General features: G+C 37.1%; 1 protein-coding gene across 2 annotated transcripts; it reads right to left on the reverse strand.

Annotated features, from left to right (window-relative positions):
* Nucleotides 1–16,295: 16,295 nt before the first annotated feature.
* LOC129904114 (chromatin structure-remodeling complex protein SYD) lies at nucleotides 16,296–71,224 on the reverse strand. Of its 2 annotated transcripts, none has more exons than XM_055979645.1 (36): nucleotides 71,071–71,224; nucleotides 69,916–70,030; nucleotides 69,773–69,834; nucleotides 69,293–69,408; nucleotides 69,025–69,180; nucleotides 64,885–65,150; nucleotides 53,402–53,568; nucleotides 53,241–53,305; nucleotides 52,442–53,152; nucleotides 51,929–52,116; nucleotides 50,264–50,361; nucleotides 36,776–36,961; nucleotides 36,461–36,641; nucleotides 36,188–36,382; nucleotides 36,025–36,068; nucleotides 35,739–35,795; nucleotides 35,506–35,602; nucleotides 35,186–35,358; nucleotides 34,868–35,081; nucleotides 34,624–34,746; nucleotides 34,433–34,522; nucleotides 32,100–32,216; nucleotides 29,640–29,720; nucleotides 29,333–29,440; nucleotides 28,820–28,989; nucleotides 26,590–26,668; nucleotides 26,427–26,501; nucleotides 24,582–24,679; nucleotides 24,378–24,485; nucleotides 23,750–23,807; nucleotides 23,393–23,617; nucleotides 21,202–23,271; nucleotides 19,520–21,119; nucleotides 17,795–19,396; nucleotides 17,531–17,692; nucleotides 16,296–16,613 (listed from the first exon to the last, which is right to left on the reverse strand). In XM_055979645.1, exons 2-35 carry the CDS (start codon nucleotides 70,018–70,020, stop codon nucleotides 17,583–17,585), a joined length of 9,795 nt encoding a protein of 3,264 aa, XP_055835620.1. In that variant the 5' UTR covers nucleotides 70,021–70,030; nucleotides 71,071–71,224; the 3' UTR covers nucleotides 16,296–16,613; nucleotides 17,531–17,582. The 2 variants fall into 2 exon arrangements, with proteins under 2 accessions (XP_055835620.1, XP_055835619.1); XM_055979644.1 differs by having other exon boundaries at nucleotides 16,296–16,617.
* Nucleotides 71,225–144,179: the final 72,955 nt, after the last annotated feature.

Consider the following 144,179-nt stretch of genomic DNA (forward strand, 5'->3'; position numbering starts at 1 on the left):
TTTGGTTTAATTTTTTGGTTTTTGATTGGTGAAAATGTTAATCCAAACCAAACTAAAATAAATTCAGTTCGGTTTGATTTTCACAATTTTGGTTCGGTTTGTTTCAGTTTGTGAGGTTAGTTGAACAAATTCACCTTCTTCAGTCCTTCATATGAATTTTTTCAAATTAATCCAAAATTTATCAAAAAGAGGAATCAAAATGTATCAACGGTAGGTGCTTATCAACCAAAAATACTGTAAAAAAAAGATTATAAAGAGGCAGACAATAATAGATAAGTAACATGTTAATTACTGCATATACGGATTTATCAAACAGCATAGAAAAGCTTTAAGTACTAATTCAAGTTCTAAGCATCTACTTTACAATTCTTACTGATAACATGTCTTATAGACAAAGCAAAACCCATTATTGGAATGTCTACATAGGGTGATCTGCATAAATACATATCCCAAAGCTCCTGAAAAACAAGCACAAAGACACTTAGAAGGTGGTGCAATGCAACCGTCTAATCCAAATCTAATGAAGAGGGCGATTCTAAGTAGATTGATTCTTTATTACAATCAATCCAAGGGTTCCAAAAGTCTACAAGTTTTTCACATCCTACCTCAAGATCACCCTTCAGTTCCATATTCCAATACCCTTGGATTTCAAGGTGTGTTAGTGTCTTACACTCAGTGAGAGTAGCATTAATGCCAGTGTCACTCAACCAGTTGAAACCAAGGTCAAGACGATGTTAACAATTTCGGTTATTTGGTTAATCGATTTAAAATAGTTAAAAATTTAAAACCAAACCAAATAACCAAAATTAATCTTGCTATATCATAAACCATTAGACGAGTCCAGATTCTCGAATTCTTGTTATTAACTTTTTTTCAAGTTTTAGACTTTTAACTTAAATAAGCTAAGCTTAAGGCTGATTCTAATATTTGCAACCATTAGAAGTCGATGAGTATGAAAGAGATAATAAGATATACAATCACAACACTCAATTTCATTTCGTAAAAACCCTATTTTTAGGTCAAGTTTTCATGTATTCCATAATCCTTGGTTGTGGAATTTATCCATACATGATAATTAAAACAAAATAGAAAATTGCATTCATTCAATAAGAAATTACTTACAAAATAGAAGCAATCAACCATTTTGATTTCAAGAAACCAATGAAAACTCTAGTTCAAACTTGTTCAAGCATATTATGTTCTTTTGCTAAAAATAAGATAATAAAATAAACACTAAAAAAATACTATTTATAGTCTCAAAAAATTTGAAATTTAAAATAAGAAAGATGGATTCTTGATGTTCGCTTGACATCATGCCTGACAGCTCGTCAAAGGTGATAATTTATCACCATCATCTAATCTTCAGAGAGTATTTATGACTCTGTAAATCTAACATTGCGCCTGACATCCTGTCAGAAGTCGGACTGTCTTTCACCTTAACCGTCGATTAAACTTTTGCAAGTGGTCTCTACTCTACATGTGTGTTGCTATGCCTAACGGACCATCTTGGGCCTGACGGTTTGAAATCCTTGCCATCAGCAAAACTTCAAAGAGTTGTAATATGTCTGCATGTAAGACGCTAGGCCTAACTGCCCGTTATAGGTCAGACGGTCAATCGAACTTGCCCTCAGAGCTCTCTTTTGGCCACTTAGCTTCATTTTGCTTTCTTTCTCACCTTGACTGATTTCCTATCTAACATAGTAAAAAACCATTAAAATACACTATCGTTGCTTAAGAGATAGCAATTATTCATAGTTAAATGCATCAACTATGTCGTCAAATAACGGTACATCACGAGACAAGATCAACAGCTATCTAAAATAATCTACTATAAATGTTTAATAAAATGCTGAAGAAACTAAATAGACTAGAACCCTCCAAAAGCAAGGAGGTATCACCAAATGCTGACAAAAAATATCGTAACGAAGCGTCTGCTGCCGATCTTGAACACATGTAACTGCATTATTTAAAGATGCAGCACCAAATGACGTCAGTATGTAGAATGTACGGTATATAAAGATGACCAAATGAAACAATGTGCTAAACTGAATATATCTGAAAGTAAACAGTAAAGAAGCTGACAGAAAAGTAAAGCATGCAAGTGTATTGGAACAACAATGATTTACAACTAGAATAGATATAATGATGTCAAAATTGAAAATAATAAACATTACTTTTCTGGAGAATTTCTCTGACCAACAACCATCACTATGAGCCTCATGATGATACAACATTTTGCTCACGTTGCAGAGTCATCCAATACTTTGTTAGGGTAAAGAACGAACTTAACTAATAGATCTACCATTTGAGCCCTTAACAGGGGTTTTTTGAGGAGTCGCCTCAATCAATGACACAATCCTATTCTACGTTAGCGGCACAGTTTTGGTGTTTAGATTATTGAAACCCTCACTCAACTCGGTGCTCATTACTACTCCAAAATTAATACAATAGTGATCAAATATTGTATGATTACACTATAGGAAAAAGGTCCCACTTTAGGGAAAACTGATAATCTTTGTATTAAGTTAATACTCAAAAATTATTTTGTTAATATAGTACTGTACTCAGGAGTGTTCGAACGAGACCAAAAAACCGATCCGAATTGATAAATCAAGTTAACTAAATTTAATAAACCAAAAACCAACTCGATTTAGTTTGGTTTGGTTTTAGATTTTTAAAAACCGATAACATTTAGTTTGGTTTGGTGTTACCCATAAAGAAAACCAAACTAAACCGAATCAAATCGATAAATATGTACATATTTAAAATATTATATATATTTATATATGTTTATTAAAATTTATCTATTTTTTAACTTCTTTATAATTTAGGACCATTCCAAGAAAAAAGTCTAGCCCATGTTCCCCAAGCCCATTTTCCCTCGTTAGATTTTCAGTTCCCTCTTATTTCCTCCCAAACCCTATAGACCTCTATTCTGCTCTCAGTCTCTCACGATAACAATTGAGTGCAAGAAACTTTAATCCCTGTAAGTCTGTAACTTTTTCTACCTTTTACTTTTTTGGTTACTTTTTATATGTTCCCTACTCTTTGTTTGTGTAATTATTTTTGTGTCTTTGAAGTTTTACTTGAATGAATTGCTTCTCTAATCTTTCATCTTGTATGTATTTTTTATTTTATTTCTCTGTTATTTTAGATTTTCTCCATTGATTTAGGTTTTTTCTGTTGATTTAGTTTTTATCTAATGATTTTGAATTTCTCTATTTATTTAGATTTTCGGATATTTTTTTTCAAATGGAAACAAAAACTACTTAAAAAGAGGTGGAGTCAGTGGAGGTAACCAACAAAGTATCTCCAACTACTTTGCTGGAACCTGAGTTTGACTGTGATAAAACTCGTGATATTACTCCCAATAAAAAGCAGAAACAAACAACTCTTTGCGACCCTAATCGTAGCCTTGCGAGTAGTGACAGGAGAACATCCGGCGTTTGAAAATACTATACTGAATATTTTGATAAATAGGGTAAGAAAAGGATGAAATGTAACTACTGTACTAGTAACTTTGCTTCTGAAAGTACGAATGGGACCTCATCGCTATGGAGACATTTAAATGAGCTTTGTCCTAATTTTTCTCTTAGAATTATTGACAGAAATCAATCAAGAATCAAGGTAGTTAAAAAGGAGGAACAAGCATATAGTACATTTATTGTAGAAAAGGTTGTGATTAATGTCAATGAGATTAGGAGAGTCATTGCTGAGTTTTTTATTATTGACGAACAACCTTTTAAAGTTGTTGAAGGGAAAGGTTTTAGGAGATTAATGGAAGTTGCTTTGCCTAATTTTCAATTACCTTCTCGCTTGACTGTTGCTAGAAATATTTGAAAATATATCAAGAAGAGAAAGAAAAGCTTAAAAAGCCTATTCATAATCAACGTGCATGTGTTACTAGTGATACGTGGACATCACTTCAAAATCTAACTTATATGGCTGTCACTTCCAATTGGATCGATGATGAGTGGAATCTGAAAAAGGAAATTCTCAACTTTTTCCAAACATTAGATCATAAGGGTGAAACAATTGCTAAGGGGATTGAGGCATGCTTATTTGATTGGAAAATTGATAACATATTCATGGTGACCTTAGATAATGCAACTGCTAATGATTCTGCAATTAAACACTTGAAGAGAAGAATTGAGGATTGGAAAGGAGGCATCTTAGGAAATCAGTTCTTACGTGTTAGATGTAATACTCATATTCTAAATTTGATCATGAAAGAAGGACTCGGTGAACAAAATGAGTCTATTTTTTGGGTAAGAAATTCTATGAAATATGTTAAGTTATCAGCTGGAAGGTTTGATTATTTTAAGTCATTTGTCAAGAAGGTTAAGATTGACACTCATGGTCTTTTGACTTTAGATATTGAGACTAGGTGGAACTCCATATACATGATGCTAGATGTAGCTGTAAAATTTGAAAGGGCAGTTTCAAGAATGTATGATGATGATCACAAGTATCTCAAGTATTGTTTAGAAACAAATAATGTAGGAGAGAATCCATCGATAGATGATTGGAAGAATGTTAAAGTTTTCATTAAGTTCCTTGAGATTTTCTACCAGGTAACTTTGAAATTCTCAGAAACTTCATATGTTACTTCCAATTCTTTCTTCCATGAGATCTTTAATCTTCAAAAGATAATTTGCAAATATGTTCATAGTGAAGATTCTATTTTGAGTGGCATGGCTAAAAAGATGGAGCTTAAATTTAAAAAATACTGGGGTACTTTTGAAAGTATAAACAAGTTATTATTCATTGTTGTTGTTTTGGATCATTGATACAAGTTGAAATATGTGGAATATCTGTTTAAAAACTCTTATGGTTGTTTGGTGGGAGCCGAAAAATCAAAAAAGGTGATGGATACTTTGAGTCACTTGTATGATTACTACATGAGTTCTTTTTGTGGGACTTATACACATAAAATTGGTGGTCAAACAAGCTTGAATGATGAAATTGATATCATGCGTAGTGACGAGATATGGCAATCACAATGGGAGAAATATTTGGTAGATGAAGACAATATTGAAAATAAATCAGAACTTGAGAAGTACTTCATAGATGATTTGGAAAAGACCAAAGAGTTAGATATTTTGGCTTGGTGGAAAGTTTCTTCGGCTAGATATCCAATTATTTCTAGGATGGCAAGAGATGTTCTTTTTATTTCTATTTCTACTATTGCTTCTGAATCAGCTTTTAGCATCAGTGGTAGGATTATTGACTCTTATCAAAGTTATTTATCTCCAAAGATAGTAGAAGATCTTATTTGCACTCAACAATGGTTAAGATAAACTTCCAAAGAATGCAATCTTGAAGATCTTTTAGAAGAAATTCAGAAACTTGAGATAGTAGAAAAAGGTAAATTTACATATTTAACTCTTTATGAATATGTCTTTTATGTTTTAAAAAGTTTGAATGCCTACTTTGTTAAACTTTATTCTTTCTTGTTTTAGAATATGCTGGCACAACCTTGAGAAATGATTAGTTTGGATGTTGCAATTGAAATTCGTAGTGCAACTGTTTTGCTCTTTGGTAGTTAATTTTCAGGTTTTTGCTGCTACTTCACCTGAAGTACTTTTGGATTATGCTATTGACTTATTTTTTGTATTTAATCATACTTTTATGCAAGCAATTAAGTGATCTTTCTCTGGTGAAATTTGGGTATGTGGTTCTTTTGTGTTAAATGTTGATCATTCGGAGGACTGTTTAAAGACCTTGTTATTTTTTTCAACTTGATTAATGAAATACTAATATATATATATAATTAACCTTTTATGGGCTAGTCTTCTTAATTTTATTGTTGTGGAGGTTGTATTATTATGCAGTAGTTGTTATCTTCCTCGTGGTGGAAATTTTGTAATTTTTTTCGAGGTTATTTTTGCATATGCTGCTATGCTGATCCGTGCTTTCAGTTTTCTTTCAAATAATTTCATCTTGGAGAAAGGTAAAGTAGCAAGTTTTCTCTTGGCCACAACTGGAATGCTTCAATTACTTCATGCAATAGTGAAAACAATTATGCTTCTTGAAGGACTTCTTTTTGTTCTGGTAGTTCCTCTTCTCAAATTCGGTATCGAACTTGGACAGTCAAAATAGGCTATCAATTCTTTATTTTTGAAGTCATTTCCTTCGTGGACCGTAGGAGTTGAACAATCCACCAACTTATGAATTTATGTTGCTGATATTTTGCCCTTTTAAAAGCTTATCATTTTAGCTTATATACTTTACAAGAACATCAAACATAGTTCCAGTCAGGACATATTCAAGTTTGTTATTATTGGAACCATATTTGCTTCTCTCTTATTTCTCTAGCTTGGACTTGAGATGGTTACTTATTTAACTTATATACTTTTCTTCTGTCCTCACTATCTCTGAACGAGTTCAAATATCTTTGAAGATTAATGGAAGTTGTTTTGAAATTCTATTGATTTACATTATGAAGGTGATAAATAAGTTTGTCAATTTTTTTGTATTATAAAATATATTATTTCAACCTATAAAAAATGAACCAAACCGATAAAACTGACAAAATCGATAAAACCAAAATCGATAGAATTTATACTATAATGGTTTGGTTTGGTTTGAATATTAAAAAAATTACCTTAATTGGTTTGGTTTAGTTTTAGCCAAAAATCAAGTCAAACCAGACCATGAACACCCCTTCTCTCTCAGTCTGAAGAGAAACCTTGTTCCCCTACACTTGAACTCACTCCCTCACCATCTTATTCTCTATTGGCCTCTATTCATTCAGAGGCTCAATCCTCTCTAAAATTGATTTCTCCAAAATCTTTAATAGAGTCAGTAGTTCCTAACCCTCCACCTAGTTTGACTATGTCTATGATGCCAAAACACTTGTTCAAAGGGGACCCACGGTTAAACCCTACTGAACGTGAGGCAAGGTCTTCCACAAAAATAGTAGTTCCCTTACCAGGACCAACCTATGTTGGCACACCTATTACTTTGCTTCCACTTGTGGAAGATTATGATGAGGTAGATGATGAGTGCTCTTTGGTATGGAAATGAGCAAACAAGAGAAAGCAGATTGTTGAATCAACTCTTAAAGTGGTCAAGTTTTGTGTGACCCATGGTTTCAGATTTTTTTGGGGGGGGATGAGATAAAATTGAACAAGTCTGCAATAGATCAAAAAAGAAGATAGCGACAAAGTACAGTTGTGGAAGAAGAGGAAATTCCTCCAGAAAAATTAATTGCAGTAATTGGAAAAGGAGGATGAAGTAGAAACAGATTCAGATGATGTGGCTACTGTAGTGGAAAATCCAAAAAGGATGTTGAATCTGTAAAACATGCAAAAGCAAAGTATGTGCACAAGGAAGGAGGGAAGAAGAGGACCACTACTGCAAAACGAAAAAGGGTAGATGTGCCTCAAGAACCAAGTCCAGCGTTTTTGAGGGACCAGGTTCTTCAACCAAGAAAAGAGAAGTTGAATAGTTTGAAAAACTATTGACAAGGGCAGAAAGGGTGTCATGCCCCGAGCCTACACCCTGGATGTGACCGACACTTGGAAACCATTGTTGTTCCCAAGAAAACCCTTTAGCCTGGTTAACTTACTCCAGCGAAAGAATAAACTCATGAAAATAGAAGCTCAAGTGGGAATTTATAAAACATCTTCATCAGTCTTTAAATATGAAATTAAAGTATTCAAATGTAAAGTATAACTCAACAACATTACTCAAATAATGAAATAATATTTTAAAAAAAACTTTGAACGATTCATAATGAATCCACTCAATTCAGTCTATGAAGCCTTAAAATAAAGGAAGTTGATAAAGAAGGAGCTCCTCTACATGCATAGAGTTCTTGTCAAAAGCTCAAGAAGATAGATCCTCAATGGTGCACCTATTGATGATCTCTAACACCTGTATTTACATCATAAAATGATGCAGGTCGAATGATGTCAGTACATAAAATGTACGGTATGTAAAATGATCGAAAGGAAACTTACTTAACTCAAGAAGCTCAAACATGATAAAGCATGCAATATAATAAAGGACAATGCTTTACAAGACATGATACAATGAATGTAAGTCAGTACGTAAAAATAGGATACTTTATTTCTTGGGGGGTGTCTCTAACAGATAACAATCACTTATGAGCTAGTGACAATACAACAATGCACTGTCATTGCCACAGCCGTCCAATACCTTACCAGGATAAATAATGTCACATCTCCAGATCCTTATATAAAAGTCCTTTTTTGGGACTATAAGGAATCGCCCGAATGAACGGCACAATCCTATCCCACGCTGGCTACGTAGTTTATGAGGATTGAGTCATCTAAACTCTTGCCCAAGTCGGTGCTGAATACTACTCCCAAAATACTCATCTTTTACTCACATACATCAAGTGAGTGAAATACTCAAAATATATCTCATCTAGTCTCATTGGACTTTTACATAAATTTACATCAACTCTTCTTAACTCATCTCTTCTCTTAAAGGTAGGTAACATCTCATCTAAATAATGTATTTTAAAGCATACATTAACTTTTCAATTCAATTCTCAAAATAGTTATTTAAAATGTATTAATACTCATACTTGAAAATAGGCGTCAAGGGACTTCTTCAACTTAACTCTTTCTCAATTAAACAATAACAATAATCATTATTTTAACATCAATAATGCAAAGACATATTTAATGCAAAACTCAACTAGGGTGTCACGACCCAACCTCGTAGGTCGCGACTGGGGTTCGACCTGGACCCCCCGTACACATATCTATCAGTTGTGGTCACATTGAACTATAAATAAAATAATATCATGTAACAGAGCCCCACTGGGCGATAACATTTACATATACCTGTAGCCCTTTTTGTTTGTATCACAACATGATAGGGCATGCAAGCCGACAAGGCTGCCATAACATAACAACATGTACAATATATCATATAGACCCAGCTGAACCAAACTGACATATACAACCCACATATACATGTCTGCAGACCTCTAAACATATAAATGACAACATATGGCGGGACATGGCCCCCGCCGTACCCTTGAATGGATGAAATAATTTTTATACATCCGTGGACAGTATCAAAAACTAGGCCCCGATACAATGGAGCCTCTTCCAACTGAGCTGCATGGAATCCTAAGCTAACGGACTCCCAAAATCTGTATCTATACCTGCGGGCATGAATGCAGCCCCCCGAGAAAGGGGGTCAATACGATATATGTACTGGGTATGTAAAACATAATATAATACAACTGAAAGCATATCTAAGATAGAGAAACAGGGGATAAGATATCAATTCAGAAACCTGTACCTGTACTTTGTGAATTACAAAAACATGCATGTTCGAGTCATATCATATAGCTGGCCCTTGCGGGGGTCCGGTGAATCACCTCTGTAAAACCATCATGGCCCTAGTGCCATCACCACCTTATTACAACACATCATCATATATCTATACATGTATCCTGGCCCTCTATTGAGGGACTCAGGGAATAATGCAGTGAATTGTGCACGAGAACATATCCTGGCCCGGGACTCAGGGAAAGAAGTGTTACAATATACACGAGTAGAGTAGTGAGTAACTATATACAATTTAAATCATTATCAGAGACTCGACAGAATAAGAAAGTTAAGCTTTTATTTGAGAACCCGAGTAACGGTGTAGTCATCTCGAGTGTCCTTTAAATGCCCTTATAGGTTGTCTCAAAAGTAATCTCGAAGGCCCTGGACATGTATTAACATAGGGCCAAATCATTTATGGAATCAGAAACACTTATTACCTTATAGTCCTTAGGTTGTAGAGCCTGTACATTTGTTACCTCTTTAACGTATAAAAGTTTCCAGGGAAAGTAGTTCAACTACTATAGGAGTTTAATATTCAGAAGTAATTAAGAGATGTTTAAGAATGGAGTCACCTCGGAGTTCAGATCAGATTCAACTTACAACTAAGACAAGGACATGCCCCACAAGAAGAAAGAGAATAAGCTCTATATAGTCTGTACTTTCCTTCAGGTGATCTTCATATACATATTTCATACCCGGCCCTTCACGGGGATCGGTGAACCACTATGGCATTGTAACCTCATTTTCGTATCAAATACATCTTAATGAAAATGAGATATAGCTTCCCATACATTACATTCTGACACATAGAAGCCCTACTAGGCAATACTTAATCTTCACAGGAACTCTAATACTGAACAGTGGATAGGGGTTATGAGGCATACTCGGAATTCTGGGAATGGAATTATCCCCGCACTTCATATACAATTCACTTAAGGCTAAACATTGCCAAAAGGAAAGAAAGATAGTTGTACGAACTTATACCAAAACATGCCAAGAGAAAGCTTTACATACCTTGTCTGAATTATTCCTTATCCTGCTTGGCTCGCCGTCCCTTGAACCTATTCAATATGAAAGTAGTATGAATATCAACGCCTTTTACTTTCTAGCACCCTAGTTTACATCTTAGTATTAATGGAATCTATTTCCTTAGTCGTTTCCCCGACTAGTTCTGTTATTCGCTAAGGCGTCGACAAAAATTGGGCAGCACCTCCCCTATAATGTGACCTATCCAAATTTTCAATTAGGTCCCTAAGAACTACAGCCAACCAACAACAACAACCTGCATCAATTTGGACCAACAATATACAACATAAACTCCAAACGACTTATTCAAAAATACGGTAGCACAATAGGGCGTTTAGCCTTTATTTTGTAACGCCTTTCATTATACGCAATGAGGGGTCGTGTGGATTCAACAAGAATCACCCTAAACCACATTAGAACATATTTAGGCCCTTCAACAACACATCAAACCCCTGCAGAAGCACCTCACACGAACAACACTGTCCTTCGACGACAATTTAACTATAGCGATTCCAATTTAGTTTATTTCGAACGTCAAGCATTTCTATGACATTCTTAAACTTCCAGCAGCATACAAGGGGTGTAATACACCATATAACAATACCATAAACTCCAATTTAAAAGGAAAGGTCTTACCTTATGTTAAACTTGTCAAACTCGCCAAAACTATCCAAAATGTGAAATCTGGACAGCCCACTGTCTTATATTGTCGCTTAGTTTCGGAGGGGTAATTGAGGGAAATAGGATTTGTGTCCTCAATGAAAGTTATATACATGTGTATCAAGGTCGCAAACAATTTTGAATTACCCCTACAACAATTTTGTACGAAAATATATAACCGAAACACCAACAGCAGTCCGTGTAAGATTTCCAAAACCAAAATCTGGGCAGTACCTCCTCTACACTTCATCACCCTTTTTTGAGCTGATAAAAGTAAAACTGGATTTTGGAGTCTAAATGAAAGTTATATAACTATGAAATACCTTTCCAAAACATATTGAATAACCCGAAACAAAGCTATATACAAGAAGTTATACTAATATTACTAATCACTGTCCCTTCCAAAAACGGGTTTGTTAACTAGCGTTTTCTCTTTAAGTTTCTCTTAGTTTTCCAAGTGTAGAACTGAAAATATAGTTCCGTAAGCATCGTAATATACATATATACACATCCACGTATTTTAGGAACGTCGTATATAATTAATTCACGGAGAGAAAATTGAGAAACTTACCTTTAAACTTCAAATGCCATGGCTGCCTCCCTATCTCTCTTTCTCACGTTTTTTTTCTATGTTGGCTGATGTTCTTTTGATGAACAACTGAAGTATATGATATATATCAACATGTATATGTGGAATTAGGGTGTGACACATGTCATCCCCAAGAGGTGACACATGTCCAACCCCTATTGGGCCACCGCACCTACATGTTCAAGGAGGGGCTACCACGTGGCAGTGGGGCCCACCTCCCCCAAGCAGGTGGGTCACCTACTTGACCCCAAGAAGATGGGTCACCTGCCTGCTTAGGTGCTGCCACGTGTCACCCTCCCATTGGCTGCCCTGTGAAATTTTTTTCTTTTCCTCGTGGGTTCATAATCTCGTCTCACTTTAAGAGCCTATGAAATCCTTGCTACGCAAGCTTGGTATGTAATCAAGTAACTCACGTATGTACGACTTCTAACTTAGTAGTTTACGTAGATAAGTCGAGTCCTACGACTCGTTACTTGGCCTCCAACTCCTTCCGACTTCTCTTGACCCTATTTCCAATTTTCCCTACCACGGGGTGTCCCATTCTCCCTTCCTTAGAGCCGTTTGATAGTGTCGTAGCGTATCTGGCTCACATGATAATGTCCGAGGAACTTATGAGACATTCCGAGTTTAAAAAGGGTGGGGTGTAACATAGGGTTCATTTGAATACAAGCATGAACAAATGTCTCAAGGATTCAACTCATTTATATATGTACACACAATAACTCAATAGAATTTATACAGATAACTCTAGAATTCACTATAATGGAATTGGAAACTCTGACTCATAACTCAATTTGACTTTATGAACATGTAGGGAATGAGGACGAACTTAGTCCAACGTTCTAATAGTCTTACATAGGGGTGTTCAAAATCAAACCATAACCGATAAGCCAACCGTAAAATTGGCTTATTGGCTATTGGTATTGGATTATCGAATAAACGGTTGGGGAAAAAATTAAAATTTTATAATTAATGGGTTATTGGTATGGAGACGGATTATTAAATTTTCTTATCGGATAAGCTGTTAACCCGTTAAGAATTACCAGATATTTACACTTCTTTTTTAGTCTGTAGCTAATTGACATGAGTCCTTTGCTCTAGTTGTGTGCAATTCTATGAAAATATGAGTCACCAAGTTGAAGTCAATGTATCCTTGATTTTTGCTTATATGGTATTTCTTCTCTTCAATCAACTCCATCTTTTCAATTTCAACTTAAGTTCTTTCTCATTGTCAAATAGTCTACGAACTTCTTATAGGTTATCTGATACACTATTCGATAATTGGTAATTCATTATCGAATCAACCGATATCTTATAGGTTGGATAGTGGATTAGTAAATTTAAAAACCGATATTTGATAGGCCAAATCGTTAAGCGAAATTATCCGCCTGATCCGCCCGATAAGCAGTCCTATTCTTACATACCTGGAACGACGATTAACTAAGCAACAATTGAAGACTTGGCTTAAAACCCTTGAACCCTAGCTCTTCTCCTTCTTCTCTAATGCGTTCTCTCAAGTGTTAATGAGAAAAAAAGACTCATTGTACTGATAAATGCTAAATTTAGTCACAAAATGGATTGGGTTAAGTTTGGTAAAGCTAAAAAAAGATCAGAATGTCCCTCATTAAAATGGATTAGACCGTCTACGAGCTCCTTCCTACGGACCATAGGAGTTCCTATCAACCATTCGATCCTCCTAGTAGGACTTGGGGTCCAAATCATGGGCTTAATGCAAATTGCATAAGGGGTCTACAACCACCCTTCTATGGGTCATAGGCCTAGGGACAGTGCTCCTAGGGATCCAGGCACTTGCCTGAATTTTTGATGTTAGACATACGGGCCCATTCCAACGGGCCGTAGGACTGTCTATGTACCGTCCTGCTAATTCGTAGGAAAAGTCCTGCACACAAGAAATGCTGAGTATGTAAGCCTTACCCACGAGCCTCCTACGGTCTATAAGAACTCCTATGAGCCGTAGAAGCTCATTTTAGGGAGGGTTGAAGAAACTCAAATATTTCTTAAGTGTTGGGGTGGCCTACGAATGGCCACCTACGACTCGTAAGGTGTATTACAAATTGTAGGTACCATTCGTGGGCACTGGAAAGTCTACTCTTTTTACTGTTTCTCATATTTTCTCTTGGTTCTCGAACTTGATCTAGGTTATAATAACATGGGGTATTACAGAGGGTCAGCATTTTGAAGACCCCGAAAGTGTTGAATGGCAGGGTGTTTGACCCTGAGATTCTTGATAAACTAGGAATGAGGGACCTGGTTGACTCTGTGATAATTCAAGACTGACTTCATTTATTTGAATAGCCAGTTCAACATTGCATGAAAGAGAGGTGCAAGAATTCTATTATGGTATAAAATTCTCAAAAAATAGGTTGAGCTTCGACAACAGTTCAAGATATCAAAATCTACATGGATGAAGAGAAACTGGGTGAAATTCTAGGGGTACTAAGAAAGGGGATCAGGTCGGTTGAAAGGTCCTCTCTGTCACCTCAATTTATTAAGAAAATTGGGAAGGTGTCTGGTCTAAACTATTCTGGGTATTGAGGAAATTCCTGAAGGGGGAATTTTAGTTGTTGTTCAAATTCATAAAAAGGTTCTATTATCGTGCTAAAAAAATGTGTAGTCATATCAGCTACAAACATGTTCATGATGGAGGCTCTGAGCAAACTAGAGGCAGTAAATCTTCTAAGACTTATGCTTGAGCATATTTACAAGATCATGACTGTCAGGGACAGACGAAATGGGTTGATATATGTCTATCTCCTAAATAAAGTATTTTCCCATTACAAGATCAAATTTGGTAAAGGAGTAGCAGGGACAATGAAACAGTCTTTCTCATTAACCGCTCTCATTGAATATGAGTGTACTGAAGAAAGGGTGAGAAATAAGGCAAAGTCCCAAGTGTCAGACCTTCTCAAACAACAAGAAAAGCTGAAGGCGAATCTGGAAGATGATTGTTGCAATGGCACAACACGACGCTGAAATAGCTTGATTGAAGGCCACTTTGCAGCAAGGCTCGGCTCAAAGATCTAGTACTGATGAGGCTCTTCAGAAGAAGAATGTTGATTTGAAGGCACAAGTTGCTGCCTTAAGTGCTGAAAATAAGAATCTAAATGGTAAAGTCAAGGACCTGACCAAACAATTGTTTAGTGCTCATGCGGTTAAAAATGGGTGCATAACCCCAGTATTCCAACCCTTAGCCCCTCAGCTTCCTTCTTCCTAAGTCCTCTTGTGTCCCTGTTCCCCCTTACTACTATCGTGTACTTTTCCTTGATTCTCTATTGGTAGTGCTTGCATTGGTTTTTTTTTTGTATTTGTAATTATACAGTATTTTTCATGCACATCTTTCTCATTTCTTTTTTTTGAGTTTTGATGAATTAATAAACTATAGAACAAAGAGACCTGGTATGTAGAGTTCGGCTTACAAAACATGTCAACTGTGTGAAGTTGTAAAGCTGCAAAAACTGTCGTGATGGGTGGGGGCTGTAGTAGAGGCGCAAAAAAGAACGTAGTCCTCGGCCAATGGCATGCTACTGGGTTGTTTGTCTCTCTTATACAACAAACACATTGACAAAATGAGACGTAGTTTTTGCAATAAAAAGGTTCACAAGCAAAATTTATTTTGAAGGAAGAATGTTGCTCATACTTCAACAAAGGACCTGATCAAGTGAGGCGCTTTTCTCATGCGATGTCATTGTATATTTATTCTGGCTTGTGATGGTGCTCCGATGGCGCAGTAGCGCTAACCATTATTTTCCTTCAACTTGATTGCACTTGCAACAAAAAATAAAATTCTTTCATTGTCCAAATCTGATTTTTATAGCCCAAAAACCATCCAATCCTCTCGAATCTCAACCCAAATCGTTTTTAATGTGAAAGAACACAAAAACATAATGATCGTGTTTGGTACAAAGAAAAATATTTTCTAGAAAAATCAATGCTTATTTATTTTCTTGTATTTGATATGCAAGAAAAAAATATTATTATAAAATTATCCAAACCCCGCACATAGCGAGAGCTTTAGTGCACTGGACTGTCCTTTTTTATTTATTTATACATAATCTAAAAAAATACTATGGGAGATGGGATGAGATGAAGAGAGGTGTTGGTTGGGGGGGTGGGGAATAAAGGGTGGGGGTGAGTAACACATTCAATATGAAATTTTACTTCTTGTACTTATTTTCACTACTTTTATTAGGGACACATTGTTCTCTCTTTTTAGAAAATTGTTTTCTTAAAGAAGATATTTTTCAAAAAAAATTTGACCAACCAAAGAATTGAAAAATTATTTTGCCATAAATTGGTTACCTCCCTACCGAACACACCCAAAAAAACATTGATAATATTAGTATAGTTTAACTAAAACAAATTTTATTTCAAAACATTGCTATTTTACGAAAGATTTACATTGTATAGTCACCCGCAAAAATAATAACCAAGAAATGATTTTTTTACACTAATTGTAGAATACATATTCTATACATTATATGTGCTTTCTATATATTGGGTTCGATTGTAATTATTTTTAACCAAGCAAACAGATGAGTAAAATGTCTCAAGTATTAGTGTTATTGTTTCTTTTACTCTGTAAATGAACCCAGGCTGTTTATTTGATCAGTTTCGTTGGCCTATTGAGAGAGAGAGAGAGAGAGAGAGAGAGAGAGAGAGAGAGAGAGAGAGAGAGAGAGAGAGAGAGAGTAACTACATTACAATTTACAACAAATTCGGTGTCCCAACCAGTTTCCTTACTACATAAATCAAAGAGTTTTGCCTAAGCCATCCACTGTGAAGATGCAGATTTCCATAATGCTATGGACATGCTAAATCTAGCTCATCCATCACCTAGGGTTCTTGTTGACAACAAAGATTAATGCACAACTTATGCTGGGAGATCCGAATGAAATCCTTAAGATCCTTGAGTAAATATTTGCTATTTTATAAGATTTGTCAAAATGTAACCTCTTCACAAGTGCATTTTAAATAAGATGCATGATTCCACCTACTGCCTGCCTGCGCAAAAAAGCGAGAAATAAGTAAATTTCAAATATAAGAGATAACAAAGACCTCGGCTAGTGTTCAAAATGGTAAAACAATGTAAGGGACACGGGCGTGGTAGCTTAGTGCTAAGAACTCGAGTTCCCATTCATATGGTCTCAATCCGAGTCAGAAAATGGAGCAAAGTGGAAATGGTCACTGCTTAACTCCAGGGTAAAGTCTGGGGCTTGAAGTTTACTATATCATAAAAAAAGAGGTAGAACTTATTTGATAGGATGTCCCCAGGGAGATGAAGAGCCAAAGACCATATTTAAAAAAAGAGATTAGCAGCAGGAAGCCTAAAGAGCTCAGAGTAAGATCCCAACAATGTCAAGAAAACATTTTAAAGCACTATTTGTTGATGTTACTGAACTTGGTGAAAAATCACTTGCCATGACTATTTGACTATTTCCACTGCAGACGCAAAGATTATAAACAGCCGAAGAATTAAGAAAACAAAAGCAAAGTAGAACCCTTGAGACAATATCAAAATCCTACACAGCAAAGGGAAATGAGCCAAGAAAGGAATGACAATTGGCAAACAAATGACATGATTCTGCATAAGAGATAATTCAGCCTATCAACTGTTTCCATACAATATACCATGCAGAAAAGTAAGTTACAGTAAGGAATTGTAACATATGAAAATGGATATTAAAGTAAGAACCTTCTAGTAAATGGGTAACAAGATACCTAAATGATTCAGCATATAAACCCTTTTCACGAATAATATGTAATCCAAGCAGATAGTAATCAATAACAGCAATAAAAGGAATATTTATCTACTCTAAATTAAATACCAATTTACATAATAAAAAAAACCGGGACACATGGTCAAAGTTATCCAAGTTCTGAAATATCATTATAAAAAGCAAGAACAGCACATTACCTGAAATATAAGAGAAACGCCAGATTAAGCATCAGAAATTGCAGTGGCCAGTTTAATCATCACCAGCCCCTGTAGTAGATGATAATTCTTGATCACCATACTCTCTAGCAGTTGGCACATCGTCATCTCCATCTGGCTTGATACTGGAGATCTCTTCTTTTCCTGAAGCAGGAAGAAAAACTATTAATTTGGACGAGAAAAAATTTGAAGTGCTACCACCAGAATTTGGTGATGCGCAGTTAAAAACTTCAGATTTGAACATACCTGAAAATACTTCCTTGGTCAGAACTGTCTTGGAGTCCCTCTCAGCAACCAATTGTGATTCTGTCCCATTATCAGCAGCTCTTGCACCTGGACTACATTTACGCTCTTCATTCTCGGGACTAGAAACATTTTTACTTGCAGCAGACTTCTCCTTTTTTTGTCCTTCAACTGCCAAGTCTCTGCCAGAACAACCAGGCAAATCTCTGAATGGAGTTTCAACTTCAACTGGAGCTACCTCATTGTCAGTCATTTCCAGCTCCTCACATATCATATGCGTTTTCACTTCAATTGTAGATTGACTGGTTTTAGGTTCTTTGAGTTCAGAATCAGAAATTTCATCGGTTACATCAGATTCTTTCTTCCCTTCTTCAACAGCAACATCTATCAATGAAAAATTTTCAGACTTCCCTACTGCAGCATTCTGGGCGGTAACATCCCCTATAGCAACCTCCACATGAATTTCCATGCTTTTTTTGGAAACCAAATGAGACTCCACTGCTATTTCACAAGTTCCATCTGCTGCTATCGGTTGAGATTCATTAAGTTCATTATTTGAAGTTGAAAAATCTTCAGTTGCATCAGATGTTTGGTTCTTTGATCCTTGATGTGCAGGATCTCGAATACTCAAATTCTCAGAGACAGCTGGTTGGGGCTCAACAGCTGTAGCATCAGGTAAAGTATTCTCCTTATTCATTGTCTCTGAGTCTTGTTCCGCGACCAACTGTAACTCTGTCCCAATTTGATATGTTCCACTAGGTTGAGCTTCATTTAGCTCAGAATTTGATTTTGAAGCATCTCTAGTGGCAACAAATCCTTTGTTACATTGTATTTCAATTGCATGGTCTAGGACATGCAAATGCTCAGACCCTTCTATCAAAAGTTCAGCAGCTGTTACCTCCGCTGATGCTACTGACTTGTTATACATCCTTCCTATATTTTCTACAACAGAAGATTGTGATTCCACCTCATTTTTTGATGTTGAAGTATCTCCAGCGGCATCAGTTTCCTTAGTCTCTTGTCCTTCAACAGTAAGATCTCGGATTACCATATCCTCGGACTTTTCTGCCACCTGACCTGAATCTACTGAGCCATCATTTATCTTCCCTGTGTTTTCCTTGGCAACCAACTCCAGATCTGCCACCTTTTTAGATGTTCCAGCAATTGTGCAGGATAGATGTTTATTTAATTCACCATTTAAAACATCAACATTATCTTCAACTCTTTTGCTCTCATGTGTCTCAACAGACAAATCATCATGACACTGACCGTCAGCATTCTCTGTTTGCCGCAGTACAATATCAACTTCATCTGAAGCAGACTCCTCACAAATGTTAGTTCTCATGTCTTCCACCACAACCTGTTTTAATTCTGGGTGATTCTCAGATGACCCGTCAGTTGGACAGAGTTGAGACACATTAGTTTCAGAATTAGAAAGATCATCCTTTACATCAAAACTCAAGTTACCCTGTAATTCAGCTATGTAATTCGTGTCATGACAGCTGGCAAAAGTTGCTGTTAGAGCCTCAACAGCTTCAGCATTTGAAGCCAGCTTAGGTGAAAGGGATTCCTTCTCGGCACCAGATTCTGTGCTGGGAGAAGTCTCTACAAAATTAACATGTGTCATGTCAGATTCACAAACCTCACGTGTGACAGAACAGCTTTGCTTCTGTTTTTCAAACTCTTTATCAGATTCATTATCTAAACTAGATAAAGAATAGTCCTTACTGGAAATACTGGGGTCCAAGTTAGCTTCAGCTATTGCTTGTCGTTCAGGTTCACTTTGAGATGTTCCAACAGTGAAACTGGGCTGGGACTCATTTCTAGGACCTGGTGCAACCTCACTTACATCAGAATCTTTAATTTCGGGACTCTGTGCTGCAAGATCACTTCTACATTCTTCTGTTAGGGATGCAGCAACATTAACTTGCTTTTCAAAAGTTCTTTGAGATGTTCCAACAGTGAAACTGGATTGGGACTCATTTCTTGGGCATGGTGCAACCTCACTTACATCAGTTTCTTTCATTTCTGGACCGTGTGCTGCAAGATCACTTCCACATTCTTCTGTTAGGGATTCAGCAACATTAACTTGCTTCTCAAAAGTTTCTGGAATCCTATATTTTTCTTTCTCCACCCTACTTAAATCTTTAGTTGTCTTCAATGACACGTTAACTGATAACTTATCTTGTTCACAAACCTCGGCCATTGCACCTTTATCTGAATGTGTTCCTTCTGCTGCTACTTCAAATTTGTCCTTGGCTGGTTTATAAGATCCGCATACTGGATGTTCATCCACTAAAGATTCTGCCTCGGTAGATGGAGAAGCAAATGACGTGATTCCCTTCATTTTCTGATTGTCAGTCCCCACAGCAGGTGAAACAACAGTCTCCTCCATGGTCTCTCCGGTTTCCTGTTCTTTTCCAAGCCTGTCACCAGCAAGCTGCTCAATGCTGCCTGCCTCAGCTTTAGAAACAAATGATTTATCCAGAGGAAGATCCACAGTCTGTAACTGTTCAACATCAGCTTTTGTGGACACACTCTCAGACAGGCTTTGAGTTGATCCCAAATTAAAACCTACTTTCCCGTAGCCTTCAGAACCCAGATATACCTCTGCCTTAACGCTTGGATGGGGAACTAACTCAGAACTTGTGGGAAGGACTCCTTTTAAACTGCTGCTAGCTTTCCCTTCTGCATCCCCACTCTTGTTCAGATCATCAGATGATGTAAGCTCCAAAGCTCCAATAGGAACTTCCATGTTTGACCCATCTGTAGAATTAGTTTCAGTCTTTTCAGCACCTTCACCCTTAGAATCACCTTCACTCTTTTCAACCGGACAACCAGTAACCGGAGCCACTGATCCTGAAGAGGCAAGACTAACATGGGGTTGAGATGCATCTGTTTGGATAGCATCACACTGTGGCTGAACTTCATTACTCACTATATCTTCAGGCATCTTCCCAATTGAGTGAACTGAAGGCGTCTGAGATGAAGCTGACTGAACCTTCATTGTTTGTTGATCCTCACTGAGAACTTCCTTTGTCGTGGAAACTTCACTGCCTATATCTTCAGGCATTTTCCCAACAGAGTGAACTGAAGGCGTCTGAGATGCAGCTGACTGAACCTTCATTGTTTGTTGATCCTCACTAAGAACTTCCTTTGTCGTGGCAACTTCACAGCTAGCGACATCGCCACTGGCTTGTGATGCGTCGGATTTGATAGCATTTCTATGTAGCTTAACTTCACAACACGCCATAGCTTGAGGGATTTGTCCTGTGCCAGGATTTGAAATCTTTTGAGATGCATCTGACTGGACAATAGCTGTTTGTTCCTGCACTTCCAGGAGAACCTAGTTAGTCATAGCAGTTTAATAGTTTATATTAGAGTATCAATCTATCAGCAGATATACCAACCTGGGAAGGAGAATCATCACAGTTGACCGTGTTAATCTGCGGCTCAACATGAGTACCAGAGCAACTTTGAGATGTAACAGATTGGACCACACTCTCCTTTTGCTGAGCATCATTGAGAACCTCTTCAGCAGTAGCAATGTCACCATTTAGATTATCACCCATTTGACTAGGAACCGGAATAGCATGGGATTGAGATTCATCTCTGTTGATTGCATTGTTATGTTGATTAACTTCACTAAAAACTATATTTTTAGGGATTTGTCCACCAGCAAAATCTGGAGTCTTTTGAGATGCAACCGATTGGTCTACTACTTGTTGAGTTTCATTCTCACGCTTGCTTCTTGTAGTGGGCTTCCTCCCAACGGATAACCTGGTTCTCTTTTGTGGGGGTTCAATTAATGTTAGATCTTGAGCACCTAACCCCTCAGTAATAGCTGCAGTGACCAAATCCTGTCTCTTCCCCCTGCGCCGTGGTGCCTCACTTTCAGTTTGAGGCTTGCGTCCTCGTCCTCTACCTGGCTTAGGTACAGTGGGAGGAGTACTATACTGTGAAACAGATGAAACCACAGGCAATGGTGGAACTAGATCAGAAGTATGAGCAGTTACTACACCAGATTCTTGTTGACAAATGCTCTTCAAGTTAGAAGAATCACATACAGAATCATGACCTGAAAGAGAAGAGCAAGACAATGTCCCCCTATCTGATCCATAATCTAATTTGCCTGTTGCATTAGATGCTAAAAGAATAGGAGCAAGTGAAGACACATTTGGACCCATACTGGAAGAGGCTGCAACAGCAGGAACAGGGCAAACTGAACTTAGTTCCACGCAAGGAGAAGATGATGCAGGAACAAGAGCAGGTAAAACTGAATTGGAGTCCTTTGAAGTTGATGAATGAAGAGGAATAGGTGAAATGGAACTCAGTTCCTTGCCAGCTGAAGGTGAACTATGAGGAACTACTGAAATTGTGTTCGCCTGCAGAGTAGCTTCGTTCTGGGCAGCAGAGAGGGAAAGATGGTCATCAGGATGGTTTCTTGAGGATGATTGAAGAACACCTGGAGGTGCAATTGAACTAGGGTCCTGACAGGCAGAAGATGATGGAATAACAGAAACAGGGGCTAATTCTTTGCTAGTGGAAGATGCTGCAAGAGGCACAACTGAATTCAGTTCCTTACTAGCATCTCTCGTGGAAGCAGGAGCATGACCAAGGGTTTTTGAACCCAAACCTGCCACCACCTGTGGCACCGGATCAGGCTTACCCACTGCAGGAGGTGTTGGGGGCATATGGTGACTAGAACAACTCATAACATTCACACCTTGAGCTGCAGAGACAGGCTCACTTACTGCTTGACTTGGAGGGGTGGGGAAAGCCTCTTCTGTAACATTCTGCTGTTTTCCTCTACGCCCTGGAGCTTCTCCTCCAGTTTGAGGCTTTCGACCTCGACCTCGACCTCGTCCCCTACCTCGTCCCCTACCCTGTCCACTTGTAGGAGGGCAAGGAGGACCAGACTGAGAAGCAACAGCAACAGAAGGTACAATTGACTGATGGCTGGGAGCAACACCAGTAACATTCTGTAGGATGGTTGTGCTGGTACTTTCTATGGAAGAAGCACAAGGAAAAGATACAGAAACAGGCCCAGAGGTTGCCTGACTGGTAGAAGTATTTTCTGCAATGGTATTGCTATCCACCTTTACACTAGCTGCAATTGCTGAAGTAATGACAGGGGACGGTGAAATTTCAGTCACTATTGCTGTCCTCCTTGGTCTTCCCCGGCCGCGTTTAGATGGCGGAGTCACAGTCACGGGGCTTTGTTGAACTATGGGCCCAACAAGTTGTTGGGGAAGTTCTTGCACAGGCTGTTGAGGAAGTTCTTGCACAGGCTGATGGAGAGGAGGCTTTGCTGGGGTTTGTATTTCACTAATGGCAACAACAGGGGCAGGACAAGTACCAGAGACTGGAGGGAAATTCTTTTCCTGAATTTCTTCCTTTAGACTAGGTGATCGAGGAGACTCAGCAAGGCACATTTTCTCAAATTCCTCTTCCGTCCATTGCTCTTCATATGAGCGAACCTAAGGAAGCACAAGAATTAAAATGAACAAACTAGTGGATAACAAATTATTTTACAGATATTATAAGCACTGAAAAAAGATATGGCTGCAAGTTCCTGCAGTCTCCAAAAGTATAACCAACCTCTCTTGCTCTTTTTCCACGTCCATAATGTTGGATATCAAGACCCCCAAGACTCTCACCTTTCCTTTTTAACCCAGGGCTAGGAGCCACAACTGGCTTATCAGATATTTTCATTGCTTCATAGAATGGTTTCAAGTCATCATCAGTGAGAAGCCGAGAGGGAAAAGGAGGAATGAGTTCTGAACTTTGTGTTTCACTTTCTGAGCATAACTTCTTCCAGATTTCCTGCATTACTATGCTTGAATTACTAAAATAATGATAAACTACTTAGGTGGTAACTGTTCAGCCGGATTAGCAGGATTCCGTTCAGAAAATGAGAGAATTAAATAGCCTGGGATAAAGTATTGACATGATTACCATCTCTTCTTCATGCCTTCTCCTGTCAACTGATTCAAATATATCAATCTCTGGCTCACTGCACGTACGGAGTAGATATATGATAGTTATGCGCTTGATGGCAAATCACCAAATAGTTCTTGTAAATTCATGTTAAATACATTAGAAACACAGCACTGGTGCTATAGAATAAAAATGAATTGATGACTAGCCTGTAACCTCCAGCCCTCAACAACAAAAGAAAAAGAAAAATTGGGGGGGGGGGGGGTACCAAAATGATAGTCAGCACTGAGCTTCAAATGCTGCTTTTCTGATTAATGAAATACTGGTACAAAAAGTGATGTGGCTTTGACATGCAGTTTCAGTACCATATTGCCTGGAGCTATGTTGCTCGGAATCTCCAAAAATGTTGCCACACCTGTGTCGGATCCTCCAAAAATGCCCTACTTTTGAAGGATCCGACACGGACCAGTCGGCACTTGAAGAGTCCGAGGAACATATGTGTGGAGTGAACTAGATAAAACCATAACACGGCGTGATTTGTTATTCTGATGTAAGAAATGTCATGTTGCACAAGTCATTGGAAATAATTTAAAGATATCAATGAATTTACAGCAGAATAAGAGCACCTTTGCTGCTTCTGTTTTACCTTCGTGCTATAAGATCATTCAAAGAATCATCATCAAGAACAGGTGCAGCTTCCTCTTTTTTGCTTTCTCGCAAGAGGGACTCCAAGTACTCCCTTCGGTCTTCCGCACTATATCCAAGTTAAAATACGTTTATAAGTACAATACATTCACCATAGTCAAAAGGTTGAGCAGAATTTCCAATTCCAAAACTTCCTTCAAAAGACCTTGTGTTATTATCAAAGAACCCAGCAGTAATGCTTTGATTAGCAACTCCAAGTTTATGCTCAGCAGCAGCTCTTACTTGTTCCTCAACAGTTTGGACCTAATTTCAACAAGGTTAGTAAACAAATTAGACATACCATAGGTGCAAATTGCAATGAATATTTGGATCAAGAAACTAATGACAGTATTTGATACATTAATTATGGCAACAATTAATGCAATGAGAAGCATTATTGAGAAACTCTCGATGATCATACAATGTCCAAGATCATCATAACATATAGTTCTGAAGAAACCGTAAAACCATCACCTCTGATCTTTCAGGAATTTAGCGACAGTATTTGATACATAAATGTGGCAACAATTTTTTATATTATTATTATAAATTGTACCAACAATTAATACGACGAGAAGCATCATTGAGAAACTCTCGATGATCATTAAATGTCCAAGATCATCAGAACATATAGTTCGGAAGAACCAAAAAACCATCAACTTTACTCTATCAGGAATCCAAAAGGAATGCTGCAATTAATGAAGTAAGGTTCACCAGAATTCTTTATTGCTTTTATAAGAAAAATATTCACTCAACTAAATAATGATTGTTTAAGGACTGCACACACAATTGTTTTTGAAATGGTGAGTGCACACTTAATTGTTTTACCTGATCGCAGAAAGAAGGCAAAATGAAAAACGAAGTAACTGTAGATTTGGCTACTTAGAAAATATGCTTTTCCATATTTTATTGCATTTTCCTTCTCTGCAGCAGGCTAATGCCGATCCCATGGATAAAGGGCAAGCATTTATCAAAATTCTGGTAAAGCTTTCAAGCTTCACATTGGGAATTTTAAAAGTTAAGACTGGGTTCTCCTCATTGCAAATAAGACTGTTGCCTCTGTTTTCCTTTTTTGGTTTGAACAGGCAAGTTATGTAAAAGAACCAGTACTAAGAGAGTGCTGTCATTATATCCAAAAAGGAAGAAAGATAAAAAGTAAATGGAAGCCCTGAATGTCTATACAAAAGCTTCTATAAGCTGCAAAAGGGATTCAACATCACTAACCAACTCCAATTTACATCAGAAAGATAACATCCACGATGCAATCAGACTCAACTTCTAAACAGAACATTCTTGTCCTCAACATATATTTCTCTCTTTCCAGATAAACCACCATATGCAGGCAGGTCTGGTGTCCCCCCCCCCCCCCCCAAAAGAAAAAATGGACAGTTAGAAATGAAAGGAAGTACTATAAGGTGGGTTATAATACAATAACAGATTAACGGAACTAAAAGAAGACTGACTTCATCTAACAAACACCCACGAAACAAAAACAGAAGACATTTTACAAAAATCATGCCAAGTTTCTATACCTGTCCTAGAACCATAATAATCACTAGAATATCGAACCATGAATGAAGAAAGGCATGAGAGAAAAGTGTATTGGCTGCTACTGAATGTGAACAAAGTCAAGGAGATGGAATCAACTCAATAGAATTAGGTTTTTTTATGACTGCTGAAGTCACTACAAAATCTTACCCCGCTAGGCACAAGAGGGAGCATTATTTTAGCCACAGATAGGAGAATAAAGATTTCATGGGACATGCATGTGCTAGTATCTAGAAATGGCAGGAATAACGAGCTAAAAGATACAACTTGAGAAATAGTGAGCTAACAATGCTAATTACAGTAAATAAATCAGAATGACACATGTGATCCACATAACAGGAGGCCTCAGTCTTAACGGAGGAGATTTAATAACAACTGTACAGCATGAACAACCATCAGTGTGCACAAATTAAAGCATGAATCTGCAAATGCAGGAACAGACAAGAAGTCAAAAGACATTTACCGTTTCTAATCGAAGAACAAGAACATCCTTCTTTTGACCTATCCTATGTGCCCTTGCTTGTGCTTGAAGATCAACCTAAATGCAGCAAACCAAGAGAGCATTAAGTGAAAGCCACATAATCAAAATATAAAAGATCCTCAAGAGAGTAAGTTTGAGCTTTTGCCTGGGGATTCCAATCTGTGTCAAAAATTATAACTGTATCAGCAGCTTGAAGATTTACCCCAACACCTCCCGCTCGAATACTGACACCATTTAAGAATAGATCAGTCTAAGAGAACATGTTTTCGTGAATGACGAATGCAGAGAAAAATAGAACAAGAATTTCAAAACATGACCTACAAACAACCTACTAGTTCTTTCTTTCCCAGAAAAGATAAACCCTACTCCCATTATCCCAGTATGTGCAATGGTCCAGCTTGGAACATCGTCCATGACACTGTATTCTATACATTTATTTTTTTGACAAGGTAACAGACTGTGTAAATAAATCATCAAGCCAAAATTATATCATTGAATCTACATCCAAAAGAAAAACAATAACTAACCCTAAATCCTATCTCATCTTACAAGGATCCTATGATGTCTACTATAGAAACTGGGTCATCTATGTAACTCTGAGCTGCACCAATAACAAAAACTTATAATGCAATTCATTTTTAACTTTTGCAGAGAGCTACTATTGCCTTCAAAACACCTAGAGTTTCTCTCTTTCCAAATGGTCCACCATATTACTGCTGGGACAATTCTCCATCTGTCTTTGTTAGTGCTACCACCGCCCTCAAAATTCCAGCTAGCTAGTGCCTCCCCTGTTCTTCCCGGCATCGTCCACCTTATTCCTCTGAAGCTGGTATATAGATTCTAAAGCTGGCTAACCACTTTACAATGAAGAAACAGATGGCTAATTGTGTCTGCATTATGCTCAAAAAAATAACATCTGGATCACATATGTTTGCCCCTCTTCTATAGATTCTCCTGAGTTAAAACAGTTTCTTTCACAACCAACCAAGTGAAAATAGCTTGTATGGAATTTTCACTGTCCACATAAGCTTCCAAGGTAAAAATCTGATCTGAGAACCCATCTGATTCATGTCCTTATGCAGAGCTTACAGTAAAAATGCCCTTGCTGTGGCATTTCCACCTTAAGAGTGTCTTCTCCTTCCTGGCCCCTTGCACTGATCTAGAGTGCCATAAAAGTTGGCCAATCTTTTCATCTCCCAGTCTGGCATTAATTTTCTATAGGTCAAGCTCCAACCTTGATTTGACCACACTTACTGTAAAGTAGAATCCTCTTGCTGATTTAAAATATAAATGTCAGGGAACAACTGCTTAAGACATCCATTCCCTAGCCAGTTATCAACCCAGAACAAGATCCTCTAACCATCTTTCACATTAAAACTAGTTCTTGCAAAGAATACATGCCACAGGTTCCTGATTGATCTCCACGAACTTGTTCCATATGTAGTGTTTACTTCTTTTGTCCTCCAAAAACCTTACTTTTCATACTTAGCTTGTATCACAGTGCCCCATAAAGAGTGCTCTTCCTTAGGTAGTCTCCAAAGCCATTTCTTCATCAGGAGACTTCTGTTCTGCTTTCTCAGAATTCTGATACCCATCCCTCCATCATTCTTAACCAGAATTAAGGTGTCCCATTTGACTAAATGATAGCCTTCTTCCTCCTTGGCATAAAAAACTCCTCCCAACAGCATCGATTCTTCCCTCTACATTAGCGGGAAGAGGAAATAATGACATCAAATAGGTAGGTTAGGCATCTAATACAGAGTTGATCAGGACCAATCTACCACCCCAAGACAAGTATTTCCATCTAGTCAATCTTTTTTCACATCTTTCCATGACATCATTCTTTCGCATCTATCAGATCAATAAAGTAAATAATACTTAGACGATAATGTGATGCATACCTCACCTCACTACCTTCTTATTTGCTATAAGATTGTCTTTGATTCTACCGAAAGAATATGAAACTCTAATTAACTTATCAAACCCCATTTTAATCAAACTAAATCGCAAGTAAAGGGACAAGATAGTAATATTCAGTTAAATTTAGAAATGGAGTTCAGCACTAGAAACTATACATTTTGGATGCTCAGTTAATCTTCATTGTGATATTATAGGACTTTAACCTATTGTCTGCAAATGTTGGAATCCACAACAGTGGAGTAAACTTTATTAGTATATATTGGTGGTTAAATGAAATTTCTTTTTCTTTTGGTATCAAAACTCACAGAAAATTAAATTAAGTTTTCGGAAAAATTTCAATTTTGCAAACCTTCATTGTGATCATGGCAAGGACAAAATGAATAATTTTTGAGAAGAGTACATCCTTTAAACTCAACAAACTTTGAATCTAAGGCAATTCTAAGTTAGCCATTTACCTCAACAGAAATATAAAGAAGGGAGAGTTAGGCTGATTGAATTTATCAATAAGGGCACCTCTGTCGCCCCCACACGTATGTCCATCCAAGCGAAGGTACTTATATTGCTTCCAGCAGAGATAATCCTCCATTACATCAAGCAGCCTGGTCATTGTTGAGAAAAGCAAGACCTGCAAAATGACCAAAAAAGAACATGATCAAGAAGGAATATATCTCATGTCTTTATTCTCTTTGACGCCTCATCTCTCAAAAGGATTTTGATCAACAAAATAGCAAGCATGAGAATCCTTCCAAATGACAATTGAAGTCGAGGTTCCAGGTAAATAATTTTAAAATGGCAAAAACAGTATAAACCGCTAAAGAACAAGGAGAAAGGAAGGATTATAAGGCCAAGTATAACCAGATATTAAGAAGGTTTAACAGGACATGAATATGCACAACCCCAAAGAGTGATCTAGAAATTAAGATTTTCTTCAAAAAACAATTTTGAAATGCAAACAAGCAATTTTGTACCCGGTGATCCGTTGCCTTAAGTTTAGGCAGTAGTCTGTCCAACATCTCAAGCTTCCCACAAAGTCTCACAAAGGTCGGCAGATAATGCTTAGGAACTAGCTCATGAACCTGACATATAAAGCAAAATAATTAAGACAACGAAAAGGCGACAACTCGCCACCTTCAGCGTCTTCTGACGATAAAGAACAAGTACAAAATATATGTTCTCAAAAGAAGAAGCACATGCATGAAATTGTCCAGTTATACATTCTCTTCACATCAATTTTAAAATCATAAAGATATAAGTCTAGAAGAGGGAGAAGCAAACCTCCTCCACATGAAGCTGGCTAAGATACGGATGATTGCAAATGTTGCGCAGCTCCATAACAGAATTATGGACTGACCGAGCCTAGAAGAAAGAGTGTGGTCAAGGATAAGAACTAAGAACACAATACCTGAATGAGCATATTTTGTTTTCTTTTCTTTTTATGACTAGTTAAATGCACGTGCTTTGCACGTGTATTGTGTTAATTAATAATAAATGAATATAAGAAAAAGTTATTTTGTTCACGTTTTATTATTAAGTGCAAAACTTTTTTTAAAAAAACTAACATACAAAATTTAAGATAAAAATTGCATTTAAAAAGAAACACGATAATTCACCATCATATTAACATTTAAGGAGTGAAATTAAATGTAATGAAAAGCTCACCATTCAGGATATCAAAAGTCAACATTATGCCGATAGTGATACACAAAAATACACACTAAATAATAAGGTAAAACAAAAATGAAATACATTATATATGAGCATAATAATATAATACAACTACTTGTAACAAATATACAATAATATAAAGGATTATGATAAAACAGAAGATGTCAACATGAAAGTTGTGATGGAAGAAAACTGAAAGTCATCTACCAAAAGGCTAACAAAATGATAATTTCACCACTACCAGTATCACAATGTCAGTATTTATTACATAATTGAAGAAAATTTAGTGTCTACAAACTAACATAATCATCCTTACAATATAATTAAATTATAAAGTTCTATCCAAAGTATATACATATCAAGAATAAAAATAACGACTTTTAGATGTATTGAACTTTCGCATATCACTATCTCTGAGCACCGATCAATAATTATGTAGAGTGTACGTGTTTCTTCCTATGACACAAACACCCAGTAATACATATGTGCTACTTATTTTTCTTTCAATTACTCCAAAATTAATGGCTATCGATCGAAGAGAAAGCAATCTAATAGTTTATACCATTGTCTATAAATAATTGGTGACATCAAATTAAATCGACACACATACTTGATACCTGCTTTATAGCTCTTCACGACACGTGATATACAGACTTACCCATAATATATAAATAATATTCTCTTTAATACAAAGCAACATCATAGGAATCTCAGCTCCTAATATTCAAACTAACATAATCATCCTTACAATATAATTAAATTATAAAGTTCTATCCAAAGTATATACATATCAAGAATAAAAATAACGACTTTTATATGTATTGAACTTTCGCATATCACTATCTCTGAGCACCGATCAATAATTATGTAGAGTGTACGTGTTTCTTCCTATGACACAAACACCCAGTAATCAATATGTGCTACTTATTTCTTCTTTCAATTACTCCAAAATTAATGGCTATCGATCGAAGAGAAAGCAATCTAATAGTTTATACCATTGTCTATAAATAATTGGTGACATCAAATTAAATCGACACACATACTTGATACCTTCTTTATTGCTCTTCAACGACACGTAATATACAGACTTACCCATAATATATAAATAATATTCTCTTTAATACAAAGCAACATCATAGGAATCTCAGCTCCTAATATTCAGATCAAGATTTGTAAATAGCTTATACTCCTAAACAAAAATAGAATTGAAAGTGAATGGAAGTAACTAAAACATAAATTAGAACTCATAAATCTAAATGACATTGAATAGTAAAACAAACGTTCCTAAAATGAAGTTGAATCTTAAACAAAACTTTCTTCCCAAATAAGTTATTTAAGGTAAATTTTAGGTACATTACATAATAAATAAAGATTTAATAACCAATTTTTAATAGATTTTCAAGTCATAAATATTAGGTAAAAAGCCACGGCAGTTCTTGTTGGAATATAATGTAATTAGTGTTGTAAAAATAATAATTTAAGAAATATAGTAAATGACAATAATTGGAGAAAAATGTGAAAAGACGATTTTTTCTATTGCAAGGCTTGTCTTAATGAAAGGCAAATTTCAATCAACATTATTAAGGACCTTCACACTTTTAATATAATATAGATAAATGAAAATGTTCATAATATGCACCAATGACTCTGAATAAAGCATATATGTTCGTTTCTAACTGCAGGACTACTAGTGGACATTCAACCTCATATAACTAAGGAAATTACTAACATAAAAGAAACAGTAGTACCGAATAAATGTATAATTGTATAGGGTTCTGGGCAGGGGTTTAAGCGCCCTTTCGATGCTTGTAAAGTTTTGCAACTTAGCACTTTTTTTCTAGGGTGACTAAGTTTTTATTGAATAGAACTGTTACTTGTCTCAAAAAAAAGGTACCGAATAAATGGTCAGAATCCTTTTGGACACTGACACAAACATATACAAGCATAGTTCTTATTTGTATACATATATGAGCTGCAATACATGTTATGCTTAATTTTTCTCAAAAAAAAAATTAAATGATATTCTCAAGCATGAATCATTGAACTCAAATAACAGCAGAGAGGCTAAACCTTTGAAGTTCCGAATGCACCAAGATTGTCTTCCACTCGTTTCATCAAAAGCTTCTGATATGAAGAAGCTTCACATCTAACAAGTCTTTCAATCTTTTCAGGCAATTGATTCTCAACCTAAGATAAGCATTTGAAAAAATAGAGGCATAAGCGACACTGCCAAAAATTGAATGCAAGAAGAATCTTAGGAAGAAACTTCTGGTCAGACGACGAATCTAGACAAATTCGATAGCATTATGGCAGCATATACTGTATGAAGTTATTGTTTCTTTCCTAGCAATATCAAGAATCTGAAAGACTGGAATAACCAGCAGACTATCCATCCTCTTAGCGACATAAGTAACAAACTCTGAGCAAAAATATCTAAATTTACACCATCTGTGCTATAAGACTTGTCACCAGTTATGGTTATGGAGAAGAAAATGATTCACATCAAATATACAAGTATGATAATAATTAAGAAGTTGTCACAAGTGTGAAAATAGTCAGATGACGTACGGGGTTCCCTGTGACCAATGTTGCTCGGACTCTTCAAATTGCCGACGGGTGGGTGTAGGATCCTTCCAAAGTAGTGCATTTTTGGAGGATCCGACAAGGGTACCACAATAGTTTTGGAAAGTCCGAGCAACATAGCCCATGACTGTTGGTTCACAAAGGATCTACCCTGAGCCCGTAATTTTCACCTAGTTATGGATGAGTTAACTAATAGTATGAAAGATGAGGTTCTATAGAGCATATTATTTGGAGATGAAATTGTGTTAATGAATGAATTAGTGAGAGAGCCATCAATAGCTTGAGCCAAGGAAAAAATTGTGGGGAATTTTATACAAGTAAAATGAAAACAGAATATATGCACTATAAGTTTAGCCATTACAAAAGGGGCAAAACTTTGGCATTTTTTGCTTCTGTAAATAATGTTCAGCTGTTACAGCACATCCTTTGAGCTTGTTTCTACATAGCATTATCTTACCTTTTCAAAAAAAAAAATTTAGCCATTACAAGAGGAATACAGTTAAAAGAAAGACTACTGAATGATAAGTGTCTAAATACAGAAAATTTAAGTTTCTAGCTTTAGTGTCACCAAGCGAATGCTATTAGTCGTGTTTCATCCTGGTTGTGTAGTTTTATCTTGTTGGATAACTTTGAACTAGCAACAAACAAGGATGAAACCAAAAATATTAGCTGTGAATTGGATTTTCATTTTTGACTTTTGAAATCATGTTACTAGTCTATGTTGTATGGTGGCCAGCCAAGAAATATCGAAGATGAAAGTTGTGGAAATGAGAATGCCATGATGGATGTTTGGGCATACTAGGAGTGGATTAGAAATGAAGATATTTGTGACAGGTGGGAGTGGCATAAGTATTGGGAGAGGTGATTAGACAGAACATGTCACACTTTCACCTTACTGAGAACATAACCATACATAGGAGATTGTGGAAGGCACGGATTAGGGTTAAAGGTTAGTAGGTAGTTGAGATTTGTTTCACTACCCCTCCTTACGAGTAGTCGTATTATTACTGTTGTAGTTCAATTTCTGTTACCATATGTTGTATCTTGTACTTCGATAATCGTATTATTTTGTTGTAGTTACTGCTCCTTCTACAAAATATTTTGTCATGCTTTCTACAATATTTTGTCATGGCTTTTTCACTTCCATTATTTCCTTTTCCGAACTGCTTTCAGTTGCTTTTCATGGAATCGAGGGTTTATCGGAAACTACCTCCCTACCTATGAAGGTCTGTGTACACTTTACCCTTCCCAAACCCCACTTGTGGACTACGCCAGTGTTATCAAAGGCGAAAATCGCAAAAAAACTCTAAGGTCCATTGGGGCTTTAAGCGCAGAACGCAAATAAAGTGTGGGCTCTAATGAAAAAAGGCACAAAGGGAGAATGATACAAATATATGTGTTTAGTCCAAGACCTATAATTATAAACATGAATGACAATATATGACCAAAGAAATTGGAAAAAAGGTACGATAAAGTGAAATATCAATTGTATAGTGTCGCTTCTTCAAAAGAGGCTCATTGGCAAGGAAGTTTGTCTTAGAACCTTGATGACCACACTGAAGCGCACATAAAGCGAGGTGAAGCGCTAAACACGTTTTGAGCCTCGTTTTAGGGCTTAAGCGCGCTTAAAGCGCGCCTTTGACAACACTGGACTACACTAGGTATGTTGTTGTTGTATTAGTGGGGCATCAATAGAAGCTTTTGATTTAAGAATAAAAAGCATAATAAGCAACCTCCAATGATAGAATTTGCTACACATAGCATGAGGTTTGACAACCAATTGAATAGGCGAAGTGCATACTACGGATGAAAAGATATACCTTGTGTTTCAATCTACGAAGTACAAATGGACGCAGTACTTGGTGCAGACGGTTAATGATCAAAAGATTTTCTTCCTCTGAGAGCAAAGCCTAACAGCAGGAAAAGCAAAGTAATCACATCAACAAAGTACAAGAAATAACTCAAGCAACACGGAAGTCGTACTTCCGAGTGGAAATTGTAAGAAACATACTTCATCAGGTGAGCTGTCACCGCTCTCAAATGGCTTGTTAAACCATTGTGAGAAGTCTTCTGATGAATTGAAGATATTTGGCAAAAGGAAGTTAAGCAGTGCCCAGAGCTCCTCAAGATTGTTCTACATAAACAGAATAATAAATACATTCAGATCACATCAGCACCAGAAGAAACAAAACAATAAGTAGTATATGTCATGTAAGAATATGTAAGGAATTAAAAATCCCATAGACAATATAAACCTGAAGAGGAGTTCCCGTCAACAGTAACCTATGATTACTGCGATAGTGCTTCAGATCAGCATTCAACTTGCAAGAAGCATTTTTTATGCGATGCCCTTCATCAATTATGATATAGTGCCAATGTACTTTACTTAGTTTTGGTCTATCATGTTTGTTCATCAAATACTCATATGTCGTCAAAAGAACATTGAACTTTTGATGAACAATTCTTTCCCTGCAATGACAAGTTACCCAATAATTACAGCATGAATGCAATGGAAGCAACAAAACAATAGTAAAATTTCTAGACAACAGTATAAAATAATTGATATGGCGTACTTGAAAAGCTTCCTCCGCTCTTCTGGCGGTCCAGAATAAACTATTTTGAGCATATCTGGTGCCCAAAAGTTTATCTCTGACTCCCATCCGGGTAGGACAGAGGATGGCACTACCACCAGAAAAGGTCCTCTGTCATTTTTGGTTTCCATCAGGTAACACATAAGGGATATAACCTACAAAGTTGTCTTCATGAGATCCTCCAAAAATTCACGAGTAAATAACTTTGAAATTGAAGTTAACTCTAAAAGGAGAACTAGAGAAACTTTCTAAACTAGGGATCAAACAAAAGTAACCATTAAAGCAATTACATATTAATGTACCTGAACAGTTTTACCGAGGCCCATTTCATCAGCTAAAATTCCATTCAAATGGTTATTGTAGAGTGAAACCAACCATCGCAATCCATTCATTTGGTACCTGAAAGAAAGATCAAGATTAAACGTACTCTAGGTGCAGGAAAGAAATATCTCCTGAGTCGAAAATAAAATAATTAAAAAATGCACTCACAAACATAGATAGGCAATGACAACTAATTCTGAAATGAAAAACTTACCCTCGTAATTTTCCACCTTTGAGAGAACTAGGCTGCTCTGCGATGGTCTCCTTTATACTGCAGAAAATACATTTAGTTATTTAGCGTCTCAGCCAGAGAGACTGAATACTGACATTGAACAGATGACAAAGTTGGAATCAGCCAAATCAATAACAGCTATTTAATAGAACGCCAAGAATGGGAAGGATACTAAGCCTCAAAAAGAATGTAGATGCAAATAAAAAATTGAAGGATCTATAGCATCAAGTCCTACAAGACCATGTAAGAGATTATATGCAGGAATTACCTATGTGCCATCAAATAGTATTTTTCATTGCTTTCCAAGTAATGCTGCATACAAAATTAAACGTATAAGAAAATCACGAAATGACACAGATGAGCATAGAACAGCAGAGCATGCCGGTTAGCAATATGTGCATTTAAACATATAAGAAAATTCCTGAAAGAACCTTAGCCTGGTCTGTTTCATCCTCATCACCGAAGTCAATTTCATCCTCCTCAACCACCCCTGAGTTTCTATTGTCACCCATGTCGGTCTCAAATTTTCTTGCAATTGATTTGGCCTCCTTTAATTTGGATCCAAGCTTTTGGAGGTACTTTTCCGTCTCTTTTAGTAGTTTGTTAACACGATCCGACTTTGCATCCTACAAGCAGTGTGAAAGTATTTATCAGGATAAGTGGAACAAAGTGTAGTCCTGACAGAGAAATTAGACATGACATACCTGAACCATTCTAAGGTATCCCTCAACATCATTGATTTTCAGTAAATTAATCTTCTCACGCTGGATCCTGTCAATCTTCTCTCGATGTATCCGTTCCTTCCTTTTATGGAACTCTTTCACATACTTATTGAAACCTTTCCAGCGTTCTCTCTTCATTTTGAATACATCTTCCAATCTTTCCCTGGAGTTCAGAATAATTCAAAGAAAACGAAAATAAGTAAACCAGAAAGAAAATCAAAAAAGAAGTCATTAATCTTTCACTGTTAAAGAAGCAAAGTCATATGATTAACCCTGAGGATGAAAGTAACTGCATACCTATGAACTTCAATCTCACTGAAAAACTCCTTCTGTCTCTCACGAATTCTCTTTTGACGCTCTTCCTTCATTCTTTGTTCATATCTTTCAAATTGCTTTGATTTCCTCCCAATTCTGTGCTTCTTGATTGATTTTAAACGCTCCATGTCAGTTGCTATTGGCTTGAAAAAATCGTCAAGAACTTCACTGCCAAAAGATTGTCACAAGGTCACAAAGAAGAAAAAAAAGGTCACAAGAATTGGACAGATAATGTGAAACAATAAAGGGTGACGTGAAATGAAAGAACTTAAACAGTTGGAAGCAATATTAATAAACTCAGAGGAAAGAACCGGAGCGAGAGACCACCAGCTTTAAGGTCCCAGAGAACTACCAAAGTCTATTTGTACATATAAGAATATGTTCACATACTGTGAATATGACATGCATTTTAAACACCAGCTTAAGAAGAAGTACCAACCCTCCAGAGAACCACCGGAGACTGTATAATACAAGAACATCTTCACATACTATGACAATTTAGAACTCCATCCCACTTTTACTAACTGGAGACTGTATAATACAAGAACATGTTCACATACTATGACAATTTAGAACTACATCCCACTTTTACTATTAAAAATCAAACAGTTTCTCTTAATTATAATTTCAGATATTTCTTAAGTCGATTAAGCTATAGAAATTATCTTTTTGGGTAATTTTTATTTAGTTTTATTATAAGAATTAATCTGAACAGACACATCAACTCTTATCTCTTTAAAATACATTATTTCATTTCCCTTATTTTTACTTATAGAATATATAAGGTAAAGAAGACTATACTTTTTTTTTTGAGAATGGTAATATTTTCATTTATATATCCACAGGTATACTACCTCAATGCAGTCCCTTTCCAAAAGTGTTACAATCTTTTTTTAATCTAAAAATTCCACCAAATAGATGCCCCCACTTGGGTGGCGTAACCTGGCTTGGACAAAAGTATTAGAATCTAAAAGACTCTATATGTGCTTTTTGTCACAAATAGTCTAAAACATCAAAAGATCCTCTGCCTGTCCTAGGACTTTCTGCTTACACCAAAAATAATAAAGAGCTAAACAATTCATCTTAAAATCTGTAAATTGTTCATCTTGCCCTCAAAACACCTTTGATTCTTTTCTTTCCACACTGTCCCCCATATGCAAGCTGGGACAATCTTCCATCTCTCCTCCTTTACTGTAGTATTGTCCACACTGATCCAGCAATTTAGAAGTTGTACTATGCTTCTTGGTTTCACCCAAGTGATCTTCCTAAGACTGCTGAATATTCTCCATAATTGATCTGCCCATTTGAAATGCAAAACGAGATGGTTGACTATCTCTGCCAGTTCCTCACATAAGTAGCACCTTGAGCACTGTTGAAACTTTCTCTTCCTCAATTTTTCTTGTGTCAACACTGCTTCCTTTGCTAGTAACCATGTGAAGCAATTTACCTTGTATGGAATCTTGGTTCTCCAAATCATCTGCCATGTCCAGTGCTCCATCCTGTAATTTGGAGAATTAATGTCTTTGTATGCTGAATTGACACGGAAAACACCTTTGCTGCTAATCTTCCATACAACCTTATCTTCCCCACCAGTTAGATTACTAAACTGGGCCATTGTGTCGTGGAAGGCCATTATGCTTCCCATCTCCCAGTCATTTAGGTTCCTCCTAAGATGCAAGTGCCACCCCTGTCGTGTCCACATTTCAGACACTGTTGCATTCTGTTGGAGGCTTAGTGCATACAAATCTGGGTATAATTGTTTCAGGGGTCTTTGGGCTATCCAATTGTCCTCACAAAATGTCACCTTCATGCCATTGCCCACTTCAAATCTGATTCTGGAGAGAACCAGAGGCCAAAGATTTCTTGTTGATATCCAGATACTACATCCATATGGTGTAGTCACCATCTTTGTCATCCACCTGTTTTCCATTTCATATTATGCCCTGACCACCTCTCTCCATAACATGTTCTCTCCTGTCATAAACTTCCACAGCCATTTAAACATTAGGCTTTTGTTTTGCTTTTTCATGTTCCTGATCCCCAGTCCCCCTTATTTTTTGTGATCTCTTCCCCTTGACTAAATGGAACTTCTTTTTATCTTCATTTCCCTGCCAAAAAAAGTTTCATCTATCCCTTATATCACACTGTCTGGTGCTGGGAACACAGACATCATATAAGCAGGTACTGCATCAAGCACACTATTAACCATAGTTGGTCTACCTCCCCTGGACAAGTATAGGCTCTTCCAGTTGGTTAACTTCTTCTCACATTTTTCAATCACCCCATTCCAAATCCCCTTTGATTTGCTCTGTCCCCAATGGCATACCAAGGTATATAGTTGGTAGCTCCCCTACTCTACCCCCCAAGACTTCTTCCAAGCTATCCACCTCTACCACTTCATTAATGGGATAAATGCAGCTCTTTCCCCAGTTGATGTGAGACTTCTTTTTTATTGAATAGGAAATATAATACATATAACTTCTCTAGACTTTAAACTATATGTATCATCTTAGTGTCATCAGTAACTAACTAAATAGTTACTCCTATATTCAAGTAATATACTTGTGATTTTGACAAGTTGTTCTCTCCTCTCTCCTCTCATCTTCCACAACGGTAAGTGACTCCCCCACCCCCGACCCCCCCACCTCCATCCCACCTACACCCAGGACACCACCTCCCCAAGCGGCCACCGGCGAAGACTATTTCCGACCAGATCTCTCTCCCCTCTGTTCTCTCTCTTCATCTCTTCTTTCCTTCTTTGTGTTTTTTTTTCTTTTCTTTTTTTCCTCTTTGACTGCGATCGGAAATCCCCCACCATAGATTTCCGAGCAGTTTTTGCACAGGTATTTCGGTAGTTTCTGGCGGTGAACAGTATTTCCGACGAGTGAACAGTATTTCCAGCGTGAACCAGGTTCTTTTCTTTTCAACTGGAGTTGGTACCTCCGGTTTCCAAATATTCTTTGTTCATACACTTGTCGTTACATTTTGCTGACTTTAGACCATTGAATACTTTAGTAGTTCATACGCGTTTTCGTGGCTTTGGATAGTGATGGTAGATTAGGGTCATGTTCTCATTCAGGGTCGGGGACGAGGGTAAGGAGGGGTAAGTGGGTTAAAAGAGAGTCTAGACTAAGAGTAGGTTCTTGGAACATTGGGACGTTAACGGGAAAGTCAATAGAGCTAGTTAAGATTCTTAAGAAAAGGAAGATTAATATAGCTTGTGTCCAAGAGACCAAATGGGTAGGTACTAAAGCTAAGGAGGTAGACGGGTATAAATTTTGGTTCTCTGGTAAATCGAAGTATAGGAATGGGGTAGGCATTTTAGTAGACAGTGATCTAAGAGATCAGGTGGTGGAGGTTAGGAGAATCACTGATAGGATGATGTCGATTAAGGTGGTCATTGAAGGGACCACTTTGAACATTATTAGTGTTTATGCGCCGCAAGCGAGCTTAGCAGAGGAGGAGAAGAGGCGCTTTGGGGAGGATTTGGACGAGTTAGTGGGAAGCATACCGCCTATTGAGAAGCTTTTCGTGGGAGGGGATTTCAATGGGCACATCGGGTCTTTTTCGGGAGGGTATGACGATGTGCATGGAGGCTTTGGCTTCGGGGACAGAAATGGAGGAGGAGTTTCACTTTTGGAGTTCGCAAGAGCTTTTGGGTTGGTGATAGCTAATTCGAATTTCCCAAAAAAGGAGGACCACTTGGTAACCTTCAGTAGTTCAATGGCTAAGACTCAGATAGACTTTTTACTCCTTAGGAAGGATGATAAAGGTCTGTGCAAAGACTGCAAGGTCATTCCGATAGACAACCTTACAACCCGACATTAGCTCTTGGTAATGGATTTAGGGATCAAGATGACGAGGAAGAAGAGGGTCGGAAATGATCGACCTAGGATCAGATGGGGGAGTTTGACCACGGCTAATGCCCTGGAGATGGGAGAGAAATTGAAGGACATGGGGGCCTGGGATAGTAGTGGGGATGCGAACAGTATGTGGAATAGGACAACTAGTTGTATTAGGGTTGTAGCAAGGAAAGTGTTGGGAGTCTCGACAGGTAGTCGTAGTCGACATCAAGGGGACTGGTGGTGGAATGGAGAAGTGCAAGGGAAGGTGGAAGCAAAGAAAATGGCGTACGCGAAGTTGATAGAAAGCACAGATGAGGTGGACAAGTGGACGAATAAGGAACTTTATAAGATAACGAAGAAGGAGGCGAAGTCGGCTGTTTCGACGGCAAAAACGGCAGCTTTTGAACGCCTTTATGCTGAACTAGAAGAAAAAGGTGGGGATAGGAAATTGTTCAAGCTAGCCAGGGCGCAGGAGAGAAGGGAACGCGATATGGATCAAGTGAAGTGCATTAAGGACGAGCATGAAAAAGTATTGGTTGAGGAGACTCTCATTAAACAGAGGTGGCAGTCATACTTCCATAAACTCTTGAATGACGTAGGGGACAGAGACTTTGTGTTGGGAGATTTGGAACATACAGGGAGGCGTCGCAATTTTGGATATTGTAGGAGTATTAAGGTCGAAGAGGTTAAGGGTGTTGTTCGTAGGATGCGCTGGGGAAGAGCAACCGGACCTGACGAGATTCCTGGGGAATTTTGGAAGAGCGCCAGCTCGGTAGGTTTGGAGTTTGAAGAAGAAACAGTACCCTAAGTAGACAACAATGAGAGTGAGACTGTTTTTCTTCTGAAAATATGATTTTTAAGAACTATAGTTTGATAACTGCTCTCCCAGACACGATTATCGAGGAAATGTCTCAGCCCTGTTAGTATCTATCTCTCTCTCTCCTCCTCCTCCTTTCCGGTAATCCTTCTGATCAACGGAACTTTTCTCCCCTTTCTTTCTTTCTTTCTTTCTTTTTTTGACAGAGCAAAGATGGACGACGGCATTTATTTTGCAGTAGGCTTCAAGGCCTACGACATCACGATAACATCTGGAACGGCGGGGGAATGGTACGACTGAACAGAAAGAAACAAAAATTCCATTACGAGAACAACGTTTAATGTGAAGACTCTGGAATGGATTGCTCAGGTCTTGCAAGAAGCATCCCGAACAAAGGGGAATATGGTGAAGCGATGGAAGAAAACAGATGTATTCTCAGAAGTGTTCTACTCTAGGAACTATAACAAAATGTGAGAGGCAGAAGAAGGGTAATTATCATCATCGCTGAATTGACGTTTAATTCAGGATGGATGAATATTGCGGAAAAAGTAGGGGAGATTCATCAATAGCCACAGGAATGTGGTTAACTTTGGGGAACACAAGTTGGTGGAAGGAAACATTTCTTATGCTGAGATGCTAAAGGCACTAAATGGGCTAATAAAAGGTGTAAAGAATCAGAGGCAGAGAAGGTAATAAAGAAGGGGGATAGAATATGCATCAATGACAGCTCAAAGGAGTGCAGTGAAGTTTCAAAGAGGAGCTTGGTGTGTATTTTTTAGGCTAAAATCGGTGAGACACCAACTTTATCAGAAATCAGGGGATAGACTAATAGATTGTGGAAGCAAGCACATCAATTGAACATCTACAAGATGGCTAATGGCTACTTCCTATTTGAGTTTCCTCTCAGGTCCACGGCGAAGCAAGTGGCCAAAGGAGATTGGGACCGGAAGAACTCTCCAGTTACCCTTAAATGGTGGAATCCGCCGATAGGTGCAACATGTAGGAGGAGAAAACCTAGCTCAACTTGGGTCAGAATTATTGGTCTACCACTACAATTTTTGGCCCAGAAAGTCTTCAAGGCCATTGGAGACCATTGTTGTGGCTGGGTAGAGACGGAAGAGGAGACACAAGTAAGAAATCATTTCATATGGGCAAGAATTAGAGTCAAGTGCCAATCAAGGTGTCCGTCAGAGAAGATTTAAACCCTAAGGTCTTTATCCAGCAGTCACAAGATAAAACCGCTGGATAAAGAGGAGGAGCCTCTTTTAAGCAGAACAGCAGCAGACAGTGTAGCTGTCACAATACGTGTTGATGCAGAGGCACGTGGGGAGGCCAGCAAAACTTTAAATGAAAAGATGGGCCATGGCTCTCTCAATATTGAACAAAGCCCAACTTCCAATTTGGGACAAAAATATATTAGCACTGCTGACCATGTAAAGAAAGAAAAATATAGCACATGTGGGGCAGGGGGTTTAGAAAGGCTAAGTGGTTTGAAGGAGTTGACAACTCAGTTCTTAGAGGCATACAGCAGCTAAGAATCATCGCCCAAGGAGGAAAACATCGAACCTTCTGTTACTCTCATGGAAAAATTTCCAACAAATATCAAAGGGATTCAAAACCAATTTTCACAGAAGACAGTAAGGGTGGCCAAACAAAGGAAATTGGGGAGGGATCAGGGATACAAAAGTCTCCAGATGTAGACATGCAGATACAACAAATTCACAATGTTGAGCCGGTAGCCACTCAAAATCCAGGGAATCAAACTGATAGCGAGATTGAAGCATCCAGCTGGGTTAATTCTCATATTTTGGAGTTGACCATGACATACAGAGTAACTTTTGAAGGTTTCAGAGGAGAAACACATGTATTATTGATGAGACTTGATGAAAGGAAAGCTGTGATGGAGAGAAAGAGGGCAGATACCACAGTGTCAACACCTAGACACAGAGGTATTGGCAAAGAATGAATTGAAGAACTTCCAGTACAGCCTGAATGAGGAAGTGGAAGGAGTGAGAAACAGAGGGAGAGCTCTTACTCTGACACTCAAATGAAATTAAAAATACTGTCTACGAATGTTAAATCTTGTTAAGAGCTCATTGAAATGGAGGGATGATGTCTATTGTTTGTGTTAGAATAGGAATAGGTGTACACAATCCTACTTAGAATAGGAATAGAATTAGAAATAGTTTATAGTATCCTACTTGGAAAAGAATTGTTTTATAGTGTCTATAAATAGGGTCTTTGTGTAAAATTGTTCTTGCACAATTCAATAATATTTTTCTCCTATATTTCTCACATGGTATCAGAGCATTGGTGTGAAAATTCAAGGGTAGAAACAAGTCACCGTGCGTCAATTTCTGGTGGTTGTTGGGACTGATTTGTGTCATTTTTTTTAGGGCTGTTCCAGCAACCAAATCTCTGTAATATCGTGTTTCTTGTTGTTTTCAAGACAAATTTCACACCATGTCTTTTAGGGGTGATGTTTTTGGTTCCAAAAATATGGGGATTGGAAATTCAACCCCTATAATCACTTCAAAACAAAATGAGAAGTTCAAACTATTTAGCTTGGGCTTCTACGGTTGAGTTGTGGTGCAAGGGTCAAGGTGTTCAAGATCACTTAACAAATATCGCTTGTGTGGTAGATGAAAAGGGGAAGGCTAGCGAGGAAGATGCAAAAGCCAAAGCACAATGGGTGAAGGTCGATGCTCAATTATGTAGTCTCCTATGGCGATCTATCGATTCCAAGTTGATGCCCTTGTTTCAGCCATCCCAGACATGTTATTCAGTTTGGGAAAAGGCTCGTGCTTTATACACTAATGACATATCTCGATTCTATGATGCGATATCTCGAATGACCAACTTAAAGAAACAAGAATCTCATATGTCTACTTACTTGGGACAGGTACAAGCAGTCATGGAGGAATTTGAAACATTGATGCCAGTTACAACGAACGTGGAAAAACAACAAGAGCAGAGGCAAACGTTGTTTCTAGTTCTTACACTTGCTGGACTTCCTACTAACCATGATTCAATGCGTGATCAGATTCTATCTAGTTCTGTAGTTCCTACAATTGATGAATTATTCTCTCGTCTACTTCGTCTTGCCGCGCCTCCCAATCACAAAGTAGCCTCATCACCCACCATTGACTCCTCTGCTCTTGCATCTCAAATCATACAAAAACGAACATATCAATCTATGGAGAATCGACGATGAGGAGGGCATTTTTGGGAACCTCGATCCAAGTGTAGTCATTGTCATAAACTTGGGCACACTTGTGACATGTTATATTTTGCATGGTCCACCACCTAGTTATGATCCTATTGCTCTAAAGGAATATAATGAGTTCCTTCAAAATCGTGCAAGTAAGCAAACATCTCAAGTAGCATCTGTGGCTCAACCTAATCAATCATCCAATAATGCTCATATTGCTCATACAGAATATGATGAGTTCCTCCAGTATCGAGCAAGTAAGCAAACGTCACCACAAGTAGCTTCAGTTGCACAACCTTGCAACCTAATGTTTCTATTGCGAGTAATTCTTTTGCTTGTGTTTCACAATCTAGTACTCTTGGATCATGGATCATGGATCATGGACTCAGGCGCTTCTGATCATATACAACAACAACCCAGTGAAATCCCACAACGTGGGGTCTGGGGAGGGCAGAGTATACGCAGACCTTACTCCTACCAAGGTAGGACGGCTGTTTCCGAGAGACCCTCGGCTCAAAAAAGGCATAAAAGGCATAAAAAGGGGGTCAGATAAGGTTAAGAAATTCAAGGCGCTATAGGAAAATAAATAACGACAGCGTCACAGATAAAATAGAGTAATCAAAAGTACAAAAAGTAATAAATAGTAACAGAAATAGCAGAAATGAGAGCACAAGGAATTGTAATGTGTTAATGCGCCTACGAATAAGGAAGAATAACGAGACTATGTACTAGCCTTCTACCCTAATGTGGGTCCTCCACACCCTTCTATCTAAGGTCATGTCCTCGGTAAGCTGTAACTGAGCCATGTCCTGTCTAATCACCTCTCCCCAATACTTCTTCGGCCTACCCCTACCTCTTCTGTAACCATCCATGGCCAACCTTTCACACCTCCTCACTAGGTCATCTGTGTCTCTCCTCTTCACATGTCCAAACCATCTCAGTCGCATTTCCCGCATCTTGTCTTCCACCGAGGCCACTCCTACCTTGTCCCGAATAGCCTCATTTCTAATCATGTCGCTCCTGGTGTGACCACACATCCATCTCAACATTCTCATCTCGGCAACTTTCATCTTTTGAATGTGAGAGATCTTAACTGGCCAACACTCTGCCCCATACAACATAGCCAGTCTAACCATCACCTTTGTCTGATATTGTTTATTCACAACCTCTTCCAGCTTTTACTTTAGCTAATGGGATCCAAACAAAACCAAAAGGGGTTGGAAAAGCCAAACCCTTTATCTTCTCACTCTAGACTCTATTCTTTATGTCACTGCCTCTCCTTTTAATCTGGCATCTGTTAAGTCGTTTGACGCATGCCTTAAATTGTGGCATATTCTTTTTTGATGATTTTTTTCTCATGCAGGACCGTAGTACGGGATAGATGATTGGCACAGGACATGAATCACAAGGCCTTTACTATCTTACCTCTTCAAATTCCTTCACAGCATGCTCCATTACAGATCTTCCAAACCTAATTCACAAACGTTTGGGACATCCGAGTCTATCCAAGCTACAAATGATGGTGCCTAGTTTGTCTAGTTTAGACTGTGAGTCGTGCCAACTTGAGAAACACACTCGTGCTACATTTTCACGTAGTACTGAGGGTCACAAAGTCTATTTTTCATTAGTTCATTCTGATATTTGGGGTCCTAGTAGAGTTAGTTCACCCTTAGGATTTCGTTATTTTGTTAATTTCATTGATGATTATTCAAGATGCACTTGGGGTCCAGATCGTTCTGAGTTTTTTCTATATTCAAAAATTTCTTTGCTGAAATACAAAATCAATTTGGTGTTTCTATTCCTACTTTTCGTAGTGATAATGCCTTAGAATACTTATCCTCCCAATTTCAAGAGTTTATGACTCACCATGGGATTATTCACCAAACATCTTGTTCGTACACCCCTCAACAAAATGGTGTAACAAAAAGAAAGAATAGGCATCTCCTTGAGACTGCTCGCACTGTTCTCATTGAATCTCATGTTCCGTTGCGTTGTTGGGGTGATACAGTCCTTGCGTCTTGTTATTTAATTAATAAAATGCCCTCATCCTCTATTCAGAATCACATTCCATATTCCATACTATTTCCTAAGTCACGTCTTTACTCTATCCCCCCACGTGTCTTTGGGAGTACATGCTTTGTTCATAACTTAGCCCCATAAAAAGATAAATTAGCCCCTCGTGCCCTCAAATGTATCTTTCTTGGTTACTCTCGAGTTCAAAAAGGCTATCGTTGTTATTCCCCTGAACTTCATCGATACCTTATGTCTGCCGATGTCACATCTTTTGAATCTCAACCTTACTATACATCTTCTGATCATCCTGATGTATCCGAGGTCTTACCTGTACCTCAAGTCTTACCTGTACCGACTTTTGAGGAATCTACGATCTCTTGTACATCTCCAGTTTGTATGCTACCACTCCTGACTTATCATCGTCGTTCGCGTCCAGTTGTAGTCCCAGATGATTCATATCATGTGTCGGACCCTGCGCCTACTTTGGACTTGTCTCCTCCTAGCTAACCAATAGCACTTCAAAAAGTTATATGATCCACTCGAAATGCTAACCCACATTATACTTTCTTGAGTTAGCATCATTTATCCTCACCACATTATGCCTTTGTATCATCTTTGTCCTCTATTTCCATTCCTAAGACTATAGGTGAAGCACTTTCTCATTCTTGATGGAGGCAGGCTATGATTGATGAGATGTCTTCTTTACATACGAGTGGTACTTAGGAGCTTATTTTCCTTCCTGCAGGTAAATCAACTGGTGGTTGTTGTTAGGTTTATGCCGTCAAAATTGGCCCAGACGATCAAGTAGATTGATTGAAGGCTCACCTTATTGCCAAAGGGTATCCTCAAATATTTGGGCTAGATTATAGTGACACTTTCGCTCCTGATGCTAAAATAGCATATGTCCGTCTTTTTCTATTTATGGCTGTCGTTCGTCATTGGCCTCTTTGTCAGTTGGACATTAAGAATGTGTTTTTGCATGGTGATCTTGAGGAAGAAGTCTATATAGAGCAACCACCTGGTTTTGTTGCTCAGGGGGAGTTTAGTAGCCTTGTATGTCAATTGCGTAGGTCACTCTATGGTCTGAAACAGTCTCCTCGAACCTGGTTTGGAAAGTTCAACACAGTAATTCAACAGTTTGGCATAACTCGTAGTGGAGCTGATCACTCTGTCTTCTATCGGCATTCTGCACCAAATCTGTGTATTTATTTAGTTGTCTATCAAAGGGTGATCCTGCCCAATCAGCATCGTTATCACTAGCAATGATCAAGATGGTATAACTAATTTGAAGCAACATCTCTTTCAGCATTTCCAGACTAAAGACCTCGGCAGACTCAAGAATTTTCTAAGTATTGAGGTTGCTCAATCTAAATCAGGTATTGTTCTTTCTCAACACATGTATGCCTTAGACATTCTTGAGGAGGCAGGAATGACGGGATGTAGACCCATTGACACTCATATGGATCCAAATGTTAAATTGTGTTCAGGACAGGGGAGCTACTCAGTAATCCTGAAAGATATAGACGGCTAGTTGAAAAGTTGAATTATCTCAAAGTTACGAGACCTGACATCTCTTTCCTGTGAGTGTTGTAAGTCAGTTTATGACTTCTTCTTGTGATAGTCATTGGGATGCAGTTATTCATATTCTGCGATATATAAAGTCATCTCTCGGTAAAGAACTACTCTTCGAGGATCACGGCCATGAGCATATCATCGGATATACAGATGCTGATTGGGCAGGATCACCCTTTGATAGACGTTCTACATCCGAATATTGTGTTTTAGTAGGAGGTAATTTGATGTTGTGGAAGAGTAAGAAAAAAATTGTGGTTGCTCGTTCTAGTGCAGAAGCAAAATATCGGGCAATGATTGTAGCAACTTGTAAGCTAGTTTGGATCAAACAGTTGCTGAGAGAACTAAAATTTGGAGAAACCGATCATATGGAACTTGTGTGTGATAATCAAGCAGCCCTTCATATTGCATCAAATCCCGTGTTTCATGAGAGGACTAAGCACATTGAGACTGATTGTCACTTTGTCAGAGAAAAGATACTCTCAGGAGATATTGTTGCAAAATTTGTGAAGTCAAGTGATAAACTTGTAGATATCTTCACCAAATCCCTCACCGGCCCTCGTATTAATTATATTTGTAACAAGTTAGGTACATATGATTTGTATGCACCATCTTGAGAGGGGGTATTAGAATAGGAATAGAAATAGGAATAGTTTATAGTATCCTACTTGAAAAAGGATTGTTTATAGTGTCTATAAATAGGATCTTTGTGTAATATTGTTCTTGTACAATTCAATAATATTTTTCTCCTATATTTCTCACAGTTTGCAAGAGACAAAAGTGAGCAGGGATGTGGAAGGTGTTGCCAACCAACTTTGGTCCAATAGATGGATGAGGTATGGGTATATTGAAGTTGCTAGTAGTAGACATGCGTCAGACTGACAAAAATCACAACTGAGTAGTAACTCTACAATGCAAACAGAGGTGGCCAACATCTTCAGAGTGTTCTTCACTCATGGGGCACCTACTACAAAGCTGAATTTTCCTCTTTTGAAGGTTGGAATGAGTGAGACAAGACTCTCTAACCACAATCTAAGAGAAGCAAGAGACCTTCAAAGGTGCCTAGATGAGCCAAAAAAAATTCCAAGGACAAAAAACCCCGTTGTTACTTGAATCCAGCTTCGTGTAGCAGCTTCTGACCATAACGAGACCTTTGGGATGCCCCTTCCATCTAATAGAATCAGCTTTGTTGCAGTCCAACGCTCTGTTGCTTAGCAGCTGAAGCAAGAGACATACTAGTTCTAGTTCCCAATCACATTCCTTCTAAGAAAGAGATCCCACCTTTATTGTTGAATAAAATTTTGCAATCACGCACGCAAAGGTGTTGCCTAGTGGTCAATGAAGTGGTTGAGAAACCTAAGGTCTTTAGGTTCAAAACTCAGTGGAGACAAAAAACACTAGGTGATTCTTCCCATCTGTCCTAGCCTTGGTAGATAGAGTTACCTGGTACCTGTTGCTGGTGGGAAGTGGCAGGTATCCCATGGAATTAATCGAGGTGCACTAAAGCTAGCTCGGACACCACGGTCATAAAAAAATAAAAAAATCTGCAATTACTACATTGTGTTGAGTTGTTATTCTAAAAATATCCGAGAACTGCTCTTTAAGAGAATTGTGCCCCAACCATGCATCTTCCCATTAGTAGTACTTTTTTATAATTTCATTTGCCCTTAATTAAAATGATTAATAGATCAAACTTCTAAGATTAGTTAGCTTAATTACCTTTAATCAATTAGACTCGTTTCCCATGCAAAAAGAATTTGAGTTTCGAGAAACGATTCCTTTTTCTAATATGATTTGCTTGTTTGTTTGGATTGGGTTAAATTTTGACCCTTCGGGTTGCAGTACTTTGACCCATTTTGACCCGATTGTCTGATGGGTCATTTCGAATTCAACCCGTTGAGTCAACTTAATGGACGGGTCATGACCCAACCCGTATACGGAGTAGGCGGGTTGGGGTTGATTTTGCCACCCCTACATCTAGAATGCACAAAAAGTAAACCAAGACTGATTACCTTCGTACACGACGCTGCAGCTCCAGCAGTTGAAGCTTTTTCAGCTCAATGACACTTTTCGTTTTCGCAGAGATATCCTCAGAGGAGCTCACAGATTCCTGCAACATAAATGAAGACAAGTATCTATCACATGCGAGCAATCTTAACCGGGATGTAAGAGTCATTGTCACATAAATCAGGTCATAGCAATCTATGGAGATCAAAGATGCTTATAATAGTTGCTCACATGTGTATCACACGCTGGAAGAGCATATCATCAAATGATTTGTGTTGATTGGAGGATATTGTTGATTGAATTGCTTAATAATAGGAGAATAGAATATGTTATTCCAATGTATTTTATTGTATTGATTCTCTTTCCTTAATTAGTCGCAGGACTCAATGTATAAGTACCCAATTCTCATGAGATGTAGAAATATCCAAAAATACAAGTCTACTTCTTCTCAAGATCTTCGGTTCTGAAGCATCAAAAACAGCTTATGCAAGGTTTAGTGAAATCCTATTTTTTGGGATAAAGTAAGTCATAGACGCACTGAAGATCCATAAAGAAAAGACCTATGCAACATTAAAGTCATTCATGTCAACTTCAATTTGCTTATTATCTTTGGCATCAATGACATCATTTTGCACTCATTATGCAGTTTAATTTAACATTTTGCAGCTAAGGTAGAAAAATGACCAACCAAACAGTTTTTCTTCATCTGCACGGACTACACAGTTGGCAGTTGTTTTGACCATTTCAAAATGGAATAAGAAACTATTGAGAATCTCTGGAATTTTTTGATGAACAGTAACTTTGTATTATATCCAAAACAGTGCTTAGGTAGTGAAGTAAATAAACAACTTTGGTTCTCAATGTGCACAGTTAAAATAAAAAAGAATATCTGCTGTTCTAAGGAAGAAAAGGTCTAGTTTTGAACAATTTGGCACTTCAAACTTTTAAAGGGAAATGGTTGCGGCTCTTTCTCTTCTAACAGAATCACTCTATGCAGACCCACCCCTCCAAAAAAAGTGTATACACTGCTTACACATCTTGGTGATTTTAGGTGAATGAAAGTTCTAGTCAAGCCAAAAGAAGAAATCCTGACATAACATCAGGATTCTATGAGTCCTGAACCATTGAGCAAACAGTACATTTAATTACTGTAAACTCACCCACCCCCCACCCAATGACGGAAACAAAGCCAACTGAATTCTTCCCCACCTGGAAGTGTGGACCACTTCTTGAATAGATAAGTAAATAGGATCTTTTTTAAAAAAAAAATTGTGGCGTCCGAATCAGCTTGCGCACACCTCAACTAATAACATCGGGTACCTGCTACTTCTCACCGGCACAAGTCCCGGGTAACTCTATTCAATAGGCTGAGACAGATGGGAAGAAATCACCTAGTGTTTTCGCCTCTACTGGAATTTGAACCCGAGACCTCATGGTTCTCAACCCGTTTCATTGATCACTAAGCCAGTCACACCCTAGATGAGTAAATAGGATCTTATCTACAAACTCTCATGAAGAAGCTAATACTGAATCAAGTTCCACCAGAAGTAAGCCTTAGACAGTCCCCAATCTAATCAGTATCAACAGAACTCACCCCAAAATCCAGTCTACACCAAATTCTGATAAGAGCATTGCATCACATAAGGAAGAAGGAATTTTCAATAACATACCTTCAACTTCTCTGCAGAAGCAGCAATTCTTTCTTCTGTTTTTTGCTGTTTTTCCGACCATTTCTGTTCACTAATAAGCTTCCTTTTCCGTCGATCCAGAATCCATTTCTCCAGCATTGTATGCCTTGGAGATGATAACCTATCCGTGGATGCTGAAATATTATCATCCTCTTGATCTGTTTCTTGCACTGTAAATGAAATTGGTGCACAGATGTTAGAACTTAATGTGCAGATGTTAGAACAGTAACTAGTCATACAAATACAAATATATATGTACACTCAGCACACAGGAAAATCAATCCCATGGACGGGATTTGACCACACCATAATGGCAAAAAAAAGCAAGAAAAAGAAAGGTGGAATCTACATCTGTGCATGGAAGTTATAACAGAAGAAGTTCGTCTTACTTAGCTCCCCAAAGCTAAAACCAAATCCAAAAAAAGGGGGAAAGGTGAATATTTTGTAAGGAAATAGATAAGAGGTGAAATTCTTATCAAGAGATATTATTCAGACCTTGTGACAAATTTTTCAGCATTATATTTGAATCCTTCACTTGCATCGTTGCAGGACTCTGATTAATTACTCCAGGAACAGATTTCCACTGTTGCCTCAAGGGTAAACTAGGCAAGTTACTATCAGCATGTCGATTTCCTTGAGTGTCAACAAGATTTTGAGACTGACCAGTATGCTTATCTTTCATTAGCGGACCCGATCCATGGGTATTGGCAGAGGCAGGTGGTGATACCTTTGAAGCCTCAGTTCCACTCCTACCACTCAGATCAGGCTTCATTTGCTTGCTTATGCCCATAACAGAGGAAACTTGAGGAAACATTCCAAGTTGTTCAGTACTAGCAGGAGCATGCTCATGATTATAGGGAGGAAAGGATTTCGGATCAGCCAGAACTCCTCTAAGAGCAGATGCCTGTGATTCTGTAGCATCCTGGATGGGCATTTCAGCATCCTGAATCATTCTCATCTTTCTTTGAGGTCTCCTTTCATCAGCATGCTCAGAAGGATCAAGCTGACCATTTTTATCTTCCATCAAGTTTGCATTCTCAGCCTCCATTGACGAATTTGTATCAGTAAGAATTCCAGAAGGCGTAGGGCCAGAAGAAAGCCTGTCAGTTTCGCCAGCTCCTCCAAATGTTCGTATGACTTCAGATGCACTGCCTTGATCAGTAACCAGTTGCTCCCTTCCTTTAGGGTCAACCAATTCTCTGCGATCTATAGAACACCACATATAGCATATGACACAGATTATATAACATTTGAATCAGAGCAAGAAAAAATAGAGATATTAAGCAGCAGATACCTTCTTTCGGATAGAAGTTTCCAAGTGCAATTTCAAGATGAAGCTTCTTTGGCATTAAACCATTCCTATAAGTGAGGAGACATTGAAAACTGTGGTAGCCGGAAGCAAAAATTTCTTTGCATAATGACTAACACTAAAATCTAACGCATTATCCTACATACCTAAATGCCAAAAACACAAGGCATTGTGCTCTAAGCTGTTTCAAATGATGTTCTTTGAAAGGCATGGCAGATACAGGAGCCTGAGCAGCAACAGACAACATCCCTGCATCTCTGATTGTTTCACTTCTAAGAATACTCTTCTCTGGGACATTGTTGGGCACGCCCCCCTGCTGACACAAACAAATTAAGGCAAAAATGAAGCTCAGAGAAAGTGAATACTGCTGAAAAAGAAAACAAACTAAATACAATCAGAGTTGTTTTTTAGCGAGTATGATAAAGAAAGCTATTTTCCAATTATATCATCCTCACATGCCTCGATGGTGTCAGGAAAGAGACTCTGTATGCATAAGAATAAGTTGAGCAATGAATTACTTAACAATGGAGAATGCAAAATCAAAATGGTGTCCATGCATGAACATAAATTGAATAAAGAAAAACAACAATCGAGCAGAAAATCTATGCAAGGCTTTGATTTAATACTGCAAATTCCCAAAAGGAAAAAACATCAAAATGAATCTAGAAAAGGAGAGGTGCACTCATTTCCAAAAACAGTATTAGTTTTATGCCGACAGAACCCATCATGAGGTTCAAAATCTGTACCCAGAAGAGATCCATGATAAATCGTTGTCCCAAAGCCACAGTTCTACCATCATCTCCAAACATCATAGAAACCATACCAGAAAACTGATGACACCAAAAGACAGGCACCCTATTGATAAATGTATATTATCGGCTTATCGCAATTATAGCTAAATTCCTCCCCAAAATAAGCTTCCACAATTCTTTATGCAAAATCCATTAGAAATTGAATTTCACAATTTGATATGTGAAATGATGTAGACAACTGTTTTCTATTACAGCTGCACTTATGCTAAGCAATGCTCATGTTACTGAGACATCTCCTTCGTTTTGGATCCAAATTGTTTTTAATATTCTTGAAGTAGAAAAATATATAAAGCAAACATGTTACCAAATGATACCGGATAATCCATTATGTTCCTAAAAACTGAGAAGAAATCCACACGCAGGAGATGCACTTTATAGAATACAACTCAAGCCATTTCTTGGATAGAAGATTGATCTCCCCGACTTGAAAAATACACAGGATACTTCTAACAAAATTTATGAAGTTCAGGTTTCGGAAACATCCACTGATGCTCTTGAAACACCTATAAAAAGATTTGCATGATGTCGGTGCTAAATCCATAGGAATTAAGCTTCATGCTTTGGTATGTTGAATTCAACTAAATCCAGGATACACAATGCTCAAATTATGGAGACACTTTTTGTTCTCCATCAAATTTCCAAATAGCCCATATATGCAAATTGTGAAATTGTCAAGCCCCGAATGCTATCACTTAATCTATTATGTTCCTAGAAATACAGAAGCCTAAACATAGTAAACAGATCCTCTGTTCTATGCAGCCCAACTTCAGCAATAATTGGAAAGAACACCAAACGTCCTCTAACTTGAAAATCTAAGGAAAGGATTCCTAAAAACTACAAGAGACAAGAATAATGAAGTTCAGGTTTTTGGAGATCCTTCTATTGGTGCTCACAGCATGCCTACAATAATAATAAAGATCAGTGTTTACACTACTTAACTAAATGTTGTAATCCTCCATCTGGAAATCTTCTCCTTATCTCTGGAACTTGTATTAATGATGAAAATGTAACTAAATAAATTATAAAATAGATGTTCCATGTGAAGATGCATGAAAAAATCTTGCTATCCTGGCCCTTTAATTTTGCCTTGCTTGATTGTGGCAAAAGAGTCTATGTACGCCGGAACACATGATTATTAGAAAGATATAGAAGAAGAAACAAATTAAATTTCCCCATGTCAGATACAGGTGCATATCTCAATATTCATACTTGTCAAAAAGTATAACGAAAAATGAATTCCACATTTTTAAGTTGCAAGAGAAAGGACAAGTTGTCTATAATTCATTTTTTGATGAGAAAAAATCAAATTTTAGCCCAGACTTATGTATTATCTGGTTCCAAATCATCATTAGTTACCTAGTTAAAGGAGCAATTTGGCAAACCATAACAGTATCCTCAGTTAAAGACAAGGTATAATCAAATATCTATATGTAGATTGGCCTTTGGCAGAAGTGCTCTCCATTTTCTATGATAGTGCTCGATATGGGATGCTCAGAACTTCAACTAGACTCCATGTTCCTCCAATGGATCGTTTTTTTATAATGCTAACATTCTATATATTAACAGGTATACTTTACCAATTGCATAGTCCCCCAAAATAGACAATTACAAAATGGAGGAAAACTTCCTGTCTATGTTCCTGCTTACATGTAGTCTAAAACATCAAAAATACCTTCAGTTTCTACTTTAAAATCCTGCTTACACCAAAACTAACAAAATTAATAAAGGGTAAGCAATTCATCTTCAACTTCTGGATATTGCATTGCTTAACCTCATAACACCTCTGTTCTCTCTCCACACAGACCACCATATACATGCTGGGACAATCATCTCTCCTTCTGGTGGGATAAAATTCCTTCCCTTACCCCTACCTTGGGAGATAAAGAGGTTGATTTTGATAGACCCTCAACTCAAGAATAACAAAACAAAGCAGTCGGGATACAAATATGAAGAAGCTATGACAAAATACTTAAAATAGCATGACAAAGCATTAAAATGGGAGCTACTCACAATATTAATTTCTTAGATGCCCATATATCCACGTATTGAACCTAGCAACTTGTGACAATTCCCTAAATGTGAAAAGGATAAGAAGATAAAAATGTGGAAATATATTCCAACTTTCAAGTTGTTTTTTTTTCAAAATATTAACGAATATCGCAGGATCTATTTGGGTTTTTCTCCATTTTCTATAATTTTTGTTTTTATATACTGTTTGGTGAATACAACCCTAAATTGAGAACAGAACTTCTACATTCGCTGGTCGACTTTCAAGAGCTTTTGGGTTGGTGATAGCCAATTCGAGTTTCCCAAAGAAGGAGTACCACTTGGTAACCTTCCGTAGTTCCGTGTCTAAGACTCAGATAGATTTTCTACTCCTTAGGAAAGATGATAAAGGTCTGTGCAAAGACTGTAAGGTCATTCCGATCGACAACCTTACAACCCGACATAAGCTCTTGGTGATAGAGTTAGGGATCAAGATGATGAGGAAGAAGAGAGTCGGGGATGACCGACCTAGGATCAGATGGGGGAGTTTGACCACGGCTAGTGCCCTGAAAATGGGAGAGAAATTGAAGGATACGGGGGCCTGGGATAGTAGAGGGGATGCGAACAGTATGTGGGATAGAAAGGCTAGTTGTATTAGGGTTGTAGCAAGGGAAGTGTTAGGAATCACGACAGGTAGTCGTAGTCGGCATCGAGGGGGGACTGGTAGTGGAATGGAGGCGTATGCGAAGTTGATAGAAAGAAAGGATGAGGTGGAGAAGTGGACGAATAGGGAACTTTATAAGATAGCGAGGAAGTAGGCAAAGTCAACGGTTTCGACGGCAAAAATGGCAACTTTTGAACGCCTTTATGCTGAACTAGAAGAGAAAGGCGAGGATAGGAAATTGTTCGGGCTAGCCAGGGCGCGGGAGAGAAAGGCACGCGATGTGGATCAAGTGAAGTGCATTAAGGACGAGCATGGAAAAGTATTGGTAGAGGAGACCCTCATTAAACAGAGATGGCAATCATACTTCCATAAACTCTTGAATGAAGAAAGGGACAGAGAGATTGTGTTGGAAGATTTGGAACATACAGGGAGGCGTCACAAATTTGGAGGTTGCAGGAGTATTACGATAGAGGAGGTTAAGGGTGTTGTTCGTAGGATGCACTGGGGAAAAGCGACGAACCTGACAAGATCCCTGGGGAACTTGGGAAGAGAGGCGAGCGCGGTAGGTTTGGAGTGGCTAACTAGGTTATTTAATGTCATCTTTAAGACGGCAACGATGCCCAAAGAATGGAGGTCGAGCGTAAAGATCCCACTATACAAAAACAAAGGGGATATCCAGAGCTGCAACAACTATAAAGGTATCAAGCTTCTAAGTCATACTATGAAAGTGTGGAAAAGAGTGGTGGAGATGAGGGTGAGGAGAGACGTGTCTATTTCAGAGAGCCAGTTCGGATTTATGTCGGGACGCTCAACTACAGAAGCCATCCATCTTATGAGGAGACTGGTGGAGCAGTATAGGGAGAGGAAGAGGAACTTGCATATGGTATTCATCGATCTAGAAAAGGCTTACGATAAAATTCCATGAGAGATACTATGGAGATGTCTGGAGGCCAAAGGTGTACTTATGGCGTACATTAGGGTAATCAAGGACATGTATGAGAGTACCAAAACCAGGGTAAGGACAGTAGGAGGGGACTCAGAGTACTTCCCAGTTGTGATGGGGTTGTATCAAGGATCAGCTCTCAGTCCATTTCTATATGCCTTGGTGATGGATGGGTTGACGCGACAAATTCAAGGTAAAGTGCCATGGTGTATGCTTTTCGCAGACGACATAGTCCTGATCGATGAGACTCGTAGTGGAGTTAACGCTAAGCTTGAGGATTGGAGACATTCTTTGGAGTCTAAAGGATTTAAGCTGAGTAGGACCAAGACAGAGTACTTAGAGTGCAAGTTCAATGAGACACCTCAGGAGGTTGGCGCGGAAGTTAGGCTTGATGACCAGGCCATCCAAACGAAAAGTAGTTTCAAGTACCTTGGGTCCATCATGCAAGGAAGCGGGGAGATTGACGATGATGTCACACACCATATTGGGGCAGGGTGAAATGGAGGCTCGCTTTCGGTGTGCTATGCGACAAGAAGGTGCCATCACAACTTAAGGGCAAGTTCTACAAAGTGATGGTTAGACCGGCTATATTATATGGGGTTGAGTGTTGGCCAGTTAAGGTCTCTCACGTTCAAAAGATGAAAGTTGCCGAGATGAGAATGTTGAGATGGATGTGTGGGCATACCAAGAGCGACAGGATTAGAAACAAGGCTATTCGGGACAAGGTAGGAGTGGCCTCGGTGGAAGACAAGATGAGAAAAATGCGACTGGGATGATTTGGACATGTGAAGAGGAGAGACACAAATGCCCCAGTGGAGAGGTGTGAGAGATTGGCCATAGATGATTTCAGAAGAGGTAGGGGTAGGCCGAAGAAATATTGGGGAGGGGTGATTAGACAGGACATGGCACAACTACAGCTTACCAAGAACATGACCTTAGATAGGAGGGTGTGGAGGACCCACAATAGGGTGGAAGGCTAGTACATAGTCTCGTTATTCTCCCTTATTAGTAGGTGCATTAGCGCACTATAATTTCTTGTGCTCTGATTTATGTTATTATCTATTACTTTCTGTACTTTGATTACTCTATTTTATCTGTGTTGCTCTCGTTATTTGCTTTTCCATCTCTTTAAACTTCTTAGCCTTATCTAACCTCTTTTTATGCTTTTATTGAGTCGAAGGTCTTTCAGAAACAGTCATCCTACCTTGATAGGAGTAAGGTCTGCATATACTTTACCCTCTCCAGACCCCATGTTGTGGAATTTCACTGGGTTGTTGTTGTTGTTGTTGTTGTGGTTGTATCTATAACTAAATAATATTACAATCGAAGTACAAGAAAAAACAATTAGTAGTAATAGAAATCGAAGAACAAGAAACTACAAGAGTAATGCTATAACTACTAGTATGAAAGGATAAGTGAGACAACACCCAACTACCTACTAGCCTTCTACCCAAATTTGTGTCTTCCATAGCCTCTTATCTAAGGTCATGTCCTCGATAAGATGAAGTTGTATCATGTCTTGTCTAATAAGCTCTCCCCAATACTTCTTCCTACCTCTACCTATCATGAAACCATCCATACCAAACCTCTCAAACCTTCCCATTGACGCATACATGCATCTACCCTTCACAAGCCAGAACCATCTCAATCTCGTTTTCTGCATTTTTACCTTCACAGAAGCCACTCTATCTTGAGCCAAATATCTTCATTTTGTAATCTTATCTCTCCTAGTAAGCCCACACATCCATCTCATCATCCTCATTTCCGCAACTTTCATCTTTTGAATGTGAGGGTTCTTGACTGGCCACTACTCTGCTCCCAAAGGCATGCCCAAGTGGGTTGTTCTCCCACTTTGCCTCCCAAAATATCACTTAGCATGTGAATCTCATCCAGAGTGTTAACTGAATAAATGTATAGCTCCTCCCACAATTTATGTGCATATTTTAAGTATGAGATTTCCATGTTATCTTTGTTTGAAATCCTAAAATTTACCTCAAACCCCCTAGTCCAACCACTATTTCTAGCAGTTTAAAGCATATCATTCATCACTTCCATAGTTATGATGAAAAGAAATGGTGATAGGGATCCCCCGTCTCAACCCCATCTTTAAAAAGAGAAGCAACTTTCATCTTTTGAATGTGAGGGTTCTTGACTGGCCACTACTCTGCTCCCAAAGGCATGCCCAAGCATATTGTGGGTTGTTCTCCCACTTTGCCTCCTAAAATATCAGTTAGCATGAGAATCTCATCCACAGTATTAACTGAATAAATGTATAGCTCCTCCAACAATTTATGTGCAGACTTGAGATAGCCTCAAATATGATAAATATTACTCTAAGAACACTTAATTGTTCCCCATTAGCATCATAAAAAATCAATGTGTCATCTGCATATTGTAAGTATGAGATTCCCATGTTATCTTTGTTTGAAATCCTAAAATTTACCTCAAATCCCCTAGTCCAACACTATTTCTAGCAGTTTAAAGCATATCATTCATCGCTTCCATAGTTATGATGAAAAGAAATGGTGACAGGGGATCCCCCATCTCAACCCCCTTTTTTAAAAGAGAAGAAACCAATTGGTGAACTATTAACCAAAGTTGAGAACTTCAATGTGTTAATGCAGCATTTGATCCACCTAGTACCAAAACCCATCTTTTTCTTTTTTAGAAAGGTAACATTAATTCTATATATCCACAGATATACTACAACTAATAAGTGTAGTTCCCCTACAAAAGTACTACACTTACATCTTGTGATTCAATCAATCCTTACAAAAAGCTTGAAACATAAAAAATGTCTTCCATTTCAACTAATAATTTGTGCTCACACCAAAAATAAAATAGGCCTAAGCAATTCAACTTAAGATATTGTAAGTTGCTTTGTACTCCTCTAAAACACCTCTTATTCCTCTCAGACCAAACTGACCATCAAATACAAGCCGAGACAATCTTCCATCTCTCCTCCTCCTTACTTACCATACATCCTTGTTCCAACATCTTAGAACATCTGCTATGCTTCCATGTTTCACCCATATGATCCCTTTTTAGGCATATAAACATCCTCCATAGTTGGTTTGTCCACTTGCAATGCAAAAAAAGATGGTTGATCGTCTTGGTTTGTTCCCCACACAGAAAACACCTAGAGGCTAGTTGATGACCCCTTTTGCTAAGTTTTCCTGTGTCAAGACAACCTCTTTGGCCAAAAGCCAAGTGAAATGGTTTACTTTGTAAGATATCTACGGCTTCCATATCATCTTCCAAGGCTAATCTCTTTCCTTCACCACTGTTGAAGTTAGCTCCACATATGCTGAGTTGACAGAGAATTTTCCATTCCAATTTGTCCTCTCCTCCATTGAGGTTATTGACACCTGCTACTATATTGTAAAATTCTGCAATTCTTTTCATCTCTCAATCAGTCAAATATCTCCTAAGGAATAAGTTCCATCCACGACCAGTCCGCATCATGACAACTGCGGCATGTTGCTATTGACTTAATGTGAAGAGTTCTGGATGTTGTTTCATAGTTCCTTACCTTGTCCATTTGTCATGCCAAAAGGATGCTCTTAGTCCATTCCCAATCTTCACCTTTGTTCTGATCTACATCAATGGCTATAGATTCCTGATAGCTCTCCAAACTAAGCATCCGTAGGGTGTTGTTACAGTCTTAGTCATCCATTAGTCCTCCATTCCATATTTTGCAACAATGGATTCTTTCCATAACATTCCTTCACCAGTAGCAAACTAATAGCTCCTCCCACTTAACTAGGTGGAACTTTTTCTTGTCTTTGTTTCCCTGCCAGTTCCTTCTCAATGCATCTAATTTCTTTACCTACGCTGGCAAGTATAGGAAAGATAGACATAAAATAAGAAGGCAAAATGTCTAGAACACTATTGGATAGTGTTAGTCTGCCACCCCTAGAAAGGTATCGACTCTTCTAATATGTTTATCTCCTAGTGCATTTCTCCACTACCCCATTCCAAATCCCTATTGACTTAAGTGGCATGCCAGGATAAGTTAGTGGCATCTCCCACCTTGCCCCCAAGTCTACTTGCAAGGTTCTCTATCTCATCAACTGTGTTGATGGGATATATGAGACTTTTCCCTCAATTTATGTGCAACCCGGAGATGGCTTCAAAAATGATGAAAATGACCCTTAATATTAGAACTTGTTCCTTTACTGCTTCATAAAATCTCAAGGTATCATCTGCATACTGAAGGTGTGTTACCTCCAAATTGCTTTCCTCTCCCACCTGGAAGCCTCTAATCCATCCTTTCCCCCTTGACTTATACAATAGGTTGCCCATTCCTTCCACAACTAATATGAAAAGAAATGAAGACAAGGGATCACCCTGTCTCAAGCCTCTCTGATATGGGAAGAACCTATTTGGTACCCTGTTGATTATCACTGAGAATCTGATTGTGCTTATACATTGTGAAATCCATTTGATCCACCCATGCCCAAACCTCATCTTCTCCAAAAAGTTGTAAGAGCCCGTTTGGATTAGCTTATAAGTTGCTTGTAAGCTGTTTTCAGCTTTTTTGAATATTTCGCTGGCCAACTTAAAGTCATTTTGTGCTTAAAATAAGTCCCAAAAAATAATTGGATTTGTTTAACTTAGCTTATCTAAAACAGCTTATAAGTTGAAAACAGCTTACAAGCCAAAAAAATAAGTTGGGTTACCCCAGCTTTTTTTTAGCTTAAAATAAGCAGTTTTCATCTTATAAGCAGCTTAAAAAAGCTTATCCAAACAGGTTGTACTAGGAATTCCAATTTAGATGGTCGTAGGCCTTCTGAATGCCCAGCTTGCAAACAATATCTGGCTTCTTACTACCCTATCTAGAATCTACACATTCATTTGCAATTAGCACTACATCTATTATTTGTCTTCTTTTGATGAAGGCCATTTGCATGAAGCTGAGGCATATGCATGGCAATACTTTCAAGTATTTTGCAGGAAGTTCAAGCATATATGGTTGAACTTCAGGCATACAATGTCAAACTTAAGACATTTATGCATGAAGTTCAGGTGAACAAACTATTTCCCTAAAAGGGGAACTTGTTTTTTGTTTTAACGATTCAACATCCAAATTCACTCCAAATGAGCTCAAATTTGAAATATAAGCTCCAAATATCATAAAAACAAACATCAATCATCAATTTGTCCAAATAACAAAAAACCCAAATCATTTTGCAACTTTGGTGATTTAACAATATTTTCAAGCTTCTCCAATAATAACCAATTTGATTCAAATTCCCTTTCATATTTGACATTCAAGACCCACTTCTTCAAAGCATTATACTTCAATTTCTATAAATTGAAATATCTTATTGTACAACAACTAAGGAGGAGGAGGACAGACCTTGGAGTCTTAAAGGGTTTAAGCTGAGCAGGACCAAGACTAAGTACTTAGAGTGCAAGTTCAGTGAGACACCTCAGGAGGTTGGCACTGAAGTTAGGCTTGGTGACCAGGCCATCCTAAAGAAAAGTAGTTTCAAGTACCTTGGGTCTATTATGCAAGACAGCGGGAAGATTGATGATGATGTCACACATCGTGTTGGGGCAGGGTGGATGAAATAGAGGCTCGCTTCCGGTGTGCTATGTGACAAGAAGGTGCCACCACAACTTAAGGGCAAGTTCTACAAAGTGGTGGTTAGACCGGCTATGTTATATGGGGCGGAGTGTTGGCCAGTTAAGGTATCTTATGTTCAAAAGGTGAAAGTTGCTGAGATGAGAATGTTGAGATGGATGTGTGGGCATACCAGGAGCGACAAGATTAGAAACGAGGCTATTTGGGACAAGGTAGGAGTGGCCTCGGTGGAAGACAAGATGCGGGAAATGCGACTGAGATGGTTTGGACACATAAAGAGGAGACTCAGATGCCCCAATGCGGAGGTGCGAGAGGTTGGCCATGGATGGTTTCAGAAGAGGTAGGGGTAGGCCGAAGAAATATTGGGGAGAGGTGATTAGGCGGGACATGGCGCAGTTACAACTTTCCGAGGACATGACCTTAGATAGGAGGGTGTGGAGGACCCACATTAGGGCAGAAGGCTAGTCCATAGTCTCGTTACTCTTCCTTTTTAGTAGGCGTATTAGCGTACTATAATTCGTTGTGGTCTGATTTCTATTATAATCTATTACTTTCTGTACTTTGATTGCGCTACTTTATCTGAGTTACTCTTGTTATTTTCTTAGCTTTGAACTTCCTATCTGTATCTGACTTCTCTTATAATTTTTCTGAGCCGAGGGTCTTTCGAAAACAGCCGTCCTACTTTGGTAGGAGTCAGGTCTGCGTACACTTTACCCTCTCCAGACCCCACATGTGGGATTTCACTGGGTTGTTGTTGTTGTTGTAACTAAGGAGGAGGAGAAGAAAAGGCGGGAAAAAATCAAGTTTGTCTAAAGTTATGTATATTGGGTACTAGTTAAACTTCAAAAAAAAATGGGTGCAGGTTGGGGCGACCAAATAGGGTGCCCGTGAAATTCACACATTATGTGCTGCCTCTGAACTCCTTGCCACTATTTTACATGTCTCTTGTTAATTTGACCTAATCAATTCTCTCATTTATTTGACCACAAGTTGATATAAAGTGAATCATTTTTTCACCCACCTTTATCTTCTCAAATAATCATTTAGCGGTTTTCAATTCTAAATTTTCAACCACAACAATAAATTTGGTTTATCAAGACACAAGTATAAAATAAGCCAATTAGAAAGGAAGAAGATAGTACACCAAGTAACTTCTTTTAAAACTGTTCCTTTCTCCTTCCCCAACCCCAACCCCAACCATCTATATCTTCCCTAATCAACTATTTTGGCTTTTCTATTCTTCTTTCCCGCTGCTACGAATCAAATCACATAAAATGTTCGGCATTACAGCAGCCAATTCTTCTTCTAATAACATTGCATGTGAAGCATGGCATTTCAAAGAACCCTCCTCCCTTAACCTTAACTATCAGGAAAAAAAGTAAAGGAATTTCCTGGCACTAAAGTATTGGCTTAAGGTTGCAAGTAGAGCAACTATTAAGTAGTATCCAAATGCTAAACAACGTGAATCCAACACCAAAAGTAAACACTTAACTTTTTTATCAATACAACAAACGTAGACTTGTTTATGTCAAATTAAGATAGAATGTCATAAACATAGTAGTTATCTGGTGATACATTTACAAATCTGTTCAACAACCAACAGCCCATTATAAGGAAAGAAGGAAAATAAGTACCTGACTGATCTTGCTAGCATTTCCTAACATACTAGATCCTCCTTCATGCTCTAGTGCTCTTCCTGCTGCAACTCTGCCAGCAACAAGATCAGCCGAAGTGGAACCAGAGAAAGGTTCTGTGCTTCCATCTTTGTGCAATTTTGCTGCATAACCATGATTATCAATTGAAGGACTTCCAAACTGCATTGGACTTGAAATTCCTGGTTCTACTGGCTGAGATGAATTAGAAGCAGAAGGCGCCATTACAGGAACTTTGACACCTGTACCTGAATTAGAGTAGCAGTTTACGACATTAAACTACCCTGAATGTACAACTAGTTTTCAAGTCTCCAGATACGGGAAACTTATCACTCAGCTCAACTGGAGATATCAACATTGCTCCTACACTTAGAATGACCAGTACTAATGACATAACAGACATTCATTAACCCTCCCGCCTGCCCTAGAAAATAGAAAAAAATTATAAATTATTCCAAGCACAAGTTGCCAACTAAAACGAAAAGTTAAGACTTCTAAAAAAAATCAACATAAATATTAGATCAAACCCTCAACACTGTTGGAGCACAGTTAATGGCGAAGTTTAGAGACTATTGAAGAGTTTCAAGAAACCAATGAGTTTTAAGAAGTTCCAACGCAACCTTTACAACTATCATTCCAAAGGGAGAAGGAGCACCGAAAATCGAAGACTACAATCCTATTCGTCTAGAAGAATCATGTATAAGGTAATTCCTAAGATGGTCTCTTCCAAACTAAATAAGGTATTGGCCTGGGCGGTATGAGTTTGGAAGGCAGATATTAGATGCAGCATTGTTGGCGAATGAAGTGGCAGATTCCACAAGGAAGAAGAGAGAGTTGGATGCTTGTTGCAAGCTAGATCTCTATAAAGCTTAAGATCACGTGAATTGGATTTTTGGATTACATGATGAGAATGGGATTTGGAAAAAAGAGGAGGAGATGGATCAATTTTCTAGTTCTGCCATTAGAATTTAGGCCCGGGTGATGTGGTTTCTTGGTTGCTCGATACATCTGAGACACGGGATTCTAAATTTATCATGTTTATTCATATGGGACATTGAAGCGCCAAGTAAAATGACAGACAAAGTTGTGCTTGGAGGTTTGTTGAGGGGTTTCACTGCAGTGATGGGAGGAAAAGGTAGAGTCAACTTTACGCATCTATTATTTGTGAATGATACTTTTATTTTTGTGACGCAGACTTGTCTGGCCGACATACTTTTAGCATATCTTGTATGGTTTAATGTTTATCCAGGAATCAAGATTAACTTCAGAAAATATGAGATTATACAAGTTGATGAGCCGACCAATATTGAAGACCAAGCACAAGCGTTCATCTATAATGGTACCTTGGCTTGCTTTTGTCTGCTTCCAACAAGGATTTAACAGTATGAAATTCGGTGATTGAAAGAGTTGAAAACAGGCTAACATGTAAGCAAAAGAGTGCTCGTCAAAACGGAAAAAATTGAAAAAAAGAAAGGAAAGGTGAGATAAACAAATAAAGAGACAACTTTCTTTAAACTTTATTTATTATTATGTAAGATTAAAAGGACTGCAGGGAGGACTGGGGAAGGCAGGTGGCTTATGAAGTCAAGCTAGGGGTAAATCAAGGGCCCATCAGGATTGGGCATGGACAAGTTTCAACTGGGCTAATATTGATTAAAAAAGAAAAATTTCCCCAATAGCATCATTAACCGGTGTCGAATTCAAGATCAGGTTCAGGATTTGAGTCAAATTGAATAAAACTCTAGAAACACTCAGAAGGAATTTCCTTTGGGATGCAACATATGGAACCAGGCAATATACTTAGTAAGATAACTGATTAGAGGCTGTCACGTGCCCGAAAAAGTGGGGTGGACTTGAGTGACTTGGAGTGAAAGACCTCGAGGTGTTCAACAAAGTTCTGTCAGGAAAATGGATATGAAGATTTGGGATGGAAGAGCATGTTTTTAAGGGAAATGATATTAGAAAGATATGGTACTGTCAAGTGTCAAGGGGGAATGGAGGACTAGAAAGATCAAGTTTCCATTCAGGCGTAGACCTTTTTTTTGTCAAGACATTTTATTAAATGGTACCAAGATGGTACAGGAGAAGAAACAAAAACACCATAAAACAAAAGGCAGCCTCCAACACTCTTCTTCCTAGCATATCCAATAAATCCATATACTGATTCAAACTATTTATTAAACTAATGTGAGTTCCCTTCCCTTCAAAGCAAGCTTTGTTCCTCTCTAGCCAAATTGTCCATAAGATACACCGTGGAATGCAAAGATTTCCATTCGGGCGTAGACTTTAGAGGTGCAATATGAAGGAATGCAAAGACTTCAGTGGCCATGTTATAGTCAAGGCTGGTGATGGAAGCAAAAGAAGTTTTTGCGTGATAGGTGGTGTAGAGACAACATGTTGAAAATTCCTTGCCTAATGTAAAAGTATAAAGAGTCTAGAGCTAGATAGTATTGGTGGTGCAAGTACATGACGGGTGATTTTCTTTTTTTTTTTGGTTACATTGGGATCTCACATTTAAGAGAAACTTACAATATTTGGGAAATGGGTGAATAGCAAAACCTAATAGAATTACCATATAAACAGGAACACATTGCAAATGCATGACATGTGAAACAGGGGGATGCAGAGAGATGGACAATTCTCAGTCAAATCATACTACCAAAAACTATTGGTGAGATCGTGCGGGATGAAATAGTGTTCCTACATCTCACGATTTGGCTACCAGAGTGACCAAAAGAGTGTGCCTCTTTGTGTACTTGGCATAAAAGGGAACGATACAGGCAGTCAAAAACCAAAGGAAGAGGAGGATCACATGTCAGTTGATGCTATATGTATAGATCTTCAAGAAAAAATGTAGATCGCTTCTTATTACATTGTCAATTAGCTACTGCCTATGGTGGAAGTTCTGTATTGGTTTAGAATACAGTGGGTCATTCCGAGTACAATAAAAGTGCCATTATATAGCTGGGTTTTCAGAAGAAAGAGAAGACTCTGAGCACAACGCATAGCCCCACTAGCTCTTATGTGGGTATTATGGAAGAAGAAGAATAGGAGAGATTTCTAAGGGAGTGAAAATGTTTTTGTACATGTGGAGAATATCATGTCTCAAATTTCATTTTAGAGTATCATGAGATTCTTGTTTGGATAAATGATTGAGTGGCACTTTTTTTATAATATATAGATAGGTGAAAGGTTAACTTTGTGGAAACCCACATTTTAACCTAGGTTTCTCTACTTTTTGGTATACCACTTATATTATCGAGAATTCCCCAACATTTTAAATTAAAAAAAAACTAATCAAAAAAAATCAAACCCTCAAATATATGGTTAACTTGCATTCACTCACTCCACTTTTTTTATAACTGTGGTGTACGGAACAGCACCAAGGTTTAGACAGATGGAAAGAAATCACATAATGTTTTAGTCTCCGCTAGGATTTGAGCCTGACCTCTTTGTTCTCCTCCCACTTCGTTAACCACACCCTTGGGTGTTGCATTCACTCACTCCTTATGCAAAATAGGAACCCGTCCAACAACTTAATTATTTATTGACTCTCAAGTTCCAATTTATCTACAAAACCTAGGCTTCAATAGCAAGTCACCCTAATTTTTTTAAGTAACATATGTGTTGACACTTGCGTACACCACTACACATCAACTAATCCACCAAATACATGTTCCCACAACTCGAGTAACTCCATCCACAAAGGCTTAGACATATAGGAAGAATTCAACTAGTGTTGCATTTCTAATATTCATTTTGTGGTTCTCAAAGTTGTACCCCAACTCTTTGACCGCCAAGCCACCATTTGGGAGAAAGACTGTTGCTTGACATTGTGTCATACATCAAAGTAGTTTAATAACATGATCAAGAAAAAGCATTAAATTGCTCACGAGGCGAGCTACTACAAACCTTTGGCGACAAGACATGCTATCTGTTGTTTCATTTTCTTCTCCTTCCTAAATTTTATGTAGAAAATGCACAGTTGCATATTTGCCATCTACATACGTTTTGTCAAATTGTAATCATATTTTCTGTTCACTGAATATTTTAGTTTCCAACACTAGACAATATGAATGATTTGCCATGCTTACAAGTTAGCATACAAATCTTTGTACTTACCACTGATGTGGAGTGCAGATGCTTGATAAATACCATGCCCGCTGCCGCTTGGACCGCTAACTGCACTGCTTGAAGCATATGCATCTGGTTTAACCATCTCATTTCCCAGAAAATTTGCTTTAGAGTCTCTAGTGACGCCTGGCCTCTGTGCAGATCCTGCAATAACACTCAATTCGTAAAATATAAAAATAGCCAGCAAGACATGGCTTGGACTTCTTGCATTGACATATTAGTGAAGTACATTAAAGTGCAACAAGTATCATTTTACCAGCTACTTGTGATGATGCAGCTTCTCCTACTTGTGCTGAAGCAGGAACGGGAAGACGCGAGGACATTAAAGCCTCAATGTCAAGACCATGTTGCTTGACGACAGTCTCCATAGCCCTTGAATCAACAAAACAGAAATTAGGGAAGTTAAGAAAACCGTAACAGTACAGCAAGTCAGAGATGAGTATCGAGAACTCTGAACTATATCACAATCAATTTTTAGTAGCTTTTAGCATCAGCCAGCAAGCCACATCTCTAGGATGCATTTTTGCTAAGCTAGGAGGCATAGAATCATGGGCAACTACCATTATACTGTGACAGTTATACTTTCCATCATAGCTGGAAGTACAATAAGATAATGATTGAAAAACAATTATTGAACAGAGAGATGATTGTCAAATGTAGGGACCATAAAAGGCAGAAAATATGCAAGAAATTCTATAAAGCTCTAAATATATGGATGGAGTTTAAGACACTATACCTCGATATTACTTGATAAGGCATTGAGCTCTCCTTCCCACTGGATCTCATATGTTGTAAAATCTGAGTCATGAGTAGTACAACTTAATACAGGTAAATAACTCGAATTTTGGAAACCATACAACATAAGAGATGTATACACACCACATAAAGCTTTGTAGCCAATTTTGTCGGCTCATCTTTAGATTCTTGAATAAGCTTATGCAGAAACTTTGCTGCCTCCAGCTCAACATTATTTGGATTGGCCATCTTGCTCAAACTACACAAAATTGCAAAAGTAAAATATAGCAACTCATAACTCATATCAAAGCCCCCATGACTTAGTAGCAACATCCAATCCAACACCATAAAGAAAGAGAAAACAAACAGAGAGCACGAAATATTCACTCCCAACTTCCACTCAATTGCAACATTTCAAAAGAATAACTCAAAGCATCTGGTCACCCTTAGGTCATACTACATAGTAAACAATTACTAAAACAAGCAACTAATAAAAGAGTTAATGCCTTTCGAGAGCAAGCCCATTGTACAAGCTCATGTACTTAAGTGCATCCTTCTCATATCCATCCAGGCCAATGGCTCGTCAAGAAAATTACTCGTGAGTTCAAATCTCATTTCCTCCGCTACCAAAATGGACGGACAGGCGAAATTACATGAGAAGAACCTCTTGGTGGAGTCCACTCCCCAGGAAGGCTGAATAGCACTTCTTAGTGATTGCCATGGATTCACCAATAACAGAAAAGTGCAAGCAACAAGTACATCACTGTGGCAGTCAAACCAAGGAGTCCCAGGCACGGGAGACAACCACCACCAAACCCTCCCGCAAACTTCTCTAATTTTGAATTTCAACCTTCAATTCAGAAATTTTTCAGGAAAAAGAGTCCAGTCCCTTCTAAACCAAACTAAACTTTTAGATAAAAGTTTCCATATGATCCTCTTCTACACAAGTCATCACTCCTCCTCATAAATCCTTCCTCCAGTGTTTAATTATACAGTAAACCCGTAAACTACAACCAATTTCCATTCTTAAACAAGAAACTAATCATTCTAGAATCACTTAACACCCAAAAAGGGTAAGGAAAGAAGAACCCTATTTATAACAACCTTAGTTAGGTTTCCAAATGTAGCTAAATATTAATGAAGAATCTATCATCAGTACATTTTACTCCAATTAAAAGCCACTGACGGTTCCAACTAGCAAAGATCAAATTTCTTTCACAGAAAATGGGTTAATAAAATAAAAAAAACAGCGGCAACATAAGAGAATTTTGGAGACAAGTAAGAGATTAGGGTTTTTACCTGATCGCAGCTCGAGGAATGGAACCGATGAACTAGGCAAAGCTACATGTATATCGAAAAATGTAGAAAGAGAACAAGAACACTCTAGAAAAATCAATTCTCCTGTGTTGTTTTTCTGAGTTTTGTGATTCTTCGCTTGATAGATGAATGAAATTTCAGCTCAACATTTTTCTGAAATGCTTTTATAGTAAAAGGGCTTTGGGATTGTAAAGATTGAAGAGTTGCAGTTTCTGTTTGGCTGTAATATCCTTTTTCGTCCCTGTAATTTCTTCCATGTTTAGTTTAGCCCAAGAAAGAATTAAGAACCACGAATTTCAAGTATTTCGCCAAGTATGAGTATATGCGCTAATAAAACATGCTATGCTATGTAGTAAATATTGCAAATTTACCATTTTTTCTAATAGATCTGTATTTTTTGAATTAAAAAATATTTATGTCAGTACCTCTTCCCTGATTACTCTTTGATACTATCAGAGTATAACTGATGGTATCAAGCAGTTTCTTCTTGATATTATTAGAGTATAATATACTTTGATAGTATCAAGAAGAAAGAGATCGTGCTTCAGTGTGCTTCAGTGAAATTGTTTGATACCATCAGAGTATGTTATATACTCTCATGGTATCAAATGTGTGAGATAATTAAAAATAGGGGGTATGAAAGTAATGGATATTCAATGGTAAATAGTTTCCTTTTGGGGGGTATAACAATAATTATCCCAAAATTATCCATATTTATTTCTACTTAACCTAATTACAATAATGCTCATTCGGCAATAAATAATTACCCGCATACTGTAATACCCCAGAAATATTTTCGCAAAGACTCGAATATTTCATCACGTGTGTGTAGACTCGAACCGAAGGACTTGTAATTTTATATATGGGTTAGTATTTGAAGTGTGTTAGATGTATTTAGGGGTCATAAGGGATCTCTAACACCAAACCGAGTCCAAAGAATTCCAATCGATTAAGTTTTCGGATGAGTTAGTATAAGGGTCAACTTCAAATGAGCATATCTCCTAGAGTATAATGAACTAGGTAGCCCACGACCTACCAAATTAAAAGTCTTATTTCCAACGCCACCAAGATTGCAATTTTTGGAGTTCGGAGTCAAAAGTTATGACCCTTTTACTATAGACTAGCACTGCAAGCCTGGACTTTAACTGCAGAAAATTTAGGCTTGGCGCTCCAGTGGCACCCGGCGCCACTATAGCGCCAGAAAACAGCCTCAGTAGTTTGGTCCTTGGTGCGACGCGCCACTATTAGGTGTGCAGGGTTTTAAGCCCATTTTGACTTAGCGCGACGCGCCACTATAGCGCCAGCAAGATTTTTGCCTAGTTTTCCAAATTTTGAAGAGGGGAAACTTGGACATTTTTTCTAAACATATATACCCTAATTTAGAATGTTTTGGGATCATTTTTCAGCCTTCTCACCTCCCAAAAACCCTAATCTTCATTTCCTCTTCTCTTCCAAACATCTCCAACAAGAAATCCTCTCAAAAGCTCAAGGATTCAAGATCTTCAAGTCATGTCTTTGGTTTTCGGTGGGATGTTCTTCATTTCCAGGTATGTAAGGCTAACCTAAAATATGGATTGAGTTCTTCCATATGTCCATAAATTTGTTGGATAGAAGTTGTGAAAGATTTGAACCTTCTATAAAGGTTTTCTTGAAATTTCTTAAACTATAGAATATTACTAAAATGTGTTAATGATGTTCTTGAGTTGACTTTGTTGAGAGTATGGATTCATGTATTCATTCACATGAACCCAAGATGAGATTTTCTTTTTGGTCATAATTTGTCTTGAGGATGAGATTGATGATTTTTATGTATAATAAAAACAATATTATTTTTCATAGTGAAATGAGGTATTCTTTTACATGAGTTTGATAAAATTGATTTTTAGTTATATGAGAATTTTGGGATAGTTATGAATGTGAAGGGAATAAAAAGAAACAAAACCTTGGTAGAGTTAGAATGTCCTTTTGTCTCTATAAATTGAACATAGAATTGAATAAGGATTTTGGAGTAGATGTTTGATGATGATGTGATGATGATGTTTGGTAATGATGTGAATGATGATGTTTGATGATGATGTGAATGATGATATTTGACGATGATGTGAATGAAGAGGTTATGTTGATGAGGATGTTGTGTGATGAAGTGGATTGGAGTCTAGTGTGATTATGTGATATGTGATTTGCATAATTTGATTTGATTGGAGTCTTATAAACATTTTGAAAATAAATGATCTTTTGAGAAGGAGTTTTAAATAAATGATTTGTGAACATTTTTGCATAAACTATTTATACACTATTTTGAGTTTAAAGAGTGATTATTTTCATTCTTGATTTAGAAAGAGTTTAAGCATAAATGGAGTTTGAAAAAGTCTCTTAAATTCTCATTTTTGAACATGAGTATTTTGAGTATAAATGAGTTGAGCATTTTTATTTTAAAAATGTCGATTTTTGAGATTGAGTTGAGATTGTATCAATTTTAAAGAGAAGAGTTTGATGATTTGAGATGAGTCGATTTGAAAGAAGGTCCAATGAGGCCAGATTTGATTTGAGTTTTGAAAAGAGTCCATTGAGACTAAATGAGTATTTTGAGTATTTTACTCACTTGATAGATATGAGCATATTGAGTCTTGGGAGGAGTATCGAGCATCGAATTGGGTAAGAGTATAGTCCATACTTGAACCAATAAACTACGTCATCAAACGTAGGAGAGGATTGAACCATTAAAGTCAGATGTTTTCTAAATTACTGTCCTGATATGATAGGACTTGATTGATTATGGATCCATGATTGTTGATTCCTTCTTACCCTGGCAAGGTATGAACGGACGTGATAATAACGTCAGCTTGTTGTACTATCACTCGCTCATATGGTGATAGTTGTCGGTTAGAAAAACTCTCAATTAAATGGATTGTGTTTGCTATGATTGGTTTGATTGTGATTGTAGATAATTGAGTTGAATTGTAAAACATTGCATAACTTAATTTGCATATCTATTGAATTGAGTCCTTTGAATTTATGGTGGAGTTGATTGCATATGATTGGATTGGATTGAATCGGAATATACATGATTGGATTGGATTGAATCGGAATATACATGGTTGGATTGGATTGGATGATATGTGATTGGATTGTGTATGATTGGATCGGCTTAGGTGATATGTGATGGATTGGATTAAATGATATGTGATCGGATAGTGTACGATTGGATTGGATGGGATTGAATTGTAAATGATTTGATTGAACTGTATTTTACATGATTGGATTGGATTGTATGGTATATGATTGGTCTTTGTCTAAAAATAGTATTCTTACTTTAGACTTATGACACTTTGATTGAGTCTCTCTTATCTTTTTGATTTGAGATATTTGAATCAATATTGTTCTTTCTTGAGGTATGTTTCATTCTGCCATATTACATACTCGTACATTCCATGTACTGACGTCCATTTGGACCTACATCATTTCATGACGCAGAGACTGGTTTAAGAGATCGTCACTAGGAGCACCATTGAGGATCTATTCACACTCAGCTTGTTGGTGAGTCCTCCCCTACATTCGGAGGACACCGCTTATGTTATTCTTGCATTGAGTTTAATCCTTTTCATTCTGATTTGAGGTAGCCATGAACATGTCATTGACACCAATTAGATGGTAGTGATAAAGGCTTTATAGACTAGATAGTGATGGGTCGATTGAGTATTTTCTTTCCTTGAATTATTCTTGTCAAACTATTTTAATGACAAAGATTGGAGTTCGATTTGTTGGCCCATGACCTTTCTTTCTTGAGTTAGATCATTGATTTGGATTGCCTGCCAAATTATTTCATTATTTTAAACTTTCTGCTGATTGATGGATAGTGAATGGATGTGTGATTGGACCAAGTGGTTCGCTTGGGGACTAGCAATGGTCTTCGAGTGCCTGTCACGTCTAGGGTACCCTCTCGGGGCGTGACACATACCCTTATTGACTATTAGTTTATCATTTAGCTTTATTTTCTTTGTGTCATTTCTTTATTTTGTTATTTATCTCTCTCTTTTTTTCACCCAAGATTCTTGACTTGTGTATTTCATTTCTTGACTTGTGTATTTCATTATGCTAAACTAATTTAATTATTTTATCCTTTAACTTTCTTTTTTTACTAATCATATTTTAAATTTTATTTTATTTGTTCAAACATAAAAATAAAAAACAAGAAAATAAGCTAATTATTTTTAGACTAATATATAATGATAAATTAAATAATTAAACTACATCAAGAAGTAATTAAGAAAAAACCAAATAATTAAACTACATCTAGAAGTAATCAAGAAAGACACTTCTTTTCTTTCTCTGTCCTTTTTTTCCTTTTTTTTGTTGTTAGTTATTTCTTTCTATATTTTTGCCTTTTTAAGAATATGAATAAATACAAAAAGTTAAAATACTAACTAGCTACTTTCAGATTAATAAAAATAAAATAACTAAATAACTAGATTACAATAATAAATAAATAAAATATCAAAGTCGACTAACTTGTTTATCAAAATCTAAATTAATGAAACACATATATTTTTGCTTCTTGATATATTGATATCATGTCAGTATATGATATGTTGTGATAGTATCATTGAGAAATCATGAGTTGTTGTACATGAATGCTTTTAGGAAATTTTAATGATTTACAGCAATATATGAATATATTGTTATGGTATCATTAAAGAATAAGTAGTTTTGTAAATGAGTGAATGAATGAAGGAAATTGTCACGCCCCGAGTCTATACTCTAGGCGTAACCGGCACTTGAAAACCATTGCTGGTCTCCAAGCAAACCCTTGGCCTGGCGGACTACTAAGTGGAAGTCTTAACTTGATAATCACAGTTTAAAAATGAGCTTTTTAAATACTTACAAGAAATTTCATAAAAATATCTGAAATACTCTGAATATATGTAAAAGAATGTTTAAAACATAATAACTACAAATATTGAATCAACTCTCTACTCTACGTATGAAGCCTTTAAATTACTATAGATAGGTATCGGGACAAGTCCACAGCTACCTCAAAAGAACTAATAATGCTAAATGAATAAACTAGAAAGGAGTTCCTCCGAAAGAAAGGAGGTCTCACCAAAAGTTGGGAAAGTATGATCTTCAATGGTGTGCCTATTGAGGATCTCTAACACTTTTATTTGCATCATAAAATGATGCAGTGTCGAAAGACGTTAGTACATGGAATGTACAATATATAACATGGCTGAATAGAAATAACTAATGGAATACTCATGAACAAATATTGAAAATACTCGACATTAGCAAAACATGCAAATATACAAAATGTCAAAGCTATACAAAATATAAGATATGAATGAATCTCAAAATAAATTATTGTTTTTCTCTTTTGGAGAGTTTCTCTAACTGCAACTATCACTATGAGCCTCGTGATGATACAACGTACTGCTTACATCGTCAGAGCTGTCCATTACCTTGACAGGATAAGGGATGCAAACTCAACTCATAAATTCATATAAAAGTCCGCATCAAGGACTGAAGTGAGGAGTTGCCCAAATCAATAGTACAATCATATCTTACGCTGGCTACGTAATTTATGGGATTTGAGTTATCTAAACTCTTACCCAAATTGGTGTTCAATACTACTCCTAAAATCAAGCAATAATTCTCATATAATAAAACGAGTAAGATACTCAAAATACATATCATTGGACTTTACTTAGATTAGTCAAACTCTTTTCAACTCCTTATGATTTATCTTTTAAAAACAATAAACATTTGGGATTTCTCGTGTCCCTTCAAACTCTTTCTCAAAGTATCATTTATGCATAATACTCCAACTCATTTAAACTTGGTAAAAATCATGTATAAAATCAATAATATAAAGCTTCATAAACTCAAGTAATGTATACACTTGGGACATTCATGTTCCCTCAAAACCATCTTTTTCTCAAACATGAAAATACTCTCTCTTCATTCTAAAATAATGCACTTTATTAATTCTAAAACAATGCATAATAATAAGCAATGTAATAACTCAATTAAAGTTCATGTGAAACTAGGTATGAACAGCGATTCGAGAATAAAACTTACATAAATAGATACAATCTGAAATAAATGAACATGAAGCTCAATAATAGCGATCATAACTCATTCGGAAACTCAATAGAATTAGGGTTAGAACTTAAACTTGAACTCATAATAACTTAATTGAGATATAGGGTGCGAGAACAAACTCATTTCAATGCTATGATTAACTTTACATACCTGGAAGAATGATGTTCTTGACAGAACTCGAAGAATTCAATGGATGTGCTTGAACCCTATCTTTTTCTCCTCTCCAATCTTTACTATCTTTTTCTCCTCTCCAATCTTTACTCTAAGTCTTTGAAGTGTTAATGAGGAAAAAAGGGTCGTAGGGTAGTTATAATGGACTTAACTTAGTCTCAAAATGTCAAGATTTTAACTTAAATAGGGAGGAAAAAGATGAAAACACCCCTTATTAAAAACTGATGAGCCGTAGGGTCCCTCTCGTGGAAGTTGAGTGCACTTTTTGGAGCTCACTAAAATTGCAATTTTGGGTCTACGGGTTTCTTCTACGGATCTTATTAACGGATCGTGGAACGAGTCTGAGATGGGGCTTCAAGACTTGGTCTATGGGATCTTCTACGGTCCGTAGCACCCTCTACGGATCATGGGGTCCCTTCGACCTTAACATTAAATGACCAAGTTTGAGAGCTTGGTCTACGGCTTAGGTTTATGGTCAGTAGGACCTCCTACGGCCCGTAATTTTGGTCTATAGACCGGGGCTTTTGGAATAGTAGAAAAGGTTCGTTTCCACGAGCCGTCCTATCATCTGTGGAAGCTTCTACGGGCCGTAGGTAGGATCTGTAGAAAGTCACCTAGTGTAAAAACTCAGCTTTTTCGCTAGGCTCTTGGACTGCTCTAAGTTATAATATTTTTGGGGTGTTACAGAAACCTTTGTGCTACCACAACAGTATGTTCATGTACTGTGATGGCATCATACATGATCTGAGGAGTGGTATCAATATATGAAATAGTCCTTAATGATACCATGTCAATATATGATATATTATGATGATATCATTGAAAAATTATGTCATGACCCAATTTCTCAAGTCATGATGACACCTACTCCAACCCACCAGTAGGTAAGTCTAACCCATAGGCTAGAGTTAGAAGCAACGGCTATTAAGTGGAAGAAAAACAAATGAAGAAGAAACTGATAATAATGTATGAAAGAGAAACCAAAATAAATATATCCAAGAACCATCTCCAAGACCGGATATCAGTCGGTATTTGAGCATCTAATAAAAATAAGACTACAAGGATATTACAAGTACAAAATAGGTACAGACTATCTTTGAATACAACATAAAGACTAGCCTATCTAAAATATATGAAAATCGGCAACTCCGCACTCCAGGAGCTCACCAAATCTCTGGATCCAAGCTGCTCTGCACCAAGTCCAAATCACCAGCGATAACTCGTACAATGATTTGTAGGGTGCAGAAGTGTAGTACGAGTATTAAATGAATGGTACTCAGTAGGCATAGGCCGACTGAGCTCTACAGATAAAGCAAGTATAGATAACATATAACCAAGTAAATACAAAACAAGTAACTAATCAAGAGCTAACCCAAGTTAAGGCAGTAAATAAGAGTAAAAAAACAAAATACATAGAGAAAAGAATTAGAATCAAGGAATGCACCTAAAAATGCCAGCCAGCAACCTATTACAATAAGTAGGCACTCTAGGAGTCAACTAATTAGAAACGAAATACTGATTGCCACCGCTAATCATATAGTCACCTAAGGACTAATCAAACTGAACCTAGCAAGAAGTACCAACAACAAATTCAGACTAAGAAACCCGTAGAACAACTATAAATACAATATTAGATAAGTACAAGTATAATTAAACAATAACCAACCATACTCCCGAAAGGTACAAACAATAACAAACATACCCCAAGCCCCCATAAAACCGTGGGACCAAACAACAAACAAGTATACTGATGATAGGCGATCTTAATAAATGCAAGTTTATAGTAAAAAACAGTAACATCATCGGTGACTCTCAGAGATCATCAATAAATAAGTGTATAGATCCACTCCGACCCTCGTCCTGCCAGGTGGGACCCATGCAGCTCCCTAATCTGTGTTACACTGGCCAGAGGGGCCATAGGGAACGCGGGAAGTCTATTACACTACCTAGGCATGAACCAGGTCTTATACATAACACATAGCATCCCTGTCATTGTACAGGAAAGTGAGTAGCCAAGCAAATGTAGGAAATAGAGATGTTGCACCAGATAGTCAAGTACACGCTCAAGGAATTCCAGATGTAGCCAATGTAGAAAAAAGGCGACGTCGTGCTGGATATCAACAAAAACTGAGTGCATCCTTGATGTCTCTGATACTGCCAATATAAAAAAGAGTACGTCATCGATGCCTCATAAGTCTCAAAACCAGTGTCCAAATGATTCAGGTGGTACGACTCCCATTTAAAACTAGTTTTAAAAATATAGTAAAAGTGTGAAAATTCCTTCTAAAAAATAGTAGTAAAAATCCATGAAGTAGTCAGGATCATACCACAAAAACATGTGAAAATGCTCAATCAATGCAAGCATGCCATCACTAGCATCCAAACAAGGTACATATAATCTAGAATACAACATTAAGTCTTACCATCCTATCAAGGCAAAGAAAACTAACTTGAGATCCAATCGCTTCTCAAATACGACCTCGAGCCTAATAATATAATACTAGTCAAAAAGGTATCATAACCTATGGCTAACCATAAAGCGAAGTAATTGGGAATTAGATCAAAATCATAAAGGGGGAGAAATATCTCTAGGATCAAGCCCTTACCCTAAATATGTCACTTCATCTCCCAATGATCACAAATAATCCAAACCTACGGCTACGACGAGCCAATGAGGTCTCAAGCACTAGCACAAGGTCCATAACAAGCTCTACCGAAAGCTACGCCTAGCTATAAGGGTGGTACAACACATGATAAAATATCTAAAGCTCAAAACTAGCCTAAGGTCGTCAATACCAATCCTAAAAAGGATAATAATGCCAAGACAATACCAAACAGAGCCCAATGGCCTAAACTATGGATTTCACGTGACTATTCTAGTTTAAGGCTTAACCGTGAATCAAGAAAATGAAATGGGGGGAGGCAAACCCGATTCTCATCAAGTACCAACCTAAAATCACATTTAATGTATACTAAACGATATCTATAAAGCTCAGTCAAAGGGGGAGACCATAGCCTACCTCGAAGCCGATCACGCGATTACTGAATCTACTAATTTAAAGTTTTCCACTTCTGAATCACCTCCAATTACTGCCACGCTAAAAAAATATTAATCACAGCGTCAATAAAGATATTTTGACACCAAAATTGCATTTTGCGGAGATGAATTCAAAATTGAGTCTAAAAAAGGATTGTGGGATCCGCACTGAAAATCCCAAAATTAACTCTGTGAAAAGGTATATTTGAGCGTACTGAACTTGTATCCCAAAATGGGACATAATTCGATGCTTGTAGATAGAGAAATCATCTCATATAATTATTTTTACCATTAGAGCTTAAGAAGAGAGAGAGCAGTCCCATTAGGATAAAAATTACCTCAAATGACAAGTCTCCAGCGTCCCCAAGCACTTCAATGTGTAGACACAAACTTTCTAAACACGCTGGACTTCAAATCACCCAAAATAGAATCTCCTAGCTCTAGTTATCAGATTTTGAAGTTGAGAGAATAAGCTGAAAACGGGTGTTTGAAGGACTTTAAGTTGCTAGGAATTAAACCTCCACTAACGCAGAGCTTCCATGCCCGTGAATGCGGAGACAACCTCATTAACCCTCCACGAATGCAGAGCTTCCATTCCTATGAATGGGGAGAACAAATATTTGCTTCACTAGCAGCAGTGCACCAACACACTTCCAAGTTGAGGAAAAGTCCCGATGGAGCCTCGAAACTCTTTTGGAACCCCATGAATGCAAATGAACTATTCTACCCCACTAAATTCGATATTTTAGACTCAATAGTGCATTCAAAATTTCCATCCGAGATCATCTATACAAAAAGTAGGTCCTACACCCAAGTGCCATTTTAAGACAAAATCAACAAAGAGGCTCGAAATAAGACTGAAAGCCGCGGGAACCGCATGAAAGGTCGTACTAGATAAAACTTGACATTTTGGAGCTAATCGTGCTAATGGAATTTTAATTCGAGCATGTTTACCAAGAATATTAACCATAGTCAAACTTAGACCAAAGCTTAAAGGTTAAAATGCCTAATGGCTCAAACTTGCACCTAAAGCCTCAGGACTTGATCCAAACCTGATATCAGCCTAAAATGACTATTATGGAGTTGATGGAACCATCATAATTCCATTCTGAGGTTGTTTTCATAGAGTTTTGACCAAAGCCAACCTTTCAAACTCTAAAAGCTCCAAAATAGGAAAACAGGCATAAAACCCAAATGAATGACCAGTGACTGAACTGTCAGTGCCAGTAAGTCATAAATGACTTGGAGTCGCTATAGAAAAGCTCTAAACACCAAAAAGATTGGAAATTGGAGAAAATGACTTAGAGGATAATTACAACATCCACTACTAAAAGAACTTTCGTCCGCAAAAGTAGAAGTACAGTTACAACTTGATGGTACAAAAAAATGAGGGCACCGAGCCCACACACTCTGCCAGAGCCTCAGATACCCTCGCAGGTTGAAAAAAGCTATTAAAGAACTCGGGGTGAGAGGGAAAATCCTCGAATTCATTTCAAACTCCCAAAACTCCTCCAATTCCCTTTTGGGGTCCAACTCTCACTCAATTAACTCAAACTTGACCGAAAACACTAGATTCATCTGAGGAAACCAAAACTACATTGAAACCACCAAAATGAGAAACACGGGGCCATATCAAATACAACTTAACTCATAATTCACAATACTTTCCTTATGCTCTAAATCTATTTTCTTCCATCCACCAAGGGCGTTTTGTTGGTCCTTGGTTATCCTGAACACTACCAACTCCATTTGAAACTTATTTGTAGAGCCATACCACACAAACCTTAGAGGAGTCACATACTTCAACAAAACCTGTAGGGATGACAACAACCCAAACAAGGAAAATAACTCGAGGCAAAGCCCAAAATTCCAATTTCAATATCAAAAACCAACAATCCAAGCTTAAACTCACCTTCTAAAACTGAACACTCAACTCCAAAGGACAATTATCCCATGAACGACAAGGCTACACTTAGTCTAGTTCCACTGACTTACTTCTAACCATAGGAACTTTTGAAAAGCCGACACTATGTGCCTATAAACCATTCGGCACCCTAAATCTTAGCTAATCATCCTAGTCTAAGGAAAACTAAGTTGGTAGATGGTGAATAAACATAGTACGCAATTGGAAGATCAGGATTTCTCCCTGCCATTCAAGCGGGATCAGATTGGGCTTTAATTGGCCGATGTTGTCCAAGGGCACCAACTAGATCAACGAATACCACAAGCTATACAATATGCTATAAGCAAACTTCGCATCCTAAACAATTCAAAAATCACACATTCCATGAATTACTTTGACCCCACCCCTTAGATGAACCTTTTAAACAACTTCCCATCCTCCAGCTTAGGCTACCTCTAAAGCCAATAATGGGCACCACTAATATAACTCCAAATGACAACCAAAACCTCGAGAGCTACCAACATAATCGCAGAGAACTAACAATAACTGTAACAAGGCATAACGGGAGATCAGACTTCCCAACTCAACTAGCCATAGTCAACACCAAAACCCTCAAAAAGGATGATTTTAAAAGATTGAACGAATGGACTACCACATTACAACCGAGAATAAGACTAAGGCAAAAGGGAAAAGACAACCAACTAGGATTACCATAATACGACCAAAGGCTATACTACCTTTCTCACAACTCCAACAACCACAATCTCCCTACCACCAATAAACCCAATCACTAAAAATGCCATAAAGGAACAAACCAGGTAGGCTAAAAGAGAAAACCTCAACTTCTCAGCCTTAGGATTAAACTAAATAATGCCAAGAAATAAAGATAGTTGTCTAAGCCAATAAAAATCAAAATAGGAGAAGAGAAATAGTAATCAAAGAAAATCTACCTATGCACAATGGAAAAAAGAGCCATTCAAACAGTAATCCAGCGGGACGACAACTAATCAAGGAGACCTTCTAAGCCCACTAGATCCACCATCACCACTAGTCCCATAGCTCACAAAGTTGGTCTATCTACCCACCTAATAAGGATCGGCACCACAACAACAACAACTAGCAAGAGAGGCAAAAAGGGAACAACTAACTAGCCAGTCGCAAAATCATAACACGGCCACCAAAGCAAAGGTATAGAGAGTTGCTCAACTATTGCTTTTCAACATAGAAACTCTACCTAGTCTATCAACTACTAAAAAAATCAACTACAACATTAAAACACATACATATAAGTCAAAGTAAGGCTACCACCATAGTAATGAGGTAAATAACAAGTCAAATAGGCATGTATGGGTATGAAAACCCCAAAACTACACAATATAAGCAATGACTGATAACACAATGAACTAGCACAAATATAATTATTACCTGCAGCCTCTACTTCTGACTGACTTATAGGATCATAGAACGGATTCTAACCGACCTCGCCCTGAACATCTGAAGTACCATCAGCAACATTCTGAGCGCTATCCTTAACTAGAAGTGACATAACCCCATGAGACTGACCAGGTTGAGCAAATCGTACACTGGTCCCATATTGGGGACACTCTCTAGATCGGTGGCCAAGCTCCCCACGGATGTGAAAAGGTCCAACTACTCTAGCCTGGGAGTAAGAGAAGTTTGGAATGTCTGAAAGATCAACTCTCACCCGGGGAACTCTTGGGACTAGTGATCAAACCCTCCCACAATCATAGCAACCTCTATAGTCTGAAGCCCGATATAAAGAGCGCGACAAACCTCTCTTGCGGCCTCTAACAAACTATGAATCATCTCCAACCCTCTAGGAACTACCCTTGACTGTATCGGGGTCCTGCGACACTCCCTAGAAAGGTGGACTACCTCACCACACTCATAGAAATCATCACCATATATCAACCCACTATAAGGACTTTGCTAAAATAGGATGAGCTCCAATACCTGAAGGCCTAATATACTCACCCCGAGAAGTCTAACTTTAACTCTGTTCACTGTAAGCTCTATGACCTGTGTCAGAATATCCTAGAACTTGAGGTGTTACCACAATAGTTCTAATGGATCTAGAAGGAATATGACCCTCACTAAACTAATACCCATCTCGAAGTGGAACGCTGTCACCACTGTGCTGAAAGCGAGGCCTCTTAACACTATCTCTATAAGCGTCAAGGCATGCTTTCTCCTCGGCTCTCGTATGACTAAATACCTAGGGAAAGGTAGACCAAACCTCTATCAAGTACTCTGATGCCAAATGAAGTGGCAAGGACAACTCTCGACAAACTCTTGACTCATATCCCGATTCATATGGGATGATGTGGGGTTATTCTCAGCCAACTCAAAAAATCCCATGACATACTTTGTTATTGATGACGAACCCTGATAGACAACTATCAAACCATTCTGGCCTGAGAACCATCCACCAAAACTCTGGTAGAACCTGCTGATGCTTCGACCGGTGTCCACCGAAAACATCCATATAAGAGAGATTGGATTTCAAAGGATCAGTTTTAGAGGTTAATTGAAGCAAAACATACGATAAGGAGTCAATGAACAAAATTTCCTAAGAATTCCCTATAGTCTCCTAAAGATAAGATATGGACATCTTCGCAAGAATCTACTAGGCATTGCCATCATACTAATGATACCAGTCAACCCAGAGCTTTAATATTAGCTTTTCACGACCCATTTTCTTAGTTTATGATGGTACATACTTTAACCCACCAGTAGGTAATCCTAACCCATACCCCAAAATCAGAAGCAACGTGCTATCAAGCGAAATAGAAACAAATCAAGAAGAAATCGATAATAATATAAGGAAAGAAAAACAAACATAAATACATCCAAGAACTATCCGCAAGACCTAGCATCAGTCGGTATTTGAGCATCTAATCAAAACAAGAATACAAGGCTTTTACAAGTACAAAATAGGTACAAATTATCTTTGAATACACCATAAAGACTAGCCTAGTCAAAATATATGGAAATCGTTAACTCTAGACGCCAGGAGCTGACCAAATCTCCGAATCCAATCTTCTCTACACTAAGTCCAAATTACCAATGATAACCCGTACTATTATTTTCAAGATACAGAAGTATAGTATGAGTACCAAATAAATGATACTCAAGGCATAGGCCGACTGAGATCCTCTGATAAACCAAGTACACATAATATATAACAAGGTAAATACAGCACAAGTAACTAATCAGGAGTTAACACAAGGTAAGGTAGGAAATAAGAGTAAAGAGACAGAATACATAGAGAAAAGAACAGAGTCAATAAATGCACCTAAAAACGCTGGCGAATAACCTATTTACAATAAGCAACCACTCTAGGAGTCAACTAATCAAGAACGAAATATTGTATGCCACCGCTAATCATATAGTCATATAAGAACTAATCCAACTGAACCTAGCAAGAAGTACAAACAACAAATCTAGACTAAGACACCTTATAGACCAACTACAAATACAACATAAGATAAGTACAAGTATAATCAAACAATAACCGATAGAACGACCATAGCACCAAAAGTTACAAATAATGACAAACATACCCTAGGCCCCCATAAAACTGGAGGACCAAACAACAAACAAGTATACTGGTGATAGACGATGCTAATGAATGTAAGTTTGTAGTAAAAACCAATAACATCATTGGTGGATCTTAGAGATCATTAATATACAAGTGTATAGACCTACCCTGACCCTCGGCCTGCCAAGTAGGACCCGTGCAGCTCCTTCATCCGGTTCTGTGGTTCACCAAATAGAGGGGCTTATAGGGGATGCAAGAAGTTCATATACACTACCTGGGCCCAAACCAGGTCTTATACATAATAAATAGCATCCTCATTATGGTACTAGAGAATGAGTAACTAAGCCGATGTAGGAAAGGACGATGCCGCGTTAGATAGTCAATTACAGGCTAAAGGCATCTTAGATGCAACCAATGTAGAAAAGAGCGAAGTTGCGCTAAATATCAATTAAAACTGAGTACATACTCGATGACTCTGATACTGCTAGTATAAAAAAAGTCCTCGATGCCTCATAAGTGTTACACCCCAGAAAATTCCGTGTTACTAAGGCTATATTTGGTTTTATGTGAGTTGAAATAGAGCCCACATGATGGGATTTTTATAGAAAGGACATATGATAAATTATATGGATAATATATATGAATTTAAACACAACTCAATAAGGACCCTTGGGCCAAATCCAAGTGTAAGCCCTCCAAAAAGATGTTTTTAAGTTATATTTTCGGGTGATCTAACTTGGGGAGACCACAACCCCATCATTGTTTGAGAACTTGGGAAAACTCCTATAATGAAAGTTGTAGATTATTTTATTATATTTCCAACCATAGGTCGTGAGAATTTATTTGATATTAGAATCAATAGATATGGCTATTTTACTAAATAAAGGCGTTGACCGCAAGTAGAGAGTTGGACACGTGGTGGAGACGTGGCAGGACCACTCCACTACCCTTTATCACTATAAGTAGGCTCAAAAGAGATCATAAATAGTATGATAATTGTTATATTCCTTAATTTTGCACATTGGACTATTCGTGAGCTCATGGACTATTATATTCTGTAATTTCATACATCGAGTTAGTTGCAAAAGAATCGACTCAAGTTAAAGACGGGATTATTTTTGGACATGAAGTAGAAATATTTAATTCCTAATTCTAATTAAAAGATATTAGTTGAGATTATGAATTAATTTAACTATGGTTGGATTATTAAGTAGGAATATAAGATTAATTAAGATAAATTAAGTTAATAGTGGGATGACAAATGGTCCCCCACTGCCACATGGCCAATTCCGATTGGCCCATGCTTTAGTAGGGGACAAGTGGCCACCTTGGGCAGCACAACTTGTCTACTTGTTGACTAAAATGTTAGCCAAAAACATTTTTTAACTTTAGAAAATTTTGGAAGAAGAGAGAAGCTCATCTTCACCAAGTATAGAGAGAGAGGGAGTTCGGCCATGACAGCAAGTTTGAGATCCAAACTTGGTGACTAAAAGTAGTTTTCTTCAAGTGTTTCAACCCTTTAGAAGTTCCATAGCAACATGACTTTTATCAAAAATATCTGCACCAAAAACGTTTTCCAACCCTAGATAATTCTATAAAGAAAGTAGTGACAAATGTAGAGAGAAAGAGAAATTGACCAATCCTTGGCTTGAGGAAGAAATTAAGGGGTCAAGTGTGGTGATTCTTCAAGGTTATGGTAGCAAGGATGGAGTCTTCAAGGCAACAAAAATATTGATGAACCAAGCCCTCAAGTTTCTAAGCAAATTATGTCATAAAAGCCTAAGGTAAGATTCAATCTTTTTCTACATATTTTAGAGGATTTAAACTTGTGTAAGTTGGTAAATGTGTGGTTAATATATAAAATTATGGGTATTGATGATTGAAATATGTGGAAGACGTTGGGGGTTGTTTTGATGCAGAAAATAGTGAATAATATTTGCTTAGTATTTTGATTGTTATGGATATGGATTTTGTGATAAAAATGAAGGTATTTAGTGGTTAAAGTTTAATATAAACTTATTGTGGGTTGTTGTAAGGATTTTAGTAGTAATAATATTATTTATTTGCATATTAATAAGGTGATGTAATGGTTTTTTTCTTGCTGCTATGTCTCACAAAAATTAGAAGAAAATTTAGTACGAAATTAGGATTAAAATCGTATGTAGTTTCCTTGGTGTGTTCACAAGTAATCGCAAGGTTTTGAGCCTCTTTATATTGTGAGTTAGGGGATGTTTTGATAGGTTGTTGTTCTTGTTGAGCTTGGAAGATTAATGATAATTAAGGTTATATATTGCATTGTATGTTGGTTGGATTGTTTTAGGATTGTTTCGATAAAATGTTAAGACTATGGATCATTAAAGATAACATGAAGATGTAGTAGTTGCATATGGATTTGGAATTGTTGTTGAATGTTATAAATGTGGGCTGCCTTAACTTACCAATAATATTATAATGAAGATATTCACTTGTATTAAATGGAATTGGAAACAAGAAAACCCCAGATTAGTGTTGGTATTAAAATTGGAGTTTCTGAAATTAGATTGGGTTGATTGTTGTTGTTGCTATTATTGTTATAGATTATGTGTTAAAAGTGAAGAGATTGTATATGTTAATGTTAAATATCCTTTTAGGTCGTGTTGGGGCTGTTCTAAGCTAAGAATGATAGATTAATTTTGAGTAATGTTGTAGTTATTATTGTGGCCTAAAATATTAAGGGAGTTGCCGCCTAGACTTTTGTTTGGCAAACCCGTTTTTAGATGGGACTGCTGTTAGTAATTTTATCATAACTCCTTGTGTAAAGCTCATGCAAGGTAAGGCTGCGTACAATAGACCCTTATGGTTAGGCCCTTTCCCAGACCCCGCACATAGCAGCAGCTTTAGTGCACCGGGCTGCCCTATTTTTCGTTGTGTAAAGCTCCATTTTGAGTGATTAAAGATGTTCTGGAAAGCTATTTCATAGATCTAAAACTTTTATTTAGGCTCTAAAACCTAGTTTTGCTTTTATATACTTGAAAAATGGTGCTGAAGTTCAAGGGAGGTACTGTCCAAATTTTCAGAAATAACCTACTAAGGACGAAGTATGTTTTATGCCTTTCCATAGCCTAATCATAGTGCGTAACGTATTAATATAGGTTGAGATCCTATGGGCAGCATATACATATTGTGTGCGGATAAATACTAAAGGTATGTAAATCCTATCCCTTCTTTGTTTTGGTATGATCCATATGAAAGCAACAGATGACGAATGCATAAATTCCAAAGAACCTCGTATTCTTAGATACATTAGGATGGCTAATGTTCTTGATTTTCTAGAACTTATATCATTATGACTTGATGCATGTGTATGACTCCAGCCATCCTAATTTGGTATAATTCATATTTTGGTATACATCATGATTCTTATTAACTCCTTAATATTAGAACTCTTACAATAATTGAGCTATTGCTTCTCAAGTTTTTTTATACGTTGGAAAGTAGTAAGCATGTAAAGCTAGCCCTTTCTTCTCCTTGTCATGATCTTTATGAAACAAATATATGATTTTTATATGATTTCAAGGAATTTCCTATTCTTAGAGCCACTTGGATGGCCAATGATCTAGATTTCCAGAAGTTCTATTTTGATGCAATCCATAGTGACATTCAAAAGGTACTTGATATGGCTATTGTCTTGATTTTTGAATTATAGCTCATTTTGATTATTCTATCGAGTCTCAAATATGATTTAATTTGCATATGGTTGCTCACTACTCTGCTCGTTCATGCCTCAATATATCTTTCACCGAATCTCAAGCCGGGTATGTATTCGTGCACAATTTCACTGCATTGTTCATCGAATCCCTCACTAGAGGGCTGAGTATGGTATATATATATGATGATATGATATGATGACATGATGATGTGATGATGGCGCCGGGCCCCATGATGGGCCAAATATGATACATATATATGACAAATTCACTGAGTCCATAATTGACCGGATATGATATATGATATAATCATGCATGATTTTATTTCATAAGGCACACATACAATGATTTTTTGAGTATCATACTTGTCTCCTGAATCTCTACTTCAGATGTGATCTCATTTATGATATGTTATGCTTTATATACTCAGTATATATATCGTACTGATCCTCTTTCTAAGGGGGAGTTGCATTTTATGCCCGCAGGTACATATATTCATTTCGGAGATCCGCCAGCTTAGAATTTTCACTGAGCTATTTTGGAAGTGCTCTATTGTCCCGGAGCCTAGAATTTTAGTATTGATATTTTAATGTATATATTTATTTATCAATGGGTACAACAGAGCCCTGTCCCGTTATATGTTACTATTGATATTCTTAGAGGTCTATAAACATATATGTGGGTGGTATATAGATGTTATCCAACTGTACTAGTATGACTTATATTTTGGAATATTTCTATTCATAGTGGTAGCCTTGTCGACTTGCATATATGCATGTATATTTTGGAATATGATGTGTAGTGGCAGCCTTGTCAGCTTACGTACTATGTTATCTTTTGACGATTGTGACTCCCAGGAGATAGGTGATTTGGATATATATATGACAATTTTGAGGCGATGTTCTGCTCGTATAAGTCCTCTATCATGTTTAGTTGCTGATTGATTATAAATAACATGTGTATATACGAATGTCCAGTTTGGACACTAGTCATGGCCCACAAGGTTGGGTCATGACAATAAGTGTCAAAACTAGTGTCCGAATAATTCAGGTGGTACGATTCCCATTAAAAACCAGTTTTAAAAATATAGTAAAAGTGTGAAAATCACATGTATACTAAATGATATCTAATAAATCTCAAACAATGGGGGAGATCGTAGCCTACCTCGAAGCCGATCACACGTGCTCTAAATCCACTAATTTGAAGCTTTCCACTTTTGAATCACCTCCAATTATTGAAATGCTAATAAAATATTGATCACGATGTCAATTCAAATATTTTAATACCAAAATTTCATTTTTTCAGAAATAGATCCAAAATTGGGTCCAAGGAATTATGGGACCCACACTGGAAATCCCAAAATTAATTTTGTAAAAAGGTATAATTGTGCTTACTAAACTTGTGCCCCAAAATATGAGACAATTTAATGCTCAAAAATGGAGAAATTCGTTCATGCAATTATTTTCACCATTATAACTTAAGAAGAGAGAGCAGCCCCATTAGGATGGAAATTACAAGTCCCCAGCATCCCCTGAGCACTTCAATGCATAGCCAAAAACTTCTCGAACATGCTATACTTTGAATCACCAATAATGGATTTTCCTAACTCTAGTTATCGCATTTTGAAGTTTAGAGAATAAGATGGAGAACGGATCATTGAAGGACTTTAAATTGCTAGGAATTAACCCTCCGCGAACGAGGAGCTTCTATGCCTGCGAACGCGGAGAAAAACCTCATTAACCCTCAGAAATGCGGAACTTATATGCCTGAGAATGTAGGGAACAAATATTTGCACCAGCAGTAGTACAACAACACAATTCCAAGTTAAGGAAAAGTCCCGACGGGGCCTCGAAACTCGTTCGGTACCCTATGAGGGCAAATGAACTATAGCACCCCACTAAATTTAATGTTTTGGACTCAGTAGTACATTCAAAATTTTCATCTGAGGTCATCTCAATAAAAAGTAGGGCCCACACCCAAGCGCTATTTTAAGCCAAAATTCATAAGGAGGCTTGGAATGAGATCGAAAGCCTCGAGAACTGCACGAAAGCTCATTCTTGACCAAAATCAATATGTCGGAGCTAACCGCACTAAGGTAATTTAAATCCAAGCATGTTTACCAAAAATATTGACCAAAGTCAAATTTAGTCCAAAGCTTAAATGCTAAAACACCTAATAGCTCAAACTCGTACAAAAAGCCTTGGGACTCGAGCCGAATATGCGACTAGCCTAAAATAACCATTTCAGAGCTGATCGAACCATCATAATTCCATTCTTATGTCTTTTTCCTAGTGTTTTTATCTAAGTAAACCATTCAAACTCCAAGAGCTCAAAAATAGGAAAACATGCATAAAATCCAAACGAACGACCAAGCGACCAAATTGTTAGTGCCAGAAATTCATAAATGACTCGGGATCGCTACAAGAAAGCTCTAAAGGCACAAAAAATTGTAAACTGAGGAAATTACCAGGAGGGTCATTACAAATTATGCGTTTCTCCCTTGAATAACTTCTCATTAGTCAATGATATCATGATATTACATATATAATGTGTTGGTATCATTGTGGAATGAGTTAGTTGTACATTAATAAATGTAGGAAATCTTAATAATATCATAACAATATATGAATATAATATTATATTATCATTAATCAATGAGTAGTTTTGTAAATGAATAAATACAGGAAACTTTAGTGCTACCACAACAATATATTCATTTACTGTGATGGTATCATATATGATTTGAGGAGTGTTACTGATTATATGTAATAATTCTTAATGATACAATATCAGTATATAATAGTATCATGGAGGTGTCCCTATAGGAATAAAGTAGATATCAATGATACCATTACAATATATAGATGTAATGTGGTGATATCATTACGGACTAAAGCAAAACTCCAATGATATCATGTCAGTATATAGATATAATGAGATGATATCATGGAGGTCTCACTAAAATAATTGAACATACATCAATAATACCATGAAAGCATATATATAAATATATACTGTGGAACTATCATTACAGACTGAAGCAAATAAAAAAATAGAAATAAAAAACAAAAAGAAAATTAAATATAATGGGAAAGAAATATATATATATATATATGACCAAAAATATAAAATTAAGTTGTGGTAAAAAATAAAGAATATTACGATTTGAGAAAAAATGAATGAAAAAGAAAGAAAAATAATCAAGAATAAAGAAATAATCTAAAAAAGGAGAAAAGAAAAGGAAAGGAACATGAAATAAAGAAATTTAAAAATAAAGAGAAAATAAAATTTAAAAAATGCAAAAAATAAAAGGAACCAGTAAAGGAGAAAAATAAAAGTAGGGAAAAAAGAAAACAAAAGAGAAAATAAACGAATAAATAAAAGGAGAATATAAAATAAATTTTGAGTATGAATTAGATTATGGTATAAAAATAAGATAAAGAATAAAATAATTTAGAAAAAAATAAAATGCATACAAAAATGAGAAAAAGAAAAAGAAGAAAAAGAGTATATAAAATAAAATTCTAATATGAGTTAGATCATGGTGTAAAATAAAATAAAGAATAATTTAATTTGAAAAAAATAAAAATGCATAAAAAACCCAGAAAAAAGAGGTAGAGAAAACATAATGCAATAAAGAAACAAATGAGAAAAAAGAAAGAAAGAAGAAGAGAGGAAGTATCTAAATAAATATTAGTATAAATCAGATTATGGTATAAAAAGTAATGAATAAAATAATTTGAAAAATTTAAATGAACAAAGAAACATAAAAAAAGAGAGTAGAGAAATAAAGCGAAAGAATTCTAAAGATGCTAAATAACTAAAGCTACAAGGAAAGAAGACATTTTTCTATAAATAGTTAGGGGATATAATTGTAATGGGATATATGTCTGTAATTATTTTGCTTTTATGGGGCATGAACTTAATTTTCCCTTTTTTTAACTAGTTCGTTAGTTTTTTAACCAACCCATCGGGCCCAAATAAAGACAAAAACCTCAAATTCCCTTCTTTTTCTCATGATAAATAGAAGGGAATTTGAGGTTTTTGTTTGGGTTGAGTCAAATTGGTTAAAAAACTAATAGACTAGTTTTTAAAAAATCACGTAGTTTTTCTTAATTTAAAAAGACAAGGTAAATATTTTTTAATTCAAAAAATACAGATTCGTAAGAAAAAAGGTATATTTGCACCATTCCATAGATGACGGGGGTATATTTGCCCCATTTTTTTTAATGAAGAGTATATTCGCTCTAAATCATAAAGCCGAGGAGTATATTTTCCCCTAAACCTTTTGAAATATATATTATTCTCTTACCATATATTTAAAGATTCTTTTATTATTACTTCTTCTAATACTCTTACCATATATTATAGGACTTCTTAATTATTAGTTGTCCTAATACTTTTATCATATAAATTAGACTATTTAATTATTAATTTTCTTAATACTCTCACCATATATTTTAGAATTTCTTAATTATTAATTTTCCTACCATCTTTTGCCATATATTTTTCTCTACCATATATATTTTAGAACTCTTTAATTTTAAATATTATAAAAATAATTTGAGAAAAAATGGTAAATGACAATTTGTCTAATGTAGAGTCTTTTAGTGAATTATAAAAAGTTCGTGCAATCATTTAAAAATTTATTAAATATAAATTTATAAATAATTTTATTTATATTAAATTTAAGATATATTAATCCAAATAAATATTATGGATTAATATAATTGAATTAATTATTTAAATTCATTAAATACAAATCTAATTAAAGTCCAATTTATATTGGGCTAGTCCATTGATTTGGGCTACGAAGATGAGCTTACTTTGCTAAGCCCAATATCATTTTATCCTAGAGGTTTATTTTGGCGCCCCGTGTCAAGTGATGTGTCATGCCAAGTCAAACAAATAAGACAATAGGATCATGCTATATGTAAAAATGACAAGCCCATTCGCTAAAGCACATTATGTCATGTCACATAAATCCGATTGGCCGAAGGAAAACCTGTTCTTATCACAACTTTTCTACTCCACAACTATAAATAAGGGTCCTCATACTTTAGAAAATACACAAAAATTCTAATAAGAAGCCAGAGAGATTGTGGATCAAACACCACAAATTTCTCTACAAGCTATAAGTTCAAGAATTCAAGCATTCAAGTTCAAGAACAACTTAAGATCAAGACCAGCATATTCAAGAACAAGCTCAAAAGTCCTTGAATTCAAGTACAAGTCAAGATCAAATTCAAGAACAAGTGAAAATCAAGTGCATCAAGTTCAAATCCATATCAAGTTTATCAAATCCACAAATCAAGATCAAGACCACTAGATTCAAGATCAAGCCCAAAGCTCTTGAATTGAAGACAAGTCAAGATCAAATCCATCAAGTTCAACTAGATTCAAGATCAAGCTCACGAGCATTGAATTTATATTCGAAAAGAAGAATCAGAGGATTCATAGATATTGTAGCACTCATATTCAAAAATTAATTACTACGATTGTTGTGATATTTTCCGTTATTGATTATTATTTTCTCGACACAAATTTTATTGTCTACAAATTCTGTCATGCCCAATGCGACAATCTTTACCTCTCATCTCAAATTTTCAAGTATAAAAAATATTAAAATGATTTCTAAGAAGATCAAGTCTCAATCAACTTCCTCCAATATTGCTGACTTCAAGTTCTCTGCTGATGTAGAAGGAAACCTTAGTGTTACCTTTGGAAGTTTTGGAGCTATTACGAGGAGCAAGGCCACTGTGTTGAGACAATAAATACATCAAGTGTTGTTCACATCAACTCCTATTTTTGGGTCTTCAACTCTATAAGGATCAAAACCCTCCCTAAATGCTTCAGAAGGAGGAAGCAGTATTTATGAAAAGATCAAGAAGACTTTAGCTCTACTCGAGCGCTCTGGCTCAAAAGACTCTACCACAAATTGGAATCATGATTTAACTGGTAGTTCCTCTCCATATGCATTGCGTAATGTGATTCCATTAAACATTAACTTACGCGATAATCCATGCTACTGTTCTTGCAATCCCAATGATCATGCAAGCAATGTTAATCGACGCTTTATCCACAGAGAAACAACTTGTAAATCTGACGCAGTTAGTTAAAGGATTGACGAAGCATGTATACCATCAAGAGTCTCGAATTGATAAGTTGATGGATAGAATGAAGGGTCTCTTAGATCAAGATGCCAGTCATGCACCCAAAAAAGGGTATAGAAGTTCAAGAGATTGAAGATCCTGGAAAACAAGCATCGCCTGTCAAGGAGATGCCAGTCTCTTATGAAGGGATGATCCCACTCGATCGATTGAAGGAGTTCATCGAAGGAACCATCAAATATAAATATGAAGTCTCCACCAAGTCTTCCCATATGTTTGCCAAGATGTACACTGTAAGAATTGATAGCTTCAAAATGCCTTCAGTTATCAACCTCTCAAATTTCAGTAGTTTGAGGGAAAAGGAAACCCAAACAATATGTTGCACACTTTGTGGAGACGTGCAATAATACTGAAACCTCTAGAGACTATCTTGTGAAGTAGTTCGTCTTCTCTTTGAAAGAAAATGCCTTTGATTGGTACACTAATCTCGAGGCCAATTCTATCGATAGTTAGGAGTAACTAGAGCATGAGTTTCTCAATCGCTTCTATAGCACAAGGTGTATGGTGAGCATGGTAGAAATCATAAATACTCATCAAATAAGGGATGAACCGATCATAGAATTCATAAATCAGTGGAGAAATGCACGCCTAAATTACAAAGATAGACTTAGAAAAGCTTCTGCCATAGAAATGTGTATCCAAGAAATGCACTTGGAGCTTCTGTACATCTTACAAGGAATAAAGCCAAAGTCTTTCGAAGATATAAAGAGTCACACTCACGATATGGAGTTGAGCATGTCTTCAGCTGGAAAAGATTTGACATTTGTCCATGATCCTCGCAAAGGAAAGGACAAACATGAAACTAAAAGGTGGATGAAATTTGTGCCCAGGAATGACAAAGAATCTATGAATGTTAATGCGTCACCTGTAAATTTACCATAAAGGAATGCAAGAAGCAAAGTGTGAAGATGAATTTTTTAGAGCGTCCAAATCAAAAGTCAACCTTGAAGGAGATGCAAAAGAAGAAATACCCATTCCTGGATTCTGACGTCTCTGAAAGTTTTGATGAGTTGTTCGAACTAAAACTCATTGAGTTGTCAGAGATGAAGCGACCTGATAAAGCTGGAAAAACTAATGACCCAAATTATTACAAGTATCATAGACTTGTTAGTTACTCTATGGAATTCTTTTTTGTTTCAAAGATAGAGTTATGCGATTGGCTAACAAAAAGAAGATTGTCTTTGATGATGAGAAGACCATTTCTAACCAAATATTCGTCACATTCGGCTTGCTTGATCCAATCCAAATATTTACCTCTGGAGAGCATGATAAAAAGTCATTGGAGCAAGATAAATCCCAAGTTGATATATATGATGACGAAGGTTGGATTCTTGTGACTAGATGAAGACGCAACAAGAAAAGTTTGCAAAAAAAATCATATGAGTAACCAACAAGAAGAAAGATGGTGAGAAGACTAAAGGAGCATAAACCAATCAAGCATCTAAAAATGGAAAAGGTTGAAGTGCATCACCACCAAAAACCTCAATGTCCTATGACTCTAGAGGAATTCTTACCAAGTTGGTTCTGTGCAAAGACTACTCAAGACAGAATCAAGGCGTCATGTTTTAATGCCGACAAAGAAGAGATAACAAGTGAAACGTCACCATAGGTGTCTTTTTCTAACAAAGAAGAGGCAACGAATAAAATCTCCTCAATGGTGTCTCCTTCACTGGTTGAAAATCCAGTTGAACCTTCTTCCCAAGAAGTACATACATGTGATACAAAAATTAGATTTATAGATAATGATCTTTTGTTTGGTGAAACACTACACAATCGACCTTTGTATATGGTGGGTCACATTTTAGAGAAAAAGATAAACAAAATCCAGATAGAAGAAGGATCTAGAATTGACAGTCTACCCATCCACACTTTGAAAGAACTTGGCATCACGACTGAAGAACTTAGTGAAAGTTGTTTGGTGATATAATGATTCAATCAAGAAGGTTAGAGGTCCATAGGCTCAATCAAGTTAGAAATCCACATAAAAGATTTACGATCAAGGACATGGATGCATGTGATCGATGCAAACACTTCATATAACATATTGCTTCACAGGCCTTGGGTACATTAGAACAAAATTGTAGCACCTCAAAAATTTCTATGCCAAAACCCGAACCCTTTTTTATATGCGCATAAGCTTGACTCGATGACTTCTAATTTTACATATAAGTTAGGATCAATTCCTAAGTATTTGAAGGGTATTATATATGGTTTAGGGTCATAAGAGATCTCTAACACCAAGCCAAGTCCAAAGAATGTCTATCAATTAAGTTTTCGGATGAGTCCGTATAAGGGTCAATTTCAAGTGACAATATCTCGCAGAGTTGTAAGAGTTAGGTGTCCCATAGCCTATCAAATTAAAGTTCTTTGAGTCGTCTTTCTAACTCCACCGAGTTTGCCTCATTTTGAGTTTGGAGTAAAAGGGTATGTCCATTTTAGTAAAGCTTCTTTGATAGGAGAGGACCACGGCCCGTGGTGGCCTTACGTAAAACTTAGTATGGTTTATAGTGGTCTTCCATGAAAGCCATATTTTCAACTAGTTTAAGCCCTGGGTTTTCTAGTCACGACTCCTGGCGGTCTTCCGTAAACCTCTGTACTGTCCGTATTGGCCTCCGTGAAGAAAGTTCTGAGACTTTTCTGGAACACTTTCCAAAATAATATCCCAAGTCAAACATCATGGGACCCCACCACAGTACATAGTGGGCATTACGGATCATAAAGTTCCCCTATAAGGCCAGTTCCGACCATATTTTTAAAAGGATATTTTGGTCTTTTTCTGCGTTTTAACCCAGAGTGAGGTCATTTTGAAGGTATATTTCACCTATCTAAAAGACCCCAAAGTCTTTCTACACTCATTCACTCTCACTCACGCTCTAAGGGTAAAAACCCTAACCTCCCAAGTGCTCTCAAGTCTTCCTCCATCTTCAAGAAAGGTTCTAGAGTTTCACTCTAAGAAGGTCAAGCCTCCATTCTTCTCAAAGTTTTGCATTAACGTATTTATACCCAAAGGTATGTGGGTTATTCATCCATGGGTTTTTCAACCCATGGAGCCCAAAACCCTTTCCAACTAATTCCTTCAAATTCAAGTATTGATTCTTTATGGGTAGTTCTAATTTCTTCTTATTTGAATGGAGCATGATTGAAATTTGTATGAAATTGATTACTACCATTTTCAAATGGGTCTTATTCAATCCTTCTGAAATGGCTAGATTATGGTTCAAATTATTGATATTATGTTCATGCATGGTTCTATTGAAAAACATGTTTGAAAAATGAATTAAATAGAACCAACCTAATTTTACTACGTTTCAATGAAGTTTGACTTGAAAGCTTTTGACTCTAAATGAATGTATTTGAAAGCAATGTCTATGATAAAAAAGGGAGTCTTATGAAATAAAACAATGATGAAGTTCGAGTTAAGTAAGAATGTTGGTGGAGGGTCTCTCACCTAATTAATTATTAAGGAGTTATTCTATGATTTTGTTTTTATAAATAGTAGACGGCTAGTAGATATGTCCCTTCCGATATGATGATAACTCTATGTTTTATGATTTTTCCATACTGTTGAGAGCTTACCTAGCACCGAGTTGGACTAGGGGAGATTACCCATATCCTAGAACTATGTGCCATCGTAGGTATAAAAGGATTAGAAGCGAATTCCCAAATATCTAAGAGGTGAGTACCTGAAATATCAAGGCTTGGAGGTGAGTACCCGAATCTAAGAACTAGGGGTGAGAACCCGGTTCACAAAATAGCTTATTGTATCCACTTAGGCATATAGGAGTCTACCTTGGCAAGTAGTCTCCCCCTTTTCTCTGATCTAGGGGTAACATTGGGACTCTATGTTATAGCTCACATGGTTTATGTCGGTTAACGGTTGCTCTCACAAAAAGGTAAAAAGTCTCTATCAAAATATTTACGGTATTTCTTACTATATCGGTATCTCTCACAAGGTAAAGTATTTTCTCTCACAATATTAAAGGTTTCTCCTAAATGATTTATTGTATACTTTGTTACAATTCATGGTATTTTCAAAGTATATGTTTTCCTATAATAACTCATGATTTCTATTATAGTGTTTAAGTTCTTTTATAATTCATGATGGTTCCTATATTGCATTGGCCAAGTCTCATGGTTTCAAATAGTATTTTATTGACTTTATGGTTTTAAAATGGCCCATTGTATCACCTTATTGCATCATGGCATTCTATAAGGGAAATAACTTCTTACATTGACTTATCATTATCACTATAGTGTTTATGTTTTCACATGACTCCATTATGATTTTCAAATTGCATTGAGGTTGTTCATGAATTACTATCAAGATTTAATTATTTACTTAGTATGTTTTCTAAGTTGATCAATTGCACATTATGATGACATGCATTGCATTGCTCACATACTTAGTACATTCGAAGTACTAATAAATACTCTATTGCCTATATGATATCATCATGTAGGGACCAGTGTTCCTCCCCGATCTCCTTCACATGGCTAGCTCAGATTAGTTTGAAGATTGCTTGTGGTGAGTTCTCATGTTTCGGAAGCAACATCCTTTTTATTCTAGCTTATGTTATGTAGAGCATTAAGATTCCTATTATTACATTTCTTGACACTTATTTTTAGGGTGAGCTAGGGACATGTTTAGTCCCCGCCAAGTTTATTAGTAGAGGTACGTTTTGACATAAATAGATAATGTCTTGAAGTTCTTAATGACTCTTGTTCTATGATGTTTCCCTTAGTCCCATTTCCCTTTTCATTTCCTCTTACTTTGAATATTATTATCTGTAAAAAGCTAAATGAGTGCTAAGAGGCTTGGGTGAGGTACCTTCGGGTGTCTTATTTATCGTGTCGCATCTAGGCCTTAGGCTTTTATTGTGACAAACTTGGTATCAAAGCCCTAGGTTTTGAATGTTCCTTAGAGTCTAACATACCATATCGAATAGGGTTTTGTTTATAGTTGTGAAGCGCGCTACAATTATAAATAGGAGGCTATGAGGCATTTTTTGAAAAATCTTTACTTCTTTCATGATCTATGTCATGCGATAGAGTTGTGCCCTAAAGTTATTTTCTTTATGATTGTTCTTTGCAACTTTCAGAAGATGCCTCTAAGAAAAGACCTGACCCAAAAAGAAGTCAACACCAATGAGGGACAAGCACCTCAAGTCCCCAATATTCCCTTGGCCAAGCAAGTGACTTATGGTGAATTTTAGACAGTTATCTCAATGCTAGGCCAAGTTGTGACGGCATAAGCTAATCAAGAAGAGGTAGTTCAAAATGTGAGTTCGGCGACAACAAGAGTTAGGGAATTTATAAGAATGAACCCTCCCAAGTTTCATAGGTCCAAGGTGGATAAGGATCCATAAGATTTTATTAATGAGGTACATAATATTATTTCTCTTATGGGGGTACCATAGTAGGAGAAGGCAGAGTTGGTAGCCTATCAACTCTAGGGTGTTGCTCAAGTGTGGTATAACCAATGGAAGGATGAAGGAGTGAATGAGGGTCATATAGATTGGGAAAGTTTCAAGGGTGCCTTTCTTGATCGTTTCTTTCCCTTAGAGTTGAGGGAGGCGAAGGTGATGGAATTTATCAACTTGAAGTAAGGGAGTATGAGTGTGAGGGAGTATGCCATCAACTTTATGAAGTTGTCTAAGTATGCTCTAATTTTGGTGTTTGACTCTCGATCCCAAATGAGTAAGTTTATATCAGGGGTTTCAGATTTGGTTGTTAAAGAGTGCAAGATGGTCATGTTAATAAAGGAAATGGATATCTCTAGACTCACGACTCATGCTGAGCAAATTGCAGAGAAAAGCTTAAGGAGATTGCTAGGATGACTATGAAGGCTTGGATTGAGGATGGATCATCTTTCAATAGTGTTTCAGTGCCTAAGTATCACAAGGATAGGGTGCCTAACCATAGTTATCAAGATGACAATGATAGTGGTCAAACTTTTCTCGCATGCCAAAAGTGTAGAAGGTACCATCCAGGAGATTATTTAGCCAGTTTGGGTGTATATTTCAGTTGTGGGCGAAGGATCATAAGTTGAGGCATTGTCCATGGGTTTCTAAGAATAATGAGGATAGTCGTCGATGATCTCAGCCCTAGCCCTTTGTGGTTCCCCAAACTTAGCGTGGTACTTAATCTGGTAAGTATGAATTCTCTTTTTGAACTGGTAATGATTGGTATGGATTTGTTGCATACACCTTATGCTTTTATAGATTGTAGAACTCGTTGAGTCAAATTTCAGTTCCCAAAATTAGTTTATTCTAGAACGGAAGGGTCATGATTCAGTAGTTAATGATAGGTTCATTTCTTATCTTAAGGCCCAGAAGTTGATTCTAAGGGTTGCATTTATCGTATTATATTGGTTAGGGATGTCAACTCCGAGAGTCCTTCTATTGAGTTGTCTCTCATGGTTAATGAGTTTTATGACATGAGTGTGCATTCTCATCCAATTAAGGCCAACGTTGTGGTCGATGCACTTAGTAGGGTGTTTATAGGGAGCGTGGCTCATGTTGATGAAGAAAAGAGGGACTTGTAGGTATGTTCATCAATTGGCTAGATTGGGGGTGGGGTTGAGTGGTTCCTATTATGGTGGTGCTAATTGGGTTTGAATCGTCTTTGGCAGTGGATGTTAAGTCAAAACATGACCTTGATCCATCATTTGTTAAATTAAAGAAATTGGGGGTTGATAAGAAGAATGAAGTTCTCTCATAAGGGGGAGATGGAGTACCTAGTTATCAATGTCGGTTGTGTGTTCTACTGTTAATTATATTAGATGAGTCATGATAGATAGAAAGAGAGTGGGTTTTCCATATAGTGATAATAATGGCATACTTATTCCATTTAAGGTTATAGACATGGAAGAAGAGCTAGATGGATTTCGTTGTATGCATTAGCTAGGTAAGAGTATATCGGTGTACCCTTGGTATGAGTTAATGCAAATTTTGATGTAGAAAAGCTAAGGTAGGCATGAAAATTCTTAAGTGATGTTGACTTCAAGTGATCCATAAAGTGGATAAAATGATAGAATTGAATGCGTGGTTGTAGATACGTGAGTGATTGTCGGGCCAAATATTCCTAGGCATTACTATATAATATACGAATCAGGCTGAACGTTTCTCGGCATTACTATATAATAAATGGATCGGGCTGAACGTTACTCGGTATTATTATATAATATATGGATCGGACTGAACGTTCCTTGACATTACTATATGGTATATGGATCGGTCCGTACGTTCATCGGCATTATTATATGAGATAGCACTAATAGTATATAGATGCTTATGATAACAGAGTGATGTAGTTGTTACACTAAGTCCCCAAACGAGCCGGGTATAGTATGTGATGATAGTATATATGACTTATGTTATAAGCTACAGGTACAGTAAATGATTATATGTCATACTTGCCCCTGCTTTCCTATACCAACTGTAATTTCCTTAAGATGTCTATGCTTATATACTCAGTAAATATGTCGTACTGACCCCCCTTTCTTCGGGAGGCTGCATTTCATGCCCGCAGGTTCAGATACACGCTTTGGGGATCCACTAGAATAGGAGTCCCGTTCAGTAGTTCAGAAGCACTCCATTGTGCTGGAGCCTAGATTTTGTACTAACCCTTGATGTATATAATTATCTATTCATGGGTACGGCGGGGCCCCTATCCCGCCTTATATTACTGTTCTTACTCTTAGAGGTCTGTGGACACGTATGTGGGTTGTGTATATGTATGTATGTACAGTTGTGCCGATATGCTATGATAGCCTCATCGGCTTATATGTTATCATGCCTGTTGATACATGACTCAAATAGGGGAAATATTTATTTATCATTAGCAGGGGTGTATGCGAGCATCCAGTTCGGATACTCATCACAGCCTATAGGGTTGGGTCATGACAAAAGTAGTATCAGAGCGGTTTTGTCCTCAGAATGTCTACAGACCTTGTCTAGTAGAGTCCTATTTATTGGTGTGTTGTGCACCACATCTATATATAAGAGGCTACAGGAAATTTAGAATGTTACCCTTTTTTCTTGTCTTAGATCGTGCGATAGAGCCCAGCTATAAGAAATGAAATTCCTTTTTCTATCCTTTGGTTTCAGCTGAACAACGACTTCGACAGAAGAAAGTAGCAGATGATATTAAAAGCGACACAGTATAAAGGTAAGTAATGGTGTGAAAGAGGCATGCTGGATAAGGTAAGAAGATTGAAATATGATTGAAATGTAAAGTTGAAAATTGAAAGAAAAGTAGATAGGAAGGTGTAACAAATGCAGTTTCAGTGGAACACATGAGGTAAGTCCATTATTTTCATACGGTTATTGATATTGAAAGCCCCGCGGCTATGAGATGAGAAGATGTTTAAAGCCCTGTATGGTTGTGTTATGAAGGATATATATATATATATATGCCTTATGAGGTATGGTTGCTATCTTCTGCGTGCAGGTTTTGAGATAGTATGAAATACAGAGGAAACTCTGCCCAATTTTTTTTCCTGAGAATAGAATAAAGACAAGGAAGAGACCGAGACATAAGTTTATAAGATTTCTTGGAAGTTAATACCGATAGGGTAAAGTTTATAACGTTGGACTAAAACTGAAAAAGGGTCTCTCTACATTGTCGGAAAAGGGGGCACCATTTTTACTTGAGGAGTCATATTTCAGAAGAAAACTCTTGTCGAAAGGCCAAATGTCCAGCAATTGAGTTCCCCTTTGTTGCAAAGTACAAAACCCTTAATCATTAGTTGGGAATTCTTAAACTTCAAACGATATCCCATAAGGGATGGGTGGATCTCGAGTCCAACAATAAATAGATAGAAGCCGCGGTATCTGAGACCGTGTGAGGAACCATTAGTGGAGACCTTAAGGGATGGATGTGATCATACCAGCACTAACGCACTGGATCCCATCTGAACTCCGAAGTTAAGCGTGCTTGGAAGAGAGTAGTACTAGGATGGGTGCCCCCTGGGAAGTGAAAGAGGAAATAAAACACAAGTATCTGTACCTATCCCCTACGTCTACAAATAATCCTAACCTTTGGAACTCTGATATTGATTGCTCGATGAAAGTATATGTTATTGCAATGGAACAGAAAAACTCTCCATATGGTCTATATAAGATCCGGAGGAAGGTTTTGGTTCACATTTGAGGATGAATGTTCTAAAGGGGGGAAGGATGTTACACCCCGTACTTTTGTACCTTGAAAGACTTTTTTATCTTGAGAGGTTTTTGATTTTCTTGGAAGGTTCTCAAGCTTCTTAAGTTTCTTAAACCTCTTAAGATTCTTAAGTTTTTATTTAAGCCTCTTCAGTTTCATGAAAGGATCATAAGCTTCTTATAAGTTGTCATGTGAGCTGGATAATCTATGACGCTATAAAACAACTCTAAGGAAGGGAGAATGTGGCACCCCATAGAAGGGAAGATTGGAAATGTGGTTATGAGAATCTGGAAGGAATTGGAGGACAATTAATGAGTCGTAGGACTCGACTTACTTAAGTAAGCTACCAATTTAAAAATCTTACATACTTAAGCAACTTGAGCACATACCAAGGTTACGTAGTAAGGATTACATAGGTTCATAAAGCAATACGATATTATGAACCCACGAGGAGGAAAAGAAAGCGACACATGGCATCCCATGAGAGAGTGACACGTGGAAGCATAAGGGAGTGACACATGGCAGCAGCTGCATCAAGGGGTGAGCCCCCACATGCCACGTGGCATCCCCTAAGTGGAGGGGGTGATGTGTTGGCCCTATAAGGGCTTGACACGTGTTACCACTTAGGGATTCACATGTGTCGCCCCCTAAAGTGGAATATATATACATATGCTTTATGAATTTTAGTCATCCTTATCCCTTAAGATTACATCTTCATCCAAAAACTCTAGAAAAGAAAAGTCTAGAAGAAAAGAGAAGAAGAAAAAGAAACCTTGAGCTAGAGAGAGAGAGCTATGGTTTTGGGGAGAAAAAGGTAAGTTCTCCGATTCTGTTACGTGAATTAATTATCTAGGGTATACCACAAGGGTATGATGGTGTTATTAATGTAAATTTATGGTTTGTAGCAGCCCCAAAACGTTAACAAATAGCCTCAAAGTTTCAGCTGCGCTAAAGAAAATTCTGAGGCGAGTTCTGGCAAGTTTTGGCGAGTTTCGGTAAGGTAAAGTTTTCTATTTCGAACAGGAGTTTATGATTTTTTTATTAAGTATATTACATGTCTTAAATAATGTTAGAAGTGGAAAAAGTGTTTAAGGATGCTTGACTTTAGAAACAAACTAAATTAAAGTCGTTGTAGTTAAACCGAAGTCGCGTAGTGTGTCGTGCTTGTGGTGATGCGGGTGAGGCTGGTTGGGTTGCGTGTTGAAGGGATTTAAAGTTTTTTAAAAAGGGTGTGTGTTATTCTGGTTTCACCCACACTACCCTCCATTTGTTATGGTTAAAGATTTTACGAAATAAAGGTTAAAAACTCTATTTTGGTATCGTAGTTTAGAGCTAGATGTTTAGAGTTGTATTGAGCAATGTTGAAGTGATGTGATTGTATATATGGATGATGGTTATTATTGGTAATATGGTTTCTAAGATTAGTAGTTCGATAGGGCAATTTATAGGGGAGATGTTGCCCGGTTTTTGGTAGATTCAGAACTAGAAACAAACTAGTCGAGGGTAATGGATAAGGAAATAACTCCTATTATACTTGGGTGTAGAGTTGGAAATTGGAAAGTGAAATGTCATTAACCTTAGTATTACTTTCATGTTAAATAGGTTAAGGAGATATCAAGGCAAGCTGGGTTACGATTAATCCCTAAAGAGGTTTGTGAAGCTATCCTTCTTTTGTTTTGGCATGTCTTAGCCTTAAGTGATTGATATACGAAATGTGGGAATAATTCCATTCATAGAACTCGAAGTATGACTCATAAGTCTTATTCACTTCTCGGTGGTAGAATTCCTATACTAGTTGAGTTATTGCCTCTCAAGGCTTCTATATGATGGAGAGTAGTAAGTATGTGAAGTTATCTCCTTTCTCTTGGCATGTTTTGGCATAAGTATGTAAAGCTACCCTTCTTTTCTCTTGATATGTCTTTGACATAAGTATGGTTCTAGGATGGTAAGGTAATGCAATAAGAAGGTTATCATACCGAGCCCATGATGGTTTGGGATCGATATATGTAAATGATGACTCCTTGAGGAAAAGTAGAGACTAGGTAAAGCTTATTCTTTCTCTTCCTTTGGCATGTCCTAATTGTAAGTAAAATGTGATACGAGCTCTGAGGTAACTCCAATCTTAAGTCCTAAATGTAATTCGTATCTCTTATTCACTTCTGAATGTCAAACTCTTGTAGTAGGTTGAACTACTTTCCTTGAACTCCATAGGTTGAGAAGTACTAGATACATAAGCTCCTAGTCCTAAGGACGATGTGACGACGGGTATCCCTGATTCTATGAACTGTTAGTATTACTTTAGTACATGTCTAGGGTCCCCGAGATCCTAAGTGTATAGGCCTTAATTGCATTTAGAAGGTACTCTAGATGGCTACACTACTATTCTGGTACTCAGATGATAGCTTAATCTTCTTACATTGTCGAGTCTCTAATAACGATTTAGATTGTATATGGTTACTCACTACCTTACTCGTGTATACTTTAATACATCTTTCACCGAGTCCCATAAAGGGTCAGGTCTGGTATATGATGATTATGAGACCGAGTCCCATAAAGTGCCAGGTATGGTATATGATGATATGATGACACCGAGTCCCATAGAGGGCCGAGTACGGTATATAATATACGGATCAGGCCAAACGTTCCTCGGCATTACTATATAATATAAGGATCGAGCTGAACGTTCTTTGGCATTACTATATAATATATGGATCGGGCTGAATGTTCCTCGACATTACTATATAATATACGGATCGGGACGAATATTCTTCGGCATTACTATATAATATATGGATCGGGCCAAATGTTCCTCGGCATTACTATATAATATACGGATCGGGCCAAACATTCCTCGGCATTACTATATAATATATGGATCGGGCCGAACGTTCCTCGATATTACTATATAATATACGGATCGGGCTGAACATTCCTCGGCATTACTATATAATATACGGATCGGGCCGACCGTTCCTCGGCATTACTATATAATATATAGATTAGGCCAAACGTTCCTCGGCATTACTATATAATATACGAATCAGTCCGAATGTTCCTCGGTATTACTATATAATATACAAATTGGATCAAACATTCCTCGGAATTACTATATGGCATATGGATCGGGCCGTACGTTCCTCGACATTATTATATGAGATAGCACTACTAGTATATAGATGCTTATGATAACAGAGTGATGTAGTTGTTACACCAAGTCCCCGAATGAGCCGGGTATAGTACGTGATGATAGTATGTACGATTTATGTTCTAAGCTACAGGTACAGTAAATGATTAGATGTCATACTTGCCCCTGCATCCCTATACCAACTGTAATTTCCTTATGATGTCTATGCTTATATACTCAGTACATATATCGTACTGACCCCCTTTCTTTGGGGGGTTGCATTTTATGCTCGCAGGTTCAGATACACGCTTTGGGGATACACCAGCGTAGGAGTCCCGTTCAGCAGTTAAGAAGCACTCCATTGTGCTGGAGCCTAGATTTTGGGTACTAACCCTCGATGTATATAATTATGTGTTCACAGGTACGGCGGGGGACCTGTTCTGCCTTATGTTATTATTCTTACTCTTATAGGTCTGTGGACACATATGTGGATTGTATATATGTGTGTTTGTATAGTTATGCCGATATGCTATGATAGCCTCATCGGCTTATATGTTATCGTGCCTATTGATAAATTATGAATCAAACAGGGGACAAGTTTATTTATCATTAGCAGGGGTGTATGCGAGCGTCCAGTTCGGACACCCATCATGGCCTACGGGATTGGGTCGTGACAATGACCTGAGAAATAGGATCATTACATGTAGACTTACATATTTAATTACCAAGTTTTTGACATATCTATTCTCAAAAAATTAAAGCTACTTAATGAACAACAATATAGTGAGATGCACTAAGGAAGGCATACCAAGTTTGTCTAATTAAGTTATAATGTATGCCCAAACATAAAATTAGTTTGACATACTAGGATATTTTGATTTAGGAAAAATAGAAAACTTAATGATTCTTTCTATTTTTATCTTGTAAACCTAAATTAAAAGAATTACGACAAGCAAAACTAATAGAGGTGTGGTGATTTATACAAGAAAGGAAAAAATATAGATTTCAAAATCAAAGAGAGAAATATCGAGGAAAAAATAGTAAGAAAAAAGGACATTACCCATTTGAAGTTAGTTTCCTCAAAAATATGCTGATTTGGTAAAGCTTTTCCTCGGATTTTGTTTCTCTCCTGAGTCTCTTCATTAAAATCTTACCATAGTGAGAGAAAAATAGATATAGAGAAGTTTCCTTATTTATAATTGGCTATGATGTTAGATTTGAGGAGGGAAGAGAGGAGAAAGTATTGGGGTGGCTAGGGTTCATGCGTAAAGAGGGGAAAATATGTGAAAAGTTAGGGGGCGGAGAATGAGATTAAGATAGGTCTTTTAGGTTATATATTAAGTGAAGGAAGGGTCTAATCCTTTGGATGGAGAGGTGTGGACGAATGAGTTTTAAAAGGAAAATTGGGTTGGATTTATTAGGCTAGGCATTGGGTTAAATTGAGATTTAAAATAAGGCTTGTTTGGGGTTGTTTTTTTTTTGGCTAAAATTGTTATTAATTGGGTTAACAATGAGTAGAATTTAAATAAATTTAGCTTGAAATTGAATTGAATTAAATTATGTTGTTATTTACTACTACATTTATATAGTTTAGTAAAAAAATAATAACAATAATATAAATGATAATACTTTCATATAACATATTATTCTTTAAATTAATTATAAATATATACTGAAAGTTATAAATGAAATAAGATGCTATTTAATCAATATACATCATGTAGATGTAAAAATACAAATAATATAACATATAATGTGTCACGACCAAGCTAGACCCTAGACGTGATACAACGACTAGAATCTCGAGAGACTCCAACCAAGCCTCTTAGCATATATAGCATGATATTAACAATATGTAATCGAAAGTACACATAATGCGGAAGGTAGTATCAACATAGAAACCTCAAAACAAAGAGAATTCAATCATCATGGTCAAAATAAGGAAACATACTTCTATAGTCTAGACATGCCTCTACTAAATATTAGATGGGGAATAGGACAACCTAGCTCACCAAACATAATGAAGTACATAAGTCTGGAACATAAAAAAATGACATGATGGGTTCTCTCTTGAATCATGAGGACTCACCGAAATGGCTAACTATGAGAAGATGTCCAAACTAGCCATGTGGATGAGCGGGAGCGTCGTAACTTATATTATAAGATAATATAGACAAAAATATACATTGGTACACGAAATTTACTAAGTGCAAAAGTATATGTTAGTACTTGGAATGTACTAAGTATATGAGAAATATACATAATAGGAGAAAAAGGGCATAATAAGCATAATAAGCATGAGCATGAGATACAAGATCAAATAACTTGAAAAGCAAGAAGTAAAAAGATGATTTCATAAGGCAAGGTCAATATATCATAAAGGCTCATTTAAGAGCTTGTAAGAAAATATAATCATTTTTGTTGGATATGGACCGTAACTGACAATAAGACCATATGAGCTATATTATGGAATCTTATGTAACTCCTATACCAAAAAAGGAGAGGCTACTTGCCAAGGTAGACTCCATATCATTAAGATGACCTATATGTGGATCAATTACCTATGTCTTTTAAGAAAACCTATGAGGGCAATGTAGTTTGGGAGGAGAGGTTGCTACTAGAAGTCCCCTTATCAAGAATCCACATCAAGCTCTCTCGATGCTAAATCAAATCCCAACAAATTAGGTAAAAGATATCATAAGGATAGGCAATAAGCACACAGAAATCCATATTCATAAAATATCATAAGAGTAGCTTCTTAAATCATGATTTCCCAACATCGTTCATATAGACACTTACCTTTCTAAGCATCTAAATCATGATTTCATTCATATTGTGAGAAAAAATTTCATAATTCATACATTCATATATGAAAACATACTTAAAACATAATTCATAGCTTTCGTAAAACATTCTTAAATCCTTCATAAGTTCATAATCATAATTCATAGTTTACAATTGAAAATCTTTAACATAATGCATGGGTCCATGTGAAATAAATAGAAAATCATGTAGTCTAGTAAATTCATGCATAATCAAGCGAGATAACATTAATTTAATCAATATAGAAAAAATCCATGGAGAATTGACATGAAACCTTCATTGAATTGGTGAAATTGAATTGGAGAATTGAGATTTTATTAGACCTAATAGATAAAAGGAAATCTATTGGTGAATTTCCATATATTGGGATATCAAAGACCTAAAAGCAATGGATCATGAAGGAATTGAACTTGGAAACCCTAGCCTTGAATTGGAGAGAAACCTTGGGAGCAAATTTTGATGCATAGATGAATTTTAGGTGAATGAGTGGAAATAGGGTTAGTTTGAAGGTTTTGGGTTGTTATAGGACATCCAAAATAGTTCGAAATCACATAAGTTATGAGCTAAATGAGTGGAAAAAGTCTAAAATACCCCTAACTTAAAATAGTCTATGACTCGTCAAAACCTCTCGTAGAAAGCAAGTACAAAACTGACCTAATTCCTACAATCCACTCTATAATAACCTCTAAGGTCATTTTCATTATTTTATGTGAATTTACCATTTTCCCCTACCCATAGCTTTTTATAGCTTTTGTGTGATGTTAGAATGGGTAGCACGCTCTCGAGGTGGTTGGGTGAGCTTGGTGTGATTGTTTCCCTTTTTAGCAGTTTAAAGTGAAAAAAGAAGACTTTAGTCAACGTCAAGAGATTTGGTCATCGTATGGAAATTCCAACCATTTTATTATCTTTGAAAGGTCCATTTTGATATAAAGGAAGGTTGGATTGGGTTTTGGAGCCTTCTTTTGAGTATGTGTTTTTAAATTTTGGCCAAGTTTGACTTCGGTCAACATTTTGGATAAACGCACCCGGATGAAAATTGTGTCAGTATAGTTAGCTCTAGAATGCCAAGTTTTGTCTGGAACGATCTTTAGTTCAGTTTCTAAGGTGCTCGAATTGAGTTTTTGATCGTTTGTGTGTCTTATGCATTTCTTTGGAAAAGTGCTGACTTTGGTTAACATTTTGATGAGATGACCTTTGTTGGTCATTTCATCAATTCCATTGAGTCTGGAATGTCATTTCTAGTTGGGTAACATAGTTCATTGGTGTTGACGAGGTTCCAAATGAATTTTGAATCCCCATCAGGGGATATTCTAAGTTTCCTTAAGTTCAGCACCATATAATGACCCTCCAAGTCATTTTCTCTATTTCTCTATCTTTTCAGCATTTAGAGCTTCTTTGTAGCGACTCTAGGTCATTTATGACTTGCTAGTACTGATAGTTAGATCGCTGATCGTTTATTTGAGTTTTATGTCAGTTTCTCTATTTTACAACTCTTAGAGTTTGAATGGTTGACTTCGATCAAAACTATGGGTAAAAAAATTCACAACAGAATTTTGATGATTCCATATGCTCCAAATTGGCCAAATTAGGCTAATAGCATAGTCAACATGAGTATCGAGGTATTCAGTGCGAGTTTGGGGCCATTTGGCGCTTTAGACTTTGAAATTTGACCAAAGGTTGACTTTGGTCAACATTCTTAGTAAATGTACTCAGATTGAAATTTCGTTAGTGCGATTATCTTTAGAATAATAAGTTTGGTCTAGAATGATCTTTTGTGCAGTTTTCGAGGCTTCTGGTCTCATTTTGAGCCTCCTTGTAGATTTTAGCTTAAAATAATGCTATGGTGTGTGATCCACTTTTTTCAAGATAACCTTGGATGGAAATTTTGAATGCATCATTTAGTTCAAATCGTCGAATTTGATGGGGTACCATAGTTTGTTTGCACACATGGGGTTTCGAACGAAATCCAAGCACCCCGTCAGAGTTTTGAAAGTGGCCAAAACCAGCTAATGTGCATCAGCTGGTGTAGAACCATATTTGTCTTCACGTTTGCACCACCTAGGCCATGTTCGTGGAAGCCAGTGGACTTGGCCTCCTCATTCATAGGGCCTTGCCGTGTTCAAGGGCCCCTATAATGTTCGCTAAGCCTTGTGGCTAGATCCTTCGCATTCGTAGTGCCTCTTCCATGTTCGCGGAGCTTTGCTGGCTTGGTCTCCATATTCGCAGGACACTTTGTCCATATTCGTGGAGTACATTTGGGCCTGCCTTTTTATTAAAAGACAAGATGTACTTTAAATTTCACCAAGAATTTCAAACTTCAATTTTGAGAGTTGTGGGTGTCCAAATCGAGTGATTTCAAGTTTGGTATGTCCATATAGTTCATCGCTACATGTTGTAGTGTTCAAAAAATGTCGTAGGTTCATTATTTGAGGTAATTTCTGCCCCAAAGGGGTGTCCTAATCTTGACTTAAGTTTTTAATGGTGGAAATATTGCATGGGCTATTTTTCATTAAATTCTAGTGTTGAATTGTGTTATAAGTTGGAACAACAATTCCTTAAGCTCAAATGCACTTTTTTATGGAGTCTTATTCGAGATTCCTGATGCAGATCATAAAATCCTATTTTAGACCTGAGTTTGGATCCATCTCTAAAAAATGTGAATTTAGTGTCATAACATTCATAGGTATGTTGTGATCGATATTTTGCTAGCCTGGAAAAAATTAGTGGTGATGCGGAGATTGAGAGATTCAATTTGGTGGATTTAGAGCGCGTGTGATCCACTTCAAGGTAGGCTACGGTCTCCCACTTTCACTGAGCTTTAGTATATATTGCCTAGTATATATTTTATATGATTTAGGTCTATATCTACCAAGTTTAAGACGTTCCCCCCTTCTATTCCATTTTCTTGACTCCGAGTGAGCCTTAGAGTAGTGTAGTCTCTTGAAATCCTTATTTTAGGTTCATGGATTTACTTGCCTTTTTGGTGTGGTATGGATGGACTTAGGCTGGGTTTGAACCTTAGATGCTTCAACTTTTGTTTCATCGCCCTTATAGATAGGTGTAGCTTACGTTAGTGCTTGTTACGGTTGGTGTGCCTTTATGCTAGTACCCGAGACCTTTGTGGCTCGTCATAGCCATAGGTTTAGTTTAGCTATGCTCGTTGGGAGATGGGATGGCATATTTTCGAGAAAGACGTCGATCCTAGAGATAGTTTCTCCCCCTATCTGATATTTACTTGTTCTTGAGTGCTTCACTTTTATTTAGCGATAGACTTTTGGTGCCATCATATTTATTATATATTGCTATTATGGAGGTCGTATTCTAGGAGAGATTAGTCCTTTTGTTAGTTCCCTTGACTTGATAGTGTGGTTTGGCTTGATCTACTATTTGGATGGTATGTATTTTGTTTGGATGCTGGTGATAGCATGCTTGTATTGATTGAGCATATTCACTTGTTTTTTGGTATGATCCCAGATTCTTTATGGATTTTCACTACTATTTTGAGAGGACATTCTCATATTTTTAATACTTTTAAACTAGTTTTAATGAGAGTCGTACCACCTAGGATATTTGGTCACTGGTTTTGAGATCTAAGAGGCATCAATGATGTACTCCTTTTACACTGACAACTTCAGAGTTATCAAGGATGTGCTAAGCTTTTATTGATATCCAGTGCGGAGTTGTTCTTTTATACCCTTTGGCTGCATTTGGGATGCCTTTAGCATGTACTTGACAATCCAGCACAGCGTCTCTCTTTTCTACATTGGCTTCTCTAGTTATTCTCCAGTACCACTATGGGAATACTATATATTTATATAAGACTTGGCTTAGGCCCAGGCATAGTATATAGACTTTTCGCATCTCCTATGGGCCCCTCTAGCCAATGCACCATTGAACTTGATGAGGGATCTGCGTGGGTCCTACCTTACAGGTCGAGGGCAAGAGTGGGTTTATACATTTGTTGATTATGGCTGAGAGCCATCGATGATGTTACTGGTTTGTGTACAAACTTGCATTCATTAGCATCGCTTATCACAAAAATACTTGTATGGTGTGGTCCCATGGTGTTATGGGAGATGGGGGTATATTTGTTATTATTTGTACCTTTTGGTGGTTTGGGCATCATGTTGATTATTATCTAATTATACCTGTACTTATCTCTTATCGTATTTATAGTTGGTTTGCAGGGTGTCTTATTTTGGGTTGTTATTGGTATTTTCCTATTCGATTTAATTGGTTTAGTCCTTATGTGACTTTGTGATTAGCAGTGGTAGATAATGCTTTCATCCTTGATTAGTTGACTCCTTTAGTGCCTCCTTTTTGTTAAATAGATTGTGGCTTACATGTGCATATGCATTCTTTGATTGTCTCTTTCATTTATATACCCCAGCTCTTTTCTCTAATTTCCTACTTAATCTTGTATTAGATCTTATCTATTTACTTGTGCTATATTTACCTAATTATTTTTGATTTATACTTGCTTTATCTATGGAGCTCAGTAGGCATATGCCCACTGAGTACTATTCATTTGGTACTCATACTACACTTCTGGCCCCTACAGATAATAGTATGGGTTATTATCGTTGATTTGGATTATATATTGGATAAGGACTAGTCTTTACTTTCTTTCGAAGATTATTTGTACCTATATAGTATTTGCAAAAGCCTTATACTCTTATTTTGATTTTAGATGCTCGATTATCGAGTGATATCAAGTCTAAGGGTGGTTCCTTGTGTTTTAATTCAGTTGTTGTTTTACTTGTCAATGCTATTTATTTTTTGATTTACTTATTCATCTTCTGCTTTATAGCTAATTTTCTATGGTTTTGGGTTAAGGGTTAGTCTTATCTGCTGGTGGGTATTATCAAGTGTCATCATGACCTAAGAAATAGGATCATGAAAGTTGGTATCAGAGTTCTAGGTTGACCGACATTGTTGGTATGAGGGCAATGTCTAGTAGAGTGTTGAGGATCGATATGGAGACATCTGTATACTATCTTCGTGAGTTTATAGGGGATTTTTATGAAATTCTATTCTTGACTCATTACCGTGTATCTTTTCTTTGACTAAACTGATCCTTTGGAATCCATTCTTTCATAGATAAATAGCATGGGGTTTTTGATAGACCTAGTTGGAGAGTCAATAGGTTCTACCAGAGTTTCGGTATATGGTTCGCAGGCTAGAGATGGGTTGGTGGTTCCCTGCAAGGTTCATCCTCAGTATCAGGATATTCTATGGAAATTGTTGAGTGGGCTAGGAATAACCCCATATCATCTCCTATGGATTGGGATTTGAGTTGGGAGTTTTTAAGGGGTTGTATTTGCCATTCTATTTGGTATCAGAACATTTGATAGCACCTAGGTCTACCTTTCCCAAGATTGTCAGCCACATAAGAAGAGTGTAGCAGGCATGCTCTAAGGCGTACAGAGATAGTGGTAAGAGGCTTGGAATCAACTAGTGGTGACAACATCCCACTTTAGGGAGAGTATCAGTTCAGTCAGGGTCATCTCCCTTCTCAACCCATCAGGCCTACGTCAGTAGCACCTCAGGTTCCAAGAAGTTTTGAGGTAGGTCATGGAACTTTTGGTAGGCCGAATTTAGGTTTGGGATATCGAGCCTTGTATTTTAGATATCTAGGTTATAGGGCCCTAGTGCTATCAACTAGGGGTAGGGAAAACTATGGAAACAAGCCCCATTATGATAGTTTTAGTGTGGGCCAGAGCTTCAGGGGATCATATTTTCTTCCTTCCTACTGTGATTAGGTTATTATGGGTCATTATTCTCAAGGATATTATGATTGTAGGGAGTTTGATCATTGGTCAAGGGATTGCCCTAGGCGAGGGTTGATCCTTTAGACACTTATGTCTTCTTCTACTCCTCAGACAAGAGTTATTGGGCTTCGCCATACCTGTAGAGAGCTTAGTCATTAATTCAGAGATTGTCCTTTATATGGGATCTATGCGCAATTTTCTCAACCAGGTCAGTATTATAGTTTTATGTTGCCTCCAATCAGAGGTAATGCTTAGAGTGTTATTGGTGCTTCTTTAGGTGTTTTGGTTGAGGTCGATCATGACCCATTTGTTACTTTCTGACTATTGTGGTTTTCTTATCTGGACTTATGTAAATGCGTTTTAGTTCTGTTGTTGGTTTTTTTAGTAGTGGATTAACTAGGTTGAGTTTCTATGATGAGTAGTAGTGGTTGAGAAACTCCCTGTGCCTTTGCCTTGATATAAGAATGCGACCAGGCTAGTTAGCTTTCTTATATCACCCTTACCAGCAATTCTATTGTGGTGTCGATCATTGTTAGATGGGTAGCTAGAACAGCTTTGTTAGTTCTGGGAGTGGCAATTCTGAAGGATCTAGTTGGCGTTAAGGGTTACCTTAGTTGCATGTTGTCTCATTGGGTTAGTTGTTGAAAGTTTCCTCCTATCTTTGTATATAGCTAGTGTTGCCTTGACTAGTATTTCCCTTCGGCCATTCTTGTTTCCTTGGCTCAGACGAATATCTTTATTTCATGGCATTATTTGGTTTATTTCTAAAGATGTGAAGTTGAGGTTTTCCCTGTTATCTTACCTTATTGGTTTCTTTATAGTAGTCTCGGTGTTTGGGCTTAATGTTAGATGAGAGATTAGTGGTGGTTTGTCCATTCAATCTTTTGGGAGCTGACTATTTTGAGGGTTTTGTTATTTGGCTACGGCTAGTTGAGAGTTTGGAAAGTGTGATCTCTTGCTGTGCTTTGTCACTATTGTTATTATTCCTCTACGATCATGTGGTAGCTCTTGAGGTTTTGAGTTTCAGATAGAGTTGGAGCAGTGGTGTTAGTGATTGAATCCAAATTTAGCCAATTCTGGAGGAAGGGAAGTTGGTTAGAAGGTTCTCACAGGATGGGGTCAAAGTAAATCATAGAATCTGTGATTTTGAATTTGTTAGGATGTGATGTTCTCTTTTAGCGTATTTGGTAGATTGCGGTGCTTGCTAATAGGAGTTAGTGTTCTTGGACAATTACCAATCAGTTTTCCATATTTATATGTTGCCTACCAGCTTGGTTTTCGTTAGACTAGGATGGTTGGTTCAAATTTGAGCTAGTAGTATGGTTTGTAGGCACATAGAGATGGTGTTTCAGAAGTTCCTATGGTAGGAGAAAGTCAGCGGAGCTAGACTCAGTGCGGTCAGGTCATCCATAGATAATCATCCTTTGGAGTGGAATGTTAAGTTTCAGAAGGTGCGTTTGAACTTTGGTTCTATATTTTTGAAGTTGAGATTGGAATTTTCGGCTTTTCCTAGGGCTGCTTTCCTTGTTTTGGTTGTTTTCATCCCTTGAGGTTCAGTTGAAGTATGTGACTCCCCTAAGGTTTGTATGGTATGGATCAGTAAGAAAGTTTCAGATGGCATTGAAGGTTTTCAGGATAGCTAAGAATTGGAAAACCGCCCTTGGTGGCTAGAAGAAAAGAGATTTGGAATCATAAGACAAGTATGTGCAATTTTAAGTTGAGTTGTATCTGTTATGGTCATGTATTGCTCATTTTAGTGGCTTCGGGTAGTTTGTCCTTCCTCAGATGAATATGATGTTTTTTTTAAGTTCGGGCTAAGAGAGGAAGAAAATGGAGCCCAAGAATGAATTGGAGGAGTTTTTGGACTTGGAAGTGAATTTAAGGACTTTTCTCTCAATTTGAGTTCTATGATGGCCTTGTTCCACTTGAGAGAGTGTCCGAGGGTCTAGAAGAGCGTGCATACCTGGTACCCTTCTTCAGGTTGTGACTGTCCTTCTACTTTTACGGACGAAAGTCCTTTTAAGTAGTGGATGTTATAATGACCCTTTTGGTCATTTTCTCCATTTCTCGATCTTTTAAGCATTTAGATCTTCCTTGTAGCAACCCCAAGTTATTAATGACTTGCTGGTAGTGACAGTTCAGTCCCTAGGTCATTCGTTTGGGTTTTATGCTCATTTCTCTGTTTAGAGCTCTTATAGTTTGAATGGTTGACTTTGGTCAAAACTATGAAAAAACAATCTCAAAATAGAATTATGACGGTTCCATTAGCTTCGAAATGGCCAAATTAGGCTAGTAGCATAATCGGTACAAGTATTGAGGCATTCGGTGCAAGTTTGGAGCTATTTGACTCTTTAGCGTTTGAAATTTGGGTTAAGGTTGACTTTGGTCAACATTCTTTATAAACATGCTCGGATTGAAATTACGTCAGTGTGGTTATCTTCAAAATGGCAAGTTTAGTCTAGAACGACCTTTCATACAGTTCCTGAGGCTTTCGATCTCATTCCGAGCCTTCTTGTGGATATTACCAAAAACCAGTAGATGTGCATCAGCTGGTGCCAACCTATTTTTGTGTTTGCGTTCACGCCACCTAACATGCATTCGCAGAAGCCAGTGGGCTTGGCCTACGCATTTGTGGGGCCCGTGCTGTGTTCACAGAGTCTTGTGGCTAGACCCTCCGCATTTGCGGTGTCCTTTTCGCATTCGCAGAGCTTTAGGGGCTTGGCGTCCACATTTGTGGGCCACTTTGGCTGCGTTCGCAAAGAGCATTTAGGGCTTGTATTTTTATTAAAAGACAAGATGCATTTAAGATTTCACCAAGAACTTCAAACTTTGATTTTGAGAGTTGTGGGTGTCCAAATTAAGCGATTTCTAGTCCAGTGTGTCCATATAGTTCGTGGCTACACGTTGGAGTTTCGGGAAAGGCCAGAGGTTTGTTATTTTAGGTAATTTCCTCCCCAAAAGGGATGCCTAAGCTTAAATTAAGTCTTCAATGGTGGACATATTGCATGGGTTGTTTTCTGTTAAATTCAACTGTCGAATGTGTTGTAAGTTGGAACACGAATTCCTTAAGTTCAAATTCACTTTTTTATGAAGTTGAATTTAGGATTTCTGATGCGGGTCACACAATCACATTTAGACTCAATTTTGGGTCCGTTTCTAAAAAATATGAATGGTATCATAACGTTTGTATTGACACTGTGATCAATATTTTGCTAGTGTGGAGTGATTTGGAGGTTGAGAGCTTTAATTTGGTAGATTCAGAGCGAGCGTGATGGGCTTCGACATAGGCTACGGTCTCCAACTTTGACTGAGCTTTAGTAGATATTTCCTAGTATATATTTCATTTTATTAAGGTCTGTATTTGCCAAGTTTAAGACTTCCCCCCTTCAATTCCATTTTTTTTACTCCGAGTGAGCCTTAGAGTAGTTTAGTCTCTTGAAATCCTTATTTTAGGTTTGTGGCTTTACTTGCATTTTGGAGTGGTGAGATTTATCCTTTTTAGGATTTGTATTGATGGCCTTAGACTAGTTTTGAGCCTTAGATACTTTAGCTTGTGTATCATCACCTTTATAGATATTTGATAGTGCTTCTTATGGTTGGTGTGCCTTTATGCTAGTGTATGAGACCTTTGTGGCTCATTTTACCGTATGTTTGGCTTATCTATGCTCGTTGGGAGCTGGGATGGCATATTTTGGGGTAAGGCATCGATCCTAGAGATAGTTTCTCCCCTTATTTGATATTAAACTATTCTTGAGTGCTTCGCTTTTATTTAGTGGCAGACTTCTGATAACATCATATCTATTATCTATTGTTTTGTATGAGGTTATCTTAGAGGAGCGATTGGATCCCAAGTTAGTTCTCTTTCCTTGATAGTGTGGTATGGCTAGATGAACTATTTGGATTGTGTGTGTTTTGTTTGGATGTAGGTGATGGCATGCTTGCATTCATTGGGCATATTCATTTATTTTGTGGTATGATCCTAGATTCTTTATTGAATTTCACCTTTATTTTAGAGGAGATTCTAACATTTTTATTACTTTTAAACTGGTTTTAATGGGAGTCGTACAATCTTGGATATTTAGGCACTGGTTTTAAGATCTACAAGGCATCGAGGATGTACTCCTTTTATACTGACAGTTTCAGAGGCATTGAGAATATGCTCAGTTATTATTAACATCAGACGCGGTGTTGCCCTTTTATATTTAGGCTGCATCTGGGGTACCTTTAGTCTGTACTTCACTATCTAGCGTGACATCACACTTTTCTACATCGTCTTGGCTACTTACTCTTTGGTACCACTATGGGGATTCTGTAGGTTTATGTAAGACCTACTTTAGTCCCAGGTAGTGTATATGGACTTCCAACATCCCCTATGGGACCCTCTAGCCAGTGGACCACTAAACAGGATGAGGGAGATGCATGGGTCCCACCTATAAAGTCGAGGGTTGGGATGAGTATATACACTTATTGATGATTGCTGAGAGCCACCGATGATGTTTCTGGTTTTTCTACAAATTTGCACATAACCTATCACCAATATACTTGTGTGGTGCGGTCCCCTAATTTTATGAGGGCGGGAGTATGTTTGTCATTGTTTGTACCTTCTTGGGGTATGGGCGTCCAATCGATTATTTTCTGATTATACCTATTCTTATATCGTTTCATATTTGTAGTTCGTCTGTAGGTGTCTTAGTTTGGGTTGTTGTTGGTATTTTACTATTAGATTCAGTTAGTTTAGTCCTTAGGTTATTTTGTTATTAGCAGTGTCAAACAATGCTTCCGTCCTTGATTAGTTGACTCTTTTAATGCTTCCCTATTTTTTAATAGGTTGTGGCTTGCGTGTGCAGGTGCATTCTTTGACTCTGTCTCCTCTATTTGTATACCCTAGCTCTTTAATCTCATTTCCCTCTTTATCTCTTATTTGATCTTATTTGTTTACTTGTGCTATATTTACCTTTGATTTATTGCTGCTTTATCTGTGGAGCTCAGCCGACCTATGCATACTGAATACCATTTATTATACTACACTCTTTCCCCTGCAGATCATAGTACCAGTTATCATCATTGATTTGGATTGATGTAGAACAGTTTTTGATTTGGAGATTTGGTGAGCTCCTGGCGTCCAGAGTTGTCGATTTCCATTTATGTTGGATTAGGAATAATATTTACTTGATTTTGAAGATTGCATGTACTTATATTGTATCTGTAAAAGACTTGTACTCTTATTTTGATATAGATGCTCTATTACCTACAGATGCTAGGTCCTGGAATGGTTCCTTGTGTTTTATTTCAGTTGTTCTTTTACTTGTCATTGCTATTTACCTTTCATTTTAATTATTCATCTTCCACTTGGTAGACTATTTCCTCTGCTTCTTGGCTAAGGGTTAAGGCTTAGGCTTACCTGCTAGTGGGTACTAATAAGTGGGATCATGTCCTGAGAAATCGGTTCGTGATAAACCAGTTGAAGTGCTGGTTCAACATCCATTCTTCTTTGCGTTCACAAGCAGGGGGATCTACCTAGGTCTCACAATCGTGGACCGAGGTCCTACGATCGCGATGAGCAATTTTGTAAGACCCCGTAAATCGGAAAATTGGAACCAAGGAGAAAAATGTCAAAATTTTGAAACCCTCCATATGAATGAGTCCCTCTATGACTCATAGAGCTTTCCACAGATCATAATGTTGGGTCATAGAGAGACCCTTCGAGCAAAATTTGAAGTTTTCCTTAGGAGATGTTCTATAACCTTTCAGGATGAGTCTTCCTCAAGGAGACAGGTCGTAGAAACCCCTCGTCAACTAAAGTTCATGAGCTTTTTTCAAATTTTCCCTAAGGATGAGATGACGACTTGACAAGACGGCTCGTAGAAGCAATGATGGGTCGTAAAGAACCACCCATCCTAAAATTTCAAAGACTAGTATATTTACAGGTTTTCAGACCTATTGGGAAGGCCTTGAGAATGGACCATTCTTGAGACGATGGGTCGTAAATAATGGTCATTCAAAAACTTCAGAGACTATGTTTTTAGACCCTTTTCTCAGACCTGCAGATTGATTCATTGAGTTGATAAGATGTCCCATATACTAGGGTCCGTAGGATCAATTTTCCAGAATTAATGAAGGGCAATTATGTCTTTTCCAATATTCGGTTCAATGAACCTAGACACTTTTACGGACAAGTTCAAAGTTTATAAATACTCTTTTCATCAAAATCCCATCCTATTCAATTTATTCTCTCAAAATTTCAAAGGAAAGAACTCACAAGGTCTCTCAAAGTTTATCTCCAAATTGAAGCTAGGGTTTCCAGATTTTTTCAAGGTTCTTCTTCAATTCCTAGTGAATTTAAGAAAGGTATGTGGGTATTGATTAATGGGTTCTTTTCACCCATGAAGTCCCATGTTTTTCTCAAGATTTCTTTCAATTTCAATTGATTATGAACCCTAGTTTCGATGAGTTTTATTAGGCTGATTCAATTCTATTTTTAGATGTTATTACTGATAATTATATGTATGTTTTCATATGAATTACTAGATTGTAAGTTGAATTATGAATGCCCATGAGTGAAGCTATTTCCAAGTTAAGATTATGAAGTTAAAGATGATTTTCATGAATAGATTATGAGTTTAATGATCTTCAAGTAAAGTTTTCATGGTTTAAAGTTGAGATTATGTTCTTATGATGAAAGTTATAATAATGATCAAAGTTCAAGATTATTTTATGAGTTAATCATGAGTTAAATAATTTATAAAGAGAATTCTCAATAAGTTACAACTGAGATTATGATTTTTAAGTTAAAGTTGAGATAATGATCAGAGTTAAGACCATTAGATGTTTTGAGAATATGATCAGAGTTAAGATCATTAGATGCTTAAAATGCTGATTAGGACAATTCTCACCAAAGTTATAGATTCTTATGAATCATCAAGTTAGATGAGATATTCCTAAATGTTTTGAAGATGGATTGATAGGCAATTACTATCTTTCCCTACTATGTTACAAGTATGTTTTACGAGTTTCTGTTGGGATATTGACTAAGCACAGAGAAGACTTCTAGGTGGGGTTCGATCGGATAACATAGTTGGTTATCCAAGGGAATCCTATTAGCAACCTAAAGTCCCAAACTATGTTGCCCACGTAGGCTACCTTCCTGGCCTAGCTAGTAGATCCACATAGCCCAGTTGAGTTGAGTTATCTTTTGAGTATGACCTAGTAAGGTAGCCTCTCCTGTTTCGATGCAGGATTCGTCGACCTATCTCAATATAGGTGTTATTGGATTTCTTGTAGTAGCTTGCATGGTCTTAGTTGTCAGTTAACTGTCTTATCCCACACAAGTTCAAGTTAAGATTTAAGATCTCAAGTTATAAGTTATAAGTTGAAGTTTTATGATATACATTGACCAAGAGTCTCTTATGTTTGAAATTTCTTTTAAGCTATACTCTTATCATTATGATTGGTCATGCATCCTATGGCATATTGATTATGTTCTATTACTTGTCATACATACCTCACATACTTAGTACATTCAAATGTACTAATTCATATTTTGCCTATATGGTCTCATAAAGTAGGGACGAACATCACTCACGACTACCTTGCTCATGGCTAGAGTTTTCTTTAAAGTTCCAAGGAGTTGGTGAGTCCCCATTCTACATAGGAAAAGACTTTCTTTCATGTTTCTATTGTTTAGACATTTCTGTTATAGCTAGGGTGAGTAGGAGCTTGTCCTAAGTCCTAGTCTAAGATTAAATTAGAGGCATGTTTTGATGATGTATTGATGTAGTCTGGTTTGGATATTTATAGAGTTGGTTTCCCTAAGTCCCTTACCCCACTTATGATTACTTCTGCTTATCTTTATATGATTCTTCACCTTATGTATGCAATGAATTCTATAATGGCTTATGGTTGGGATCCCTCGCATCTTGATCACCGTATTATGACTAGGCCCTTTGTTGGATCGTGAAAAACTTGGTATCAAAGCACAAGGTTTAGAAGAGTCCTAATGAGTCTAACATGCCGCGCTAAGTAGAGTCTTATTCATTGGTGTGAAGCACGCCACATCCATGGATAGGAGGCTATGAAATGTTTTAGTAAAGGTCTCACTTATTTCGTGATCTATGTCGTGCAATAGAGTAGTTAAGTCTTTTCCCTCTAATGCTTATTCTTTGCAATTTTCAGAATATGCCTCTACGAAGATACCTCGTTAGAAGGAATGTGGTTAAAGGGGAACAACAAGCTCCAAATGACCCTATGAATAATCAAGTTTCTAATACCGAGTTTTGAGAGGCCTTTTAAGTACTTGCTCAAGTCATTATGGCTCAAGTGAATCGTGAAGTGGTTTCTCCCATGAATCTGAATACTAGCACAGCTGCAACAAGAGTTCATGATTTCATAAAGATGAATCCTCTGGTGTTTTGGGGTTCTAAAGTTGATGAGGATCCCCAAGAGTTTAGTGATAGTATCCATAAGATTGTTGAGATCATGGGAATCAGTCCAGTTGAAAGGGTGTAGTTGGCTATGTACCAGTTGAGGGGTGTTGCACAAATTTGGTTTGATCAATGAAGAAGTGAGATACGTAGAGCGGTGGAGCCCATTACTTGGGATAAGTTCAAAGGAGTGTTTATTGATCGCTTCTTCCCACTAGATTTGAGGGAGGCTAAGGTGCAAGAGTTCATTAATCTCAAGCAAGATGGTATGGGTGTGAGGGAGTATGCCCTCAAGTTTTCCCAATTATCAATAAATGATCCATTCGTGGTCACCGACTCAAGAGTTCGTATGAGCAAGTTTGTATTGGGTGTGTTGGATATGGTTACAACAGAGTGCAAAATGGCTATGTTAATTCGAGAGATGCATATATTTAGACTTCTGAACTATGTAGAGAGAGTAGAGAGTGAGAAGCTAAAGGTAAGAAATAGGGAGTCTAAAAGGCCAAGGACGGATGATAGTAAATTCTCTCGTGCTAAGTCCGGAAGTGGTGGACGCTCTCATTTTCGCCAAAGGTACTCCATCCAAGGGTCTTCTAGTGCTACTACTACAAAGTTTGACAAAGATAGGGTGCCCAACCCTAAACCTCAGAGAGGTTCCCCTATTGGCCAAGCTACTCCCACAGGCAAGAAGTGTGGTAGGAACCAAAAGGGTGAATGCCTAGCTAGGTTGAATGTGTGCTACTGGTGTGGTAAGCCGGGTCATCATGCTAAGGAATGTAAGGGTAAATATGTTCATCCTCAAGGCCAAGTTTCTCAAGGTGGCAAAGTTCAACCAAAGGGTGGTCAACGCAATAATAATCTCTATTTTAAGAAAGAGGTGAAAGAGACACCCGATGTTGTTATCAGTATGTTATGGGTCTGTCACTATGATGTTTATACTTTGGTAGGTCCGGTTGAAAATTTATCTTTTGTTTCCCCTTATGTGGCCATAATATTTGATGTTAGTCCTAAGATATTGTTAGAGCCTTTCTCTTTTTATACTCCCGTAGGTTATTCGGTTGTGAATAAAAAAGTCTATAGAAGTTGTCCAATTACGATTTTCAATAAAGTTACCTTATGTGATCTAGTTGAGCTTGAGATGACCGATTTTGATATCATACCTGAGATGGATTGATTATAAGCATGTTATGCTTCTATTGATGGTAGAACCCGAGTGGTTAAGCTTCACTTCCCAAATGAGTCGTTCCTGGAATGGAAGGGTAGTAACTCTATCTTTAAGGGTCATTTTATTTCATGCCTTAAATCTTGAAAGATAATTTCCAAGGGGTGTATTTATCATCTTGTTAGGGTTAGGGATAAGAATTATGAAGCCCCTATCTTAGAGTCAGTCCCTATTATAAATGAGTTTATGGTTGAGTTTCTCGATGATTTACCCAATATCCCTTCTAAAAGGGAGATTGATTTTGGTATAGACCTTCTTCTGGATACTCAACCTATTTGTATTTCTTCTTACCAGTTGGCTCCGACAAAATTAAAGAATTTGAAGGATCAATTGAAGGACTTATTGGACAAAGGGTTCATTAAGACAAGTATTTCTCCATGGGGTGCTCACGTATTGTTTGTTAGAAAGAAGGATGGTTCACTACATATGTGCATTGATTACCGGAAATTGAATAAGGTAACCATCAAGAATAAGTATCCAATTCTGATAATAGATGACTTATTTTATCAATTGCAAGGTGCAAGTTACTTCTCCAAAATAGATCTTTGTTTCGGTTATCACCAATTGAGGGTAAGGAAGTATGACATTCCCAAAATGGATTTTCAGACAAGGTATGGTCATTATGAGTTTCTAGTCATGTCGTTTCATTTGACCAATGATCCCGCAATTGTAATGGACCTAATGAATAGGGTGTTCAAGCAATAACTAGACTATTTGTGATTATATTCATTGACGACATTTTGGTTTACTCTCAGAATAAGGAATAGCATACAAATCACTTGAAGATTGTATTGTAAACTCTAAGAGACAAACAGTTATTTGCAAAGTTCAACAAATATGAGTTTTGGTTAAGGGAGTTGGCTTTCCTTGGTCACATTGTGTTCGAAAAGGGATTATGGTTGATCCTAAGAAAATCGAAGCGATTAAGAATTGACATAGACCATTATCTTCTTCGGATATTAGGAGTTTCTTGGGCCTAGCCGGATACTATAGGAGATTTGTGGAAGGGTTTTCATCGATCTCTTCACCTTTGACGAAGTTGACTCAAAAGAGGGTGAAGTTCCAATGGTCGAAAGCATTTTAAAAGTGTTTCCAAGAGTTGAAGGATCGTCACACTACCACTTCTATCTTAACCTTTCCGGAAGGGCCCGATGGTTTTGTGGTGTATTGTGATTCTTTAAGGGTTGGTATTGGTTGTGTATTGATACAACATGGTAAGGTAATAGCCTATGCTTCTAGGAAACATAAGGTGCATGAACAAAACTATCCAACCCATGATCTTCAACTAGCGGAGGTTGTGTTTGCCTTGAATATTTGGAGACACTATCTTTATGGTGTCCATGTGGATGTGTTCATCAACCACAAGAGTCTACAATATGTGTTTAAACAAAAAGATTTGAACCTTCGGCAAAGGAGTTATCTCGAGTTTTTGAAGGATTAGGATATGAGTGTGTTGTATCATTTGGGAAAAGCTAATGTGGTTTCCTATGCACTAAGTAGATATTCCATGAGTAGTGTGGCACATGTTGAAGAAGATAAGAAAAAATTAATTAAATAAGTTCATACATTGGCACCTTTGGGTATGCTCTTGGTTGATTCCAATGACGGAGGTGTTCTTGTTCATAATGGTTCAGAATCATATCTTGTAGCGGATGTTAAGGACAAGCAAGCCCAAGATCCAATGTTGGCCAAGTTAAAGAAGTCAGTTTCCAAAAAGCCATTGAGGCTTTCTCTTAACCGGGGAGATGGTGTACTACATTACCAAGGTCGTTTATTTGTACCTAATGTTGATGGGTTAAGAGAGTTGATATTGAATGAGGCCTATAGTTCCCAATACTCGATTCATCCGGTTCCACCAAGATGTATCGTGACTTGAGAGAAGTGTATTGATGGAATGGCATGAAGAAGGACATAACGGAGTTTGTATCTATTTGTCAAAATTGCCAACAAGTTAAAGTTGAGCATCAAAGAACGGGGATCTAGCCTAAAACATAGAGATTCCTACTTGAAAGTGGGAAGATGTGAATACGGATTTTGTAACAGGTTTGCCTTGTACTAAGAAGCAACATGATTCTATTTGGTCCATTGTAGATCGGATGACTAAGTCGGCTCATTTTCTACCAGTCAAGACTTGTTATGGTGCAGAAGATTATGCTAAGTTATATGTTCGAGAATTGGTAAGATTGATAGTGTGCCCTTGTCCATCATATCGGATCGAGGTACATAATTCACTTTGCTTTTTTGGAAGTCTTTTCAAAAGGGTCTCGGTACAAAGGTTAAGTTAAGTATTGCTTTTCATCCTCAAACTGACGGTCAAGATGAAAGAATAATCCAAACTTTAGAGGACATGTTAAGGGCACGTGTCATTGATTTCAAAGGAAGTTGGGATGAACATTTGCTATTTATTGAGTTTGCCTATAATAATAGTTATCACTCTAGCATCCAAATTGATCCTTTCAAAGCATTGTATGGGAGGAGATGTAAATCCCCGGTGGATGCTTTGAAGTGGGTGAGATAGCCGCCTTGATTGGTCCATATTTGGTTATCAATGTTATGGAAAAGGTAAGAATCGTAAGAGAGAGGTTGAAGGCAGCTCAAAGTTATCAAAATTCCTATTCCAATGTGAGGAAAAGAGAGTTTGAATTTGAGGTGGATGATTGGGTCTATTTGGAAGTTTCACACATGAAGGGTGTAATGCATTTCGACAAGAAAAGGAAGTTGAGTCCTAGATACGTAGGACCTTACAAGATATTGAGACGTGTTGGCAAGGTGGCTTATGAAACTGATTTTCCATGTGAGCTAGCTATGGTTCACCCGGTGTTTCATGTGCCAATGTTGAGGAAGTTTGTGGGTGGTCAAAATCCATTATGCCATTGAAAGATTTAAGTGTTAAGGAGGATTTGACTTATAAAGAAGTTTCTATGGAAATTTTAGACAGGTAAGTCAATAAGTTAAGGAACAAAGAGGTTGTGTCCATCAAAGTGTTATGGAGGAATCGACAAATAGAAAGTGCTACTTGGGACACAGAGGCGGATCTATGAGGAAATGATACTCGTACCTCTTTTCCTCTACTAAAGCCTAAAGTAGTAAGTTGTTCTATCTCAGTTAGTTAAATTCCCAAGTATTCAGTTCCTCCTATGTCATTCATATGCATGCATGTTCATGAAAAAATTGATTTCAAAGTTATGATTTCATGTTAATTTGAAGTTTTCATGTGTTATGCATTTTAAGATGTCATCATATTCATGTTGGGTTGCTAGTCCTCTTTTCATATCCTTCCTATGATAAGTTAATCTCATTCGAGGATGAATATTTCCAAGGGGAGATATTGTAATACCCCGTAAGTCGGAAAATTGGAACCAAGGAGAAAAGTCTCAAAATTCCAAACCCATTCATATGAACTAGTCCCTCCATGGCTCATAGAGCTTTCCACGGTTTGTAAGGTTGGGTTGTAGAGTGACCCTTCGGGCTAAATTTGACATTTCCCTGAGGTTTTATGACCTTCTAAGATGAGTCATCCTCGAGGACACGGGTCGTAGAAACCCCTCATCAACCAGAGTTCATAACCTTTGTTAAAAGCTTCCCTAAGACCATGATGACAACTTGACAGGATGGATCATAGAAGTAATGACGGGTCGTAAAAAACCACCTATCCTAAAACTTTAGGGACTAGTATAATTTTAGGTTTTCAGACTTGCAAGACGAACCTTGAGAATGAACCATTCCCGAGATGATGGGTCGTAAATAATGGTCGTTCAAAAACTTCAGAGACTATTTTTAGGCCCTTTTCTCAGAACTGCAGGATGAGTCATTTAGATGATTCGTCGTTGACAAGACGTCCTATATACTAGGGTCCGTAGGGTCATTTTTCCAGATTTAATGAAGGGTAATTATGTCTTTTCCAAAGTTTGGTTCAATGAACCTAGACATATTTATGTCCAAGTTCAAGTCTATAAATACTCTTTTCATCAAAATCCCCTCCTATTCAATTCATTCTCTCAAAAATTTCAAGGTAAGAACTCACAAGGTCTCTCAAGGTTTATCTCCAAATTTAAGCTAGGGTTTTCAGATTTCTTCAAGGTTCTTTTTCAATTACTAGTAAATTCAAGCAAGGTATGTGGGGATTGATTCACGAGTTCCTTTAACCCATGAAGTCCCAAGGTTTTCTCAAAGTTTCTTTCAATTTCAACTAATTATGAACCCTAGTTTTGATGAGTTGCATTGGGTTGATTCAATTCCATTTTTAGATGCTATCACTGATCATTACATGCATGTTTTCATATTAATTACATGATTGTAAGTTGAATTAGGAATGCCCATGCATGAACCCATTTCCAAGTTAAGATTATGAAGTTAAAGATGATTTTGAGGAATAGATTATGAGTTCAATGATCTTCAAGTAAAGTTTTCATGGTTTAAAGTTGAGATTATGATCTTATGATAAAAGTTATAATGATGATCAAATTTAAAAATGATTTTATGAGTTAATCATGAGTTAAATGATTTATAAAGATAATTTTCAATAAGTTACAGCTGAGACTATGATTTTGAAGTTAAAGTTGAGATAATGATCAGAGTTAAGACCATTAGATGTTTTGAGATGATGATCAGAGTTAATTTCATTAGATGCTTAAAGATGGTGATAAGGACAATTCTCACCGAAGTTATAGATTCTTATGAATCACCAAGTTAGATGAGTTATTCCTAAATGTTTTAAAGATGGATTCATAGGCAGTTACTATCTTTCTCTACTGTGTTTTGTGTATGTTTTATGAGTTTTTGTTGGGATATTGACTAAATATCGAGAAGTCTTCCAGGTGGGGTTCAGTCAGATAATACAGTTGGTTATCCAACGGAATCCTCGTAGCAACCTAAAGTCCCAAACTACGTTGTCCACATAGGTTGCCTTTATGGACTAGCTAGTGGATCCACATAGCCCAGTTGAGTTGAGTTATCTTTTGCGTATGCCCTAGTAAGGTAGCCTCCCCTATTTCGACGTAGGAGTCATTGACCTGTCCCCTATTTTGATGCAGGAGTCATTGACCTGTCTCAATGCAGGAGTCATTGGATTCTATATAGTAGCTCTCATGGTCATAGTTGTTGGTTAACGGTCTTATCCCACACAAGTTCAAATTAAGCTTTAAGATCTCAAGTTATAAGTTAAAAGTTGAAGTTTTAGGATATGCATTGACCAAGAGTTTCTTATGTTTTAAATTTATTTTAAGTTATACTCATGTTCATTATGATTGGTCATGCATCCTATGACATATTGATTGTGTTCTATTACTTGTCATACATACCTCACATACTTAGTACATTCAAATGTACTAATGCATATTTTGCCAACATTGTCTTATAATGTAAGGATGGACGTCACTCACGACTACCCTGCTCATAGCTAGAGTTTTTTTTAGAGTTCCAAGGAGTTGGTGAGTCCTCATTCTATCGAGGACAAAACTATATTTCATATTTCTATTGTTTAGACATTTCTTTATAGCTAGGGTGAGCTAGGAGCTTATCCAAAGCCTCCGTCGAAGGTTATACTAGAGACATATTTAGATGATATATATGTAGTCCGGTTTGGACGTTTATAGAGATGGGTTTCCCTAAGTCCCTTACCCCACTTATGATTACTTCCATTGATCTTTATATGGTTTTTTACCTTATGTATGCAATGAATGCTAAAATGGCTTATGGTTAGGGTCCCTCACATCCTAATCGTCGTGTTACAACTAGGTCCTAGGTTGGGTCATGACAAATTTCACTGACTTCAGTGAAACAAAATAGCCCATTCCGGTAGCTCAAGTTCCATTTCGGGACTTAGAAAAATTAGGAGTTTGAGAGCAATTCTTGACCAAAAGTAGTGTTTGTTATTATATTGCATTGGAAATTCTTGTGGGGACGTTCCAGAACCTATTCTCACCTTAAAAATCTTGTAAGATTATGTAAAGTGGTTGATTTATTCCATTTTTAACCTTTTAGGCCTTGAACTTGGGGGGGATGATTTGAACACTTCTGTTGCTCGGATTGTGTTTTCTGAATTTCGTGCGTAGGTACCAATGTTAACATTTTAACCCTTTTCTATTTCAAGTTTAATTATGTTAATATGGGTATTTCTACCTTTTCTTTTGATATTTCCTTCAATAATTTTGGTAGAGTGGCATCATTCGAAGGCGACTCAAAAAGGAAAAACTTCAGTTTAGCGGTTCGTGTGAGATTTTGGCCTTAAGGTAGGCTATGATTTCTTTCTGTTAGCCTTTGCTTAGTTAGAATTTATATATTATGGTTTGTAATGCATAATTAGGTTGGGTTCTAGGTGTTGATAGAATTTTTGAGAAAATTAGGAGTTGATGACCATCGATGGCAACTAGTTTGGATTTTAGCCATGAAATCCTTAGTTTAGATGCTTTCTTGACTTGTTTACACCATTTAGTATCCTTAGAATTTGCCTCTAGGTGACTTGAATCTTAGGATTCCTCTAATTTGGCTTGGTTGGTTACGTTTGCCCTTTTTGGTGTACTTTCGGGTTCATAATTGTGTTTTTTTGCTTCTGTTCTTGATATGTTGGGCCCAAGCCTTGCTTTTAGGATTCTGGAGTTCCAGGTTAGTACCTTGAAGCCTTTTGTGGGGACTTTTCTTAAATATGTGTGATGTGTGAACTTTTTCCATGTTACCTGCTGTGATTGTTAAATATGGCTCATTAACTGGTGTTTTCTTGTGAAAATAATCGAATTACCAAAAAGATCTTGAGTTTTGTTAATGGATAAGTATAAAGGATTTGAAAATGTTGGTAATATTAATGTTTATGGCCTCTCCTACTATTGATGAGCTTGAGGTATGATTCTGGGAGGCCCTTTTAATGACTTTGGGCTATATTGTTATATTCACTGTTGATGAACTCGAGGTCTGAGGTTCGGGTTGCCCCTTTATATGTTTCTGGGTTAGTTTCTTGATTAATATATGCTTGAAGGCTATTACAGGCGGCTCATGACATTTTTTGGGTTATTTGCTTTGTCATTACTGGATTCTTTTTATGTTCATTCATGTATATTGTGATTGTGTCAATTGTTGTGGCTACTAATTTATGGTTGAGTTGCTTAGGTTGTTGTATATTCTTCCCGTACCCCGATACATATGTAGTTATAGTTTATCACTTACTTATGTTATTATCACTAACATCGTGCTGCTTATATATATATATATGCTCTTTCTGAGCTCGGTCGGCCTATGATGCCTACTAGGTACCCCGTGTTTCGGTATTCATACTGCACTTCTTCATCTTTTTGATGTAGCTCCCAGTTGGAGCCACTCCTAACGAGTGCCTAATCATCTGTAGCTGTGACAGATCCGAATAGTTGTTAGCTCCCGACTTTTAGAGACTTGCTGCTTTTTCATCTTTTGTTCAGACTTGTATTTATATTTTGGACAGTCAGTTATGTATATATATATATATATATATATATATATATATATATATATATATATATATATATATATATATATTTCTATTTCTATTTTTTTAGATTTTTTTACTTAGCAACTCCCGTATAGGTGACACTAGGTCCAGGGATTTATCTAGGGCCAGTCTGTCATTTTCATTCACTCTTGGGCCTCTTGTATATTTTGTATCATATTTACACATCTACACCGTGGCTAGATTTCTTTTGTTATAATATTCCTTCTTCTGTCTTCTGGTGTTATTATTTATTTATTAAATTGATGTCTGACTTCTGCAATTTGGTTTTGGGTTGGCTGGCCTACTCGGGGGTTATGGTAGGCACCATCATGTCTTTGTCTCGGGTTATGATACATTATGTATGGCTCATAGTAATTCCTATGGATTGTAGAACCCCATTGTAGGAATTATGTACCCAAAACAGTAGCTACTGAAGTTTGCACATTTGACGTACAAGCCAAGTTTAGGGGTCGTAGAAAATTACATGGGTCTTTAGAATGGTTCATAGAATCAATCAACAATCCATACCTCAGAAGTCACTCTACGGGTTGAACCTACAGATCATAGAGCATTATACGATTTATAGGATTCTCTCGTAGAATGATCTAACACTTAGTGAAAGTTACAAATCTTTGAACCCATTTTACAACTCCCCCCAATGGACCGTAGGACCTTATACGGTTTGTAGGTCCAACTTGTGGTTTATTTTACACTTAAATCATATTTCCCACTTCTATACCTTTATTATGAGCCCCTTCTATAGAACAAAAGATTTTCTATGATCCGTAGGTCATCTCGTAGAAAACTGCACAAGATAGTTTTTGCATAATTTTCCCTACGTTTTGTCTTTCCAACTTCTGGGGCCTTACAATATCTCCTTCTTGGGAACATTCGTCCTTGAATGAAACTTAAGATAGCATGAATAGAGTAGGAAAATATATCTAGTAACCCAACATGAATGCAACAATACATAAAATGCACAAAAACAAGGAGTAATCAATCCCAAGCTAAACCATGTCTTTGAAACTCATTTCATGAACATGCATGCATGCGAAAATATGAGAATGACTTAGACATATGAATTAGATGGTGTCAACATGAAGAAACTCAATACCTCAAGTTGTAAATGAGGGAAAAAGATGAGGATAATGATATATCATATCAACTTCGGCCTCCTATGTAGCACCCTCAACTAGTTGGTTCCTCCCAAGAACTTTCACAGATGCAACTTCTTTATTCCTCAACTTTTGGACTTGACGATCTAACTAGAACCTCCTTATATGATAAACTATCTTTGATACCGATGTTTTCCAATGGTACGATGGAGGTAGGATCACCAACGTACTTCCTCAACAATGAAACCTCAAACATCGGATGTACCGATGCCAACTCCGAAGACAAATCTAACTCATAAGCTATTTTGACAAAGCGCCTCAAAATCTGATATGGGCCTACATAATGGGATCTAAGCTTCTTTTTCTTACCAAAACGCATCACTCTCTTCATAGGTGAGGTTTTTAGGTAAACCCAAACATTAACCTCAAATTCAAGTTCTCTCCTCCTTACATCGAAATAGGACTTCTGTCGGCTTTGGGTAGTCTTAAATCTCTCCCTAATGAGTCAAAAATTTTCCATATCTTCACAAACCAACTCAAGCCTTATCAAAGCAGCTTCACTAACCTTGAATCATCTAATAGGAGACCTACACCTTCTACCATACAAGGTCTTAAACGGAGCCATTTGGATACTCGAATGATAACTATTATTATAGGAAAATTCAATCAATGGCAAATGGTCATCCTAATTATCTTTGAAGTCGATCAAACAAGCTCTCAACATAGCCTCTAAAGTCTGAATAGTACACTTGGCTTGACCATCATTTTAAGGGTGAAAATTGTACTAAGCTTACCTTGAGTACCAAGACCCTTATGAAATGACCTCCAAAATTGAGTACCTCAGTCTGAAATTATAGATAAGGGAACCTCATGAAGCTTAACAAACTCTTGAATGTAAATTCTAGCATAATCCTCAGTTGAATAAAAAGTTTTAATAAGAAGGAAATATGCTGACTTAGTCATTCGGTGAAGAACAACCCAAATAGAATCATTTTGCCTATAAGTATGAGGCAAATTCATAATAAAGTCCATATACAAGTCTTCCCAATTCCATGTAGGAATTTCAATATCTAGATCACCCATGAAGGCCATTGGTGACAAGGGGAACTTTAAGAAGGGAACACAGATGGATCCACAATCTGTGGTGTGAACCACGAGCCGTGTTGAGGCTTGTGATAGCTAATTCCTTATACCCCTCCAAAAAGTGACTAACACATAAGGCACAACGTGCTTTGGTAGCCTCAGTGGAGGTCACACTATTAGCACCCCAATTTTTGATAACTCAAGTCCAGCACCACGACCAACATAATGGGCCGTAGTGAGGTTCACAGACCTTGGTGGGTCCCCCATCTAGGTACTTTCCATATTTTCAGTTGAGGGTATTTTGGTCTTTCCTTATTTTTCATTAATGAATGTGGATGATTTTTTGGAGTTTATTCTAACCTATTAACTATCCCAAGTCCTCTTAACCCTCTCATTCTTACCCTAACACTCTAAATTAAAATATTCTCTCTAAAAGTGTTCTCTCAAAGTCTCCTTCTTCCTCAAGAAAATTCTAAGTATTTCTTCAAGGTAAAGATTCAATTCTATACAATTTAGGGCTTCTAAAGGTCAAGGTATATGGGAATTCATCCTTAATCTCTTTCACCCATGGAATTCCAAAGATTTCTTCTCAAATCTCTTATGATTTCTTCTTCTAAAAGCCTTAATTTCATGATTTGCATCCGGTCTTCTTAATTATGGTATATTTCAATGCTATTAGCCTAATTATTCATAATTCACATTACATTGCATGATTCCAAGATGAATTTAAAAGACTTATGCTATATGCTTGTTTCAAGTATGATTTATGAGTCATGATCATGATTTTTAAGTTATTTCAATGAAAGCTTTATGAATGATGTTTAAAGATACTTTAAGCAATAATATATGAATCATTTTTCAATGTTGCTATAAGCAAAGAAGTTGTAGTGCAATAAGGAAAATTCTTGCACAATTATTTTAAATAAGTTAAAGGTTGTGATTGAATTTCCTCACAAACTCATGTTGAAGTTAATAGATAAGCTACTCTTATGTTATTTTATAAAGATGGATTGATATCTATTATAATCTATCCTAATTATGTTAGTGATTATGTTTTCATAAAAGTTCTGTTGGGATAATAAATTAGCATCAGAAGACTTTAAGGTGGGGTTCAGTCCGTTAGCCATTGTAGCTACCCAAGAAAATCCTATTCGCAATATTTAGTCCCTAACTATGTTGCCCAAGTAGGTTTAAACATGCCAATATGGCAAAGCTAGTGGATCCACATATAGTAAAATTAGAGAAAGTACCATGACGGAGTCTACCATGGCAAAGTAGTATCTCCCTTCTCGATGTGGTTATCATTGAATTTCATGTAATAGCTCGCATGATCTTAAGTATCAGTTAAGGTCCTATCCCATACCAGTTGAAGAGAAAGGTATAAAGTTCTCATGATGATGTTGTTTTGATGTATTCACCAATAAGAATGATGTTTTAATCTTTTTCATGGTTTTATTTATGTTTTAAGATATTGGTCTTGCATTCCATTTTTTATATAAATTATGTCATATATTTATTATCCATGCATACTTCTTATATACTTAGTGCATTCTATGTAATAGCGCTTACTTTTGCCTACATTATATCATAATGTAGGGTCCAACGATCATGCTCATCCACTTGTTCATGGCTAGATTTTATTACATTATACTTGTGTTCAGTCTCCATTCTTTGAGAATAAGACACTTTACTTTCTTTGCATAATTTGACTATTTTGTTCTCTTATCATGGATGAGCTAGGAGCAAGTCTTATTCCCCCATCTAGTTAGTAAAGGCATGTTAGATGTTTGGAGTCTATGTTATCTTTCATTCCGTATTTTGAAACTTATGCTCTATTTTGGGACTATGCTTTTGTGTCTATACTTTAGCTTATTTTTCTCTATCTACCTCATATAGGCTCATGAATAATATGCTAAAAGTCTTGGTTAGGGTTCCTCAGGATTCTAATTGTCGTGTCACACCTGGGGTCTAGCTTGGGTTGTGATAATCTTGGTATCAGAGTCCAAGGTTTCCTAAGGAGTATAACATCCCGCGTCGAGTAGAGTCTTGTTCGTTGGTGTGAAGCACGCCATATCTATGAATAGGAGGCTATGGTGCATTTTAGGAAAAGCATAACATTTTTCATGATCTCATCGTGCTATAGAGTTGAACTCTAAGGTTTTAGCCTCTAACGCTTTCTTTTTGCGATTACAGAATTATGCCTCACAAAGATACCCCATCCGAAAGAATGTTGAGGAGAAGAAACTAGCTCCAAATGACCTCTTGAATGAGCAAGTGTCTCATGCAGAATTTTGATCCACTTTCCAATTTCTTGCTCAAGCCTTGGAGGCTCAAGTAATCTGAGAGGTAGTAGCTTCTGTGAACCCAAATATGGGTACGATGGCTAGTCAAATTTGTGATTTTACCCTTATGAACCCTCTCGGGTTTCATGGTTCTAAGATGGATGAGGATCCATAATATTTCTTGAAGGTATTGGTAAGATCGTTGATATCATGGGTGTTAGCCTGAGGGAAAAACCGGACCTAGTAGCATATCAACTCAACGGGGTTGCTTAAGTGTAGTATGATCAATAGAAGTTTGATAGAGGTGGAGATGATTGTCCCATTGAGTGGGAGAAATTCAAGGATGTTTTCTTAGACCGGTTCTCTCTGTTAGAGTTAAGAGAGGCTAAGGTACAAGAGTTTATCAACTTGCAACAAGTTAACATGAGTGTAAGGGATTATGCCCTTAAGTTTACAGAGTTGTCCAAATATGTTCCATTCATGGTTTTGAATCCTAGGGCTTGTATGAGCAACTTTATTTCAGGTGTTTTAGATTTGGTGTTAAAAATATGTAGAAATGCCATGCTTATCAAGGAGATGGACATTTCAAGGATTATGACACATGCTGTGCAAATTGAGGCGGAAAAGCTAAAGGAGAAGTCTAAGACAGAGTACAAGAGGGCTTAAACCGATGGTGGAAATTTTCCCTGATGGAAAGTTTAGAAATGGTGGATATCCTCAATTTCACTCAAGGTATTCTGGCAAAGCTTTATCTAACACTCCAGCTCCAAAATTTGATAAGATTAAGGTGCCTAATCTTAAGGCACAAAGAGGATCTCCGAGTAGTCAAATTGTCCCTTCATGCAAGAAGTGTGCGAAAAACCACAGGAAAGAGTGCTTAATGGCATTGGATGTATGCTACAAGTATGGGAAGATGAGTCATCATGAAAAAGAGTGTAAGAGTGGTTCTAGACCCCAAACTCAAACTACCGATCATTCGGATCAGCGTGCTACTACTTCGGGTGGTAGTTAATGCCAAAACAAATTTTATGCCCTTCAGACTCGATAGGAGTTAAAGGATTCATCCGATGTTGTGACTGGTCTTATGCATTATTAGTTCTGGGTGCTACTCTATCATTTGTTACTCCTTATCTTTCCATGAGATTCATTGTTAGTCTTGAGATCTTACTAGATCCTTTTTTAGTCTATACTCTTGTTGGTGATTCAGTTGTGGCTAAAAGAGTCTATAGAAATTGCCCAGTTTCAGTTTTCTATAAAATTACCTCAGTTGATCTTGTAGATCTTGATATAACTGATTTTGATATTATTCTTAGTATGGATTGATTTCATGCATGTTATTCTTCTATTTGTTGTAGGACCTATATGGTCAAGTTCCAATTTTCAATGGATCCACTCTTAAAATGGAAGGGTAGGAATTCCACGTTTAAGGGTCAATTCATTTCGTGCCTTAAACCTTGAAAAATGATTTCTAAAGGTTGCATTTTTCATCTAGTCCGGGTTAGAGATACCAATTCTTAAACCCCTACTATTGAGTCAGTTTAAGTTGTTAATGAATTTTTGAAAGTTTTCCCCTATGATCTCCCAGGCATCTTTCCCAAAAAGAAAATAGACTTGGGTATCGATCTTCCCCCCGATATCAAGCATATATCTATTCCTTTTTATTGAATGGCCCCTGCAGAGTTGACATAGTTAAAGGATCATTTGAAAGATTTGTCGGATAAATGTTTCAGTAGATTGAGTATCTCCCCATGGGGTGCTCCGGTTGTCTTTGTAAGAAAGAAGGATAGATCTCTCTATATGAGTATTGACTATCAATAATTGAACAAAGTCATAATTAAGAATAAGTATCCAATTCCAATAATCGATGACTTGTTCGATCAACTTCAAAGAGCAAGCTACTTTTTAAAGATTGATCTTTGATTAGGTTATCATCACCTCTAAATAAGGGAATGTGACATTCTGAAGACGGAGTTTAGAACTCGGTATGGTCCCTACGAATTCTTGGTTATGTCCTTTGAACTAACAATTGCTCCTGCAGCTTTTATGGATTTGATGAATAAGGTGTTCAAGCTATACTTAGATATGTTCGTTATTGTTGATGATATTTTAAACTATTCTCAAAGTGAGGAAGAGTATCCGATCATTTCAGGATTTTCTTGCAAATTCTCAAGGAACGTCAGTTCTTTGCTAAGTTTAGCAACTGTGAATTTTGGTTAAGTTTGGTTTCCTTCGCCATATTATCTTCGGTGAATGTATTATAGTTGATTGTAAGAAGATCGAAGTGATTAAGAATCAACCTAGATCGTTGTCCCCTTCTGATATTCAAAGTTTCTTTGGGTTAGCCAGTTATTATTGTAATGCCCCATTCTTGAGAAATTACTTTTCAGTTAAAATGGACATTTTTCCCTTTCTAGTAGTATTTTCATATTCTTTTTGTGATATGGGGATGACTGGCATGGTTTCTGATACAAACGGGTGGTGATTTTGGTAATTCAAGGTCTTGAGTAGGAAGTTTCATTGATAGGATTGATTTTGGTCAAAATATTGAAATTCGAGTATCGAATAGGAATACCATCAGCTTCGTTGCATCCAGAATGTTGATTTGGTGATCCGAGAGGTTAATTTCATTATAACGACCTCCTTTCAAAAATTCGATGATTCCATTGAGTTTGAATTGTCAAATTTAGTGTGGTTGCATATCCGATTTATTTTTATTAGGCTCCGAATGAATTCCAAGGATTCGATTAGAGACTCGAACTTTGTCCTCTTTCAGTTTCTGGTTTTCTGGTGCAAGGTCGGCTTAGATAACTCTCTAGGTGCACAATAAAGGGTGAAGCCTTTTTGTGATTTCTAAAATGGCTAAAGGCCGGCAAAAGAAGATTACTTACAAGATATAACTGTCTGATGGCAGGCCCATGAAGATTAACAAACGCTTACCGGAGAAACTAGTTGTTTCAACAAAAAGATGGGAAGAAAATAACGCAATACAATCATAGTAGAGTTCCTTGCCGGCCACTTAAGTAGGAGTTATGACACCACCCCCGATACCTCAATGAAAACTAGTGTCATATAAAACTCCAAAACCAATGAGATATTGTGTTCACCCTACTAATGGAACAGTGCTTGAGTGCATTACCAAACATGCCCACTTAAATCTCAAGGTTAGTGGAAGCAGCGGGAATTCAAAATATCTTGTTATGACATTGAAAGGTGAGGTGCTAAAACTTGTTCAGCTATGAGTGAGATTCCGAAATCACCGTTTCCATTGTTGGGTTCTGAAAACACTTTAGCAGAATTACTAGTAATCCTATTTGTGTTGATGATTGTATTAGTAAGATGGAAAGAATATTATCTGCTCGTGTACTTATTCATGAGATAGATATCACAATTCTTATATAAAATATGATTAGAATGGCAACCTATTTGCTAAAGATGTGACCTATGACTGGAAACCTCAATATTGCCCAACTTGTGGTCAATCTGACATGTATTCAAAGCTGACATAAATGAACATCTATAACACAAACAAGTGTCCTTCAAGGATAATACTAAGAAAGCTAAACAAATATGGAAAAGTAAAGGCAAGGCCCATAATGAAGACTATAGTAAGACATTGCACGAACTGACCATAATATCAACTATCATATGATACAGACTCCAACTGTGGTATCCAAACAAGTAGAAGAAAGAAAAATGGATCAATGCAAGAGAAAAGACTCCTAGAAAATCAATTTGAATAACAAGTTAGACTATATAATGCATAAATGGTTTAACACCTCTCGTACACCCTTTATAACAAATGATGCAGATTTCTTTTGAAATGGCTGAAAAAGACCAAAGTAGTAAGTGTGGTGGAGTAAGAAGTCCCAAATCTCAATCAAGTTCCACATGAAGATAGCAATATGGAATGTAAGGGGTTTCAATAAGCTTGTTAAGTATTAAGATTTCCCTAGAATAATAAAGAAAAGGCAAATTGATATTATAGTTGTAGTGGAGCACAGGCTCCTAAATTGGAATTAGGGGTGGAAATTGACCGGGTTGGGTCAAGTTTGGAAAGGTTATAATGGGTTAAGATAACAACTGGGTCAATACCCAACCCAACCTAAATTAGTTTGGATCAAAATGGATTAGGTAATGGGTTATATAACTAGTCAAGACCCAACCCCACCCAATTTTTACTAAGATTAATTATTTTATTTGTTCTTTTAAACTATTTTATTACCTAATAAAATTATTTTTTTATTTATTATGGCTATATATAACATATCAATTTGAATGAAAAAAGTATTTTAAAATATTTTAACAAGATTTCTCATGAGACAATTCAGGTTATATATCAATCCAATTTTTAATGGATTGAAATGGGTTAGGCTAATGAATGAGAGGGTCAATAACCAACTGAAACTTAAATGGATTGGGTTGGGTTGGGTTGGGTTTGATTTTTCCACCCCTAACTATAATGCCAAGAGAATAATAAATAAGGTGGTACCAAGCTAGTAATGGACTGCAAACTTGGTAATTCTACTAGAGGAAGGATTTGGATTCTATGGAATAATGGGGATGTGTATGTTAGAATGGGGATGTGTATGGAGGAATAGGTATGTGTGTAGTTAGGTGATTCATTGTCTGGTAAAGAATCTAACAAGATATATAGCTTTTGAATTCACTACAATTTATAGATTACATACCATTGATGATAGAAAGAGGCTATGGACTGCTTCAGAGGTTTTGAATACAAATTTCCAGAATCCTTCGCTTGTTATAGATGTAGAAATTAGAGAATTTAAAAACCTATTGTCCCAAAAAAACCTAACTGAATTGAGAGTAATTTGAAGGTTCTACACATGGACCAACATTGATGTCCACAGTAAAATTAATAGAGCCATTGTTAATGCTGCATGGATGAACTTATGGCCTCAATATGAAGTGATAGTGATATAACCTCATTTTTAGACCACTCCTTACTATGCATCACTATGAAGGAAGATCATAATCAAGGACCAAATCCTTTTAAATTTTTGAATCACTTAGCAAAGCACCCTGGATTTGTGCAACCTTTTACTACTACTTGGAGTAGCACTGTCCAGGGAGGCCCTATGGGAAGGATCGGGAAGAAACTTAAAATTATGAAAAGGAAGCATGAATGATCTTAATACAAAGGAGTTCTCAAATTTGAAATTCAAAATAGATCTATTAGACAACAGCTTTAAGATGTACAACACCAACTTAGATTCCAATACAATGGTCAAGATTTGTATAACAGTTAGAAGACACCTAAAATTGGGTTTGAAAATGGGAGGAAGAGAGGATACTACAAAAAAAGTTCAAGATACAGTAGTTAGGCTTGGTAACACAAGCTATGCCTTCTTCTTTGCTAGAATGAAGAATATGATTAGTCAGAATTATATAAATAGACTCATATCTAATAGTTGCACCATCTTGTAAACTAAATAAAAGGAAAATCACAAAATATTGTAAGATATTTTTGGGGTCCAACTCTCAAGAGCTTCCTGTTGTCCAGTTGAGTGTACTAGCTAGTGGACATATCCTATACACACAACAACTACATCTCTAAGCACCTGTGGCCATAGATGAAATCTGTAAAGCATTAGAGGATATCAATGATTTAAAATCTCTAGATTGTTATAGTTTTATTGCATTTTTTTACAAGCATGGCCTTGCATTGGTGAGGAGGTAACAAATGAAATTTTATTTTATTTTCAAACTGTCACGATGTTCAAATATATAAATCGCACAATAGTCACCTTAATTCCTAAAGTTTAGAGCCCTTCTTGTATGAAGAAGTTTAGGCCAATCTTCTGTACAATCCTCTATAAAATGATTTTTAAAATTCTCACTCACAAGATACAATCAATAATCAATAGTTTAATTAATAATGGGCAAGCCACATTCAAGGAGGTATGTCTCATTTGCCTCCACATTCATAGGCCACTTAGGTCACGTTCGCGAAGGTCAAACCCTTTGTCTTTTAATAAAATACCAAG

The sequence above is a fragment of the Solanum dulcamara genome, chromosome 9 (assembly GCF_947179165.1).
Source record: "Solanum dulcamara chromosome 9, daSolDulc1.2, whole genome shotgun sequence".
NCBI lineage: Eukaryota > Viridiplantae > Streptophyta > Magnoliopsida > Solanales > Solanaceae > Solanum > Solanum dulcamara.

Coding starts and splice junctions, on each gene's coding strand:
- LOC129904114 (XM_055979645.1), bottom strand. CDS start 70,020: ATGGCCAATCCAAATAATGTTGAGCTGGAGGCAGCAAAGTTTCTGCAT. Junction 36,642..36,775: donor AGTGAGATTGAAGTTCATAG/GTATGCAGTTAC, acceptor TCTGAACTCCAG/GGAAAGATTGGAAGATGTAT. Junction 23,618..23,749: donor GAAGGCATGAAGAAGAGATG/GTAATCATGTCA, acceptor ATAGTAATGCAG/GAAATCTGGAAGAAGTTATG.